The following is a 134,997-nucleotide window of genomic DNA, read 5'->3' on the forward strand; positions in this document are numbered from 1 at the left end:
ACGAAACCCTGGATTTGCATTAGGAAGGTGTGTATTTATCAGGGTAGCAAGAACGGCTATTGCAAAAAAACTTCAAACTATCAGAAGCTTAACACAATAGCATTTTATTTCCTGTTCCTGCAAAATCCAGTGAAGGTGCATGTAGTGGGTGGAGATCCAAGCTCCTCCCAACTTGGGGTTCAGAAAGCTCTGTGGATTTTTTGCTTTTAGCTGATAGACAAAACGCAAGAGGGTCTCAAGGACCTTGAGAGAGAGAGAGAGATTTTTTGGCCAGGCCCGAAAGTGACATCCATCGCTTCCTCCCATTTCTACTGGCCAGAATACACATGATGCTTAGCTGCAAGGGAGTCTGGAAAGTGTAGTCCAGCAGTGTGTTTGGGAGGAGAAGGAAGCTGGATTGGGGGAACACAGAGCAGTCTCTACCAGAGGACATAGGAAACTGTTCCTAGAGAAAAGGCCTGGGTTCTCAAAACAACAGACGAGTCCCTCAAAGGTGAAGAACCCACAGTTTATGCACACAGAGAACGATGTGCTTGATGAAGCATCTGCTTTTGTACTTGTGGTCTCATTCTGGTCATGCCTTCCTGAGGTCATGCTGAAACTTGGTACCCCCAAGTCCCCCTCTGCACATATTTTTTAAGATTTTATTTATTTGTTTTAGACAGAGAGGAAGGGAGGGAGAGAGGAAGAGAAGCATCAATGTGTGGTTGCCTCTTGTGCACCCCCTACTGGGGACCTGACCTGCAACCCAGGCATGTGCCCTGACTAGGAATTGAACTAGCCACTCTTTGCTTTGTAGGCCGGCACTCAATCCACTGAGCCAAACCAGCCAGGGCCCCCTCTGCACATATTTATAAACTCACTTATGTTTTTTAAATATATTTTATTGATTATGCTATTACCGTGGTTCCATTTTCCCCTCCTCCCTGAACTCCCCCTCCCACCCACATTCCCCCCCCCTTTAGTTCATGTCCATGGGTCATACATATAAATTCTTTGGCTTCTATATTTCCCATTCTATTCTTAACCTCCCCTTGTCTATTTTCTACCTACCATTTACGCTACTTATTCTCTGTACCTTTTCCCACTTCTCTGCCCCTCTCACTTCCCCGCTGATAACCCTCCATGTGATCTCCATTTCTGTGATTCTGTTCCTGTTCTAGTTGTTTGCTTAATTTGTTTTTGTTTTTGTTTTTAGGTGTGGTTGTTAATAGCTGTGAGTTTGTTGTCATTTTACTGTTCATATTTTTTATCTTCTTTTTCTTACATAAGTCCCTTTAACACATTGTATAATAAGGGTTTGGTGATGATGGACTCCTTTAACTTGACCTTCTCTGGGAAGAACTTTATCTGCCCTTCCATTCTAAATGATAGCTTTGTTGGATAGAGTAATCTTGAATGCAGATTCTTGCCTTTCATGACTTGAAATACTTCTTTCCAGCCCCTTCTTGCCTGTAAGGTCTCTTTTGAGAAATCAGCTGATAGTATTATGGGAACTCCTTTGTAGGTAACTGTCTCCTTTTCTCTTGCTGCTTTTAAGATTCTATCATTCATCTTGGGTAATGTAATTATGATGTGCCTTGGTGTGTTCCTCCTTGGATCCAACTTCTTTGGGACTCTCTGAGCTTCCTCGACTTCCTGGAAGTCTATTTTCTTTGCCAGATTGGGGAAGTTCTCCTTCATTCTTTTTTCAAATAAGTTTTCAATTTTTTGGTCTTCCTCTTCTCCTATGGCACCCCTATGATTCGGATGTTGGAACATTTAAAGATGTCCTGAAAGTTCCTAAGCTTCTCCTCACTTTCTTAAATTCTTGTTTCTTCATTCTGTTCTGGTTGAATGTTTCTTTTTTCCTTCTGCTCCAAACTGTTGATATGAGTCCTGGTTTCCTTCCCATCACTGTTGGTTCCCTGTATATTTTTCTTCATTTCACTTTTCATAGACTTCACTTTTTCCTCTATTTTGCAACCATACTCAACCAATTCTCTGAGCTTCCTGATTAGCAGTGTTTTGAATTGTGCATCTGATAGGTTGGCTATCTCTTCATCACTTAGTTGTAATTTTTTCTGGAGCTTTGATCTATTTTTTCACTTGGGCCATTTCCTTTTTTGTCTCAGTGCACCTGTTACATAGTGAGGGGCAGAGCCTTAGGGATTCACCAGGGCAGGGCAACCCACATCACTGAGTTGTGATGCTATCTGTGGGGGAGGGGTCTGAGAGGGACCAGTGCCACTTGCTCTGCTCTCTGCCAGTTTCCAGTCCCCTCCCCTGCTTCCCACAAGCAAACTAGGCCTTTCTGATGCTGATTCCCAGGTGGGTTGGCTTGTGTATGTTCTAGGACCCTGTAGGTCTTTCCAACGAACTCTCCTGTGAGCCTGGGTGTTTCTCCCTCACCTTGCAACCCCCGCAGATGTTTTCAGAGGTTTTGAGGCTTTATTTCCCTGTACTGGAACCCTGGATTGCGCAGTCTGTCTCACTACCCAGTTTTTCTCCAGGTTTATCTACACACAAATGTGGAACCCCCAGGGTCCACCAGCTGCTGCCTTGCTGTGAGTCCCCTCTACCCAGCTGTCTGTCTCCGCCCCTCCTACTGGTCTGGGTGAATGTTTCTTCTTTAACTCCTTGGTTGTCAGACTTCCACACAGTTCGATTTTCTGTCAGTCCTGGTTGTTTTTTGTTTTTAAGTTTGCTGTTGTCCTTCTTTTGGTTGTGTGAGGAGGCAGTGTGTCTACCTACACCTCCATCTTGGCCAGAAGTCCCAAACCCATGTATCCCACACACATCTGCTGAGTGACTCCTAAGGGTGCATGACTGGGGCCAGAAACACAGCAACAGATAAAGCCCAAGCCTCACACTCAGAGAGCTCACAGTGAATTGGAGTGACAGATATACCAGTAGGTAATTATATTCTTTTTCTTTTTTAATCCTCATGCCAGGATGTGTTTTTATTGATTTTAGAGGGAGTGGAAGGGGGAGAGAGAGAAACATCAATCGGTTGCCTCTTGTATGTGCCCCGACTGGGTGTATGGGACGATGCTCCAACCAGCTGAGCTACCTGGCCAGGGTGATAATTATAGTCTTTTAAAAATTGGTGAGTACTTGCCCTGGCTGGTGTGGCTCAATAGATTGATTGCTGACCTGTGAACCAAAGGGTTACCCGTTCGTTTCCCAGTCAGGGCACATGCCTGGGTTGCAGGCCAGGTCCCCAGTAGGGGGTGCATGAGTGGCAACCACACACTGATGTTTCTCTCCCTCTCTTTCTCCCTCCCTTCCCCTCTGTGTAAAAATAAATAAAATATTTAAAAAATAAAAATAAGAGAGAATACTATAAGAGTGAGGAAGGGTATTAATCCAGGCTGGACTAAGCTTCGATGGGTGGGGAGCAGGGAGTAAAGCTAGAAGAGAGGAAAGTAGCTCAGGGCAGGGTGAAGGGCATGAGCAAAACCCCAAAGGTGGGGAAGAGCGTGGAGTAAGGTCATTTCCTTAATCAGGGAGTGAGAACCGAGAGGTCAGCAAGGCCCCGATTGTGGAGGATTTTGACCCAGTTAAGAAGATTAGACCATCTGCTGGATTACTTTGCAGATGGCTAATAGTGTCTATTACATGTTGATGTTTACTAACGAGTCCCAGGGGTCACCTTCATTCTAGGCACAGGGGGCATCTGCCTGCCCACCCTCCCCTCCCCACCAGCATCCTGCAGACTCAGTAACACCCATGACTGAGGAACATCATCTATGGCGGTGACGATGACAATCGTGATGACAATGACAGCGATAGTTAACATTTGTTTAACAGCCATGCTCCAGGTGCTCTGCTGAGCACTTTCCAAATCTTAGCTGGTTTAAACCTGGCAGCACCAAGACCAAACAGTTCCGAGTCCCCAGTTCTGAGGGGACCCAGAGGTGGAAAAGGCGACATTACTTAAGGAACCCTAATAGTATCACCCCATCAGTGAGGCTCAAAGATGGAGCTCTGCCTCTCCCACTCTCCCAAAACATCCCATATCCCTGTCGTGGTCTTTGCCAGATTACCAGGGTAAGAATCTGACCCAGAACAAGAGGGGACTCCTAGGCTGAAGACAGAGGCTGTGCCCCGCCCACCTGTATGAGTAACGGACCAGCTGCTGTAACAAGCAGCGCCCGGCTGTCAGTGGCCAGACCGAATGGAGTTCAGGTTGGATTCAGTGAACACTCAGGGTGGGTGTGTGGTTGGAGGCCTCTTTTCTTATGATTCGGAGACATAAGATCCTTCTGTTGTGTGGCCCCACCATCCCCAAGGGCCGCAGCATTCTCGGCAGCGTCCTCTTTATTGGAATGTCTCAACCTTGGCATCTGGGGCTAATGACTGTGCTCTGGAGGGCTGTCCTATGCCTGGGAAAATGTTCAGCGACATCCCTGGTCTCAGTAGATACCAGTGGCACAGCTGCCAACCCTTCCTCCCCCATCCCAGCCCAAAGTGTTCCCAAACCTTGTCTGGTGGCCCCTGGGGAGGAGCATGACAGCCCTTCCTTCTCCATCAGAGCCAGCTGGCAGACAGAGGGAGACGGGAGTGTGGAGGGTGGCTGGGACATTTATTTCTTGCCATTCCTGCCCGTATTCTATGAGCCATAATTTAGTCATGTGATCCCATGGAACCATGAAGGAGCTGAAGAACGGATCCTTGCTACAAGCCCAGGAAGGAAAGGAAGCTGGGTTTGATGTGCTCACGGAAGTGGTGCCTCGCCATCTTTGTCACATGAGCAAACACATGGGCACACAGGCGCACACACAGGCATGTGGACAGATGTGTGCACACACACGCACACACCACCTATCAGAGCGACTTACTCTTGGTAACCCATCGTTACATAGGGAGGGAAAGGGGGAAAGAGGAGATGACCAAACAAAGGCCAGAGGGAAACTGTGATCCTGGCCCAGTGGACGAAAAGTCCAGGTTCTCATCCTTGTTCTGATTTAAAAAAAATACATTAGTCTTGACCAGTGTGGTGCAGTGGGTTGGATGTTGTTCCCACAGGGCAAAAGGTCGTGGGTTCAATTTCCAGCCAGGACACATGCTTGGGTTGTGGTTTCGGACCCCCGTGCGAGAGGCGACTGACTGATGTTTCTCTCCCTCTCCCTCCCTTTCCCTCTCTCTAAAAGTAAATAAGTAGGCATTAACTTTAAATGATTCTTTATCTCATGGGGTCTTCATTTCCTTCTCCATGAAATCAGGAATTTGGGTTAGAACAGCATTTTTTATTTGACTTTTTAATTACAGTTGACACTCAGTTTTATTTTATATCAGTTCCAGGTGTGCAGCATGGTGGTTAGACAGTTATAGAATTTATGAAGTGATCCCTCCCATAACTCAAGTGCCCGCCTGGCCCCATATGTAGTTATCACAATATTATTGACCACATCCCTGTGCCACGTTCTACATCCCTGCGACTATTTGTAACTGCCAGCTTGTACTTCTTACTCCCTTCACCTTTTTCACCATGATACCCTGTTCCCCACCTGTGTGGCAATACCAGTTTTAGACTGGCATTTCTTAAGATGTGTTTCAGGGACCATTAGTCTCTAGTGCTATTGGGTAGAAAAAGAAAGAGAGGAATGGAAGGAGGGAGGAGAGAGAGAGAGAGAGAGAGAGAGAGAGAGAGAAAGAAAGAAAGAAAGAAAGAAAGAAAGAAAGAAAAGAAAGAGCAAGGGAAAGTAAGGGAGATAGGGAGAGAGGGAGAGAGGGAGGGAGAGAGAGAGAGAGGGAGGGAGGAGCAAGCCCTGGCTGGTATGTCTCAGTGGATTGACCACTGGCCTGCAAACCAAAGGGTTGCCGGTTTGATTCCCAGTCAGGGCACATGCCTGTGTTGCAGGCTAGGTCTCCAGTTAGAGGCCTATGAGAAGCAACTGATCAATGTATCTCTCCCACATTGATGTTTCTCTCCTTCTTTTTCTCCCTCCCTCCCCTTCTCTCTAAAAAGTAAATAAATAAAACCTGTAAAAAAAGATAGAAAGAAAAGGCAACCCAGTGCCCTCTGTGCCTCCCTTGCAAACCCACTGCCCATTTGCATGCAGACCCTTCCAGTGAGCCCTTCATGAAAGAAACCTGGTTATTTCCCACAGCGCTTCCCAAATTTATTTTATTCTGTCAGTTACTTTTTAAGCACCTACTGCGAGCAAGTGACAGGTTCTGAGCATACATTGTGTAAAAGACAAAGTCCCGTCTTCCTCCAGAAACAGACGTCAAGGCTCGTGCTCCCCAAATATCTGCCACCTCTGCATGACGCCAGCACTCTTATTCACTCAACACTTCTTCACATTTGCTTTTGTATTTTTCAACTCCAGTTGGTATTCGACACAATTTTACATTAGTTCCAGGTGTGCAGCATGGTGACGAGACATTTATGTAATTTGCAAAGTGATCCCCCCGACAACGCTAGTGCTGCCCCTGTAAATGTGCTCACTTTTCTTCACTTTAATACATTTATTCTAAAAGAACAGTTAACATCAGTCCTGTAATTCACTAGTGACTATTATAAATAGGAAATTCAAATAAAAACAAATACTACAGCCCTGGCTGGTGTGGCTCAGTGGATTGAGCATGGGAACTAAAAGGTCACTAGTTCGATTCCCAGTCAGGGCACATGCCTGTGTTGTGGACCAGTTCCCCAGTAGGGGGTGTGTGAGAGGCAACCACACATTGGTGTTTCCCTCTTTCTCCCTCCCTTCCCCTCTGTCTAAAAATAAATAAGTAAAATCTTTTTTTAAAATCCTGTTATCAAACTCTACTAGATACTCTTGTCCGAATGAGGCTCTGAGCGGGAGCCAGGCCCTCCTTTTTGTGAAAAGAGGGAATTAGTAAGTGTCCGAGGCATGGTGTAGAAAGACCAGTGTTACACATGAGCGTTCTCTTTTGTAGAATGAAAAAGATTGGGAAAGGAAATTGCTTTTCAATGTGTGTTTCCAAGTGACTTCACGTGTGACCTAGTGACCCACCAAATGCACCCCATGTGGTTACGGTGGGGAAACGACCCAGCCCAGCCACCTTCGCTGTTTCTGAAGCGCTTCCCTAATACTCTCTGTGGGAATGGGAACCGGACACGCCCTCGTTCGTCCTCAGGAAGCTGGACGCCAGGACCACCCGTGCAGCCTTCAGCCGACTGCGAGAGCCAAACCGAGACTCAGCCTCAGCTCCCGCGGGGTGACTGGCGCCCTCCTGTTTTGTCCTTCTCTTGGTCAGATGACAAGGCGGAGTGCGTCTTTCCCTTCACCTACAAGGGGTCTGTCTACTTCTCCTGCACCAGAAGCAGCAGCTTCTCGCCGTGGTGTGCCACCAGAGCCGTGTATAACGGGCAGTGGAAGCCGTGCTCGGTGGAAGGTGAGTGGAGCCCACTGTCCCGCCGGCAGGTTTCTGGGAATGAGGGATTTCGAAGGAGACTGTGTGAATGTGCATAACGGGGTCACGTTTTTGCGGAGAAATTAAAATAACGCGTGCATGCCTAGAAAATGCTCTGGGAAGCCAAACACTGAACGTTAACAATGGGTACTGGTGTTCACATGACAGTGTTTTAAACAGTGCTCTCTGGCCCCCACCGGTGTGGCTCAGTTAGTTTGGTGTCGTCTCCTACACCAAAAGGTTGCCGGTTCCATTCCCAGTCAGGGCATACACCTAGGTTGCGGGTTGGATCCGCACTCGGGTTATGTATGGGAGGCAACCAATCAGTGTTTCTCTCACATCTGACGTCTCTCTCTCTCTCTCTCCTTTCCCCTTTCTCTAAAAGCAATGAAAAAAAAAATGTCCTTGAGTAAGGATTTTTTTTTTTTAATGGTGCTCTCTGAATGGAGGGGTGATAAGCCCAGTCAGCCAGGGACAGCCAGAGTATTCTCTGGTCTCTTTCTTAATTTTCTAAATTAATAAGGAAAAAAAGAAACAAAGTATCTAAGAAAAGAGAAATGAGAGATGCTGTTCACTTTTCCTTGAAGACCAAGACATGTTTGACAGTTATGTGATTCTCTTTTTTGTGCACAGGACAAAAGACACTTAGTTTGTTTAAACTAATATCCTACTGTTGGACATTTAAATTGTTCTACTAGTATCCAGCTTTTGAATATTTATGATTTGCTTTCCATGGCATCACTGTCCTTGTCTTTTGGATCACATACCCCCATTTTATAATAAATATAACATCCCTTTTATTATCTTAACATGGATTTTATAAATAACATTACCTATCTATACTCATCATTTCAGAATAAAATGAGATAATTACTCAACTGTAATATAAGACAGAAATAAAATGAAAGCAACGGATCCTAAAGGAATAAGCATGCATGACCATAACTAACCTAAAAGACAGTAAAAAGTTGCCAGAGCTTGAGCCTCTAAGTAGAATCTCTCTGATTCCAAGAGCTAAAAACAACTACATAAGAAAAGCCCCCATACGTGGAAAAAACAAAACCTAACCTGGAAGTAATACCACCGCTGTTGAAAACTTCTACTCCAGTTCCAGCCGTGCAAATCTGGATCGCCTGGTTGAAATTGAGTCACAAAATCAGAAATAGGCATTTGCTTTTAATTCTGGGGCAAAGGTCCCCAAACATTCTCAAGACACACGAAAGGGGGCAAAACTCTGCCCAAAGTGGATACGCAGACACAACCAGGGACTAGAGAGACTTATGCCCACTCTGCCACTGTTGTGAGCACATTAAAGAATTCAACAACCTGCTTTTGATTACTCCCTTTCAGCCCAACCCCCTGGGGTTCCTGTTTAGATGAAGGCTTGCCTTTGAATCTCCTCTCTCAGCTCTGCTTGCGGGAGTCAGTGAGGCTCTTTGGACTTGTAACTGACAGCTTTCTCACCATCTCTCAACAGCTTTAACACCTCAGCCCTGCCCCCAACGGTGGGGAAGCGGTAGTCCCCAGGCACTCCCGAGTGCTGCCTCATGAGTGCTGTGCAGCGCTTTCTTGCCCATTGGCAGGCTTCCTCAATAAGGACGAGATGCTACCACTGCACAAACCGGAAACATAGGCACCATCCCTGATTCCTCTTTTCCTCCAACCCCACGTCTAGTCCACCAACTAGCCTGTTAGCTCTGCCTTCAGAATAGATCCCAACGTCAGCTTTTTCCCATCTCTCCAGTTTCCACCCTTCTCTGAACCACCATCAACTCTTTGCTCAAAAAATTACTTGCTAACTGACTGCTCCAAATTCCACTCACCTCCCTCCAATCTAGCCCCATCAGCCCAAGTTGCCTTTTTTAGAATGCTCATGCCCCTCCATGCCTCCATCACACTTAGGAGAATACCCTTACCCCCAATAGCCAAAGCAATCTTAAGAAAGAAAAACAAAGCTGGAGGCATCACACTTCCTGATTTCAAACTATATTACAAAGCTATAGTAATCAAAACAGTATGGTACTGGCATAAAAACAGATACATAGATCAATGGAACAGAATAGAGAGCCCAGAAATAAACTCAAACCTATATAGTCAACTACTTTATGACAAAGGAGCAAGAAGGTACAATGGGGAAAGGACAGGCTCCTCAATAAGTGATGTTGGGAAAACAGGACAGACACATGTAAAAATAAAAAAAGATGAAAAGAGAAAAGAAAAATAAAATAAGAAAATTGACCCCATATCTTATGCCATACACAAAAATCAATTCAAAATTAATAAAAACTTGAATGTACGACATGAAATCATAAAATTCCCAGAAGAAAACATAGGCATTAAGCTTCTAGATGTTGGTCTTGGAAATGATGTTTTGGATTTGACACCAAAAGCCAAAGGCAATGAAAGCAAGAGGGGTTACATCAAACTCGAAAGCCTCCCTACAGCCAATGAAACCATCAACAAAATGAAAAGACAATGTATGAGTGGGAGAAAACATTTGCAAATCACATATCAGAAAAGGGGTTAGTATTCAAACTATATAAAGAACGCATACAACTCAATAGGGAGGGAAAGACAGAAAGCAACCTCCTCACCTTGGTTTGCTTTTCATGACCTTGTCCTTCTCCGTCCTTGTCTCCTTCCCATCCTGTCCTTGCCTTCTGAGCTCCAGCTACAGTAGTTGTCATGGTTCTGGAATATTCTGAACTCCTTCCCATCTTTGAACTCTGCACTTTTATTCCTTCTACCTGGAAGTCACTCCCCCAGATTTTTGCATGGCTGGATCTCTTGTCAAATGTTGCCTGCTCCTTCCCTCACCCTTGCACCTATGACAGCCCCTCTGTCATTCCCAGATGCCCTCACTGTGTGGGAGCAAATCCACCCACTATAAACCTAATGTCAGGAACTCTCTTTGTTGGAGTACATTTGTGGCGGGAGATTCCGTCTGTTTTATGGAAGCTGCAGTAAGGCACCAGCACCCACGTGATAGCTTTCCTAGGGTTGACTTCGCTGACATTTGACATTTTTCTGTAATCTCAACATATTTTTGTGTATTAACATCTTGACTTCATCTGTTGGTCCTAAATCATTAAAAGGCTCTTGTCTTGACTTTATTCCTACAGATCTTTTGGTGATTGTAACAGATTAGTTTTACAAGACACTAGGTTTGTTCAAAGGGGACACCGTGGGTTGAGATTGGGAACTCTATTGGAAAAGGTTTTGAGGTTTCTTTTCTTTTTTTTTAATCCTCACCCAAAAGTGTCTTTTCACTGCCTCCAGACAGAGATGAAGGGGGAGGGGAGAAAGAGAGAGAGAGAGAAACATCAACTCAAGAGAGAAGCATCAATTAGTTGCCTCCTGGTCACCCAGGTGGGGATCAAACCCTCAACCCTTTGGTTTTGAGACAACATGCTAACCAACTGAGCCACAGTGACCAGGGCCTATTAGAGAAGTTTGAAGGCACATGGAGTAGCTTTCTTTACCAAATGCATGATGAAACAAATGTGTCAAATGCATGTCTAAAACCTGATGTGTGTCCTGTGCTTTGGGGTTGATTGATGGATTGATTGGTAATTGACTGACTGTCCTGTGAACGACCAGACAGTCAAAGCACTCACTCAGGGACTGCTTCCCATGCAGATTACCCACGGTGCATCTTCCCCTTCATCTACCGAGGAAAGTCCTATCATAGCTGCATCACGGAGGGCAGCTTCTTTGGGAAGCTGTGGTGCTCAGTCACCTCCAGCTTTGACGAGAAGCATCAGTGGAAATACTGTGAAGTCAATGGTAAGACCTTGGAGCCAGGATGGGGTGCGTGGTGGACAGGTGGGTGGTGAGCAGTGACCCTCGTGAGGGCGTGGCGGCAAGGTAGAGAGCTGAGCACGAGGAGAGATACTTCTAGGGACCCAGGGTCTTCTCAGAGAGTACACAGTGACAGCCATAGGGGACAGAAATGTCCTGAGGCCACATTCTCGGGAGTCCCGACAAACCGGTTGCCCCGACAACCAAACCCAGGGGCGGTAGTGCTGATACTGGTTTCCTAGTATTTCTGTTTCTAGATTGACAATAACCAGAGTCCTCTGGTACCAAACCTTTCCTGCATTTCAATGCAGTTTAACATCTAATCTTCATTCTATACCTCCTCTTCTCTTAATAATGACCTCCTTTCATTCTAGTGCCTGCTCCGTATTAGACTGTGGTCCAGGAGCTCTTCACACACAATCCCACTGCATTTTTCCAGGGGAGCTCTGTTATGAGATGCTATTTTCCCCCTAAGTCAATACATGGAGTTTACTACACACCAGAGTAAGGCAGAGTACCACATTCGCAGTGTCTTAATAGCATCTGGGGGAGAGGAGAGCAAAGTTGAGGTGTAAATGAGGTTTGGGGGACTTTCAACATGGGGATGTGATAAAAATTGGGTGTGGGTAATAGTATAATAGTTTAGAGTTGGTGGTCTTAACAAGGTGAAGTTTCTGAGGATTCAGTGTCTTGAAGAGTAAATAGTCTTCAAAAAAATTTTTTAATCCTCACCCAAGAACATGTTTTTATTGATTTTAGAGAGCGAGGAATAGAGAAAGAGAAAAAGAAACATTGATCTGAAAGAAAAACATCAATTATTTGCCTTCTGTACACACCCTGACCAGGAATCGAACCTGCAACCCCTTGGGGTACAGGACAGTGCTCCAACTAAATGAGCAACCCAGCCAGGAGTAAAACAGTTTTTTAAAAAAGATTTTATTATTTATTTATTTTAAAGAGTGGGAGGGAGGGAGAAAGAGAGGGAGAGAAACATCAGTGTGTGGTTGCCTTTTGCACTCCCCCGACTGGGGACCTGGCCTGCAACCCAGGCGTGTGCCCTGACTGGGAATTGAACCAGTGACCCTTTGGTTCGCAGGCCAGCGCTCAATCCACTGAGCCACACCAGTCAGGAACATTTTTTTTAATGTATTTTTCAATTACACTTGAAGAGTAAATCGCCTTTTGATGCAATTTATTGGAAAGTTGAAAGGTCTGATGTTTATTTAAATGGTTTTTCCAGACAGTTCCTGAGATGAACCATAAAGTTATTTGCAGTTTCCGTCTTCCTGGGCGAGAATTTCCTAGAATAGTAGAGCGGTGTTGACGAAGCTCAGGAGAGCAGCAAAGCCTTGATACTGTACAGTCAACTGAGTGCGTGTCACTCGGGGTTCTCGCTCATCTGTAAAGCGGGAATCATAACATCCCAGGAGGGTGTTCGCGAGTGCTCAGCGTTGTGTTTCCTCTTTACGGGACAAAGCGTGGCCCGTAGCTGGCGCGTGAGGAACGGAAGCCCTTGTCGCCTCTTCTTGCCCGCTCACCTTTGCGCGGTCATTTTCAGAGTACGGGGGGAACTCCTTCAGCAAGCCCTGCATCTTCCCCTCCACCTACAGAAATGAGGTGATCTCTGAGTGCCTCGAGGACGAAAACAACAAGCTCTGGTGCCCAACCACAGAGAGCATGGACAAGGATGGGAAGTGGAGCCTCTGCGCCGACACCCGTAATCTGGGGGCGGGGGCGGGGCGGGTGTGGGCGGACCCCTTCGTTAAGTAACTCATCAATCACCCACTGTGCCGGGCTCTGGCGATACTGTGTGGAATAAGGCATAAACAGGTAGCCTTATTGGTTTGGTGGTTTGATAAACAGGTAGCAGAAACGATACAATTTCTAAGGTTTAAAAAAAATTTTCTAGCCCTGGTTGGTGTGGCTCAGTGGATTGAGCCCTGGCCTGCCAAACAAAGAGCCCCCAATCGATTCCCAGTCAGGGCACATGCCTGGGTTGCAGGCCAAGTCCCCAGTAGGGGGCACCCAAGAGGCAACCACACATTGATGTTTCTCTCCCTCTCCTTTCCTCCCTCCCTCTCTCTCTAAAAATAAATAAATATATTTTTTAAAAGTCTAGTCATAAGAAAACTAGAGGGGGAAGAAAGCCCATTCGAAGGGTGTTAGGAGGCATACATCTAGCCAGTGAAGAAAAGAACGCCGGGCAGAAGCGAGGTTGCTCAGTTAGATACAAAATTGGTTGCTATCTAAAGGGCTATCAAACCTTGGGGGCTATCTTGTCCACCAGACAGAAATTATTGGCATAGCTATTGAACAAAAATTATTCCCAGGGTGTTAATCCTCTACGATTTACACCGTCGGGGCCCCAGTCATAGCAGACAGGGGGCCGACCGAGTCCTCCTTCCCTAGAGCAGGGCCTGCCAACCCACCTGCCTGCGGGCGGGATCCGGGCCAGCGCTCGTTTCTGTTCAGTCCACAGTCTGAGAATAGTTCTTACATTTTTATATGGTTGAAAAAAAAGAAACACAAGAGGAATTCTGTTTCATAACAAGTGAGAGTGACATGGAATTTGAAGTTCGTGGTCCACCTATAGGGAATATTTTTAGAACCCAGCCATGCCCATTTATTTCCGGATGGTGGATGGCGGAGTGAAAAACCGAGGCAGGCACTGTCAGACACACAAAGCTGAAAATCCCGACCGCCCGGCCCTTTCCAGAAAGCCTGCTGACGTGGAGCCAGAGACTCTGGTGACTCACAGGGGCCTGCCTGGTCAACAGAGAGTGGTCTAGAGTGACCTGGAAAGGTCCTGTGGCAATCTTTTGGCCTTACTGCAAGTTCTTAATTAAAAAAAAATCCTCACCCAAGGATATGTGGTATGGTTATTGATTTTAGAGAGAGACAGGGGGAGAGAGAGAGAGAAAGAGGAACGATTGGTTGCCTCCCATCTCTGCCCAATCAGGGATCGAACCCACAACCTTGTTGGTGTACAAGACGGTGCTCCAACCAGCTAAGCCACCCTGCCAGGGCAGCTCTATTTCAGGGAACATTTTTCTTAGCAGCCTATAATTCGTGCCTGAAGGAAGCTCATGCATTAACACGCCTGTTTTCTCTGGGAGGCACGGCACAGCCCCCTTGCGCCTGGGAGCGCTGGCCAGCACTCCAGCTCTATGCGCGGGCCATTTAAAACAGTGAAATCACCTCCCGAACAAAAAAGCACACAAATGCAAAAAGGGAAGGACCACATGGGCCACAACCAGGACCTTGTTCACAGTGGGAGGAGACGACAGGGCCCAAGGCTGCTTCATGGGCTTCATCAAGGAGCGTGGGCGTGCGGGACCCAAATTGTCTGCCGCTCTGTGTGTCCACAAATGCCCTACCTACCATGAGGATCCATCTGGGGGACCCAAACTTTAGCGAGTAAGCAAATTCACAAATTGGGGAGCTGTGAATAAAGAGGATCCACCTTAATTCATCCTCCATGTGCCCCCACTCTGCAACTCCCCAGTTCTTCCCCCACCACCCCCAGAAGCCCTTGAGCTTTTCACTCTGCCCTGTGCCCCAGTGCCATCCCCCACCCTCCCCCAAGTTCTAAACCCAAATAGCTTCCAAAAGAAGAGAATTCCTCTGACGTTTAGGTTCAGGTCAGCCTTCCCCCACTCCAACGGGAGCCCCGGGGCCATGCCACATGGCCATGTACCCAAAGCTTCGCTGTAACGCAAAGGCCTGGGATAACCACCCTCTCTCATTTGCTTCTTCCAAGGAATTTCCTCCTTGGTTCCCGGCTCTCCCTGCCACTTCCCATTCAACTATAAGAACAAGAATTATTTTAACTGCACTACAAAAGGATCCAAGGAGAACCTTTCCTGGTGTGCAACCTCTTACAACTATGACGAGGACGGCACCTGGGTGTATTGCTGATGCAAAGGTAAGACGTGCGTCCCGCCTGGGTGCGGCGTGCGTGTGTGGCAAGGCTGAGCAGGGACCAAATGGGAGGGCGTGGCTGGGGTGAAAGAGAGCTAAGGGGCACAGCTGGGGGCGTTGTTGATGTGAAGGCGGGGTATGTTGCTCCCAGCAGAGCTGGTTTGCTGCTGTTCCCAGCAAGGTTAACTCCGTTTCTCAGAGATATAGGGTGGCGTGTGTTTGGGTGTGTGTGTGGCAGAGGGCGGGGGGGCGGGTAGGATTGGGACAACTTCCCAGATTGGAAGGCTGGAAGAAATTGGGACAGCAGCGGGAGGAGCTGGGAGAACCTTTTCAGACCCAGAGGGGTGTCCTTCCAAGTTATAGGTCTGGGAGCTTGGAGCTTGGAGCTTGAGGTGGGAAGACCACCTTGAAGGGGGACAATGGGGACTTCTCTGGTCCCCAGAGGCCACGGCACCATGCAGTTGGCCCATTACACCCATCACTGAGGAGCTAACCACGGAAAAGGAGGGGTTCCCTTCTCCTCCTTGTCATCGGGGTCCCACCCGACTTCAGGGCATTAAGTTATCTATCTCTGCAAGACCAACTCTACCCTTCCTTCTCTCTCGCCTTCCCTTCTGGCTTCAGCATTCTAAAGCCCATGGAAATTCTCTCCAGAGTTCCTACAGGAACCAGCTGACCTAACGGCTCCGTAATTCTGGCATTTATTTTATTCACTTTTTAAAGATTTTATTTATTTATTTTTAGAGAGAGGGGAAGGGAGGGAGAAAGAGAAGGAGAGAAACATCAATGTGTGGTTGCCTCTCATGTGCCCCCGACTGGCCCGCAACCCAGACATGTGCCCTGACTGGGAACTGAACCGGCAGCCCTTTGATTCATAGGCCAGCGCTCAATTCACTGAGCCACACCAGCCAAGGCTGTAATTCTGGCATTTACACATAAAGAGAAGCCCTTTCATCAGATGTGTGCACAAAACTCCACTGGCCCTTCCTTCCAGAGTGGAAAATTCTGGAAATATTTCCCCTTCTTCCCATAAAGCATGTGGCTTATGGATGACACCAAAATTAGTGGCCCTTCTTCAGTTTCAGCTTGGCCGTGAAAATTCCCTCCCCTGAATGGCAGACAGGCAACGATATGGGTTTGGAACTCTGGGTACAATCCAAACAGGGCGGACATTCACAAACACCCGCAGTGGTGCCCAGTCTGTGTCTAGGACTAAGGGCATTTGCAAGGCCATCCTCCAACTTCCATCCGTCAGAGCGCAGCTCTCTTCTTGGAGACCCCTCTCCCACCAAACCCTTGACAGCTGAGGTGAGGGGGAGGCACTCACTGTTCATTGGCTGACTTGCTCCCATGAGTCAGGTGACAGGCGGGTGGTATCTAAACCCTTATCGTGGCTCAGCTGCTTCTGACAGACTCTCGAAAATCAACACAATTTATATCATATTTTGAGTCAATGCAGACCTGTTGCCTCATCGCCGGCTTTTAATGTTCTTTTCAAGGAAACAAGAAACGTCTTCAGAGCAAGACGGACCCATGGAGTCTGGAACCACCTTCGTCTTTTTAATGGCCTGTTTCAAGCTTAGATGATCCCCTTTAGAAATACCCTGTCCATGATCTGTCTTAAGCACATGGTCACTTGTGAAACACAGAGGGGGCATGTGGCCTGGCCACCAATAAAGGAGCCCCAAGTTAACTCGGGCTGCCCTTCCGGCTTCCTGGAGTGAGAGAGTTGGCGAGGGGTGTGTGTGCGTGGGGACGGAAACGCCGCCAGCGACCGAGCTGGGGAGACTTGCAGTGGGCAGATCAGATCGGCAGCCCTGGGGCCCTGGGAAGGAAGTTCAGCCTAGTCTCTCAACCTGGAAAATCACAGACTTGGGTGGGGCATTTGTAGGAGCTTATTCAATCATCCATAAATAAATGAATAAGGAACACAGGGTAGAAAACTCATTGCAAAAGGGCCTCGACGACTTTTTTCTGGTGACCATGGCAGACATCAATAATTGATTACAGAATCCGTTTGCCCTGAGCCCAGACAACCTCCTGTTGTCTTCCTCCCCTCTCCCTCCTCTCCCCTTTTCTTCCTCCACCCTCCTCCTTCCTCCTTCTACTCCATCTCATTCAACCACGCTGGGCTCTTCCCCCAATCTCTTGGTACCTCACCACCCCACTTTATCTTCCTTGTAGTATCTTCCTGATCTGGGCTTCTTTCTTTCTTTTTCTTAAAGATTTTATTTATTTATTTATTTAGGGGAAGGGAGGGAGAAAGAGAGGGAGAGAAACCTCAAAGTGCATGCAGAGCAAGCACTTCCTACAACGCGGTTGAGTGGATGCAGGGTGGAAGGAAGGGGAGGGGGAGGGGATGGAGGTAGGAAACTTGAAGTGAAATGGACTCGGGATGGTGAAGGTGACAAGGAGGAGGCCATAAGAGGCCACAGTAAGGGGCCAGAACATACATTATTCTGATCCCACCTTCTTTACACTGAAGCTGTAAGTCTATGAAACAAGACCATTGAACCCGATGAGCCATCCCCTCCATCTATCTCACGGATTTCAAAAGTGAGAAAACTTGGGAGGGAGGCATGAACCGAACTCTTGATTTTGAGGACCTTGGCGTTACGGAGGCAGCCTGCTCCCAGGTGGAGGTGAGGAGGAAGACAGCTTCCATTGGCGCAGTGCGAACCATGTCAGACGTCGGGGATGGAGTCCATTCCCAGGGACCAGGCCGAGTCTCACCCTGTCCCCTCCCCGGCCTCGCCTCGCCCCACCCCGCCCCATGGCCCAGGCAGACAGCACTGGGGAGGCGGCTTCCAGAGAGGGCTTCGGGGAACCTGGCTGAGCTGCGGATTTGGAGGCTCCTGTCCCCTTCCTCTCTCTTTGCAGGATGACATTTTGCAGGGGATTAATTCTCTGGGGGATCAGCGTGTCCTAAACCTTGATAATCCAGATTTGTGGTTTAATTCAGTGGCCTGAGTCTCTTACACAGGGAGAAGGAAGTAGGAAGCCAGAGGGGAGAGCGCAGACTGAGCCTCCAGGAAGTCAAGGGTGGGGGCGGTGAGCTCGCTCTGATGCCGGCTGATGCACCGTGTCCAAGCACAGTCTTACCGGTACCCTGTGGCTCACGCTCTGATTGGCACGCCTCCCTCTTGCCCAGAGAAGGAAACGGAGGGAGGGCTTTGAAGCAGATGGAGTGGGAAGGGAGGAGGTAGAATTATATGTTTGGCTTTTTTAAAAAAATTCTCACCTGAGGATATGTTTGTTGATTTTAGATAGAGAGGAAAGGGGAGGGAGAGGGCGAAACATCAACAGGTGCCTCCTTGCGTGCCCCTGAGCAGGGATGGAACCCACAGGTTAGGGGTGGGCCCTGACGGGGATTGAACCTGCAACACTTTGGTGCTGACAGCAAGAGGGTCCAGCCAACCCACCCACCTGGCCAGGGCTGGGATGAACTTTTTTTTTTTTAGATTTCTTTATTTCTTAATTTTTAGACAGGGGAAGGGAAGAAGGAGAGGGAGAGCAATAGCAATGTGTGGTTGCCTCTCAAGTGCCCCCTACTGGGGACCTGGGCCGCAACCCAGGCATGCGCCCTGACAGGGAATCGAACCGGCAACCCTTTAGTTCACAGGGCAGCACTCAATCCACTGATCCACACCAGCCAGGGCTGATGAACTTTTGAATCTAATAGAGTAGACTATTTTAACACAAGAGGAAGCTGGGGAAGAGATGGACAGGTCATAGGGATTTAGGATTACTTGGAGTCAAAAGATGCTGTGAATTTTTGGAGCAGCAAGTGGACCCCAGTCCCATTCACATTTCCATATGTAGATTCTTCCTCCTTAATCTCTTTCTAGAGATGTCATGCCCCCCGCCCCCAGCAAAGCTCTCTCTGTCAGCCTCACCTCACTCCAGTCCCCACACCCCTCCCCCCTGTAAGGGGTTCAGTCCTCCGCAATCGCTTGATCCACCAGGTGGGGAGAGACTGGGGTTCCGAACCTCCTCAGCGAGACATCATCTTCACAAACTCTGCAAAGAAAAGCCCCTGGTGAGGAGTCTATTCGTAATGGCAGCGACCTCACCTCCTTGAGCCCTTCCTACGTGTCAGAACCGCAGGTGAACCTTGGGAAATATCTTGGCTGCTCTGTGCCTTGATTTCTTCATTGACAAAATGAGAACTCTCCCTATACGGTTTGTAAGCTGGTTAAACAATATAATGCTTATAAGTCACAGTAAGCGCTAAGTAAATGATAATTACGAGTGCCTTATTTCATCATCGCGACCCATCCTAGAGGGGTGAGCACTGCTTCGCAGATGAGCAAACCAAGGCCGGTGACGCTGACCAATGAGGTCATGGGGGGAGGAATGACGAACCCCAGAATGAAAGCAGGTTGTCCTCACTTTGCTGGGACCCTGCATCTGGTGAACTGACTGGTCCCACTCAGTTCTTGAGGTTGGTCTGTCCTTCCCTTGCCTGTGGTGAGCCTGAGGCTCTGTCACCTCTACAACCTATGCCCCACCTCTTCCAGAGTGTCGCTGATGCCCATGCACCCCCACTGAGCCTGGCCAGATCCAGCAGCACCCGCAACGCTGGCTATGCCGCAGTGAGGCAACAACTGTGGACTGAGTATCAGGAGTTATGGAGCAGAGAGGGCTCAGGGAAGACCCCTTCCGTCCCACCTCCAGGATTTCACAGCCTGGGAGGCAAACACAGTCAACACGCCCAGATCTGCAGCAACAGCTTTCTTGAGGGGAGCAAGAGAAAGCTCTGTATGGCCCCAGGGCTGGGACTGATACACCCAGCTAAGGACGAGAGGGCGCTTCTCTGCAGAGGGGGCACTGCTGGGAATTGTTGAGGGGTGGATAAGGTCCCGATGGCCTCAGAAAGGTGTGGTGTGTGGAAGGGACGCTGGGGAGAAAGGGACAGAAGCTGGGGAGAACAGAGCAAGTGCCCAGAACGGAAAAATTCACAGGGTGGTCGCAGAAACTACGGTGAAGGGACCAGATCGGGTCTTCGGTGCACTTGAACATCAGACTAAGAATCTGGACTTGGGTCTTCAGGCAGCCGTCAGATGCTGGGTGTTTTTTGGACCAGAGAGTGTCCTAAGGAGAACTTCACATGCCCACTTTGTGTCCCACAGAAACAGTCTCCGCCCCCATCTACCCAGAGCCCTAGTCGTTTTTGTTCCTCCAGTTACTCGGTCTCCGTGCGCTGAGCTCTGGACTGGGGATTGGGGACACGGTGATGAAAGACCGAGTCGGTGGCCCAGGAGGAAAAGCAGGCCACAAACTGACGAGAGCCATCGTGACGCTGTGGGTCAGGATCACTGCAGAGGCGTGTGGGCGAGGGGGGGGGCGCGGGTTACGGGGTCACCGAGCTCGGTCCTCGAGGTCGGGGGGCGGCTTCCGGGAGCACAGGTAAGAGGCAGCGGGAAGAGAGAAGGGTGCTCTGACAGAACGGTGGCGCGAGCGAGGACGGGGAGGGGTGCTTGGTGCACGATTGCTTTCAACTTCCTCCGAAACTTCGGGAGAAAGGGGTCGTCATTGCCCCATTTTGCAGATGTGAAAACTGACACTTACAGTGAACAAGTGATAGGTTAAGGTCACGGAGTCAGTAAGAGACTGAATTTGAAGCCCTCGAATCTGACCTGAGTCTCAGCCACTAGCCAGTCCGATCTCCTTCTGAGGGGACATTTTGCTCCGATGACCAAGGTGCCCAGTGAACAAGGAGGGGCCGAGGGAGGTGGACGTGAGTCCGGCCAGAGGACGCATGCGCAGGAATGGGGCCCTGGACACGGGGTTCCCAGCGGCAGCAGCAGGGGGAGGAACAGGGCGGGGAGAGACTCTGAGGTTTTTGAAATGATGTGGGCAGAAAGGGCTGCAATAAAAACCCTTCCCAACCCTGCCGCCCCCCTCTGCCCCCCACCCAACCTAAAACTGGGGGTGGAGTGAGAAGGGACGCCAACTTGGAGAATCACACGGGGTGCTGGAGCGCAAAGCGTCACCTTCAAAGTTGACAGTGCCGTCTCCATTCACATCGGCCTCCCGGACAACCTCGGAGATCTCCCGGGGCGTGAGCTGCTCCCCCAGCAGCCTCTGCATGGCCTGCTGCAGCTCCCGCAGGGTGATCTCCCCATCGCCGTTGGTGTCAAACTGAACAGGGGCAGAAGGGGACGATGCATGGACCCTCCAACGACGCGGCGTCAAGGGGCACCGACCCCCTGCGCAGCCAAAAACTCTCCTGTAACTTTGGACCCCCCCAAACTCAACTGCTACTAGCCTACTGCTGACTGCGAGCCTTGCCTATAACATACACCAGTCCATTAACACTTATTTTCTATGCTAATACATAGAAAATGATACATAGAAAGTTTCCTATGTAACATACAGCGTGTATTTTGCACTGTGTTCTCACAGCAGAGTGGGTTAGAGGAAAGAAGATGCTTGTGGTGACTTTTTCAAATTGTCACAAATCTCCAAAAACTCTTCCAATGTATATATTGGAGAAAAGTCACATATAAGTGGACTTGTGCTGTTCAAACTCATGTTGTTCAAGGGTCAACTGTATTAGCAATAATGACGATGACTACTACTACTAATAATTGCCCCAGCCGGGTGGCTCAGGCGGTGACAGCCCCACCCTGTACACCGAAAGCCCGCAGGCTCCATCCCCAGCTGGGGCACAGATGGGAGGCAACTGATCGATGTTCCTCTCTCTCCCTCCCTTTTCTCTCTAAAATCAATAAACAGATCCCTGGATGAGGGGTTTAAACAATTAAAAAAAAAGTTAAAAGGAACAAGTGAAATTGATTCTTCATCATTGATTTTATTTAACCCTATATTTCAAAAATATGACCACTCCAGCATGCAATCTGTTTTAAAATTATGAATGAGTTGCGTTCCCTTCTCCCCATGCTGACCGGGTTTTGTCGGGCTTGGCGCCCTTCCACACTGAGGGCCTACGTAGTCCGTACTTAACGTGCTGAGTCACCCAACTCGGCCCACAGGGTCTCCTAAGCTAAGGACACTGGGCTGCATCTGGGGTGTGCTGGCCACTTACGGCCTTTCTCAGTTCAGACACCAAATGTTACCAGAAATATCTAGTCTGCATTTAGAGTTCACAAAATTTGTGCCCAAAAGGGGGATGCACGTACCCAAGTTGTTCTCAATGCATGTTTGTCAGTAATTGAATCAAGTGCTCTTTTAAAATCACAACAAATTTAATTTATAGTCAACTGAATCTATGTGGGAATTGAATAAATAACTTAAGTGGAATGAATGAAAATTAGATTAAAACAATTTCAGTTCCTCAGTCGTACTTGTCATCTTTCAAAGGCTCGGTTGCCGCAAGTGGCCGGTGGCTACTGGCCAGGACAGAGCGTTTCTGTGACCCCAGGAAGTTCTGCCAGACGCTACAGCCCTAGGTCAACTCTGTGGGACCAGGAGAGCCCATCCCACAGCCAGGAGGTGGAGATGTCCCGGGTTTCGGCCCATGTTTCCCTGGTTCCAGAGTCTTTCCTTCCAAACTCTGTCCTATTCTCGGTTTTTCTCGTACAGTTGAAAACTCTCTGAGTGAGGAAAGCATTTTATCAGGGGATAGAAGTGACTTCAGCAAGTCTCCCACCCCACACTGCCTGAATCTCATTCCTTTTAAAGATTTTATTTATTTATTTATTTATTTATTTATGTATGTATGTATGTGTTTATTTTAGAGAGAGGGGAAGGGAGGAAGGGAAAGAAACATCAATGTGTGGTTGCCTATTGCATGCCCCATCTGGGGGTCTGGCCCACAACCCAGGCAGGTGTCCTGACTGGGGATCGAACCAGCGACCCTTCGGTTAACAGACTGGCACTCAATCCACTGAGCCACACCAGCCAGGGCTGGACTGCATTTTTAAAGCATCTCTTCAACAGGTATGTCAAACCACATGATCTTTGAGTTCCCATCTGGGGTCCCACATTTTTGGATTCCGTCTTCTTATTACAGGCTAGAAGGAGAGTGGTCCTGATGTGTTTTGGAGACTGCAGACTCTTGGATGAGATATGTAATCTCCATGAGCCTCACTTTCCTCATGTATAAGATTTAGGTCAGTGAATACTAACTCCTACCCTCATTTGTGAGGGTCACATTCTGTAAAATAGGTGGAGGACCTGGTCCATTGCAAGAGCTTGGAATAGGTTCTCTTCCTTTCCTATAAATCCCCCCAGAGCGAGGGAAAAAAGTTGGTTTGGGTGGGTTCTGTCCATGACTAATCATTGACCTTGGCCTCCTTCAGCCCCCGCCAGCATTGTGAAACTTTCCCAACTCACTTCCTTAAAGGCGTCTCGCATCTCCCGGACGCCGATCATCCCAGCCGTTTCTGCCAGCAGTTTGGGGGTCATCAGCTCCACAAAGTCGTCGAAGTCCACACGGCCCCCCACTGAGGAGGGGAAGCAGGTCTAGTGAGAGTCTGCACATCCCCACCCTCCGATTCCCTCACTTTGCCCGGCAGGTCTGTTCAAGGCAGAGATCTTCTCCCGTCTCTGCCTTCTGAGGGCTTTCCCTCTCAGCCAACTCAAGCCCTCTTGTCTGTCTAAACTGAACAGGGGTGACACGCAGGGGCGGCAGTATCTAACTGTCGTATCCTGGCACTCAAGGATCCACGTATCCTAGAACCAATCCTGTCGTTGGCTCACACCTACGCTCCCTCACCGTAGGTCTGTAGAAGGAAGGGTATGAACTAAAGGAGCACCGAAGTCTCTTCCAGATACAAAACCCCATCCTGTCCTTGAATTCAACCTTGTTCACTCAGTTACATGCCCAGAAGCAAACCCAATACAAATTTTATCCCAAATTTCATCTCAAAATCAGCTCCGCTGCCATCTAATTAGACCCATCCTTTTTGCAACACTATGCACCAATGGCAGCTCCAAGTCCAAGTTTGTTTCCTGCATCAACAGAAGGTCCAGCCTTGTGCTCCTGGTGAGTCCAAGTGGTGGTAACAACCAACCTTTAACACGCAGTTACTGGGGGCTAAGCCTTGACCTGTGTTGGCGCCTTTACCCCTTCCTTCCACACTTTCATAAAGTAAGGAGTGATACCATCTTCACTCAACAGGTGGGGAAATTGAACCTCGAGGGTAGGGGTTAACTCCACTTTTTCAAAATGACCACAATTAGCAAACAATGGAACTGGGGCTCGAACCCAGTCTATCTCTGAGTCACCATTTTAACCACTCCAGGGGAACTTGAAACAGTCAATGGGGAAGAGTGGCATCCCTTGAAGCCACCAATGAGGCACAGACTAGAGATTCCTTAAAGGAGAACACCTTTTTTAAAACCAAAATTTCAAAAAGGAATGATTGGGGGTGGGCTGGAATGGGAGTAAATGGCAAAAAAACTGTACTTGAACAACAATTTGAAAAAAGAGAGAGAAAAAAGGAATGTTGTATGAAATATGTGAGATGCTGCCCCACTATGTATACCCTGATCTGCTTCCTTCCAGACCTCCAGGCCCTCTTACCCTCCTCCCTGTCGCCAACTCCATTCCCAACCTATCCACCCTCACCAGTTGCACCCTTAGCCCTCCCCTGACCCAGTAACTCCTCCCACTCCCCCGGCCTCACAGTTCATGCAGATTTGCTGGCCCAATTCAGTCAGTTCCATCTCCGTGGGCATGTACCCCATTGTCCTCATGAGATTCCCCAGATCCTTACAAGAGATGAACCCATCTCGGTCCTTGTCGAACTCAAGAAATGCCTCCCGAAGCTCTGAAAAGTTAAGAGGAGAGAGATATGGGGGAACTTGAAACAGTCAATGGGGAAGAGTGGCATCCCTTGAACCCGCCAATGAGGCACAGACTAGAGATTCCTTAAAGGAGAACACCTTTTTTAAAACTAAAATTTCAAAAAGGAATGATTGGGGGTGGGCTGGAATGGGAGTAAACGGCAAAAAAACTGTACTTGAACAACAATTTTTAAAAAGAGAGAAAAAAAAAGGAATGTTGTATGAAATATGTCAGAAGACAAGTGATTCCTGAGGCCACCAAACAACAGCACTGAAGTCCTTCAAAGTCTTGGATGGAAAAAAGTTATGGGAAACGTCAAAACCATCACAAGAAAAACCAATGATTTTTGGTTCATCCTAAAACTCACGTGTCACTCCCGAGTCCCTGAGACACTCAGGGGTGGGCATGCCTCCCAAATGCTTTGGAAGGTGCCCACACCGCCATGAGAACGAGTCCCACAGAATCACAGTTGGGCGGAAAGAGAGCAGCGTGAACTTCTCAGGTGAGGGCACTCACACTGAAGTGCACAAAGGGACAGAGACAGGCAAGCGGGTGGGCAGTGATGTGGGGGCATCTGAGGGAGAGACTGTTACCTTCGATCTCATCTGGCCCCAGTGGTCGTTCCTGGCAGAAAATGGAATTTGGAGAGAGAGAGGGTCAGGGATCCAATGGGCAGTTCTCCAAACGCGCCCCCGAGTTCTCTCACCTTTTCTTCACCCTTTCCTCTTTCTCCCCCAGTCCTTGCTCCTCTGTGCCCCTCACCTCCCTTCTCCTGTCTCCCGACTCCCATTCCACAGCTGTTTGCTTCTCGCCCTCTTCTCACGCCTCTCATTTCCTCTCTCCCATCCCTGAGCCTTGCTCCTGCTCCTCTGCCTTTCCCAAAGACACATCCACCCGTTGTGCCGAGAGGGGTCCCACAGGCCATCGCATCCACCCCCTCCTGCTCCAGAGGAAGACAGTGAACCTTATGACCACAGCTACCATGTTCAGAGCGCTGACTGAGCTGGGCATCTTCCATAATCTTTCCATTTAAACCTCAGAACCACTCTGTGAGGTCGATCCAAATATCATTCCTGTCTCATTTAAGAGGAAGCTGAGGAACAGAAAGGTTAAAGAGCCTGCCCAAGGTCACACAGCTCATGGTTCAGCTCGCCAGCTGCAGTGAGTGCTGCAATTCAAATTCAGGGCCCTGACTCCCAGGTCAGAATTCTCTCCACCACAGCCCACTGAGTCTTTCTCCCGAGAGCTGGCGTCACCCTGGAGTGGGACCAGTATCAGCCGCATCCAGAGGGATGATTGGAACCCACACGACCGATTCCCAAAAGCTTTAAGAATTTCCAGTCATTTTTGCTGCCACCCACTCGCGGCATACCTGAAGGAAGGGTCAGGCTGGGCTATGAGGCTCACCACCAGGGAAATCCCACCAGCCTCTGGCCTCTTTCACACCTGTTTCCCTTCACCCTTGGAGCCCTCCCTCAGCCTCTTTTCTTGTTATCCCCTTCCCCCTGGATCTCCTCCCTCTATTACTATAGTAATAATTATCATTATTTAAAGATCTTATTTATTTATTTATTTCTAGAGAGGGGAAGGGAGGAAGAAAGGGAGAGAAACATCTATATGTGGTTGCCTCTTGTGCACCCCCTACTGGGGACCTAGCCCACAACCCTGGCATGTCCCCTGACTGGGAATCGAACAGGTGACGCTTGGGTTTGCAGGCTGGTGCTCAATGCACTGAGCCATGCCAGCCAGGGCTAATTATCATTATTTATTTAAAGCCTGACAAAGATGCCCATTGGAACCAAACAGATCTGGCCCTGCTACTGCCTAATTGCATAAGCTTAAAGCAAGTGACTTCATGGCTCAGAGCCTCAGCGTCCTCATCTGCAAAATGGGAATGAAAGTATTCCCGGCCTTCCCAGCAGTTCTGAGGATTAAATGGCATCAGGAATGCAGAGCCCTTTGCACAAGTCTGGGCGCGCAGCAATGACTTAATAAGTGGTAGCTATCATCCTCACCATCACATCATCATCACCCTCATCATCCTCATCATCCTCATCATCATCACCGTCATCACCACCACCACCGCGGGTGTCCACAGAGAAGACTGATGATGGTCGCCCATGCCAACATCACCCCAGTTCCTCCTTCATTTCCTCGCCCCCTTCACCGCCCTCCTTCTGCGCCTGACTCCCAGTTTCACCCTCACCGGTTTCGCGGAGCCGCAAGTCCCCAGCCGGCTCCCCGGATCCTCCCGCCTTCTTAACTCCTGCTCTGCCCGCCTGCTCCCCTCCTTCCGTGCACCCACCCCGTCCCTTCGCTTCCCCTCGGCCCAGCTCCCCCCGGCCCTGCCCGCCACCCGTCCCCACCGTGCCCCACCTCACCCGCTGTTTCTCCGCGATGCCCTTCCTCAGAAAGATGCACGCGGGGCCCATGGGGAACTGCATGGAGGGGCGGGGCAGCGCGCACGGATCTCAGGACGGTTCCCTCCTTCCCGGCCCCCTCGGTGGCTCAGCCTCCTTATCTTCTCTATTGCTTCTCTGCCAATTCTTCCTGCCTCTCCTGGCTTCTCCCTCGGTCCCTGTGTTGCAGCGCTATGGCAGCTGGATGGGAAATCTCTACTCTGGACGGAGAGGGATCAGAGTGGTTCCTGCCTCCCCATCTGGCGTGAGCGAGCCGAGCCAGGCGGGGCAGCCGGTCTCGGGCTCTGACCTTTTCTCCGCAGAATGGAATTGGGAAGAGTTTAAAGAGTGGGGATTGGAGCAGAGGGCACCGGTTCGCAGAGGGCACCGGTTCATTCGGTGCTCCAACAAGTGTGTTGAGCGCTGGCTCGAAGCCCGGCCTCTGCTGGCCCCTGCTGGCCCCTGGGCACAGAGAGCGGAGACCGAAAGGATGTCCCACAGCAGTGACTTCGCAGAGCTTGCTGCGTGCCCAGCCCTGTGCAAAGGGCTCTGCGTCCCTGATGCCATTTAATCCTCGGAACTGCTCGGGAGGTCGGGAATACTTTCATTCCCATTTTGCAGATGAGGACGCTGAAGCTGTGAGCCATGAGGTCACTTGCTTTAAGCTTTTGGAATTAGGCAGTGGCAGGGCCCGGGTGTTTGGTTCCAATGGGCACCTTTGTCAGTCTGGAGAAGCTTCCGAGGAAGTCAGGAATGTGCACAAATGAGCGGGACGCACGAGTTAGGTGACAATCTGACCTCAGGAAGGAGGCACGTGTACCGGTTAAGAGGTGGGTATTTGGCCCTGGCTGGTGTGGCTCAGTGGATCTAGTGCCAGCCTGCAAACCAAAGGGTCACTAGTTCGATTCCCAGTCAGGGCACATGCCTGGGTTGCAGGCTGGGTCCCCAGTAGGGGGCATGCAAGAGGCAACCACACACTGATGTTTCTCTCCCTCTCTTTCTCCCTCCCTTCCCTTCTCTTTAAATAAAATAAAATCTTTGAAAAAAAAAGTTTTGTGTGTCCTCTGCTCATCTCTTCCCTTCCTTTCTTCCTGAATAATCAGGAAGATTACCCGAGGTGGGTAGAGGTGGGAGGCAGGAGCAAGGCAGGCATCTTCGCTGATATAGAGGTCGCTGTGAGAGGCCATGCTGGTGTCAGAGCCCAAGGACACAGTGAGGCTGGGAGAGGACTGGGTCGGGGGTGGGCAACATTGTGGGGAGCCCGAGCTCACGCTGGGATTGGAGTGAGGGTGGTGAGGGGCAGCCCCACCCATGGGTTGGGGCCTGGGCAGGTGAGGGTGAACCAAGGGCGGGCAGCCTGGGGTGCACACTGGAGCAGGAGGTGAGTGAGGGGGGTCCTGACACAGGTATCCTCACCTCTCGTGGGGGTGTGTACGAGGACATCCACTTGTGGGGGTGGCACCGTGGAGGGTGTTGAAGCCAGATCGGGGCTAGAAAGGTGTCCCCACCACCGAGGGAATGGGAATGGAGAAGGGAGGCTGGTTTCACACTCGGATTATGTTAAGGATGATGGAAATCCATTGGAAGAGAAGCCGGGAACAGGGAAAGGGGGGTAGGAGGCGCTCTGCGGTGCAGGACTGGAGTCGGAGGTGCCGGTCAGGAGTTCCCGGCCGCCGCGGTGTGTGCAGGGAACTCAGACCTCTGAACTCTAGCTCCGTCAGAGGACTTAGCAGCAGCCGCACCCTGCTGTTGACGAGCACCTGTTGCCCCCAGGTCTTGGCCCCTAAGTGCCACTGTCCTCGGAAGGAAGCCAGACTCCTGGAAGACACAGCCTCGGACTCCGAGTCTGGGGCGAAAGTGTGAGGCGAGCCTAGCACACCCCATGGTGCCCTAGAGCGAGAATGCTCGAGTTTCAGTTTCGGGGACAGAGGGTGGCTGGGAGGAGTGCCGTTGGGCCCGCCAGGGCCAGTTTGAAAGTCAAGTAAACAATATCAAATTCTATCGGGTAACGTAGGAAACCGAGAGTCCACCCAAATTTTTTTTAAAGTCAGTGGAAAGCGTGACATCTGTGTAGCTCAAATACCTCCCTTTAAAATACTGATTTCAAAGGGGAGTCGCTTCTGTGGGGAAACCAGGCGGACCTACCACGACCAGACAGTCGAAGTGAACACCAGCAGCAGCGATGCGTCACACCAGATTCGCACTCTAACTTACACGCAGCTACGAAAGTCTGCCCCCGCACACCTCCCTGCCGCACACCGCCCCGGAGCCCAGTCCAAGCACCACCTCCCCTGGAAGACGGTGTCAACAATTTCTTTTCCTTTTCTTTAAAAAACATTTTCTTTATTTTTAGAGAGAGGGGAAGGGAAGGAGAGAGGGACAGAAAGATCAATGTGTGGTTGCTTCTCGTGAGCCTCCAACTGGGGACCTGGCCCCTGCAACCCAGGCATGTGTCCTGACTGGGAATCGAACCGGCAACCCTTTGGTTTGAAAGCAGGTACTCAATCCATTCAGCCACATCAGCCAGGGCAGAATATGCGTTTTGAACTGCACCGGCCACGTTTCAAGTGCTCACTGGCTGCCGGTGGCTAGTGGCCATCTCACTGCCCAGCAAAGATGGAAGGTATCTCCATCGTGGTGGAAAGCGGCATTGGACACGCTGGCGCAGACAGCCGGTGCCGCGCTGTCACACGCTAGCCGACTGCGAGCTCAGAGCGCACCCCAGCCCCCAGCACAGACCCTGACACAGAGCAAGTGTTTAATAATTATTTATTGACAGAAAAATGACCGACTAAACCCCCAGCTTAAACCACCCCCGACACACACACACACACCACACTGTGACTGCACACGGGGTCTGCGCCACAGAGGTCCCGTCCCGGGGCCCCACCCTCCACCCCGGGGGAAGGAGGGGGAAGACGGGGTCTAGTAGAAGTCCTCCTGGTCGGAGTCTGCGTCCCCACCCTGCTGGTTCTGGATCTGACTCTGCTTCCTGTACAGACAGGCCACCTGGGGAGAGGGGCCACAGTGGTGGTCAGAGCCTGGGGCTGCCCACCCGCTCACCATTCCGGGCCAGCACCCCCTTCTCCAGGAAGCTGGCCGCGCCAGGCAAGCCCGCCCCTCCCGGGAGCCTCACCTGGGCACCGGTGGTGGCCGTCTCTGGCTTCTTGTCTTCACGGACGCGGATAAACCGAGGGAAGCGGAGGGAGATGCCCTTCTCACTGTCCACCTGGGGAGGCAGGGGGACGATGGGCACCTCTGGGGTCCCGCCCGCGGTCCTCATGCACAGCTCCCTGGCCACGTCCCCTCCCCGCTCCTGCACCTCTGGCCCTGGTTTCTGACCCACACAGCGGGGCTCGGCAACGGGCGGTCACACGGATTACAGAAGGTAGTAGACCTCGGGGCCACCCCGGCGCATGGTAAGTGCCTAAGAAACGCCAGCTGTGGCAGCGCCTATTTATGCCAGGACTGCGGTCATTAGCATGAGGGCCGAGGGGCAGGACGGCAGAGTAGGGTGTGGACCCTGGGACCTGACTGTGGGGTCTAATCCCGGCTCCAGCCCCCAGGGGCGTGAGACCTGTGGCCAGGTGCCGAAGCTCCCTGGGGCTCTACCTCCCCACGGTGGAGCAGGGCTGCTCAGAGTTTCTGTGGGGACAGGACAGGCGCCTGCTCCCTGCGCAGCGCCCACCACGCAGGCTGCTGCATCACTGGTGAGCCGGGGACCCCGACTTTGCGAGTGAGAAGATTCAAGAAAGAAATCTGACCCAAAACAGGAGTTCCACCTTCCGATGGAACTTTACATGGAAGTCTGCTTCTAACCAGAAACGCGTCTGCTAGGTCTGAAGGACCAGAGGAGAGCCCCACGGATGCCCACTGATACACGGGAGACCCCCGGTGTCCTGAGGGAGGAGGCCCAGGGCCGCCCCCATGTGGGGCAGCAGCCATGTGGACCCGGCGTCTGATGCTGTGGCTGCGGGCAGGACTGAAGCCGCTTGTGAGGGGAGGAATTTAAAACCTGATAGCAGGTTGTACCATAAGCTTTTACTTAGAAGAACTTTTCAAAAATTACTTCAGAGCCAAGTGTGAGCCTATGATGGGAAATGGAGCCCCTTCACTGCTCTCTCTCTACTCCGGGGGCGTTTCTCTAAAGAACAAAAACACGAGACTTCTGACCCCAGGGTCTGACACCCGAATAACACGCAAGCCCGAGTTTTCCCAGCATTACCCAGGAAGGGCAGGCTCTGCCAGGCCCCCTCCCTGCTCCCCTGCCTGTGTCCCCTTGGGGGGGTCTACCCCAGCCCCCATCAGGTCAGTCACTCACCAGCCCCCGGGCCGCAGGGTAGATCGGGGAGAGGGAGAGATCGGCACACTTGACCTCCCACACGATGCGGGGCTCCAGCCAGTGGTCAGGGGCCACAGCGCCATCTGCCCGGACGTAGGAGCGCGGGGTGGGCAGCACCAGGGCCTGCAGGAAGAGAGGGTCTCAGGTCTCAGAGTCAAGGCCGAGGGTTGGGGGTCGGGAAGTGAAGCCAAGTGAGGAGAGACAGGCAGAGACACAGGCACTCAAAGCAGGAAGCCAGGGATGGAGGCGGGGAGAAATGAGAGCGGGGAAGAGATGACAGACAGAGACCCTGGGAGCTGAGACAAGAAATTAGAGACCAACAGAGGCACAGAGAGGGACAGAGACCCAGAGGCAGAGACAGAGACAGAGGCAGAGAGAGAACCAAAGAACAGACAGAAACAGAACCAGAGACACCAATGCACAGAAAGACACTCACACCCAAACACCCCGGACCACAGACACTCCCACTTCGCACGGGCTCAGCCGCCCCCCACAGACTGACTCAGGGAACCCCGCAGCAGTGCCCGGCCCCACGACTGCCCCCACCCCCAGGTGCGGCTGAGGCACTGAGCTCTGAGCTCCAGGAGTGAGGCTTCCCGACCGGGGTCACGGGCCAGTGGCCAGGACGGCTGGGACTTGAACCAGAGCACGCTGGCCTCCAAAGCCAGCTCCACTGCCCACTGCCCTGTCTACACCCTGAGCCCAGAAACAAGCCAGTGGAGGCCAGGAGACTCGCGCACACCGCGGGGGGGGGGGGGGCCCGCGGCGCGCGCCCACTCCTCTCACCTGGAAGCTCCGGTGGTGCTCCTCCAGCTCCTCGTCGCTGAAGCCAGTGCCGAGCTGCAGGAAGGACGGGCGTGTCAGAGGCTGGGCACCGCCTCCCTGCTCCCATCCCAGGGACTGGGATCTGCACACCCTCACCCTGCTCTGGCCTCACCGGCATCCAGAAACCACTGAGGAAGGGCCGGGGTGCTGAGCATGCAGCCAACCCCTCACAGACCCTGGACAGGGACCAACTCAACTCTCCGGACCTCAGGGCCCGCTCCTCCTGCTCCGTCTCCCTGGCCCAGAAGTCACGTACCGGCCCCCACCCCCGACATCCCAACCACCCTTAACCCGTGTCATGGCCCACCTTCACACTACTAAGAGTTTTCTTTCACCCACCAACACAAAAGGCTAAAAAAATATTCCCTACGCTGGCACAAGAGCAACACACACAATTTTTGTATTGGAAGCCGTAAAATTTCCCCACCTTTTGTCTGGGCAACGGCTCTCGCAGAAAACTCTTCTAAGTAAATAACGTAAAATGGTGACAGGCCAGCGGCCACAGATATTTGTGAAATGTAATCACTCCTACCACGGCCTGTGAGTGAGCACACGCACCGTGCCGGCCGATTGGTAATGAAAAGGCCTCGACGACGAGCACGCAACCGCAGGGGCAGTGTGGGAACGGGCCGGCTACTGGAGACTCTCACGGGGCACTCACCCCTCGTTCATAAAAGTCCCGAATGGCGCGTGAAAACCCTCTAACTTTCCTCATCACCATGACTCAAATGCATGTGAGAGCACTGAAAACCCAGTACTTGTGGGGCAAAAGGCAGGAAACAGAATTACTTGTAGAGAAGGAACAGTTTTATAAAAATAAAGTATTCCCTTAAATGTAAGTAGGGGTTACCTCTGGCAGTGGAATTGTGGATGATACTCTGTTTCTGTGGCAAAGGCCCCAAACTTATTAGATTAGCAATGTGTGCAGCTTTCAACACAATGAAAAACCCCTACATTTCCCAGGCTCCCTTGCAGCAGGGCTGGGCCTCAGAGCGAGGTTCTGACGGATGCAACTTAGGCAGAAGTTGCTCACTGGCTAAGACGGACTTGGGTGGCCCATTCTCCCTCTGCCTATGGGCCCAGCACAGATGGCTGTGGTGGCTGGAGCTCCTGCAGCCACATTGTGCAGAAGAGGCCTGAAGCACATGACAAAAACCACTGTAGGGAAAGAAGCCTGGGTCCCTAATGACACCGAAGAGCTGCCTGCCCCTTCTAGACTCATTACACGACAGACAAAGGAATCCTCCTCTCACGTAAGCCACCACTATCCGAACTCAGTTCCTAAGTAACACAGCTTCCTCCCATCTTTCCATCCAAGCCCGCTTTTCTATGTTTAGCAAGAGTTACTTTGCAGGATCGGAAACAGTAAAGAGGAACTAGGAAAAAGAATTATCCATCGCGGGGAGGGCACGGGAGCCCCGTGAGCCGGCCCACCCCAGGGGGCGCCGAGATGACCCCCCCCACCCGCCCGAGCTCCCCGCGGCCGAGCTCCCGCACCTTGCATATGGCGTGCAGCCCCTCGCTCTCCTCGTCGTAGCAGGCCAGCAGGAAGCCCCCGTAGCGGCCGGCCCGCTTCCCCCGGCCCAGGTAGGCGCCGATCACCACAAGATCCAGGGTGTCGCCCACATTGTTCAGGTAGTCCTTCTTCAGCTGCGAGGAGGGAAGGCAGAAGATGAGGGGGAGCGTCGTGTCATCGTAGGGCTGAGGAGAGACTGGGGTGAGCCCGGGGAGAGTTTCCACAAAGAAGGCCGGGACGGCCGCTGTGAGAGTGGACTTGGGACGGCTTCCGGGTGGAAAGAGCGGAAGCGACAGAGGCGAGTGGGTGGGAAGAGCAGGTGTGACTGTGGGGACGGGTCCGACAGGGCAACTGGGGGTCACCCTGGATTCCCCCTTCCCCTGGGCATGGAGACACGTGCCACTCACTCCTTCACACAGAGGACATGTGTCCATTCGTTCCAGAAACACTAATAAGTGCCAACAGTGTGCCAGGCACGAGCTCAGCCTTGGGGAGGCAGTGTCCACTTCCCAAGACAGGAAAGGCTCATGTGCCCTTACAGCTACTTAGAGTTGGGGACATGGGCCACGGATGACACACAAGTACACAGGGAGGCCCAGTCCACAGGCCGGGCCAGCGTGCTCCAGACCACCTCCCGCCCTGGTCCTCTGACTCGGCCTCACGGCCCTCTCCACCAGCTGTTACCAGGCAACAGCCTCCTGCCCGCAGGCTCCGGCTCCCGCCCAGCACCCCCACACCTGCCATCATCCACAGGGCAACCAGAGGACCTGTGCAAAATGACAGCCATACCGTGGGCCTTCCTGCACGGTGACAACTCTGCCACGTCCTGAAACACTCAGAGGAAGATCCAGCTCTATTTCCCTGTCGCCCACAACGCGCTGTGCAACCTGGGCCCTGCCCTCCGCCCTGGCTCAGCTCACGGCTGGCCGCCTTGCTCCCTGCAAACACGGAGCCCGCTCCTCAGGCGGGGCCTTTGCTCTCCTGGTTCCCCCGGCCTCGATGTCCACTCCGACCTCCTCGTGGCCGACCTTTCCTGTGGTCTGCGTCTTGACCCGAATGTCGCCTCTGGAGAGGCTTTTTCCAATTGTCCTTGCTGTCCCTGAGCTGACTCCTTTCTTCACAGTGCTCACTACCACCTGACTTTATCTCCCTCTCGCCCTGGCTGACTCCTCGCCCAACACAGAAGGCAGGCTCAGGGAGATGGGCAGCCTCATCTGGCCTTCCCACTGCGGCTTTCTGGGCACTCGGCTGGGGCATTCTCAGCCAACCCCCAGAGAAGAAAGCATTAACGAGGACTTGCAGAAGAGAAGACCTGAGGCTGGTCCAAGACCTGGCTGGGGGACTCAGTGGGTTGGAGCATTGTCCCTCGCACCAGAAGGTTGCAGGTTCGGTTCCCGGTCAGGGTATGTACGGGAAGCAACTGATCAATGTTTCTCTCTCACATGGATGTTTCTCTCTCCCCCTCCCTCTCTCTAAAATCAGTAAGCACATCCATGGATGAGGATTTAAAAAACCCCATCAATAAATAAAAGGCTCCTGAGCTCAGACAGGGTGACCTGTGGGGACTAGAAGTCAAGGGCCGGCTCAGGAAAGACTTCCAGGTCCAGGGCACAGCAGCAAGGCTGGCGGGGGACAGTCACCTTGAGCCAGTTGTGAGACCTCTTGGCGATCTCGTAGGTGGCGTGGACATCCAGGGTCTTCACCATCAGCCCCTCGCAGGAGTCTGAAGGAGAAAGAGAAGTACTGTGAGCAGGGGCAGGATTCAGGGCGAATCATGCAGGGCAGGGCCGGGGTCTCAGCACATGGCAGGCAGGCACTGGCCGAGTGCGGCAGGGTGGGGAGGAAAGCGGGTGCCCCCACCTTTCACTGACTGCTCCAAGAACTCAGCGATCTGGTCCATGTCCTTGGTGTCTAGGGAGGTGGCGAAGACGAACTCGCCCTCTGTCTCCACGAAGTTCTCCCGGAGCAGCTGCCGGCGTCGGGAGAGGGGCTCGCGTACCAGGGACTGAGGGGGCAGACGGAGAGAAGGGGACGTCATGGGGGAAAGAGAAAGGGCCCCGAAACAGGGAGCCAGGGGGGCCACGAGGCACAGGCAGCTATGGAAAGCTCTGAGAGGGAGGAACCACGCAGACTCTAGGGCTCTGGGGACGGGAGGACCAGGCCGGCCAGTGGCAGGAGGGCCAGAGGCCATTCAGGCCCTGGTGGCCTCCAGAGTCAGGAGCCCGAGACGAGGAGCCAGGCTCTGCTGGAGCTCGGCTGGCCCCTGGTAACTGAGGCTGCTTCTCTTCTTAACACCAGTTGAATCAAGGCACCAAGAACCCGTGATCTTTGGGTTACAACACAGACAAGCTCCGGAGGAGACGTTTGCTGTGTGAACACACAGGTCGGCAACCTTTCCCTGCGGACGACCAAACTGTGCCGTGCCCTCAGCTCTGCGGGTGCTCTGGCTCCGTCTCCGCCTGTGCAGCATGGAGAGAAGCCAAGTGGCCTGACCGGCCTTCCAGCCCTGCTCTCAGGCGTCACCCCATCGTACAGGCGAGATCTGGGGCTCAGTCACCGGCTGTGGGCGGGTGTGCTTGGAATGCAAAGCCCAGGTGGTCTGACTCCAGAGTCCACACACAGCTTCCTGTGCACAATGTTCCCTGGGATGACTTTACAGCAGAAAAACGCTGTTGGTGGACAAGGCTACAGTGTCTATCTGGAGGGCAAGCAGGGAAAGTGGTTTAAAGTCGGTGCAGGACGGTAACTACAAGACCAGCCTGCTGGGCCACAGCAGAGGGGTGGAGGCACCGAGCGCAGAGGGGCCTGGGCAGGGATCACAGAACGTGACTACAGCCGAGGGAGAAGCGAACTCAGTCAACAAATGGCTGACGGAGAAAACCGCTGTATTAGTGGTACTATATTAATATTCATATTGACCACACTGAAAGTGAGGAATCTTACAAACATTAACTCACTTAAAAAATAATAAACCCAATGTCAACCCAGCCTTTTTATGAAGCATGTCTATACCTTTTAAAAAAAATTAGTGACAAGAGGGCCAGTACTTTACATTTCTGCAAGTTCATTAACGTCTGCCTTAGCACAGGCTGGCCCCTCAAGCCTGCCCCTGCCCTTGGACGGCTGCACCACAAAAAGGACGCCGCCCCTCGCAGCCGCGCAGTTGGACAGGGAGGGCCACACAGACCCCCTGCAGGGTCCTGGGGGGCCCCCCAAGAGTCCTGGGCCCAAACTTTGAGAACCATTGCCCGGGTGTGGCCCCCCAACTCAGTGGCATGGCAGGGTGAGAAAAGAAGCCCAGGTCACTGTCTCCCACGCTTAATCCTTACTGCGCCAGCAAGCAGAGCCGGAACTCACCTCTCCATTGAGGTAGATGAGATCGAAGGCGTACAGACACACCTGCACCTGGATCTCCGCCGCGTCCACCTCCTGGGTCGGGGCAGATGGGCGGGCAGGGGTTGGGAAAGGTGAGCCGGGGCCTGGTTGGGTCCCCTCCCATGGTGCCTGGTGCAGACACTCGTCACCTACCACTCTTCCCTGCACCCCACCTAACAGGCTGCACACCTGTGAGGGTACAATGCCGTCAGCCCCAGACGCGGAATTGGGAGGGCCCCCAGCGGAGCCCAGCCTCATTCCCCTTTGCCAGGGTATTTGCTCTCTCAGCCTCCCTTGCAGCTAATGGTGGTGACACAGTTCTGGTGACACAGCTACTGGGGTGCTGGTTGTGGGGGCTCCTGGAACAGATGGTCTCTCACAATAAAACACAGAGATGTAGGAAAATAGATTCTTCCCCCTTTCTACTTGGCCTGCTGGGATAAGGACACAAAGGCTGGAGCTGTGGCAGCCATACTGCAAAAGGCTGAGAAAACTGCACCCTGACACTCTGACCCTCTGGGGAGTAGGCAGGACTGGGAGGACATGAGGGAGTATGGGGCTACGGCAGGCAGTGAGGGGCGGCTGACGCTACCTTGCGTTTTCGGGTGGTGAGCACTTGGAATGGCTGGATCTGTTTCTTTTCCCGGTCCCAAGCCACCGCTTCCGCGTCCAGAATGAAAGATGTGACTGACGGGAGTTTTATCTGAGAGTGGAAGGGGACATGCAGGGCTGGTGAGAGGTACAGGGCCCTGAGGCCAAAGGCAGACATGGGTGAACAGATGTCCTTTTCCTGAGGCCTCTCCCAAGGTCCACGGCCAAGTGGACACCGCACTCCAAGGGGCGCCCATGGACCCACGGCCAACCACTCCCGCCCCAGCGCGCTGGCCTGGACCAGCCCCGGTGCTCTGCACCAGGGACCGAGGCCCCGGCCCCTGCAGGGGAGGTGGGGGTGGCGACACCCACCTTGGGGATGCGGCTAATGATGTCGGGGTACTTTCCCGTGTTGTCTTCCTGGTTCCTGCTGAAGATCTTCACCTCCCCGCCCTCCAGGAAATGGATCTTTGACAGCGTGGGGGGGCGGGAGGCAGGGAGAAAGTCAGAGCCCAGTCCACCCCAGAAGCCCCTGCTTTCTCTTCTGACCCCACTTGCACTGGCAGAAGGTTCCAGAAGCTCTGGAGGACAATGTGGCTCAGAGAGCTGAGCAGATCACCTCCTTCTGAACAGCCCCTCCCACCCTGCCGCCTCTGTCCTCATCGCCCCAGCCCCTACTCCCTCTTCCGTCAACACAGGGGTCCTGCTGGGTATGTGTGTGTTGATCTGTCCGGTGTGCACATGCGTGTTGACGTGCTGATTTGCTGTGCTATGCACAGCATCCCAGGCTCTACTGTTATTGCATTTACGTTACCAGACTGGCCGCACTGCAGAGCCACGTCTGTGCCATCTCACACGCGTGTTTTCCCAAGAAACAATGATGTGGGATATTACACACACACGACTTAAAACACGTATGTAAATGTACTCAAAACCACTGCCACTATTGTAAATCATTTGTTTCTGATTGTTTTCTCGGCATTGCACTTTGAGGGTCCAGCTATCACACGGTGTCTGTGGCCATCCGTGCCCTGGTGACGCACAGGACAACAGGGCCACACAGGGACCCCACAGATCCGACAGGACATCTGGGTCACAGGCCCCCGAGTGGGTCCCTGCACCGGTGGTGACGCGGGCATTGCTACCCTGAACACACCCACCAGCAGAGCCCCAGCACGGCTGACAGTTCTCGAGCTCCCACAGCTGTGGGTCAGGAGTTTTGACGACTTGACCACATAAAACAGATTTTCGGATAAGCCAGTGAGGTGGCCATCCTTGCAGCCCTCACAGAGGTGGGAGCTGAGCCCCAAGAGATGTGCCGGGCAGAGGGGCCGTCCACGGGGGCCAGGGCTGAGCTGGAGTCACTGTCCCACATGCCTGCTTCTTTGGCCCTGTCCTTTCCACTGAAGGGATGAGGCGCCCCGTACCTGCGCCCTCTGCCCGTCGTATTTGTACTCGCAGGTGAAGGCGGCCTCCTCAAAGCGTTTCAGGACCTCGCTGACGCCCCGGGTGGGGTGGGCCAACATCGGTTTCAGGGGGACCCCTGGGGGCAGGGGAGGGGGGAGTTAGGGAACCACGGATCGTGCAGACTGCTAACTGCATGCACAAGCGATGTGGGGAGGGTCTGGGCCACACCCTCCCAGGGGTCCGGCTGTGCCTCTCACTCGACCTCAGCTCAAAATCTAGATGTGAGCCATCTGTAATCACTTGGGGTGACAGCCTTGGGATGACAAAGTGACAGGACAGAAGAAACCTGGGGTCCTGGGGGATCCATGGGGCCCAGCCGAGGGCCCTCCCCACTGACCACGGGGTGCCGTGCCAGATCTGGTGCAGAGGGGGCCCCCAAGGAAAAAAGGGGTGGGTCTGAGCACCAGGGAACAAGACCCCAGCTTGGTGGGCAGAGAAGATGCAGCAGGTTCCGAGGGGGGTGCCTAGGAGGGGTTGCCCTCACAGCCACCCTGGGGGGCAGAAGCCAAGGCCAGGAGGAGGGAGGGGACCTGAAGGAGGGCCAGCCTCGGTGCCCACAGCCCCTGAGCCACCCGTGCACAGGGTGAGGCCGTGGCCTGCCCTTCGAGGGGCCCAGGGGCGGCCCGTACCTGGACTCAGCCGGCAGTGCTCCGGCAGCCGCTCCAGGCCGTGCTCCAGCAGCACCGGGACGATGCGGTCCAGGTCGGGCACCTCGCTGGGGGTGGGGAGGAAGAGGAGGCATTCCCCAGGGCCCGCGTGTAGGGCAGTGAGGAAACTGCTCTCTGGCTGCCAGACCCAGCCCTCCCACCCACCCGCCCGACGCCTGGCCCCTGGGCCGGCTCCCCCGCATCCCCGACTCCTCCTATCACTCCGCCTCTGCTGTCTCTGTCCTGGTCCTCCCTCCATGCCACTGCCCATCCCTGACTCCATCCCCCTTGGTCTGAGCTGCTGTCACCCCCCATTTGTCATCTTGAGGCCAGTGACTCTCACCAGGGCTACATGTTAGAAGCAACCAAGGATGTAAAAAAAGGAAAAGCATTTCTTCCAGGCTGGGCTCCACCTCCCCGAGGTGCTGACCTAACTGGTCCAGGTGGGCCCGAGAGCAAGTCTGTGACCCCATGTGCAGGCGGGCCTACAACCCTTGCCCGGGCTCTGCGGTGCCCAGCCCCCCGGGGCCAGCCCTGGGCCAGCTGCAGGCCAGGTCCCTCCACACGGCTCTCCCTGGAGCCCTCTCTGTCGCTCCACAGAAGCCCTGACCCCTCACTGTACTCGGCCACCAGCCCCTCTCCACGGCCTTTCCCCACAGGCAGTCCTGTGTGCTATTCTCTCCACACCCGCACGACACCGACCCGTTCCTGTCTGCCACCTGCCCGCCCTTTGTCACCAGCCTAGTGCCCCACGCCCATCTGGTCTAGATCACCACCTTGTGCTCTGTCACCAGCCCCACGGTGGTCACTGATGCTTGCCAGCCGCCAGCCCCTCCCACGGCACCCAGGACCCCATGCCCCGCACACTGCCCCCATGTCACCCTGGCCCCTCTGGCTGCCCCGGCCCCCCTCTGCCCATGGCCCGCGGATCTCACCAGAACGTCTGCTTCAGGATCATGCCCTGCTCCTCCAGCCACGACTTTCTGGCCTCTGCTGTCTTGCCCTTCCCGGCATCCACCACGGCTGGGGGGAATTCTACGACGAGACCCAGAGGAGGCTGTGGGACGGCCCGATCCCCTCAGCCGCCCTGGGCCCACAGTGGGCTGTGTGCAGACAAGGCATGCATGCTTGGCGCCGGGGACACTTTCCTCAGGGAAGGCGTCAGGACTGGCAGCAGGAGGCAGGGCCACCTGGGGAAGGGGTGCATGGGCTTCCGAGAGGAGAAGGGAAGCCCGGGTTAACGGAGGGGCGGGCACAGGGACCCCAAAGGGCTCACCTTGGCCTGGGGGTGTGAGGCTCACGGCCTGGGCGAGGGCAGCCAGCACCGACTGCTCCGCCAGCCCGAGACGCAGCTGTCCGCTCAGGGCTCTAGGGAGAGAGCAGGCGAGGGGTGGCAGGCTTGTCCACACCGGTGCAAATGTGCCCTCTCCACCTCCTCCAGGCTCCCCCACCTTGACCCTTCAGAGACGCTCTCCTCAAAGCCAGACAGCCTTCAGAGCCAGAAAGGGCCCAAGGCATCACCCAGCCCCACCTAACAGCTAAGGACACCAAGGCCAGCCAGTAACCATCACAACCACCGGCATTTCCGGAGGGCAGAACGAGGTGCCTCGCAGGTATCTTCACCTCTCATCTCACCTGAGAAAGTGGTGAGGCTGGGGGAGGGGGTGGCAGGGCAGGGAAGCAGGGCCAGCCTGGAGCCAGGACACAGCCCACCCCAGCAGTGCCCGAGGGTGTGACGGTCAGGGACCTGTCACGGGCACAGGCCGTGCTCTGAGCCAGCGACCTTGAGTGGGAGTCTCGACCTCCCTGGGCCCCCACCGCCCCGTCAGTAAACTGGGCGAAGACATCAGGGCCAGCTTCACAGAGCTGTGGGCGGCACTGATAGGGTGAAACCTGTGGCAGGGCACCCAGAAAGTGCTCCAGGATGTCCATGGTGGTGTTTTCATTGTCATGGCAACCACAGGGCACCAGCTGCAGTGCAGGACTCAGGCCAAGGCAGACATCACCAATCAATCACAGTGCCCTTCACCCAAGAGCTCAGGACTCCTCCTCTGGCAGGACTACCAAGGGGAGGAGCCAGCCCATGAAGACCTGTGACCCCATCCCACCCCCAAGGCCTGGCCCCTCACTCATGCTCACGCTGCTCTCGCCTAAGGGGCTCCAGGCACTAGCTGTGGTCCCAGCTGCTCATCCCACCCACTCTCTGCCCTCCAGGCCCATGCACTCACCTGGCGATGAACCGGGCTTCTGAGTGGCGGCAGGCCACGAAGAGGCCTTTGATGATCTCTATCTTCTTGGCCGTGGACTGACAAGGTGAGGGAAGTGCAGTCAGGGCCCGAGGGTGAAGGGTGGGGACCACACCTCCTCCCGGCCACCCAGCTGCCTGGGAAGCTGCCGCCCTTGGAATGCCTGCCCCCCGACTGCACTCCACTTCCCAGCCCCCCAGCCCCATGCTCAGCAGACAGGGCCTGCCTGCCTCCCTCCCTAGCTTTACTCAGCAAACAATGCTAGAGTCCCGTCACACAGCAGGCACTAAGTGGAATGTCAGAACATCAAGAGGAGGTTCCCACGGTCTCAAGAGGGAAGAAGGAAAGGACATCTGCCCCCTCGTAGAACTGGGGTGATCCGGCCCTCAACAGTCCAACCAGCAGCCAGCATGCTGCAGGCACAGCCTCAGGACCCCAAGGCGAAGAGCAGAGGGTCCGGGGTCCTGGGGCAAGCCCCCTGCCCCACTCACAGCACTGCCAGTGAGCCGGGCGATGTCTCGGAACCTGGCGAAGACCCCAGCGGCGGTGAGAGCGGGCGGGGGCAGCATGAGCCTCTGGGTGCTGCGGCTGTTCTCGGCCACCAGCCCCACATCACCCTTCTCGGCCGCCTCAGCCCGGACAGACTCGAGCTGCCGACCTAGGGGGACAGAGGCCGAGGAGCAGGGTAAGGCGCATGGGGGCATGTCAATTCTCTCTGCCAGCCTGAATGCACTTTCTCCGGCCACGTGCACCTGTCACAAGCCCCCAACTGCCCACCCCTAATGCCCACCCACTCGTTGAAACGGCTCGTTAAACATCGGTGTCCCACTGCACCGGGTGTAATGGGCCTCTTAGGCAGCCACAGGGGCAAGGCCAGCAGCTGGATGAGCACGTCTACACTAGGGGAGATGCCTGGTGTCGGTGTGCAGATGGGATTCAAAGCCTCGGGGTGGGAGATCACCAGGGAGCGAGTGCAGACAGAGAAGGTGGTGAAGGCACCCTCGTCCGCCCCCTAGTTGGGGGCAAACACCCTCCAGCAGTGACGAATAGGCCTTCGCTTCTTTAACTGTTACTCTTAACTTTCTGAAGTCACCCATTTAAACACACTAGACATGTCCTGGCCTGACTCATTGTCCAGACTGGGCCCCACGGGCACCCCTCGCTCTGAAAGCTGGGGGCTGGGAAAATGGAGACTCCAGTTACCACAACAGCTGGGACCAGCAGTGCTCGCGCCCGTTCCTCCTCCCCGCAATGTGAGTGGCTGAGGGTAGGCAGCTGCCCAGCAGCACCGCAGGCTGCAGCCACCCAGCCCTCCTGTGCTGTGTCCTTAGTGCTAAGGTGCTTAGTGTCACTCTTTTCTATCCTGAAAAGAAACCAGAGGTGGCATAACCTACTGCCGCTGTCACTGCAGTTCAGGCCCTAATGCTAACTCACACAAGGGAGCAGGGAAAGGAACTTGCAGTGGAAGAGCTGGATTCCATCTCGGGCTGCCGGGCTGCCACGCAGGCGGACGCGAGCAGACAGAGTGGAGTGGCGAGCCTCGCGCCTGTTTGTGGAATTGCACAAACGGGGCAGCGCCAAGTGCGAACCTTCGGTTTCGTGTGACGTGCAGATGTGCACCATCCACGGTGACAGCATCTCTGAAACGCTGACCTGCTCTCAACTAGCCTGCAGCTGGCAGGCCTAGGGGTGAGGGGACGCCAGCACCGAGTGCTAACGTGCTGAGGGTGGGGATCCCCCCTTCCGGCAGCCAGCAGACACGGGCACAGGCAGAAGTGACGCACTTCCCCCAAATGGGCCTGCCCCTCTCCCGTGTCTTGTCCAGGTGGTGGTCCCACGATCTACCGAGTCGTCAAGCATGATGCCCCAACCCCCAGAGCCCAGCGGGTCTCTCTTGCCCCCCCTCTCTGCACTCCTGCCCCCGCCTCTGCTCCCTGCAGCCCAGCCTCCTCCCTGGACCGAGTTTCCCTTCCGTCCTCCACACAGGCTCAGAACAGCCCTGCCTCTCCACTGCTCATGGTCCTTCCCTCACAATAAACACCACGCACTGGCCGCCCATGGCAGGCAGGCCAGCCCCCCGAACATACCACCAGCCTCTCTGTAAACACCGGGGTTCAGGCCCTGCAGGCCCCGGGCTCCACACACACCCCTCTCTTTCCTCATCTCCCTGGGGCCCCTCCTGGCTCTACTGCTCAGTCCCTTAGGACCTCCACTCTCTTCCTGAGCCCTGCCCCCAAATCCGGCGCTCTGCCTGCGGCATCTGTCCCCAGGCCCTCCTCTCCATCCCCAGGGCCCGCCTCAGTGCAGGCCCGGTCCCCCCTCACCTGGACCCCCGTCCCCATACCCCAGCCACTCATCCACCAGGCCCCTTCCCTCACTGGCTTATCTTTCTTCTGAGTCCCTCTCCATCATCTCAGCCCCCACCCCTTGCCATTTTCTCCAAGCTCCCCTCCTGCCGGAATTTCCACCGTAGCCCCTCCTTACCTGTGGCCTGGGCCACCGCCTTGAGAAGAACACCGTCCCCTACGCCAAGCTCCAGGCCCTGCTGGGGTGGCCCGAGGCAGTTGAGACTGAGGTAGAGGATGGGGAGGAGGTCTGGAGGTGACAGGGCCACCACGGAGCGAAGCAAATTGCTCAGCGTCTCCACCATCCGGAGCCTGGAGAAGGGGAGCTACTGCCAGGCACGGGACAGAGGCAGACAGCACCTGCCCCTGGCCCGCCCCCCAGCCAGGCCGCCTGATCAATTACCGAGCAGAAACCTCCTCAATCTTCTCGAACGTCCGGGCCACAGCCAGATAAGGGACCCTGGGGAAGGAGAGGAGAGGCAGAACGGCATGGATAACGCATGCCGGCCCTCCACCCGCCTGCCTCCCCACGCTGCCCTGGGGCAGCCTTGCTGATGCCCAGATGCACGCCCGTAATCCCGCTGGCCCCCCGGGGTTTTCTCTCTGTCCCCAAAACACAGAGACACTTGACAGCATCATCCTACTGAGGCCCCTGGAGTGGGCCTCCCGCAGTGACAGGGCTGTGCGGGCAGGGACAGGACTCACTTCTGGCCCTGCTTCCAGCAGGCGTCGTGCACAGGGTGGTAGCTGTTCTTGGCAGGGTTGTAGCTGCCTGGGTCCAGCGGGCTGTGGGGGAGGAAGGGAGAGCAGACTGGGTGCACAGCCGGTTCCCAGGGAACCCTTCCTCCAGCGAACGTGTACCGCACACCTCCTAAGGGCCAGGCACTATGCTAGGCCCAGGTGTAAATGAAAAAAAGAGTTTGCTAACCTGGAGCTCTCATCCGAGTGGGAGAGTCTGGGGAGGGAAACACATAAACAGATAATTTTAGATATTAAAAAAATGTTTCAGAAAACAAACCAGAACCAAGTAGGATGGCGGGATGGTGGGTGGCTGGGGGAGGGGAGACCCCGGGGCAAATCGGCACAAGGGATGAGTGGAGTGCATTCCAGGCAGAGGACCGGCAGGTGCAAAGGCCCTGAGGTGGACTCGGCCGGTGTAACCGGGGAGCAGGAAAGGGGCCAGCATGGTTCTGGTAGAGCAGCAGGACCTGAATGTGTTTTCCAGTCTGCTCGGAGAGGCCCTGACGGCCCTGGGCCTCTCAACCAGCGCCCCTCACGGACTCTGGAAGGACAGCACAAGGTCCCTGGGTGCCACACAGTGCCAGGCACCGGACTGCAAGCACAACAGCTGTCGGCAGTCGGCCTGGCAGGTGGGGCACTGCTGCGTTTCCAGAGCAGGGAGCTAGGGCACAGACGGGTCTCCCCACCGGCCACATGGCTAGGAAGCGGCAGGGCCCCGGAAACAGCTCTGATCCTCCACAGCATCGGAGCCTCGCGCTGACCCTGCCAGAGCCGCCACAGCCCGGACTGCAGTCAGATCCCCCGGGGTTCAAACCCCTGCCGCGTCACCGACCCACTGTGCCAACCTGTCCCCATCCCCAGACCACGGTGTCTCCATCCACACAATGGAGCCACCAGTCCTACAGTGACAGGTGGTCGTGAGCGTGAAGGAAGAAATTAGGGTGAGGGTTCCCACTCCTCGGTGCATGGTGTGGGGGGCATTTTAAAGACAACGCTGGCCCTGCAGCCTCAGGCCTGTGTCTGTACAAAACCAGGGGACTGAAGGGTGCACAGGACTTGGGGGACTCCTTCAGCTTTTTGGCCGGTTCTTGTGCAGACAGGGTTGTGGAAGGCTGAGCAGGACGGAACAGGCGTGGGGCTACACTTGGGGAGTCATGCGGACTCAGTGTTTAATGAGTGGCAGCTGTTCTGGTTGCTTCTCTTGCTATTACACGAGGCAGCAGAGCACGCTGGGTAAGAAATTCCACAGCCAGACTGCCTGGTTCACACCCCACTCTGCCACACTCCCTGTCTGAGCCCTAGGCAAGGCACCAAAGTCAATAATGATAACAATAACAATAATAATAGTAACAGCAGCAGCTACAAACTTGCTGAGCTTGGCCAGAGCCGAGCCCTAGTCTAAATGCTTCCAACCCACACAGAAAGGCTAAGTCACTCCCCTGAGGCCACACAGTGGGCAAAGGTGGAGCTGGGACTTCCCACCACTCCCCGTGCCGCCCTGCCCCCACGCCTCACTTCCCTCGTCTGGGAAATGGAACGGACAGAACCTACACGCAGTGGTGCCGCGGGGCACACTGCCCAATGCCTAGGGTGCCGTTTACCAAGGTGCTAACTTTCTGTCATGGATACGATGCCATTTGTCGTGGACGTGGCCTCACCCCCACCTCCCTACATGACTGGAGGAAGACAACCTAACCTCTCCAGACTAAGCGTTCCAACCAACACCTGAAAAATGGCTAAAACACCCGCTTCCTCCACGGGACTCCTACGGAGATGAGAGAAGGCTTTGGCGCTGTACTGACACAGTAAGTACCCCAGAAAAGGGGGGGACCAGTCCTACCGTGCAGCCACACGCTGGCACTATGCCATTTCACCTCACTGAGAAGGGCTCAGCTGGGGGGGCAAACTGACGTTAAGAATCCCCAAACATTTTTTATTCGTATAATTAAAGCTGAAAACTTTTTGTGATTATCGGTCTCCTGTTTTGGAAGCCTACCATAAGGTCCAAGAGATTTGGGGCTCACTGCACGATTCTCTCCAGCCCACTGTGCTCTCTATCAGCAGCAGGAGGCAGACTCACCCCTTGGGCTCCTCCTTTCTTGGGGTGCCAGGCCCCGCTTCCTTTACTTCCTTCTTGATTGCCGGCTTCCGGGGGGCTGGGGAGAAGCCAGGGTAGGTGAATTAGACTTTCTAACTCACAGGAAGGCCAGTGGATTTGCAGCTGTCCTGGAGGAAAGCCCCACCCACGTCCTCCCTGCGCCACCCAGGGGAGGGGGGCGGGAGGAGAAACTCACTGAAGAAGCTGCTGAGCGTCTTGGGAGCTCTGGGCGGAGGCTTCGCCAGGTCCTCTTCCCGGGCCTCAGGCTCCGAGCTGCTCTCTTGCGGGGCCTCTGCGTCTAACATGAGATAAGTCAGACAGTGACGAGGCACACTCTGCCCACCCCGAGCCTTTTTACTTTTTAACCGAGAGGTTACTCTGACCCTGTAAAGGGAAAACCTAGCCAGCTCTGCCCTTTTCCTCTGCCCAGCACAGTGCTGAGACTGATGATGCATTTTTGCCAAGTCGTGCAACTCCAGCGTTTGGTTAGGGTTAGGGTTAGGGTTAGGTTTATGGCTGTATCTCCCACATGTCACCAAAATGCAGGTGACAGGAGCTCAATACTATATAAAATACCCCTGTATACGGGGTATTTTAGTTTGCAGTACGGGGTCACACTCCTTGCAGTTTGAGGTTACCACATTTTTCAGACTTTAAGATGCGCACCCCCCCAATTTGGGAGGAAAGGGGGGTGGCGTCTTATAGTCCGAATGGAGGTTACCTGGATCCCTGGGGGAGGGGGAGGCGCACGGTGGCCTATGTTATTGATGTTATTAAATATTTTGCCACATTTTTTGTTTCAAAATTTTTTTTCCTATTTTCCTCCTCTACAACCTAGGTGCATCTTATGGTCCCAAAAATTCGGTCTACTTCTGTGGAGCGGGACTTCTGCTGGCTGCTGGGACTGAAACCAAGTGCTGCACAGACACCGGCACGGGCCGGACACCAGAAATGCAGGCGGGGTGGCAGTCTGTGACCAGACTCGTCTGAGAGACGGTGCAGCAGCCCAGAGACGTCCTATTAGTAGGTCATGGTCATTATTTCAGAAGCAAATAACAGTATTACTTTTCCTTCCCACGTGTGTGCATGACTTTCCTCAAGGGCCCAAGCTCCTAGAACATAAATAGTTGTTTGGACGTCACCAGTCAATAAACGGAACTGGTGCGGAACCGGCCGGGGGCACCACGGAAAGCTGGAAGACTGCCTGCGATGCTGAGGCGCTGTGGACCCTGGGAGCCTCTGCTTCCTGGTAAAACTTATAAAAGAAACCCTTTAGAGAAACGTATTTCCAAAAAGTAAAGATACAAATGGAAAACTAAACTGAGACAAATGACTGTCCCCCCAAAATGCTCTCCTAATAAAAATCCCTGGGTGCTGTGGGGGTTCTGGAAGGTGCATTTAGAGTCACGGACACAGGCTTTAATCAGTGGGGTCCCAACACCTGTCCTCTCAGTCAGGCCCCGCCCTTCCGAATTACACACACACACACACACACACACACACACACACACGGTACCTCACCTTCTTCCTCCCTCTTCCTCTTGGTCTCTCGGTCCTTGTCCCTGTTGTGCTCATCTAGGACATCCTGAATCGTCCGTTTAGAAAGCTGCTTCCGAGCTGGGAAGGCAAAGGCCGAGGGGTGGCTGCCTCGCCGGCCCATCTGTCCTGACCTCAGGGAGCTCAGCACCACGCCCGCCCCCTGCCCACCATGAGGGGGCCCCCCCGAAAAGGCTCTGGGTCCCCTCCTTCTCCTCCTGCCCATGGCTGCTGCCCCAGCGCAGGCCTTGTCCTTCGGACTCTGCGGCCTCCTGGCTGTGTGACCATGAGCAGGTCACTCGGTCTCTCTGTGCCTCCCTCTCCACCGTCTGCAGAGACCCCCAAACAGTGAGCAGTGACGCCACGGGCTGGGCCCAGCCTCGACCACAGCGGATGCTCTCCAGGCCCCACCTGCATGCCTAGGATCTACCACCTCCGGGTGTCCTGGACAGGTTTTCCAGAACCCCAGAAGCCTGGAAGTGGCAGGGAATCAACAAGCCCAGGGAGTTCCTCTCACCCGGTGCTCCGGGGTGTTGGCACGCAAGCACCCCGGCTCCTCGCACTTCCAGCAGGTAGTTCTGAACACGCAGGTCGGCCGATCCCCAGGGCTGCCCCAGGAAAGGGAAGCTCTAGCTGCCCCTGCGGCAGCCGATCTAAGAACACATCTTCTACTGGCTGACCCTCCTTCCCGAGCCTGTCTGTCTTCTCTGCACCTCCCACCTCCCCAAGAACTGATTTATACTTGAATCCTTGTTTCAGAGCTCCAGAGCCTATTTCTAGAAGGTTCCAAGTTGAGACCCTAACTCACGGTGAAGAGGAGGCAGCTGAATGACTTTCGTCAACTCACCTTCTCCCTGGTCTCTGGGCTCCTTCCCATGGCCCAAGCAGGCCTCCCATCAGCGTGGCTGGAACTGTCCCTCCCCTGCTCCAAAGCTGCCCCCCTTTTCCCACCCCCCACTCCAGGACAAAGTCCAAGTGGCCACCCCATCCCACCATCCTACTCAATCTCTCTCCACCTGAGCTTTGAGCTTCCCACGCCACACAATCCACTTCCTCTCCAACGTTACTTAATTGCTTTGTCCCCAAACACACCACACTGTCACATTGTGGGCCTTTGCACACGCTGTGTTCTTTAGCAGCCATCTGGGACAAAGCTCAGATGTCACCTCCTCTAAAGTGAGTCCCCTTCTCAACCCAGAGCCAATGCTGGGGTCAGCCCCGAGCCACTCGGCTATCTTGTTACGACCACCTGTCCTGCAGGTCTGACCCGGCCCTCCCGGCTCACAGCCTCCCACGGCTCCCCAGTCCCTGCAGGATAGAGCCCAGGCTCCTTAGCCCCCGGCAAGGCCCTCTGGGAGCCAGCCCCTGCTCTCCCCCGCACATCCTCAGTCTCCCTGCTCTGCACACTGCACTGTCTTCTCCAGAAACACTGACTTGTGCGGGCTCTGCAGACGCGCCAGGCCGCTGCACCTCATGGCCTCCACATGGCCGCTTTGGCTGCAACACCTCCCACTGCCCTTCCTCAGCTCAGCGAACCCTGACCCATCCCCCAGGTCTTGGGCTCTGGGCTGGCTCCACTCTGCACTCCCACAGCGCTCTCGTCACCATGGTCATTTCTCATGCCACACCACCCAATGGAAATACGTGGTGGGCCACCTACCTCATCTTAGACTTTCTAGTACCCACATTGAAAAGAGGGGAAAAGCAGGTGAGTTACATCACCTGCCCCAGGTCACATAGCCAGTGGATGGTGGAGCTCTGCCGTTAGCCATACACTAAGACCGGAGCTGCCAGGAGGACAGCCGCCTGGTGCAGAGATCCAAGTGGGGACAAGGGCAGGCACCTGCAAGGACAGGGCCCGTGTGTCCACACCTGTGCGACGCTTCGGGATGCCCGATGGGGAGATGCGCGCCAGAGATGTGCCGGACAGGGAAGGGCTGCTCTCGGGAACCGTGACCGGACTAGGTGGGGAGGCTGGTGGGGAGTCAGGGGCAGGCTTCTGCAAGGGGAAGAAAGGGTGATTACAGTGAGGGGAGCGGGGAGCACCAAGCTCTCTCGTTTCCCGGCAGCTGAGAGCAGAGAGAAATTCTCACCCTCTCTCTGTGCCTCCCCACCACTCCATGCCCCCAGTCCTAGCCCCAGCTCAGGCCGCGGTCTCTCTTATTGGGGCCATTACTCTGCCCTCTCGTGTAGGTCAGGGTCCCAGACCCATCATGGACACCAGTAACTCTCTTCTAAAGTAACAGAATCTTTGATCTTTAGCTGGGCATATGATGGCTACACTTCCCAGCCTCCTTTGCAGCTTGTGTGGCCAAGCCCCTCAGTTCTAGCCAATGCGATGTACAGGGAAATAATTAGACACTTCCCTTGGCTCATTCCCTTGATGAAAGTGCAGTGCCCTCTTTCTCCCAGTGTGGACACTCACTCGGATGAGCGCATCCAGGCAGAGCAGGTAACAGTAGGGAAGCAGCCTCACTCTCATGCTATGAGTTTCCCACAGTAAACCTGGACCTTACACGCTCATTAGACAGAGAGAGAGATTCCTACCTCCCTTAAGCCACTGTTATCTGTGCCTGGGTTTCAATACTAGCTCATCTTCTTGCAGGGCCCTGTGGCAGTAGCCAAGCAACTGCCTTCCGCTCCCATCTGCTCTCCCTTGCGACACTGGGACTCTGCAAAGGCCTTTCCTGCGCTGTGTCGGCGATGTCAGTGCAGGGGCCCGAGGGGACTGCGTGAGCTGGACCCAGCTCCCAGTCACTGGCAGTGCTTGCTGGGCCTGACACACGGTGTTCCGAAGACACCGGCAGACTCCGCCCAGTGCCCCTTCTTCGAAGACCCAAGCCCCAGGCCCACAGGGCACCTCCTCCAAACCCACCCGAGACCCCAGCACCCACCCGCCAGCATCTCTACCAGGAAGGTCTGAATTTCTGCTCCATAGCCCGAGGGGCAGGAGCTGCACCCTGCAGTGGCCACCTCAGCGATGACTTACTCACAGTTCTCTTCTCACCCCTAGTTCATAAGTGCGACCTAGTTGACAATTCCTTATAATGAACTCCCCCTCTCTCTCCAAGTCAGTCACATGATTTCTGTCTCCTATTTGGACCCTGATGGACACAGGCCCCCAAAGGGATATTTCAAACACTGTCCCTCTCCCCTCAAAACGTTTCCTTGGCTCCCTGACAGCCCCAGGGCCAAGTTCAAGCTCACACAGATGCCCCTGTCCTCCTGCGCAGGATCTATGAATGTTTGATCACACAGCAAAGGGCAGTCAGTCTCCGGGCTCCAGGGAAATTAAGGTTGCTAATCAGCTGCCCTTAAGACAGGGAGGCGGTCTTGGATTACCCGGGCAACCAGAGGGGGCTAAGAAGTGGAAGAAGGAGGCAGGACAGAGGTGTGGCCACCGAGGAAAGGCATAACTACTCTCTCTCTCTGCAAACGGCAAGAAGGTGGAAAAGGCAGGAAATGGAGTCTCCCCTCAAGTCCCAGAAACACAGCCCGGCCCACACCTGGATTTCAGGCCCGGGAGACCAGAACTGTGACCTAATACACTTCTGTGATTTTTAGCTTCTAAGTCTGTGGCGCATCATTATGGCAGCAAATGGAACACAAACACAAGTGATCTGGGGAGGTCTCACTGGGGTGACAGTTGTGCAAAGCCCTGAAGAAAGTGAGGGATTGACTGGGCCCCGGACACAACCTGGGGGAAGAGCTGGGGGAGGGGGGGAAGGGGGGCTCCCTAAGGGCCTTGTCCCCATAGGGACCAGCGCTGGCCTGAGCTGCCAACACTGGCGGCTTCAAGCAGGAGGAAGACAGGGTCTGACCTCACCACTGACAGACTAAGAAACACTGCACGTTGGACGTCATCTACAGGGCAACTCGAGGGCACTAAGTGACTTCCACACGAGAAAAGGGACTGAGCCGTGGGGGCGGGGGGGGGCGCGGTGCAGGGGCCGACAACACACTGCCTGATAACAGCAGAGACTGGAGCATCTCTGAGCCCTTCCTTTGCATCAGGCGTTACTCCCAGACCTGCCCATGCGCTGACAACCGTCATCTCCACACAGCCCTAGCAGGCAGGCGCCACTGTGAGCTGCAGGTCCCGGCACTGAGGTGGAGTCAGGCCCACGCAGACCCGCCCGACTGCTGCTCAGGCACACCACGAAACCCTTCTGCCTCCGGGGGCATGTTTCCAGAGTTCCCCACCCCCTCCCCCCCCCCCCCGCCCGAGCTGCTGCTGCACTTGGTTCCAAAGGATAATGGGAATTACAGTTTCTTCCCGTAAAAATGGGCAGGCTGATGGGGACCTACCTGGCCTTTGGGGGGTGTGATGGCTTCATCCTCCTCCTCACCGTCGCTGCACAGGACCTGGGCCGCCCTCCTCCCCGGCCTCTTCACTGGGGACTCGCTCTCTGGCACCACTCTGTTCCGCTCCTTCAGCGCCACCCTGGCCGGTGGGGACACGGGGATGTTCTGGCGGGCAGAGCGTTTCGGCCAAACACTCCAGCTCCTTCACTGTGTCTTATTTCCTTCCCTTCCTTACACACATTCGACGAACATTCTCTAGGGGCCTCCTGAGAGCTCCTATGTGCCCACGCTGGGATGGGTGATGCTGGGAGCAAGTGGGGCCCCTACTCAGGACAGAGACGGGGCCCCAACATCCATTTGGAAACCCTTTCTTTTAGTCATCCAAGCCTCCAAGTTGTGTCTAGGTACATGGCCCCTCAACTAGGGACTACATTTCCCAGCCTCCCCTGCTGCTAGGCATGGTCACGTAGTGAGTTCTGACCAATAGGATCCACTGCTTGCCCTCACAAAAACCCAGGTCTCAGGATAACCTACCACTATGGAGCTACCTTCCTGCCCTGTACAGCCGACACACTCCCCACACTGGCTCTGAGGAGCGTCCTGGTGAAAGACACAGGCAGAGGCCATCAAAATACAGTGCAGTGTGGACGTGGTTTAAGGCACTGATTCCAACAAGGGCCTGCACTCCTGCCAATGGGACCAACATGAAGACAGACACCTCCCCAGGGAGGCCGGTGACAGCACTCACTTTATGGAGCATCATCAGAAAGAATGAAGTGGGTTGATACAAAGCATCATGGAAAGGGCTTTAAAGGACATTTTTGGTGAGGAAAAAAGCAGGTAATCAATGCTATGAGGAATTGCAATGGATTTTATTCGCTGCTAAAACCATAGGACCTGGAACAGTGCCTGACACGCAGAAGATACTCAACGGGTATTTAGTGAATATTTAGTGAAATGAATATGTATGAGTCCATGGATATAAAAATATGTATGTTTGCCAGTTTGTATCTGCAACTTGTATATATAATAATCTAGCTTCTGTTATTTAAAAATAAAGGAGCATATTTCTCAGGATCTGGTGCACATCAGGCCTGTGCCAACTCCCTGAGATAGAACAGCAGCCAGAGTGACAGCCTGCTGTACCATACATACGTAAGGGAACACTCGCCTGACACACAGTTATGCAGCGCCTGTTACATGCATATGTGTTTACAGGCATGTTGGAAAGGACACGCCTGAAATGGGTAAACGTAGTTCCTCTAGACAGTGAATACTGGAAGGACTTTAAAGTTTTCACTTTACCGACATCTCTGGGCTGACACATTAACAATCACCACGTGTGATTCTACATGGGGGGACCCACGCTAGACGGAGAATGTGTACCCGAGCATGGGGGACACACACAGAGACTGCTGCAGCATGGGCTGCAGCATGGGTTGTCCCCGAGATTTGGGGACAACCTCGATATCCACCAGTAGGGGGATGTTAATAAAACAAAGCACTGGGCAGGAGGCAAAAAGGATAAGCAGTCCTCTGTGACGACAAATGGAAATCTCTGAGTCATAATGTTGCTAAAGAAAGCACGTTGAAGAACAATATACACAGCATAATATTTTTTTTAAAAAGTGAAAATGTATCACATAAAACTACATATGCACATACAGCACATACATAGCAACGTACACACAGAAGGGGCAGATCTGAAGCCTGGGAGTGTCAGGAAAAGTGTGACTTGAGTATTACCCCTCCCCAAGCCAGTGGGTGAACAAACCTCGCACTGTTCTACCAGCTGTACAGGCGTTAAGTCACTGAACCCACGCAGAAAACCTGACAGAGATTGAGATACTGTTACACACTGGGAAACTGGGACACAGGAAGTGAGGTTACTTGCTCAGGGTCCCAAATTGGGCATGGGAATGAATCTAGGCTGAGTCCACGCTAGGGCAAACTGATGGGTGTAGGGGTGATCATGTGACCCAAGCAGGGCCCTTCCCATGAACTTGTGAGGTAGATACTGGAGGAGAGAATATTGCTCTCTTCTCCTTAGATGAGCTGGCATTGAAATGTGGCCAGTGGCCAGCTTCTCTGCCTCTTGGAGAAAGTCTGCTCTAGAATGAAGCTGAGATGTCTGGAGCAGAGCCCCAAAGACGACTCTGAGGCCCTGGATACAGCTGTGCCTGAAGTTGGGCATACCTTTGCACCTCCCAGTTACTGAAGTCATAAATTCCCTTCGAACTCCTGAGACATTCAGAGCTGAGTTTGTAACACTTGCAGCCAAGAGAGTCGTGACTGATAAAGGAACAAATGCACCACATCCCAGACCCATTACGTACTTTGGAGGGGGCTCTGTCTCTCTGATGCTGTCGGATGCCTCCTCTGGCTTCTTTGCTTTGCCCTCTTTCTTGGGTTGGAAAAATGACCTGGAAGAGGACAGGAGCGGGGAAGGGGGATGAGAGCAGCACTGATAGCCCCTCCGATCCATCATTCTCTCTGTGGCTTCTGATACCAGTTCCCATCCTAGCACATAAGGGATGTCGGACAACCCCCTTTGACAAGGAAACAGAAGTTCAGACAGAGGAGACAACACTCTGATCTTTTTTCTGCCCTAACTCGACCTGAGAGATATGACACACCCCCATTTTCATTCAACAAGTTGTAACTAAGCACTTATTGTGTGCCAGGGACAGATTGGCTCCAGATTTCTCATCACACGAGACAAATGCAGCCTGGGATCTGCGTGAGCCACCATCTCCGGGGTCAGCGGGTCAGCGTGGCGGATGTCCAGGTCTGGGTCTGTCTAGAGTTCACCCCCACCTCCCGATAACACTTCTCCACTTCTGTCTTGGAATGTCCCCTCCCCAAACTGCTGAGTACGTGAGATCTGCATGGGCCTGCCCTTTCACTCACGACCTGGGTGGGCACACGCTCCAGGCCTGGCCAGTCAGAGCCCTGCATCCCTGTGGCTGGGTCAGGGACCAGCATGGGGCGTAAGCTGGACCAATGAAACAGGAATCTATCTTTGCAACAGCGGGGAGGGAGACTGCCTTTTTCTGCTGAGACTAACTCTATGGCGCCAGCGCCCGGGAGAAGAATGTCCCGCACAACATGGAAGAAAGCAGAGCTGAAAGACGAAGAGAGACAAGATGAAGAGAAACAGGATCCAGGGCAGAGTTCTGGCAACTGGATCCAATTTTTTTTAAAGATTCGATTTATTTATTTTTAGAGAGAAGGGAAGGGAGGGAGAAAGAGAGGGAGACAAACATCAGTGTGTGGTTGCCTCTCATGTGCCCCCTACTGGGGACCTGGCCTGCAACCCAGGCATGTACCCTGACCAGGAACTGAACCAGTGGCCCTCTGGTTCCCAGGCTGGTCCCCAATCCACTGAGCCACACCAGCCAGGGCTACTGGATCCAATTATTGACTCCAGAGGATTCCAACTACATATGTCAAGTAATTCCCTTTGTTCTTTTCCTGAAGCCAGCTCTCACTAGTACGGGGCTTCTCCACCTCAGCAGGATGGGCCTGTTAGACAGGGCCACTCTCTGCTGTTGGCGCCGTCCTGTGCCTCTAGGATGTTCGGCAGCACCTTGGGCCTCGACCCCCTCTCACCCCAGCTGTGACAACCAGAAACACCGCCACATGCTGCCAGATGCTCCCTGGGGAGCAAAACCCTTGCTGACTGAGAACCACCCCTGGGTCAGGGTTTCCGAACCCTGCACCCAAAATGTTTTAGTGAATACGCTGCCCATTTTGCACGTCCCACTCGCCATTTTCCCTCCTGGTCAACTTCTGGGAAATGCCCACTTGAGTTTTTCTAAGAAAAGACAGAGAGTGAGAGAAAGAAGCAACGACTTGGAGAGTTTAAGATGGAAAAGGGAGTGGGGTCTCTTACATGATACTTCGCTGCATGTTGGCGGCAAAATGGTCCCTTTCCACTCCTCCTCCTCTCGTCCCGTCAGCTGCTCTGAAACAGACATCCAAATACTTGTTGAGAAGACTGCTTGTGCAGACATCAAAACATACAACCTCCTTCTTTCAGGGGGAAAAAAAGATCCCACAAAATCAGAAACTTGAGTTTCCCCTTTAAGAAGAAACTCCCCTTTTTTCTTGGACCAGAATAACTTGCCAGTGAGAAGTATTAGTGCAGACAGAGTTCCAAGTCAGAGGATGAGACAAGAAGCCACTTTTCCACATGGAGCCTGTGCTTTACATGCAATCTTTTCTGAGCTGCTGCCCACAGCCAATCATGGGAATGGACCCCTCTGCCCCACTGACTGCGCCTGCCCCAGAGCTGACCATGCTCACCCTCTCCCAGCCCCTCTGTCTCCAGCTCATGTGAATTCTTTCCGAATGGCTTACATCTCTCTTCCCTCCACTTGATGTATAAAAATGCTGAATACACTGGCATATACACATGTCTTTGGTTACTAGCAATCGGGGTAACAAAAACATTACTGAAAAATTGAAGGTTCGTAAGCAGGATCTTTCAAAACCTGGAGGCCATGGTGACAAGGAATGACACAGAAGCATCTTCAGTGGTGAACTGCTTGAGGGCGCCAGGCCAGAAGGCTCACGTCCTCATTTCTTCTAGGTCATAAAAGCCCCCTTTCCTAGCCTGCCTGCTCCCCTAGCCATTCCCCACCCCTATGAAATATTTTAAGACTTTCCCCTAACTATGCTACTCTGCCTCAACTTCTAAGGCTTCAAACAGCTCAGCATCCCTCACAGACAACTGAGGAAGCTGAGATAAGAAAGGGAAAGTGCCAGCCCCAGGCAACAATGGACACCAGACATGCCACCTGGGCCTCTAAGTGTCCCCACCGCACTCCCTGTCCTACTGAGTCAGAAGCTCTGGGGTAGAAGGGCGAAACCTGCAGGCCTAGCGAGCTCCCACTTGACCCTAAGACAAGATGGAATTCAGGAAAGGTCTTACTTAGAGTAGACTGTCGTGCCTCGTCCCCGCCCCCCAACGCCAGCCCCACTGCCTCCTCCTCAGGCTGTATAAAATGCCAGCGATTCCAATGCACTGAAATGGGGATGGAGGCCAAAGAGGGCGATTTGAGTCTTGTTTTCTGCCGTCTCCCCTCACCAAGCCCCCTGTTTTCACATGCTAGCTCCCCTTTCCAAATGTTCCTCTCCTGTCCCCACCAAGTGCCTCCCCCTTACCCATCAGACTTCCCCCTCACCTAAGAACATCAAGACCACTCTCTCTTCCCTCTCCATGCTCCTCTGGCCTTCCCTCTACCCATTCTTGGGCAACCCCAAGCCCAGACCTCTCAGCTACCCTTTCCTTGGCCCCACCCCCGCAAACCTCCTTATGGCTCCACCCCCTCCCAGACCAGGGCTTCCTTCTTGCTGACCAGCCTTCAGAGACTTTCCCCTGGCTCCGCCCCCTAACCAGGTACACACAAGCCCAGGCTACTCCCTATCCGGGAGGTTCCCCATCTTCTAGAAGGCCTTGGCCTGGATCCGGACCTTACCACTGACCTCACCACTGACCTCCCCCTGGCCCCACCTCCATTCAGCTATGCCCAACCCTTAAAGCTGACCCCGCCTCTCCTTCCCCTTTTCCCGGGCCCTGCGCACCGCCTTCCAGATGGCCCTGTCCCACCACGCCTCTCATGAAACCCTCTTCGTTCAGCTGTGTCTACCTTCTACCCGGCCCTCTCCGGCGGATGCGTTCCCGGACGCCTCAACGTCCTTCACGCCCACTCCGCCGAAGTCGACAGACCCGGCAAAGCCGTGGACCTCGGGCGTGCGACACGCGAGCAGTCCTTCAGTCCCGCTCGGGCGGTCCCACTTATCTGGCGTCGGCCCCGCACTCCGCTGTCTGAGGTGTCCACCAGGAACTCCGGGACGCTCTACAGCTCTCCCAAGTTCGCGCCACGGAATTCGCGCGCAGACTTCGGCAGCCGGGGGCGGGGCCGAGCCGAGGGGCGGGGCCCGGGGGTTGTCAGCGCCGCCGCCGCTCGGCGGACGCAGTGAATTGTAGTTTCCAGGGCGGGGGGCTGCTAGGAAGAGGGGGTGAGGTGGAACGAGCCCTCCCGCAGAGCACGCTGGGAAAAGGCCCGCGCCCTCTTTTGCTCTGGACGGGTGGATGTAGTTGCAGGTGGCCCGAGTGACTGACAGGGAAAAAGGGGCATTCGGGGAAAACCGCTGCGCGAGGCACGGCGGGAAGAGAGGCGGGAGGCGGCGCGGGGCATCCCGGGAGCAAGGGCCTCGGCGCGGGGCATTGTGGGAGGTGGACACCGCCTCGGGGCGGGTAGGTGAGTGGGGAGGGGCGGGAAGGGTGCACATCTGGGGGAGGGAAGAGGCGCAACTGCGTGGGACGGCGGGAGGGAAGGGACCGCTGCGGGCGGAGCTGGGAAGGTTTGCGAGAGTGAGCTGGGAGGGGCTGCACGGATGTCGGGGAGCACAGCTGGATGCGGGGAGCATCTGGAATGGGGCCATGTCTTGAACGATTACGCACCTCTGGAGGATGATACCTGTAGGTGGAAGGAGGGGACCACAGCTGGACTGGGGGAGCGCGCCTGAGCAGGAAGGGGACACAGAAGAATATTAGTGACACTTCTGAGAATTGGCCACAAGTGAATGGGGTACACATCTGTAGGGAAAGTATAATACTAGATGTGGGGAGTACCTCTGGATATGGAAGCATTTCTAGGGAGCAGAGGCCACAGCTGGATGTGGCAGCTCATAGGTGCTACACCTGGGGAAGGGGCAGCAGCTGCATATCGGAAACACATCCAGGGAGCAGGGAGCCACAGGTGTATGGAGAATAGGATTGGGGGTGAAGGGCCCATGACCGAGTGTGGGAGCATGTCTGGAGATGGAGCATCTTTGAGGGGGGCGCGGCTGTACGGCCCCTTGGAGGGGAGGGTTCCATATAAATGGGGGCACTAGAGGTTACTGCCACGAGTAGGAGACACATCTGGAGGGAGAGGAAGTTTTAGCTGGAAGTTGGGAGCACATTTCGGGAAGTGCCCACAACTGAGCTCTAGAGTCCTATTGTGGGAACGGAACCCCAGCTGTACCTCGGGGTCACATCTGTGGAGGAGCAAACCAGAATTGGAATTAGGGGTCAGGATGGCAGGCTGCAACTGTCCCTGGAATAATGCAGGTGGGAGGAGGCCAAAGGTGGGGTGGAGGCTCATATCTAGAGATTAATGGAGGTGCATCCTGCCCCGGGGGCTGCTTGGAGAAAGATGCCAGCACCAAAGAGGCAGGTCAAAAATGGAGGGAGTGGGCACCTCAGGTGGCAATGGCTCTGTGGTCTTAGGTACTTGTCCTCCCCCCTCTCACTCAGATGCCCCAGGATGGAGCCCCCACCTGGCATGGCGGTAGGGCCGGAGGAGCAGGAGGAGCAGGAGCTGCTGGAGCGGGCCTTCTTCTCGTGGGCTGAGTTCAGCCGCTTCTTCGACACGTGGTGCCAACAGCGCCTGGCGCTCTTCTTCGTCCAGAGCTCCATGCACCTGACACGCTGCCACTGGGCCAGGTTGCCCCCGCTGTACACGCTCATTGACGTGCTCAAGTACAGCTACGTGCGGCTGGTGTGCAAGGACGTGCGTGCTCCCAGCCGGCCTGCCATAGGGTGAGTGAGCTGAGCCACCACCCTGCTGGGTGCTAGAGGGAAAAAGAAAGCAAGGGGCAGGGGGAGGCACAGCGCCCCCCACCCCGGGATTGGGAGAGTAGAGATGCCAACTGAAACAGCTAATGATACCTTGCAGAGAGGCTGAGAGTCAAGGAGGGAAGCTTACCGAGAGTGAGTGGCAGAGACAGGGAATGGGAGGGACAGTCACACACAGAGACAAGGTAGGCTCCACTTAGAGATGTTGTGACAGAGACCCACCGAGAGGCAGAGTGACACCCAAGAGACAGAAGAAGAAAAAAAGACTCAGAAATTCCAGAAACATGGAGGCTCGCAGCCAGAGACACCACCCAGAGCCAGAGAAAAACAGGTGAAAGGCGGGTTTTGTGCCCATACTAAGAGATCAGAGACAGAGCTGCAGAGAACACCATAGGACAAAGAGAGACACACCCATCCATCCATTCAGTAAACACAGGTCCCGTTCCCAGGCTGGGGGCTAGGGATATTTCACTGGGGAGAGGGGGGAGGCGGTTGTTTGAGCAAGACAGGAATACCCTGCCCTTCTAGAACTTTCACTCTGAGCAGGAAGAGTGATATTACATGCACAAGCATATATATGTAATCCCCTCCAACTATAACGCTGCAGCAGGGGCAAGTAAGAAACTTGAGAGAGCAAAGAAAAATGCCCAGGTGGCAAAGGGTAGTTCAGTGGTCCCCAGTTTTAAACTGGGAACATTGCACATAGGATGTTAGCTTCTAGTTTCCACTGAAACAGGAAGAGACTGAGCCCACTTTCCTTTGCAGCAGCCCAGTCAGACAAGGCTTTGGCGCTCAGGTTTGCCTCAGACCCCACCACTCTCTGCTGCCTCATACTCAGCATGGCCACTTTCTTGTTTTGCCTGCCTGGCCCTCATAGGTTCAAGTTCAAGACTTGTGGTTTTGGAGAGCCATGGACAAGAGTAGAGTACCTGAGAACCCAGACCCTGCCTTTCGGCTATGTGAGACAGGCTCTACCATTTCCTGGGCGGGCATTTTGGGCAACAGACATCTCATACCCGAGCCTCGGTTTGCTCATCTGTGAAATGCGGTTATCACTGTACCCACCTCATGGGGCTGCTGGGAGGTTCCCATGAGACCATGCACAGGAAAACCGGGCGGCTGGGTAAATGACAGCTGGTACAGGAATCGAGAGCACAGCCTTCTGGGTACAGACCATGGCTCTGCTGCTGATTAACTGGTGACATTGAGTGTGCATGTGACGTCACCTTTCCTGGGCCTCAGTTTCCTCAACTGGAAAATGAGAGATTACTAGTACTGATCTCATAGGGTTTGTGAGGATTAAATGAGATAATATGGGCAAACAATTCAGAAGAGTACCCGACACAGCATGAGCACCCTCTAACAGCAATTTTCACTCATAGTTACTTAAACCTGGATTGTGAGATCACTGTCCTCAGTAATTTATTCACCGCTTCTGGAAACAGAGACTCCGATATCTGGAAGCAGGACAGCATCAAACACACCTTGTCACACAGAAATCTAGAACATTGGAACTCACAAGGAGCTTACGCTCAATCTAGAATCTCTCTTTGTTAACAAAATCTAATTCAGAATGACACTGAGCACCTACTCTGGGCATGCTCCTTGCTAGGCATTTTGAACCCAGCGCTGGTCTCTGCCCTTGAGGAGCTCAGAACTAATGGAGGAGACAAAGACAAAAACTAAAAGGCAATAGTGATCCACAGTAGTGAGAGACAGGTTGAAGAAGAAGAGGAGTATAAAAGAGAGTGGTCAGCTCCACTAGAGAGCTTATAGGTGGTTGTGGAAGGCTTCCTAGAAGAGGTGACCAGGAATCTTGAAATTTTTATTTATTTCTCTATGTATATGCAGTATTTTATTTAACAACCATGTGACACATACTCTGTGCAGGCATGTCTCAAGGGCTCTACAAATATCAGAGGGAGCCAGGGATGGGGGTCCGGGGTAGGGGAGTGGCAAGCTGTGGAGGGGGCTTGACCTGGTGACTCAGTGGACAGTGGGATGGTGCCTGGATGGGGAGCCCAGAAATGGGAGTGGTGGACGAGCCGCCTCCAGGGTGACTTGGGGCCATCACTTCTGAGCCCTTCTACCCCCACGCTGCTCAGGGCCTCTGCTGTGTCACAGCCTGGGGACAGCCCATGCACAGGCCGAGGGCAGAGGCTGGAGAAAATTAGTGTAAGAGTTGTGGCTGGAATGGTGTCAAGGCCCAGGCCTACAGGGTTGTGTCCATGGGCTGGGGCTTTATCCTGGGGGCCCTGGAGGGCCCCAGGAGGGCTGTGAGCAGGGTCACTGCTGGGTGTAAGGAGATCCTTTTGTGGCTGCATGGGGGACAGACTGGAGGAGAGAGATGGCAGACCAGGGAGGAGGGCGGAGGCTCGGGCTAGGGGCCAGAGGACACACAGAAAGGCTTCCTTTCAGCTCCTCCTTTCCCCTTTGCCAGAGGGTGCACAGTGACCTCTCCGATCCCCACCCCCATCCCTGTCTCCCTCTCCCCTGGGCCTCTCTCGAAGGCGCTCTCCTCCCCAGCACAGGATTGGCCCCATCTTCGCCAGCTTTTGAAAACACAAAGATCTCGAGAAGCTGAAAGACCTGGAAGAAATGGGCAAGTGATGTATAAAGCAAATCAAAGCGGTGGCACTATTAGAAGAAAAAAAGATATTTTGAAAACAGTGGCTACTTTTAATTTACTGTTTATGGTGCACCAGCTTCTTTTCTAACGTCTTGACATAATTTAATCCTCTGACTTAATCCTTTCAACAAGCCTCTGAGGGTGGTATTATCATTATTAGCTCCAATTTCCAGATGAGAAAACTGAGGCACAGAGGATGAAACACTTTCCCGGCATAACACAGCTGCTAAGGGGGAAAACCAGGATTTGGACCTGCAGTGTTTAATCACAAAGCCCATGCTCTCTCGTCCCCCCATTTCTCTCCTTCCTTCCCTTCCTCTCCCCCTCATCTTTATTTCAATCGTGGATTCTCAATACAAGAGTTGAATGTGTGGGCACCCTAAAGATTTTTGGGTTCTAGGTGCTATGGTGTTTGTTCACTCATGGAAGAGGTTCGTTTTGAGCGCCTACTGTGTACAGGGTGAATGTATTTTAGATGCTGGGGCTTCAGCGGGGGAGCTCCCCATTCAGGGGGGAGCATGTGTTACTCATGGGCATTGATCAAATCATCATCCCAACTGGTGATGAAATCTGCCCTAGCCTGGGGAGGTTAAGGAAGACTTCCTGGAGGAGGTGGCACTGACTGAATCGTGAAGGACGAGTAAGAGTTCATTAGGTCCAAAGAGCAGAGGAGGATGTTTCCTGAGGAAGGGAAGAATTTGCAATAGGTTGGTGGCAGTGGGAAGGCGGGGAAGTGGATGGTTTGGAGAGCGTAGAAGACAGGATGGGCAGGACTTGGTGATGGGTGAGGGGCAGGCCTCAGTGCTTGTGTCACACAGTGGGATTCAGCCATTCGCTCATCACATATTTACTCAGCACCTCCCAGCGGCCAGGGGCTGTTCTGGGCGCTCAGTAAAGGAAACAGGGAAGCCCCGCCCACGTAGAGTTCACAGTTGTGGGGTCCGCGGGATTACTCTCCCAGCCAGGTGGAGAGAAATTGCAAAACAGCGGCAGCAGCGCACTGCAGTCACTATAGATGACCGTGAGGTCCTGGAACTCCAGAGGGGACGTGCTAGTCTCTGCAAGATGGACAGCTTCACAGAAGAGATCCTTTAAAACGTGTAACACAGGTTCAGAAAAGTGCACCACCACACCCATGCAGCTTAGGGAGTCTTCCCCACGTAGAAGGCACAGGCAGCCAGCCCCGGGGGAACAGGAGACAGGACGTCGCGCCCAGGGCCAGGAAGCCACCTCAGGCCCCCCAGAGGGTTAGCCACCCCAGGCCAGCCGCTGTCCATCTGTCGCCAGCAGCAGTCAGCTTGCTTGTTGTCAAACTTCCTGTAAACGAGAACCACCACATAGTGGGTCCTTTTTTGTGACCTCTCACACAGTAGGTTTGTGAGATGCATCCCCATTGTTGGAGGTAGTAACGGTTGGTTCATTCTTGTTGGTTAGTTTTGCATTTTAGGAGTATATTACAACTTATTTTTCTACTGTGTTGTTGTATCTTTGGGTTGTTTCAAGTATGTAGCTGATACAAACTGCTGCTGTGAACATTCTAGTACAGTCTTTTTATTTTATTTTATTTATTTCTTCTTAGAGAGAGGGGAAAGGAAGGAGAGAGGGAGAGAAACATCAATGTGCAAGAGATACATTAATCAGTTGCCTCTCACATGCCCCCCAACTGGGGACCTGGCCCACAACCCAGGCATGTACCCTGACTGGGAATTGAACCTGTGACCTTTCCATTCACACGCCAGCACTCAATTCACTGAACCACACCAGCCAGGGCTCTAGTACAGCCTGTCACTGCCCATCCTCAGACGTCTGTCTTGAGTGAAATTGCCGTTCAGAGGGAGGCAGATGACCAGCATTAGTCAGTACCGCAGGGCAGTTTCCCAGAAGCGGTGGTACCATCTCAGCCTCCACTGACGATGTGAGAGAACTCCAGTCGTTCCGCATCCTCATCGACACTCGCTGTGCTCCGTGTCCTGTGTGATCACAGTGGCAATGTGTGGGGCCATATTTGTATGGGGTTTAAATTTGTATTTCCTCGTCCACTTTGAGCACCTTTTTGTGTATACAAAGTTTTGCAACATAGGAAGCCAACCTCCATTGTTTACAGATGCATAAAAAGATGGGTGGGAATGCCAGCCACCCAGGAGGGTCGGGATTGTCTCTGGGGACAGAGGGAGGAAGGGGACCTGGTAGGGGCAGTTCACAATGGGCCCGAACTTCCAATGTTGTTACTGCTAAATCAGAAGCAGAAACAGGACTATCTGAAATGTTTTATGTTCTTGAAATTGTGTGAGGTAACTATAATAAAATGTTCATTCACTTTCGATAGCTCCGGGGCTGTGGGTACAGAATTCAGCACATGCATAGGGCCCGCCCCCTTGCAGACACGTTTGAAGCACCTTCCACAGAGCAGCTCTCTTAATCCTCACAACTATGGGAAAGTGACAGTGAGAATAACCTCTCTTTTAACAAATGGGGAAACTGAGGCAGGCCTGAATTGACTTGCCCAAGGTCAGGCACCTGGCATATCCCCAAGGCCCTCTGCTCTTCTCCATGCTGGAAATCACTCTTAGTTTTTAAAAAGAGTAACCAGAAGCCGAGGGCAGCGGGGTGGCATGATGGCGACGGTGGTCGTTCCTCCCGCAGGCACCACGAGGCCGGCTGCCCTGCCTTCATCATCGTCAAGCTGAGCCCACTGCGGGACCGCCTGGTGGTGACGGAGTGCCAGCTGACACACTCGCACCCAGCCTGCCCGATCGAGTTCGCCTACTACTTCCGCCCGGGGCGCCTGCTGGCCAACACCTGCCTGCCAGTGCGCACCACCAACAAGATCTCCAAGCAGTTCCTGGCGCCAGCCGATGTGCACCGCCTGCTCTCCTACTGCAAGGACAGGGACCACAGCGTCATCGATGCCCTGCGCGTGCTCGAGGGGCTCTTCCACACCGACCCTGAGGCCAAGGTGGGGTCTCCAGAGAGGCAGGCTGGGGCGGGTCATTCATTCATTCATCCATCCATCCATCCTCCCACTCATCCATTCACTCCTTCCAGTCATTCCTCCCTGCCTTCATTCAACACGTTCTTGCTGAGGCGTTGGGGATGATGCAGTGGTGAAAAGACACACCTGCACTCAGAGACCTCGCCTCTAGTGCACGGCTGCCCAGTACTACTTCCAGCCTTGTGGGAAAAGGTCTGAGGTTCCGCACTGCCTGGCAGAGGAGTTCCCGGCTGCAGTTGGCTATTGAGGCCTTGAAATGTGGCCAGTAGGATGGAGGAACTGGATTTTAAATTTCATTTCACTGTAACTAACTGAAATCTCAATAGCCACTGATGGCTTGGGCCATCTTGCACAGGTAACTGCTGGAAGCAGCGTGCAGTTCCAGTGAGAAAAGCCAGCAATAGGCAGGCATATCCAGCCAAATACAGTGTAATGTCAGCAGGGCTGGGCACTAGGAAGAAGAGGATTTGAAGTAGTGGGGGGCATTTTTTTTTATTTTAAACAGAACTACATGTGTAGGGAATGCACAAATGATAGGACACTGTTCGATGCATGTTCACAAGGTGAAAGCACCCTGTATGCAGCACCCAGATCCAGCATGAGATGGGAGACTGCTACATTCCATCTTGAGGAGTGGGACAGTTAGTTGACTCCCATCCTGTCTGCAGAGGGAAGCAAGTTCTAGGCAACAGGACCAGCCAATGCAAAGGCTCAGAGGCAGGAGCAAGCTTCGAATGCTGGAGGGACAGTGAGAATGCTGCTCCCCTACAAGGCATCTTTCTGCTGCTTCCGTCCAACTTCAGGGCTGGGGTGGGCACGAGGGAAGAAGGAAGGAAGGAGAGAAGGAAAGTAAAGCAAGTGGCTTACTCCCCCTGGCCTTGTTTTTCTTCACACATGAGGGCAGTCCCAGCTCGGGGTAAAGATGAGGAAGGAGCCTGAGCTGGAGCTGGGGAGAGTGGTCCAGACCGATTCCAGAGGTGTCACCAGAACCATAAGGCCACCATAGCTGTGGCATCTGGCTACAGGAAGACAGGGGACCATCCAGCATAAGAACACTTATCTGTCACCAAGGGCTGTTAAGGCTTCTGCCCTCGAGCACCACATCAGGTCAGGTCACTCTCACTCACACTTTGTGGGCTGAAGCAAGTTCACATGACCCAGCCTAACTGCAAGAGGGCAGGCAGGGTCAGCCCTGCCCAGGACCTGGGACAGCAGAGCCGGGATTACTTGGCAAGTGACACTTGCAGGCTTACAGAGTGTGGTTTTGCCAACAGTCTCCCTGAGCCCTGTCTGCACCTGGCCACCTTGCTCCTGCTCTGCTGTCACACAGGCTTCTGGCAGCTCCCAAACGACACGTCCTCTGTGCAGACAGCCACTCTTCACATCACACCAGCCAATTCCAGGCAATACAGTAAGAGCCAGAGATTTGGTTTTATTTATGTCGCTATATGCTGAGAGCTTTAAATACATGCTAGCTCGGCCGTTTCCTGGCCATGGGGCATCCAATAAGTTGCAAAAAAAAAAAAAAAGTTAAAAAACTTCTCTGGACCTCAGTCTGTTCATCTGTGGAGTGGGGCCAGGAATAGATACTACTCCACAGGATAGTTCGGGCTGTGTAAGGATCGAGTGTGTGTGCGTGTAATTTTTTTCTTCGGGGTAGTCTGGGCAACAGGACCGCGCTGATCCTGATCACGTGGTGCGGAAGGCAGCCGGGCGCTGGCGTACAGGAAGAGGTGTGGATGGAAGGTGGTAGGTTGTGCGGTCTCTGCCCGTCACACCTGTGGAACCGGCCTTCACTGTCCGGTTCACCCCAGTGCTGCTGATCTGTGCATCTGAGAAGACACCCGCTCCTCCTTGGGCCGCTCTGTCTGCGCATGTGTGCCCCGTGCGTGTGTTTCAAGCCAAAAGCCTCCGCGTCCGGCCTGTGTGTTCACTTCCGCGAAGGCAGCGGGGATGCACTGTCGGGAGCGTGGACCTTGGGCACAGCTGCCTGGGTTCAAATCCCGTCTCTGCTGCTTACTGCCTATGTCACCTTGGGCAAGCAGCTGAGTCTCTCTGTGCATCAATTTCCCCATCTGACAAGCGGGGATGGTAACAGCAGTGCCTGTTGTACAAGGCAATTATGAGGATTGAAAGAGGTAATGCCTCGGACCTGTGCCTCATGCTGAGAAATGGCTTCACGTGGGGTGTTCACGCTCCTCAGTGTGTTATGTACCTGAGATCGTCGCGTGGGTATTTTGTCATCTGTGTTTTGCAGGCTGTCTCTTCCCACTCTGAGGGCCAGGGTGCCCCTGCTCAGGGATGCACCGGCACTGGGCACCTCGTATTTGCTCAGTAAATGTGTGGTAGATAAATTCATTCATTTGTGTATCCTCCACCTTCATCAAATACATCCACCCTCCCCCACAACTCCTTCCTTTCTCCCCAACCATTCTCAGTGACTTGGTCCCCAGCCCCACTACTTGTTAGGTCCGTGACCTTGGGTGGTCCCTTCTCTGCTGTGGCCGGCTCCCTCAGACCACCCTCGAGTGCAGAGAGGCCTCCCAGATCTCAGCAAAGCCATCACGCTCATGGCCACTGTGGGGTATGGTGAAAAGACATAAAAGTCAGCAGGGGGAAGGGGCACGTGGGGCAGGGTCCGCGAGAGAGCAGGCACCAGCTTTCATTGCCCTCCCAGTGCGGCTGTGTGGGCAGAGCTTAGTCCTCCCAGCAATGCAGTGTGAGGACGCAGGTGGAGTGCCCCTCAAGGAGGCCGCCTGAGCCTTGGTGTCCAGGGCTTTTGCTGGGACCGGACACAGACACAGCAGCCTGTCTGCGTGGCTGACCCTGGTCTCCAGCCCCTCCAGAGGTCAAGGAGATCTTGCCTGTCCCAAGACCCCAGCATTAGTCCCACTGTTGGCAGAGACTACCAGATAAACAAAGGCAGTCTCATCAGGCAGCACATTTCAAGGGCTGATCTCCCCGGAGCTGGGCAAGAGCCAAGCCTTTCTCTGGGAAGTGCAGGGGTCGGACAACCCGGACCCACTGGAATCCCTGGAGATTCTCAGCCGCAGTCTGCACATGCACGGTGTGAGAAAAGTGATGGCCCCCTCTGGGCAGCGCCCCTCACTCAGCCAGAAGGCCGCACGCCGCCCTCAGGTCCCTCGGCATTTCCCTTTAGCACGCCCGCCTTGCTCAGGTAGCAGTGACAACAGCTGACACTCAGCAAACAGGGACCTCTTGTCAGGCCCCCCACACGCTCCATGTGGATGACTCCTCACAGCGACTTTACAAAGTTGAGGCCAGCATGATCCCCACCTGTGCAGGTGGGGACAGCTGAGGCACAGAGCAATCAGAAACTTCCCCCAAGTCCCACAGCCAGGGTGCAAATTCACACAGCTAGGACGCAGAGGAACCTGGGTCCGGGGTGCAGAAACTCTGGAGGACCCAGTCATTGGGCCTCACAGCCTCGCCGCCGCAGTTAATGCTGGCTGGGCTCTGGCTCGTGGACACCGGGCCAGCCCAACGGGGCAGGACGTGGGCCTGCCTCGGTCTCTGCTCTCTCCTCCTCTAGGACCACCAGAGCATCGGTGCACAGTCGGTGCTCAGTAAGTGCTGTTTAATGAACAAATAGCTGTTCAAAAAAAAAAAAAATTTAAACAGCTCCTCTGCCCTCTTTAGAAAAAAAACCCAGAATCAGAAATCTAAGTTTTCCCATTAAAAATGGAAGTGAGCTTCTAATTAGCTGAGTGCCAGCCTGGCCCGGGCAAGCCTGAAGACAAGTATGTTTTGTGTGATTGCTTTTCCCTCTTATTCCTGACTCCCAAGGAGCAAAAGAAAAGAACTTACCTAGTACAACAGAAGTATGTAAGTTCTTTTTAACCCATTATAACTATTGCGACTCTAAGGTACAATCGACGTACAATGTGATATTAGTCCCAGGTGTACAACACGAGTCAGCACTTGCGCATGCTGTGGAATGATTGACACAGTAAGTCTAGCAAATGTCCAACTACCTTCATCTTTGCATGAGTTTCTGGACCAGACACAGAAGGTTCTGTGATGATGGAAACATTCTAGATCAGGGACATCTGGATGTTCGAGGAGCCACGCTGGCTTCGTGTGGCTCCTGAGCACTTGGAATCTGACTAGTATGGCTGAGGGATTGACTTTTCTATGTATTTTAAAATCTTAATTCAATTTGCTACATGTGGCCAGTGACTACCATCCTGGACAGAGTGGCTCTAGATAGAAACTTCTGCTGAGATTAACTGATTAATTAATTAATTTAATCCTCACCTGAGGACATGTTTATTGATTTTAGAAAAGGGAAGGGAGTGAAAGAAACATCCATGTCAGAGAGAAATGTCGATCAGTTGCCTCTCGTATGTGCCCTGACTGGGAATTGAACCTGCAACCTTTTGGTTCATGGGATGATGCCCAACCAACTGAGCCACACCAGCCCAGGCTGACAGCAATTAAATCATAAACTAATATAAAAGTGAATGACAGTTGAAAAATTGTAGTGGTGTTGTAAGTAAGTCAGTGGCAAGCTTATGAGGGGGGATCCCCCCAAAACTCAGAATTATCTTCTGGAGGGCGGGCCCCCACCATGGGCATCAGTGCACCAGCTGGCATTGTTGTGAGAGGCCGAGTTTGGCTTCAGTGCATTCTTTTTAAGACTCTTTCCACATGTTTGCCCATTTTATGATGGCTGATTCATGAGCGCACCTGCCCACACTGCGCAGAGTGTTCAGCAGTCTTTGACCAAAAGTGGCATGACCCCATGCCCACCCTCCCTATTCATCCGATCTCATCCCAAGCAACTTTTCTTTGTTTCCTTGGATGAAAAAAGCCCTCAAAGGGAAGCATTTTGCTGATGTGAAAGAGATGAAACAAAAAATGGCAGAAGCACTAAAGGCATCAAAATCAAAGAGTTCAAAAACTGTTCTGAGCAGTGGAAAGACATCTCCACAGGTATATTGCATCAATTAGAGAGTACTTTGAAGGTGACTGAAGTTTAAACATGTGAGAATAAACACCCCATTTTTTTTTAATTCCAGGGGGGTTTGGGTCCCCCCTCGTACCTGGCTTTTTCATAAAATGTGTTGCATTCCAATACTATTTAAGATGCTGAGCATATTATTCTAGGGTTAGGAAAGCAATCACCTTGTTCTCTTTGGATTCTACTAGACTTTTTTTCTTGTGAGTTTATTTTTTTTCCCCTGGAAAGTACTTTTTAACTGGTCTGGTAGAAGGAGATTGGGTTATGGCAGCACGGTCCAGAGAGATGTGCGTTTAGGCTGTCCTGGCCCCGTGGCTGTGGGTCAGCTCCGACAGGGACTGGCAGAAGGAGCCCTGACTGCCTGCCTGGAAGAGGGGGCCTTCACTCATTGCTGCTAATCCCCCTGCTCCATGAAGAGGCTTTTGTGCAGTAATAATGAGGCCAGGGTGATGGAGGCCAGGGCAGGTGAGAGGGACAGAAGGCAAGGTCCCACAGCCTGATCACCCAGCCTCAGCACAGTGTGAACTCCAGATTTGACGGCACGTGTGACTCGAAGTCCTAGGAAAGGCTTATCAGCCAGGGAAGGGGTCATCTGATTGGAGTTTTGAAAATGCCCCGCTGGTCCCTGTGTGGGGAATGGACAAAGGGGTTTGGGTGGAGACAGGCAGCCCGGTAAGGAGGTGAGAGATGGTGGTGGCCGTGGGGGTGGGGAAAGCAGGCCGATTCTGGACTCATTATGAAGGTCGCTTCAGGGACTGTGGGGTGGATTGCATGAGGGGGTGGAGAAAGAGGGACTCCAGGAACCAGCCCTGATGTCAGGGCCTGAGCTCTGGAGTGAGTGGTGGAGCCATTGGCAGATATGGGGCTGGGCAAGAAGGGGCAGGGTGGGGGAGCAAGAGGCAAGCGTGGCTTTGAACTGCTGGTCTCAAGGGACCATGTTGCTGCAGAGGCGGTTAAGTAGGTAGGTCTGGAGCCTGGAGCTGCAGAACTGGAGGTGTCAGCTTCAAGGGGGTGACGGCTGTGTGGCTGCATGAGACCACTCTGGCAGAGACTGGAGAAGGGACAGGGGAGAGCGTGGGGTCAGGCACGGTGGCAGGGCAGCATTTAGAGGTGGGGCAGGGGAGGAGGAGGGCAAGCAAAGGAGCCTGCAGAGGAGATGCCTGGGGGGAAGGAGGAACGCCAGGCGCTTTCAGGGTGACAGAGGCCAAGAGAGACCTGTGTTCCTGAAAGGAGACAGGGCCACCGTCCTCAATGCTGTGGAAAGCTTAGGTAAGACAATAATAACAGCTGGGACTTGGTACATGCCAGCCCTCGTTCCCAGCTTTGGACACAAATGGTCCAAAGCCTTCTCACAAAGTCTTCTCACGTTAGTCTTCCGACGCCCCTCTTCAATGGGCATTATTATCTCCATTTTACAGACAAGGAAACTGAGGCTAAGATGCAAAGGAAGTCACTTGCCCAAGGACTCAGAGCTACTAAGAGGCAAAGCCAGGATTCCAAAGCAGACTGTGTACACTGAACCTCTGCTCCAGAGACGCGGGGCTTGGGTGCCACTGCACTCGCACGTGCCCATGCACGCATGCTCACTCATTCCAGATGCACTGAGCTGCCGCTCTGGGCCAGGGGTCTGAAACACAATGAAACCCTCGCGGGGCTGACACCTTGGGGAGGGCACCCAGGCAGTAAGCAAATGAGCAAGTAAAGGTGTGACATGCTTCAGGGTGGTAAGGGTCATGGCCGAAGGGCTTAGAGAGAGCCGGAGGGTTTGCTTACCTAGGATGGTCTGAGAAGACCATCCCGAGGATGTGGTCTTTGAGCAGAGATGATAATTATACTAATAACGAACACTTCAAGAGCACTTACTATCTGGGTGAGTATTGTTAAATAATAGCATTGTTACTTGTGCCAGACAGCATTCTAAATGCTTTTTAAAAAAGATTTTATTTATTTATTTATTTATTTATTTATTTGAGAGAGGGGAAGGGAGGGAGAGAGGGAGAGACACATCAATGTGTGGTTGCCTCTCGTGCGCCCCCTACTGGGGACCAGGCCCACAGTCCAGGCATGTGCCCTGACCGGGAGTCAGACCAGCAACCCTTTGGTTCCCAGGCCAGCGCTCAATCCAGTGAGCCACAGCAGCCAGGAGCTAAATGCTTTAATTGACTTCATCCTTCCAATCAGAGATACTCTCGTCATCACCATTTTACAAATGAGACGGAGGTCAGGGAAGCTGCCGCAAGCCACGCAGCCGGGAAGTTGGGCCCCAGCATCCCGGTCCCCTCAGTCTGGCTCCAGAGGTTCTGCTGGATCTGGCTCTCCGTGCGCAAGGACATGAGTCTTCAGTTCCCAGAGGGGAAGCTGGGGGACAAGGAGGTTAAGGAGCAAACAGGCACAGAGGCTGAATCACGCGGTTAGAAAGTGGTGGGGTCAGCATCCACGCCTCGGCAGCCTGGCTTCACGGTCTGCGCGCTTTCTCACTGCACCAGTGGCTCTCACTCTGAGGGTTAGTCGCAGTAGCTTGCTGGGCCCCGCCCCCAGAGTTTCTGATTTAGCTGGTCTGGGGTGGGCCTGAGAATAGGTATTTCTTTTAAGATCCCGACAGGTGAGACTGACGCTGCTAGTCCACACCTTGCAAACCACTGCCTTAGATGCCAGATCGCAACCGCAGACAATTAGCTTCGAGCCCACATTTTTAATCATTCCTCTCCACTACCTCCTGCCGGTCAAAATAATAAATGCATGCCCACATGAATGAATGGATTCCCAATTCCCCCAGCCGGGGAAACTGAGGTCGGGGAGCTGGGGGTGGCAGCCCCGGCATACCCTGACCTCCTTCCCTGCCTCCCTGTCTCCTTGTCTCCCTGCCTCCCTGCCCCGACCCGCAGGTGAAGCTCGTGTTCATGGAGAACCAGGCGGTGGTGGAGACGGTGTTTTTCCTGACGTCGCGCACTCGGGCGCTGCTGCGGCGCTTCCCGCGCATGCTCCTAGTGGACCGGCTGCCCGGATTGCAGGGCGCGCTGGACCTGTTGGCGGTGCTGTGCGTGGATGGTGCTGGCCACGCACGCCAGGCCGCCTGCTGCGTGGCGCGCCCGGGGACACCGAGCCTGCTGCGCTTTGCCCTGGCCTCGCTGCTGCAGAGCGCGCCAGACGTCAAGGGCCGCGTGCGCTGCCTGACCGCGGGGCCCGAGGTGACCGCGCAGCTTCCCGCGGTACGCCAGCTGTTGCCAGGAGCGCGCGTGCAGATCTGCCGCGCGCAGGGCCTCGAGACGCTCTTCAGCAAGGCGCAAGAGCTGGGCGGCGCGGGCCGTGAGGACCCCGGCCTGTGGCCGCGCTTGTGTCGTCTTGCCGGTGCCTTGTCACCTGCCGCCTACGCCGAGGCGCTGGCAGAGCTGCGCGCCCACGGCCCAGCCGCCTTCATCGACTACTTTGAGCGTAACTGGGCGTCCCGCCGCGACATGTGGGTGCGCTTTCGTGCATTCGAGGCAGCCCGCGATCTAGACGCGTGTGCCCTGGTACGCGGCCACCGCCGGCGCCTGCTGCGCCGCCTCAGCCCCTCGCGCAGTATGGCACAATGCCTTCGCGATCTGGTGGCAATGCAGTGGGCCGATGCCTCCGGAGAGGTGACCCCCGATGGCCCGGACCGTGAGGGACCTTGGCTGGAGGGCCAACCATGGAAGGCGGCCCAGGTGGAGAACGAGAGGGGAAAGGGCCTGGAGAACGGAGACTGGGGAGGGGCCCCAATTGAAGGAAGTATTTGGAGAGGTGCCCAGTTGGAGGAGTGGGCCAGAGTCCTGGAGACCAGAGGCCGGGGTGGGGCTCCCTTAGAAAGTGAGAAGGGGAGAGGGCTGCAAATCCAATATTGGAGAGGAGTCCACCTGGAGAACCAGAAAGTGAGAGGGCTGGAAGGGAGTGTCTGGAGACGGTCCCAGCTGGAGAAGGAGCGTCTGGCAGGGCCACAGATCAGAGACTGGAGGGGGGCCCAGCTGGAGAGAGAGAGCGACTGGGGCCTGGAAGGGTACGTCTGGAGGCGGACCCACTCGGAGGACCAGGGGCTGAGAAGGTTGGAAGGCTACACCTGGAAGATGGCCCGGCAGGAGGGTGAAAGGCTTCTCGCTCCACAGACCACAGATGGGAGGAGGACCCAGCTCCATCACGATCACGAGAGGGCCAGGATTCTCGAAGGGAGCACCCACAGGGGGGTCCAGGTGCGGGACGAAAAGCTCTCTGACCTGAAAACCAGGCACCAGAAGGGGCCTCAGGGGGGGGCAGAGAAGGGAGGGGAGCTGGAGGTAAGAAACTGGAGGGGGGCCCACTTGCAGAAGCCCCTGGAGTTGGTGCCTGAGAACAGAGACCCAAGGGGGTCCCACTGGGGAGCTGAGAGGAGAGGACCAGAAATTAGAGAAGAGAAAGCTGTGAGATCGGGGGTCAAAAGAAGAAGGGACCTGGGGGAGCTAGTTCTGGTCCAGCTCGGGGACACAAGGGTGACAAGCCTAGAGAATGGAGGGAGAGGGGGGCCTCAGTCTGGGGGCCCCAGGAGCAGAGCAGAGCAAGGAAGGGAGCGTGCGGACCCAGGAGGAAGGTGTGTGGGGTTGGGGAACGGAGTCCTGTGCGGTGCCCCTGTGGGAACTGTGTTTAGGGGTGACCCAGGATGGGCAGTGACAAGAAGAGTGTACCTGGCCACAGGGGACAGCCTGCAGGAAGGACGTGAAGGGGAAGGCCCCAGGGAACCAAAGAGACCTCGCTGCCCTTCAGGAGAGAAGGAGGTGGACTGGGAGCCACTGGCCAAGTTCCGAGCGGCCTGTGGGCCGGAGCTGGCAGAACTGGTGGCCGAGGAGCTGGCCTTTGCCAGGCAGCATGGGACCCGGGGTTTCCACGTGACCGAAGCTGGCTTTGCCCTTAAGGATGGCACCTCAGACTTCTTCCTGGACGGGGCCCTGACGCGCTGCAGCTGCTCCATCCACGCCGCCCGGCGCCTGCCTTGCCGCCACCTCTTCGCAGCGCGCCTCCTCACCGGGGCAGCCTTATTCCATGCCGACCTGCTCAGGGACTGCTGGGGGAGAGCCCCGGAGTCCTGACCCTCAGGCCCCAGCCCGCGCCCCCTTCCACTGTGAGGGCGGGAGGGCATTCTTCTATCCCAAAGATAGCAGGGGTGAGGCCAAGGAGGCCACCCCAGTGCCTCTGGCCACCTCCAGGGTCTCCCGGGGACCTCATCTTGGCAATTTGCCTCTCTGGGTCCGAGGGGAAGTTGTCAGTGGTCTGGAAGGGCCTGGAGCCACAGGTGTGGAAGATTCAGCGGTGGCCAAGGTGGACTCTGAAGGCTTCCTGAGGACATAAGGAAGAGGTCTAGACAGGGTCAGGCCGGGGCAGCAGGAAGAACGGGGCACACGGAGGGAGGGGAGCACAGCAGGCCCTGGGGACAGCCTGGCAGGAGTAGACCAGTCAAGTGCAGGCAGTGCAGCAGCGGGGAGTGGAAAAGCAGGAAAGAAAGTAGGAAGACAGATGGAGGAGAAGGGAGGGGAGGGAAGACAATGAAGAGATGGAAAGGGAGGAGAGAGGGTGAGAGAAGAGGCAGAAAGGGAGAAGGAATGGAATAGGGGAAACAGAGGGAGGCAGGAGAGGAGCCAGGAGCCAGAAGGGAAGAAGGAGGAGAGGGAAGAAGAGGAGGGACAGCAAAGGAGAAGCATGGGAGATGAGGAGAGAAGAGAAACAGCGGGAGTGGTTTTGGTTACGTCTCCAAGGGCTGGAGGCGTGGATCCCCATTGCCTGCGGATTGGTCTTTCCCAGGGGACAGAACAAGAGGGGGTGTGGGGCATCTGGTGGGATGGGCTGGGGGCCCTTCAGTGGCAGAAGGGGACAGTCGGGACCACTGTGCTTCAAGGTCGGAATAAAGCAGTATTATTTTGGTTTCCATGCAGAGTCCTTGACTTCTGCGGGAGGGTCAGAGGCCCAGGTCTGGAGGGAAATTGAGATGGTCCAGCATTCTGTCTTTCTTTCAGTGAGGCCTTCTGGGGCCAGATGGCATGAAGGGGCCCCCAGTGGATCCATCTCCATGGCGGCTCAGGCTTCCTCCTGAGGGACTTGAGCCTCTGCACGCCCAGCACCATCCCTTCCAGCCTCTGCTCAAATGTCACTTTCTCCTGAGGGCCATCCCTGAAGATTTCTTCTCAAAACTCACCCCATTCTTCCTTTTATAAGGATTTTGTGTATTTATAGAGAAAGGGGAAGGGAGGAAGAAAAACACTGATTGCCTCTTGTAGGCACCCTGACCTGGGACCAAACCTACAACCCAGGCATGTGCCCTGACCAGGAATCGAACTGGTGACCTTTCTCTTTGCAGGACGACGCCCAACCCACTGAGCCACACTGCTCAGGGCAAGTCACCCCATTATTTTTCAACATTATTCCTTGCAACACTTAGCATGGCCTGAAATTATACCACGTGGCTCTTTACCAGCTAAGCATTGCCCAAGCTCGCAGAGTATAAAGGCAGACTATCTTCATCAAATCTCAGCTTCATTACTTACTGCCTTTGGGACATTTGGCTGCTTACTCTGCCTCTTACAGTTTGGGCGTAATAACAGTACCTACCTGAGAACAGAGGAAGGAGCACGTGTACCAGGGCTCTAACATGCCACTTCCCCCTATCAACATACCCTTTTGTCCAACGATCTGTGTCCCCCAGTCTTAACAGTCTGCTATCGCCAAAATATAAGCTCTATATTGTTTTCTGTCATCTGTCTCTGCAGGACCTAGGACAGTGCCTAGGTTGACCCGTAAGCACCGGGTTTAGAAGATGAAAGAATACTAATGGCAGACTGGCTAGTTGAGCTAGCGCTTCATCGTGCTTCATCGTTACTATGGTGACAATCGAGCCTGCCAGGAGATTCCCAGCTTCAATAAATAACCTTGCTCCTAACTCCACCCGGCTCACCCATCGGCCACCTGTACCTGAAAACTACAACTCCCAGCAGGCTGAGCGCCGTCAGCGCCTCCCAGCTAGGTCGAGCGCCTGCGCAGTACAATCGGCTGGCCCGGCCCTCCTCCTCAGCGCGTAGAGGGGACGCTAAGGATGGGGACGGAGGAATGGGAAGGATCCTTTGCTCGCTGTCCCCGTTCTCCCGGTCGGAGGGTTCTGGGTTCCAGGACCTACATCTCGGTTTGAGAGGAGCAGGAGGGACCGCTCCAGTCTCCATGGTGACGAACCACGGAGAGGATTAGTGAAAGGAGGGAGGAGAGTAACATGAAAGTGGATGTTGCCGTGGTAACCCTGGAGCCAAGCATCTTCCCAGGTTTCAGGCAGGAGACAGTAAAAAAATTTTAAAGCACTTACTCAGATGACCCAAGTTTCTTTTAGGATCCTCTTAGGGCTGTTTTTTGCTTTTATTGTTGATACTATTACAGATGTCCTCGTCCCCCACTCCCCTTTGCCCACCTCCTCCACCCTGCCCCAACCCCACCCCCTTCCTCCAGGCCATCACCACACTCTGGTCTGTGTCTATGGGTTATGCATATGTACTCCTTGGCTAACCTCTTCAGGGGCTGTTTTTTAGAGTCACTAACCACCTGAGCTACCCGGCCGGGCCGGCTCCTGTCTGACTCAAACGCCCAGCGTGCATCACCCGCCACCTCAGTGCTCTCCATGTCCAGTCACGCAGCCCTTGTTCAGAGCCACGGGAGCCTTTTTTGTTGTTGATTCTCAAGTTTTTTTCCGGGTTCTAGCGTTTGATTTCAAACCATAATACAAAAATGGTAGCAGGAGATAACTTCTAACACAGAGATTTGGACATGTTTCACTACAGTTTTAGAGCCACCTGCCCCTGGACATAATAAACTCCTCAACTCATTCCTCAGTGTGGTTCGTTGCCCGATACGATGTGGTCTTGAATGCTATCCCCTCTCCACGTACAGAGCCATAACTATTTCAGTCCTTCATCATTTCAAGAAGCATAGTTTATGTTCATTCTTTAAAGCCAATTTTATAATGCTACCCACTATTTTATTGTATTTATTTACTTTTTAGAGAAAGAAAGGGAGGAAGAGAGGAAGAGAAACATCAATGTGTGGTTGCCTCTCACGTGCCCCCTACTGGGGACCTGGCCTGCAACCCAGGCCTGTGCCCTGACTGGGAATCAAACCAGTGACCTTTCACTTTGTGGACAATGCCCAAACCACTGAGCCATGTCAGTCAGGGCAAGGTGGTACCATTCAAACATCTGTGGTACTCGATGTGTGTGTGATGTGTGCCTGAATGCCTGTGCGTGTGTGGTGTTGGGTATACAATTCAGAGTTTTACCTTGACTGGCCTCGGTAGCAAAAATCAAGCACCAGAATCGTAAATGCACTCAGACCAGCAAGTGGTGGCCAAGTTTAAACTCTACGCCATTACCTTACGATGCCCCATCTTACACACAAATATAGAATTTGGCTTGATTTCATGAAACTTGCTGTATTTTTAGCTTTGCCCCTGAGAAATGCGTTGGCATCAGAAGCCTTTATTATCTGACACATGGTTTGTTTTGCTTTTCCTTTCATAACAAAGCCCGCCATGAGCAAAGTGTTCCCTGATGTGACTCATGCGAATGTTCTATTCAGTTTACCGAAAACTGGAGAACCATTTCTTTGGCTGCCAACAGTGATAAGCCAAACAAGATAAGCAGACATGGAACAGTAAGAATTTATACCCGTAGATTTGATGAAACAGACCACGGAGACTGCAGAACCAGCTTCTATGGCAGGTGGGCACTCAATGGCAGAGAGTGCAAGGTTAAACACCCAAAAGGAGAAAGAAGCATGACTCCACGCAGGCCTGGAAGGACAAGGGAAGTGGCATTGGGGTTGAGGTTTTTATTTTGTAGACAAAGCATAATGCTGTGTGAAGGACAAACACATGCAAAGATGCCAACATGAGAAACACTGTGTACAGATACACCATGTTATTATATTTTCATCCTCACCTGAGGACGGTTTTTCATTACTTTTAGAGAGAAGGGGAGGGAGGGAAAAGGAAAGGGAGAGAAACATTGACAGGTTGCCTCTCGCACACCCCTAACCAGAGACCACACGCACCCCAAGCGGGACAGAACCTGCAATGAGGGTATGTGTCCCAACTGCGAATCAAACCTGTGAACTTCCAGTTTACAGGACGATGCCCAACCCACTGAGCCACACCAGCCAGGGCAGCGCAGTATATTTTTGTCAGCATTAAATAGTTTCTTAGGACTGTACGGACAAGCTATGATTGGAAAGGGATGTGGGATAATTTGAAAATAACCCCGGAGAGCTGCATTAATCTGCAGAAAGCCCTTGTGGATTACTGGACGCAGGATTGAGACAATGTGGAAATAAACAGAGACCTCCCAAAGGAGAACGAGCGAAGAATATCAGCCAGAGCTTTCTATGGGAAGGGGGTCAGCCATCACCCTTGCATTTAGCAGAGATTCCCAAGCAGGCAGAATGGGAGAACTTTGTAGTGGGGGAAAAAGAAGATTCCAGGGGCACCCTGAGGGGAGGCCATTGCCCTGGGGATCCCAGACCAGGTAGGCAGGTTAAGCTGAATGGGGCATCTGATGGGACTGCTGAAGGCTGCGTATTCAACTCGCTCCAGTCGGTACTAAGTTGGAAACGGGTGTGGCAGAAAGTATCGAGGCTGGCCATCGCTAACCCAGTCCTAGCAGCTGGGGGCCGACGGTTGTAGGCGTTTTTGTTGGCTTCCCAGACGGGTGACTAGCAAGAACAGTGTGACTTCTTACAGATCCGACTTCTGGAGAGGAAGCTGGCTTCCTGGGCTGGTTGCTGAAGGCTTTGAGTCAGATCTCACACGTGCATAGTCTGCCCTTTGTCTGTTCCATGCGTGTGTGTTTGGTTTCTCGACAGTAAGACATGAGATCATCGAGGAGCCCCTCTGGGTGGCTGGAAGAGGCCATGTGGACAGGAAGAAATTCAGAAGCATGTTTCCTGTCTGTATGAGATGTCAAGGCCTGGACGTGGGTCCTGGCGGCAGTTGGAGGGACAAGAACAATTGTGAAACATATTTAGAAAGAAAAGTAATAAAAAGCCCTGGCTGGGTGGCTCAGTTAGTTGGAGTGTTGTCTTCTACATGAAAAGGTTGTGGGTTCGATTCCCTCTCAGGGCACATGTATAGTCTGCAGGTGTGATTCCCAGTTCAGGCACGTGGGGGAGGCAACCAATGGATGTTTCTCTCTCACATTGATTTTCCTCCCCTGCCACCTTTTCCCTCTCTAAATCAGGGGTGTCAAACCAGGGGCCACATCAGCCACAAGGTTGCCTTCAAAGGGCTGAATATAATTTTAGATACAGTCCTGCACAAGGACTACACATTTATACAGTTGTTGGGAACCTCCCTGCCTGGTTTCAGAAGTTGTAACCCCCACCAAGGCTAAGGCTAAGGGAACGACCTTGGACCACAAGCCACCAAGGAGACAAAAGCTTATCTCCCTGGCAGGAGCACCGCTTCTGCTCCTTTTACTTCACCCTGCCTGGCCCCCAGTGCTTGGTTGGTTAGCCAATGACAGGTAAGATTCCCCAAGGGGGGAACGATCTAATACAGGCACGATCACGTGGGAGGCCCACAAGGAAGGATATTGGGGGCTACAGCAAAAGGGGGTGATGGACCCCCGCCCCTCGGCTTTGACAAAGCCTGAGTCCTCATTGTCTGCGAGAAATCTCCTAATCTCTTGGCTGCCTTACTTCCCTTGCTCCACCTAAGCCTGAAACAATAACAGAGGGTGGTACAGCCCTGTGCTGGAAAGGGCAGGTTCCCCGGGCAATCAAGCCTAAGAAAGAATATGTAAAATCCTGTGAAACCTGCTTTGTTTAGAATGCCCTCAATGAAATGATAAGGGTCCAAACAAGAAGTAAGTTTGTTCCTCAAAGTTTTACAGCTCTTTAGCTGTCTGACCCTGACTCAAAATAGGCCCTCAGACTTCTTTGTTATCTATTGTTTGATCCTAACTTCCTGGCAATGATTAATGAGCTTTACCTGAATTCTTGTGTAAACAAACCCAATAAAAGTCCATGGAGGAATAGGCTCTTGGTCCTTCTCCTGTGAGAGATCGGCCACCTTTCCTCCCCAAGCAGATCATGTCTTGGTAGACTTATTCTCATCCGTGGCAGCTGGGGGGGTCTGTAGGTGGAGCCCCCCACACACATACAGTCCTAAAATTACATTCGGCCCTTTGAAGGCAACCACGAGGCTGATGTGACCCCTGGTGAAAATGAGTTTGACACCCTTGCTCTAAATCAATAAAAACATCCTCAGGTGAGAATTAAAAAAGAAAGATTAAAAAGAAGAGAGGGGTGGTCCCAGCTGGTGTGGCTCAGTGGATTAAGCACCACCTTGTGAATCAAAGGGTCATCAGTTCGATTCCCAGTCAGGGCACATGCCTGGGTTGTAGTCCAGGTCTCCAGTAGGGGGCATGTGAGAAGCCAACCACACATTGATGTTTCTCTCCTTCTCTTTCTCCTTACTTTCCCCCTCTCTAAAAATAAGTAAATAAATAAAATCTTTTTAAAAAGAGAGAACATCTTTTAAAAATGAAAATAAATAAAAGGATATGAGTCAGGAATAGCTGGATGGAAGAGATGCACAGGGCCAGGCCTGCGGAAGGGGCTCCTAGCTGCCATGCCCTCTCCCGACAGCTCCACAGGGTCACCAGCCAGGGAGCTCTCTGAACCCTGTCCTTCTGGGTTTTTATGGAGGCTTCATTACAGAGGCACGACTGACTGAATCATTGGCTGTTGGCAACTGAGTTCAGCTACAGCCCTTACCCCTTCCTGGAGGATGGGAGGGAGAGGGTACTGCAAATTCCAACCCTCTGATCACCTGGTTGGTTTCCTGGCAACCAGCCCCCATCCTTAGGTTAACTAGGGGCTTTCCAAAAATCACCTCATTAACACAACAAAAGACACCTTCATGGTTCTGTGTTTTCAGTTCCTGCCTTGCTGGCAAGAGACCCACTCAGGCGAGAGAAAAACACGTATAGTGAAAAGGAGACAGCAAGTTTATTTATGAAACCCACCAACACAAAGCTGTGAGCAAGTGCCCAGCCAGTCCGAATGCCTCCTGTACACAGGAAAGAAAGTTGTTAGTTTGTTAGTAAGTTCGTTCTATACACTTGAGCACCTGGGGTTCAGGGGTTGTATACTCTGGTGGGTTTCTAGGTGCCCCCTCCTTTTCCCCCTCTCCAGACCTTGGGATTAATCCAAAGTCTCAACGGCTTTATTTTCTTTTATTTTTTCAGCTAGTGGAGCCAATACACACAGAACTTCAAGGGCCCCCCTCCTCCTGCACTATCCTGGTTTTGCTTGTGATTCTTGGAATGCCAGGCTCAGGACTGATGATTCAACGGGAGAGACAGGTCTCCCTTTTGTCTCTAGCCTCCTGTTTCAAGTCCTTTATTGGTTTGCCCTGGGCAGGGGCCCTGCTTCACGTCCCCTCCAGCCACTCATTCCCAGCTGCTCTGGGCCAGGAACCACACGAACATGGCAGAAGTAACGCCTCCTTGAGTGCAGTTGGTGGGGTAATAATATGGTTGTAATTTATAGTTTTAATTTGAACATTTCACCTAAAATGTCATACGGTGTGCTTGAGTATGATAGTTATGTTACGAATTACATGCTAGTGATTTTGTAACAAAAGATTTGGTGCCCTGGCTGATGTGGCCCAGTGGATTGAGCACAGACCTGTGAACCAAATGGTTGCTGGTTTGATTCCCAGTCAGGGCACATGCCTGGGTTGCAGCCCAGGTCTCCAGTAGGGGGCACTCAAGAGGCACCACACATTGATGTTTCTCTCCCTTTCTCCCTCCCTTCCTCTCTCTCTAAAAATAAATAAAATCTTTAAAAAAAGATTTTGTAATAAAAAGGGGGCGTTAGTTGTGCCTGACCCTGTATATTTCTTATTATATATCTCATCTCACCCTGGAGCATCCAGAAAGAACCAGCCCTGATCTTAGTCCTTGGTGTTAGTCTGGTGAGGTCCGTGTCAGGCTTCTGGCCTCCAGAACTGCAAGAGAGTAAATCTGTATTGTTTACAGCCACTAAATTTGTAGTCCTGTGTTAATTTATAAGTGCTCATTTTTAAAAATAAAACTCAGTCATTATGCATACAGCAAGATCAGTTACTATAAATATAAAAGGAGCAAAAGCTTTGGAATGTCACACTGAAGGAGAAAACCTGCCACGGGGAACTTCTTGCTCCTTCATCTTGCATTTCATTTTCAAAGCGGAGCTGTTTCAAACCAAGGAATGCAGCCCCATGCTGATGTAAAGCCAGTTTTCATTTCTCAAAGGACAGTCACCACAGAGCAGAATGATAGAATCTGCATGTGTGTGATTTCTTGCACCATCTCTGCGTGCTGGGGAAGAAAACCTTTCCCTCGTCCTCTTAGGTTCAGTGTCTGGGGGCCTGTGAATGGGACTAACAAAGTCCGTTAACAGCAGAAAAGGCACACGATTTATATTAACAGTTCCATGCATGGGAGTTCACAAACACCAGGGCTTATATACCCTTTTTTAAAAGATTTCATTATTTTTAGAGAAAGGGGAAGGGAGGGAGAAAAAGAGGGAGAGAAATATCCATGTGTGAGAGATACATTGATTGTGGCCCAACCGGGAACCAAACCCACAACCCAGGCATGTGCCCTGAGTGGGAATCGAACTAATGACCCTTTGATGACCCTTTGAGTGTGGAACGACACTAAACCACCTGAGCCATGCCAGTCAGCTGTTATGTACCCTTTTAACAAAGGAAAGAGAGTTTGGGTTCAAGGAACAATAAATAGTGAGGGAGGCCCCGGCCAGGTGGCTCAGTTGGTCGGAACATTTTCCTCGCACACCAAAAAACAAACAAAGTAGGCTCAATCCCCAGTCAGGGCACATACAGGAATCCACTGAGGAATGCATCAATAAGTGGAACAACAAATCTCTCTCTCCCTTCCTCTTTCTCTCTAAAAATCAATTTTAAAAATAACTAAAATTAATTCCCTTATAGTTCTGAAGACCAGAAAACCAAAACCAATTTCCAGGAATTGAATACTCTCCTCCAAAATTCCTCATCTTAACCTCGCTTTTACCGAGTCTTTGGCCAGCTGCCAGTCCCCTTAGGAAGTGAGCGGGAATCAATGCAGAGCTTTGAATTCAGACACTTTCTCCTCCCACCGTGTACAGAAAGTCCTACAAAACCGACGGCCCACTGAGAGGATTTTCCCGTCAACATCTTCTCTCAAGGTCACTGCTGAGAGGAGTTGTGACACAAGGACCCAAAACTTCCAACCCTAGCATGCTGCGCAGGCCCGGGCTTTTCTACCTCTGTTAAGTGGTTGACAGGGAACTGTTCCCCATGACGCCATAGCTATGGGTTGAGTTGGTCGCAGCAGAGCAGGAAGGATAGGTAAGATGAGGGTGTGTCACCTGACAGTGCCATTGATTCAGGTCAAGAAACACCAAGTTCCAGCTAGCCTCCAAAGCTTTGGCTTCTGCCCAATCATATAACGTAATGAGCGTTTCGGTCACCCACCACTAGAGGTCGCAGGAGGAACATTCTTTAACGCTCCGAGCGCAGCCCTGAACCCAGGCTTGGGCTGCTCTGCTGAAGTCTCTGGAACGCTCCAGTTTTAACTCCGGGTCCGCGGAAAGGGATTGTGCGCAGGTAGTTTATCTGGGAAAGAAGTCCGAGAGGATAGATGTCAGGGAACTGGGAAAAATTAAGTAGGGAAGAGAACGTCAATCCAAGACTGAAAGATTGAACTTGTCCCCACTCTGATAGCTATGCAACACTAATTTGGGGGCGTCTTTGAGGAACCACCTAGAACGTACTCAGAATGGTCTCAACAGAGGATGGGAAAAAAAACTGCGGCTTTTACTCTTACTCCCTGGCTCCCGGCACCCTGCAGGGGTCTAGGGCTGCCAACAGAGTTTCAGGGCTGTCCAACCTGCAGCCCATGGGCTGCCTGTGGCCCAACACAAAATCGTAAATGTCCTTAAAACCTTTTTTTGTTGTTCATCAGTTTTCGTTAGTGTTTGTGTATTTAATGCATGGCCCAAGACAATTCTTCTTCCAGTGCGGCCCAGAGACACCAAAGGTGGGGCACCCCTGGCTTTAATTCCTTCTCACTTGCAGGCTTGCACACACACCAGGATGAATGGCCACATGGGTGCCCACAGGTGTCCTACGTTCCTGACAAGGCCAATGAAGTCTGGGGTAAAGATGAGATTAAAAGCTTTCTTATAACCCTGGGGAGTGTGATTCAGTGGACTTCGAACCCAAAGGTGGCTGGTTCAACTCCCAGTCAGGGCACATGCCAGGGTTGCAGGCCAGGTCCCCAGTAGGGGCGCATGAGAGGCAACCACACATTGATGTTTTTCCTCAACTCTTTCTCCCTCCCTTCCCCTCTCTCTATACATACATACATACATACATACATCTTTTTAAAAATTACGACAGCTGAGTTCCGAATAGAAACACCAGACTACAGAGAAAACACTGAATGATGTCTTCAAAGTGTTGGGAGACAATGCCAATCTAAAATTCTATAAGGGGACTAAATAGTAATGGAAAAAAGTACAATAAAAAAATAAAACTTGAAACAATAGAATTCCATACCCAGTAAAAATGCCCTTTAGAAAAAAATGAAATAAATCATTTTAAGATTAAAAAAATTGAGAGTACTTACCACAAGTGCCCTACACAAAAGGAAAAAAAAAGAAGAAAAATAATTACAGATGGGAGCAGAAATGCAGAAAGGACAAAAATAGCAATGGAAAGAATGAATAAATATATATCTAAATTAATATTTTACAAAACAGCAATGATACCATCCTATTGGATTTATAATACATACTATTTCAACATACAATAGATCATAATGATCTTTACATTATTTTCAATGTAGTAAAATTACAATTGCATACTAGATATTTGTGTCAGAAATGCATTTTGAGACCTGTAGGGTAATGTCTGAAAAAATGTAATATATTTTATTGATTATGCTATTGTAGTTGTCCCAATTTCCCTCCTTGCCCCACTCCACCAGTACCCCAATTCCTCCCAGCAATCCCCCCTCCCTTAGTTCATGTCCATGGGTTGTACATATAAATTCTTTGACTTATCCATTTCTCATACTATTCTTATCCTCCCCCTGTCTATTTTGTACCTACCATTTATATGTCTTATTCCCTGTACCTTTTCCTCCATTCTTCCCCCCCCCCTGATAACCCTCCAGGTGATCTCCATTTCTGTGATTCTATTCCTGTTCTGGTTGTTTGCTTAGTTTACTTTTTTAGATTTCATTGTTGATAGTTGTGAATTTGTTGCCATTTTAATGTTCATAGTTTTGATCTTCTTTTTCTTAAATAAGTCCCTTTAACATTTCATTTAATAATTGTTTGGTGATGATGAACTCCTTTAGTTTTTACCTTATCTGGGAAGCATTTTATCTGTCCTTCCATTCTAAATTATAGTTTTGCTGGACAGAGTCATCTTGGATGTAGGTCCTTGCTTTTCATCACTTTGAGTACTTTCTGTCAGTCCCTTCTAGCTTGCAAAGTTTCTTTTGAGAAATCAGCTGACAGTCTTATGGGAACTCTCTGCTTTTCTCTCATTGCTTTTAAGATTCTCTCTTTATCATTAATGTTTTGCATTTTAATTATGATGTGTCTTGGTGTGGTCTTCTTTGGGTCCAACATGTTTGGGACTCTCTGTGCTTCCTGGACTTGTATGTCTATTTCCTTCACCAAATTAGGGAAGTTTTCTTTCATTATTTTTTCAAGTAAGTTTTCAATTTCTTGCTCTTCCACTTATCCCTCTGGCACCCCTGTGATTTGGATGTTAGTATATTTAGAGACATACCAGAGGCACCTTATACTGTCCTCATATTTTAAGATTCTTTTTCTTCTTGATGTTCTGGTTGAATACTTATTTATTCTTTATATCCCAAATCATTGATTTGAATTCTGGATTCATTCTCTCTACTGTTGGATCCCTGTAGATTTTTATTTCACTAGTGTAACCTTCATTTCTTCCCTTATGTTGTTGCCATACTCAATGAGTTCTCTGAGCATCATGATGACCACTGTTTTGAACTCTGCATTTGTTAGGTTGGCTATCTCCACTTCATTTAGTTCCTTTTCTGGGATTTTGTTCTGTTCTTTCATTTGGGCCATATTTCTTTATCTCCTCAATTCGGCATCCTCCCTGTGTTTGTCTCTGTGTAGAAGCAAAGCAGGTAGAGCTGCTGTGACTCCACGTCTTACTAGTGTGGCCTATTGCAGAAAAGGCACCTGTCTGGATGAATGTGGCTTCTTTAAACAATTGGTTGTCAGACTTCCATACAGCTCAATTTTCTGACAGTTCTGGGTGTTATTTGTTGTGACGGATACCTGGCCAGCGGTATCCATCGCGGCTGCAGATGCTCGTGGAAACACGAGAAAAACATACACACGGACAACCGAGTCCTGTGGGGAAATAGGTACAAAACGGCTACTCTCTCTAGTGGAGAGTGCACCGTTCTCCCACCCGAGCAAGCTTTTATTGGGTTCATTTACCCAGAAATTCAGGTAAAGCTCATTAATCATTGCCAGGCAGCAAGGATCAAACAATAGATAACAAAGAAGTCTGAGGGCCTATTTTGAGTCAGGGTCAGATAGCTAAAGAGCTGTAAAACTTTGAGGAACAAACTTACTTCTTGTTTGAACCCTTATCATTTCATTGAGGGCATTCTAAACAAAGCAGGTTTCACAGGATTTTACATATTCTTTCTTAGGCTTGATTGCCCGGGGAACCTGCCCCTTCCAGCACAGGGCTGTACCACCCTCTGTTATTGTTTCAGGCTTAGGTGGAGCAAGGGAAGTAAGGCAGCCAAGAGATTAGGAGATTTCTCGCAGACAATGAGGACTCAGGCTTTGTCAAAGCCGAGGGGCAAGGGGCGAGGGGCAAGGGTCCATCACCTCCTTTTGCTGTAGCCCCCAAAGTCCGTCCTTGTGGGCCTCCCACGTGATCGTGCCTGTCTTAGATCGTCCCCCCCCCCCGGGGAATTTTACCCATCATTGGCTAACCAACCAAGCATTGGGGGCCAGTTATGGATGAAGTAAAAGAAGCAGAAGCAGCGCTCCTAAGCCAGGGAGATAAGCTTTTGTCTCCTTGGTGGCTTGTGGTCCAAGGTCGTTCCCTTAGCCTTAGTCTTGGTGGGGGTTACAGCTTCTGATACCAGGCAAGGCGGTTCCCAACAATTTGTTGTGAGGCCTGGTTGTAATTTCTTTCTATAGTTGTTTAAGGAGGTGAAGTGTGTTTACCTATGCCTCCATCTTGACTGGAAGTCCTGAAAGTGTCTTTCTGATGATAATAGGATGAAACCCAACTTTTCCTCAACTCTTAATACTTTTCTAGGCACCACTGCACCAGCAGCTGCAGCTGCTGTCCAGCCCTGTGGCCACAGAGCTCTAAAACACCACAGTTCACAGTGTACCGTGGCAACCCCTGAAAAAAATTTTAAGATCGATTAACTTAGAGGATTATGGGATAACCCAGAAGTAGATAAGAAGTAGAACTAAAGGAACACTGAACAATAAGGAAAAATATAAAATAGACAGTAAAGTACATGGAAAGATATAAAATAAATGGTAAACTGCTAGATTTTTGTGAAAATTAATCAAGGGAAACCTCACTAAAATGGAGTTGGGAGGCCAAAAGGGGGATGTCTCCCTGATGCCACTCCCTGTCAATAACAGGAAGAATTGTCAATTACAGGCTGAAGATTCCTCTATGAAAGAATCATTATTTATGGACCCCAACAGAAGAAGATGTACATTGCCCCTTGTACAAAAAATCATTTCCCCCAGCAGCTCAACCAATGAGAAACCACCATCTCCCTGAATTCTCACTTTTCCCCAGTAGGCTTTCTTTCAAAACAACTCCTCCAAACTTCTTTTTTCTCCATAAAAAAAAAAGATATTCTCCTTTGTTTTTTGGATTTGTCTATGGCTTTTACTTATAGCTTGCTTGTCCAGAATTGCAATCTTTGCTATTCCTGAATAAACCCATTTTGCTGGTAAAAAACAAAAAACAAAAAACTTTTGTTTTGGAAGTAAAAAATTTAAATACAATTATATCAGTAATTGCATTAAATATGAATGGATTGACTCAAATTCAAAGACAAACTTTGTCAGGCAGGATTTTAAAAATGCAATTATAGTGATTACTAGAGGTGCAATTTGATTATGATGATACCGAAAAGTGGAAGGCAAAAACCTTAAAATAAATTATACCAAAAATATACTTATTTCAGGAAAACCTGGTGTATTTGTACACCAGTGTTCATCATAGTGGCATAACTCCCAGTGGCCAAAAGGTGAAACAACCCACAGGTTCATGGATGGATGAACGGGTAAACAATGTAATACTATTCAGTTATAAAAAGGAATGGACTACCGCCCTGGCTGGTGAGGCATCGTTCCACAAACTGAGAGGTTGCCAGTTCAATTCCCTATTGGGGAAAAAAAGAATAGACTACTTATACAGGCTACAACATAGATGAACCTTGGAAACATGATGTGAAATGTATTGACCTGAAAAGTGAATGCACCTGTTGAGAAGGGCTCCTGCTGGCTAACTGGACTCCCATTTATATGCTGAATAAAAATTGCTAAACATGGAGCTCTCACACAAGCCACCCCTCATGGAGAAGCCAGCACCAAACTGCCAGCCTGCCAAGAGGGGCTGGAAAGAAGTATTCAAAGTCATGAAAGGCAAAGACCTACATCCAAGATTACTCGATCCAGCCAAGTTTTTATTTAGAATGGAAGGGCAGATAAAGTGCTTCTCAGATAAGGTCAAGTTAAAGGAGTTCATCATTACACAGCCCTTATTATATGAAATGTTAAAGGAACTTATCTAAGAAAAAGAAGATAAAAAACGTGTATAGTAAAATGACAGCAAACTCACAATTATTAACAACCACACCTAAAGCAACAAAAACAAACTAAGCAAACAACTAGAACAGGAACAGAACCACAGAAATGGAGATCACATAGAGGGTTAGCAACAGGGGAGTGGGGAGAGGACGAGAGAGGGGGGAAAGGTACAGAGAATAAGTAGCATAGATGGTAGGGAGAAAATAGACAGGGCGAGGTTAAGAACAATATGGGGAATGTAGAAGCCAAAGAACTTATATGTATGGCCCATGGACATGAACTAAAGGTGGAGATAATGCTGGTGGGAGGGGCTGTGCAGGGTGGAGGAGAATAAAGAAGGGAAAATGGGACAACTGTAATAGCATAATCAATAGAATATATTTTAAAATTTAAAAAAAATAAACAAAATACACTGCTGGCCTGCATTGTGCTCCTGCCCTAAACCAACCGTTGTAAAAGAGCCCCCTGAACTGTATCTCAACCAAAGGACTAAGACTTTCTCTGTCCCATCAGATCTGTGCAGTTGTAACCTCATTAGCATCCCCACTAACCAATGAGAGTAGCTCCATTCTGCCGACTCAGGACAGTGCTTTTTGGACCAATTAAATGGTGAGGACTTGGAGTCCTCATTTGCATGAGAGCAGACCAATAGGGGACCAGGGGCAGAGACTTCTAGTTATATAAGTCAGCCCCCAGGTAGAACAGTTTCTCATTCCACCCAAGACTGGAGACTGCGATTCCCAGGGCGACCGTCTGGCCAGAGAGGCACAGAGCAGGTAGGGTGGCCTGGAGCGGCACAGGAGGAACACTTCACCTGAGGGACACCTTGTAGGGATGCCATTTCACAGCCATGCTGTTTTATTATTGAGCTGTTTACACTGCACCAGAAATTGGGGGTTCTTGTTGCAGCGGAGGGGGTGCCGGTGACCGTCGGTTGATGGGTGAAATAAGCCAGACATGAAAGAACAAAGATCGTGTGATTGTGCTTCCATGAGGTACGAAGAATAGTCAAATTCATAGCGATGAAAAGTAGAGGTTGCCAGCGGCTGAGGGGGTGGGGAGGACAAAGGGAGTCGGGAGTTACAGAACACAGAGTTTTCATTTGGAAGATGAGCAGGCAGAGCACAGAGGGTTTTTAGGGAGTACGACGCTATAATGACATATATGCTGTTATGCATTTGTCCAAACCCGTAGAAACACACAACACCGAGAGTAAACCAACCCTAAGGTAAACTACGGACTTCTGTGGTTATGATGTATCAATATAGATTCATCTGCGGTTGAAAAAAATGAAGTAGCATTTTGATGAGTGACTGTTGGGAAGGGAGGAGGCTATGGGCCTGTAGGGAGGGAGTGTGATTTCTTTATCCAAAGTTTTAAGACTGAAACTGTTTTGATATTAGAGCCAAGCAAGGGCATCAGGGCGCCTGCCACCAGGACACCTGTTGTCCCTGATAGAGTCTGATAGCTCAGCCGCTCAGAGACTTTGCTGGGGGTTCATCAAATAAAGTCCCGGGAGAAGAAACAATGCTCACAGGGCACTTAGAATATAAACACCTAAAGTTCTGGGGGCACAAGTCCAGTGTCCCTGGGGCAATGTCCAAGCCTGTGAACCTGCGGCTGGTGGAGGAGACAGTGAGGGTCCACGGCTTGGAGGTAGCCCGGGCGCTGGAATGTCCCCTGCCTCCCAGGATCGGGCGCCTGGGGAGGTACAAAAGTGTCTGTCCCAGGCCAGGTTAGCCCCCTGCGCTCCGAGGGGTCGTGTCCTGCGGTCTGCTCCTCCTCCCGTAAACTCCTTGACCCATCCGCTTTGATGAGGGACCCTGGAAGCGGATACGGAATGCCTGGGCAGGACGCCCCTCTGCCCTGGGTCTCCCCTGGGGAAGGGGAAAATTTTTTTTTAATCATTGGTTTATTGGGTTATTCTTGTTTGTACAGCCCCAGAGCTCTGGCCCACTGCTCTGCAGCCCGCACGCCCCTCGAATGAGCTGCTTCTTGCGCTGCGCCCGGAGCCGGTGCTGCTGAAATGGTGAGTGTGCTTTGTGCCCGCTGAGGGGTTGCCCACGCCCGGGGCAGGCGGGTTCCGGAGCTGGGAGCCGTGGTCTGCCACAGTCGCTCTCCGCGGGGGAGGAGAGAGGAAGCCAGGAGCCGCCCACGTGTTGCGCTTCGAATTCAACCTTCGCTTGGGTATGGGGGGGGTGGTGGCTGCAACCTTGCAAAACGCCCCCGACCCTGGGGGGACTGTGTTACTTAGGTGAATCCATAAAAGCGTTCCAGTGCCGGAGTAGGTTGCACTGGGGTGAACTGGGGAATTCCAGGCAGTCAGAAAGGCTGAGGGATGGGTTCTTCTAGGGAAAGGGCTTTGAGATTTGAGTTTGGTTTGAGTTTCTTTGATAAGGAAAAGAAAAGCATAGGTAAGGGGTTTGGAATTCAGGGAAAAGTTAACCAGATGAAAGGTGCAGCACCCTTTCAGCTGTGTCCTGGGCGGCACGCGTCTCACCCTGAGGTGCAAAGGCTCGGTTCCGTCCTGACGGCTTGCAGGCCTCCCGAGGCACGAAGGTGGAACTGCTTCCGGTCCCCTGCAGTCCAGGTGGGTCACACCTTCGGTTCCCGCAACAATAGCTTTTTACATACGTGGATGACCAAGCTCATTAGCTATCACCCGAAACTAAAAATTTCCGACATCTGAGTCCCCCATCCCCTGTCAGTCCCCCACCCCCGTACAGGCCCTGGGCTTTCAGGGGTCCGTAAGAAGGAAATAGGACATTCTGAAGCGACGTTGTCTAAGATGCACAAAGACAACAGACAGTGTCGGTTAAGGTGAAGACCGACCACCGATAGGGGAAATGCTGGACCTGACCTGCGCACAGTTAGGAAGTATCTAACTGCAGACCACCCTGTGGTGGTAGCTTCAGGTCTCTGAGTTTGTGAGGCCGCCACGCTGGCCTCCCCTGGGTTTGTCGGGGTTCACACGTGGCCCCCTTACTTCCACAGTCGGATGGGCACATTCTCCCCTTTAGTGAATGGAGACCCCTGCACCCCATAAAGGGAGTTTTGAAAAGGACAAGTTGCAGGAAGATGGCAGGGGAGTCATCTGCCAGATGAGTCTTTTCCTTCTCGCTGCTGACCTCAGCTGCTCCGGCATTCCGACACCTTTTTCCTTGGTTCCCCGTTGTCCCACGCTGACACACCTAAGATCACCGGGCATGAAACTGGGGTACCAGCTGTACTGGTTTGTTGCGAGTGGGGGACACTGCACCCCAGAGGAGCCCGCCAGAGAGAGGAAGGGTGCAGGTCATCCGTTACAGGATTGGGGGAAAGTGCAAATTGCAGTGAGAATGCTGCTGGGAGAGGCTCAGGCTGGGCCTTGGGGGGAGGGGGGGGTTGGAGAGTTTATCATCCCCAGCTGGCTGTTTCCCTGGAAACCACAAACTCCTGATAGCTGTGGAATGCCGTGTCCAAACCCTTTATCTGACACCCTGCTTCTGTATCAGTGACTTAGATGCCCCAGGCAGGAGTGGCAAGTTCCTGTCTTACTGATATGATGTCAAACAGCCACGTTTTAGGGTTTTAGGTAGATGTGTTGCCTCTGTCCAAAACAGGACAGGTTCCCAGAGGGAAGAATATTCACAGGAGTGGTTGGGAATGCTTGACACGCCCTTCAAGGGTGGGCGATCCACGCACGCTGCAAGCTGCGTGCCCCCCTGCGTGTCACTGTGTGTCACACTGCATGTCCCTCTCTCTCAGCGGGAAGTCCAACTACCTTATATATTAAAATATAGCCCTGGCTGGTGTGGCTCAGTGAATTGAGCGCCAGCCTGCAAACCAGAGGGTCACTGGTTTGATTCCCAGTCAGGGCACATGTCTGGGTTGTGGGCCAGATTCCCCAATAGGGGGCATGCAAGAGACAACCACACATTGATGTTTCTCTCCCCCTTTCTCTAAAAATAAATAAATAAAACCTTTTTTAAAAATTGAAAAAATAAGATACAAAATATAAAAATAAAATAAAATGTACACAAAGCTGGCAGGGACCTGCAACAGAACTTCATTCTACGCATGCGGGCCCACTCAAGGCCATGGGAACCGATTGTCGGACCCAGGGTCAAGGCTATGAGAACACTGCTTATCAGGCCCATCCTCGAGACTCTGAGAAAATGTTGCCGCTGGGTGCCCAGGCATCTGGGTGAGGAAGCCCGAGTGCCTCCGTGTACCATAGAGTAGGGTCTGACTTTTAGAGAACAAGTTTCCTCAGTGAGTTAAAACAGTAGAGAGAAGAAAAAAAAACCTCTCTGACTTTGCAGCCCATGCCCTCTGAGTCTGAGGTTTCCACCTGTTACGTTGCGGGGAAAGCCCATATTCCACCCCCGTAACTCTGGTTTTGTCCCCAAGCATTTAATAACTGAGCACCACAGTTATTCTTTTTAAAAGATTTATTTATTTTTAGAGAGAGGGGAAGGGAGGGAGAAAGAGAAATAGCCATGTGTGAGAGAAACATCAATCCATTGCTTCTCACCCGCCCCGCCCGCCCCCCACCCCCAACACTGGGGACCTGGCCCACAACCCAGACACGTGCCCTGACTGGGAATCAAACCGGCAGCCTTTCTGTTCAAAGGCCGGCACTCAATCCCCTGAGCCACACCAGCCAGGGCTGTTTTTTGAAATATGTAATAGATCAATGTCTTTAAAAAAAATGGAGCTGATTAGGGCAAACCTTGAAATCCTCCGCCCTGCTTTGGCACACCCTACGCACAGCTCCCAGCCACCCAGGAGTAACCGTTTCTATAGACCCTTGCATATCTTTTCAAGACTCCTTTATCTCATGAAAGTGAGCTCCTTGCACACGCCTTTACAGTGAATATAAGGATAAGGGGTCATCACAGATTTTAAAAGGCTCAAGCGATCAAATACCCATATGGGTCTCATTTTGGAAATGGACTAAATATCTCATTCTATAGAAGTGGACGCCGGCATTGCTCAGTGTGAAAGTGTGGATTGTCTTTATCCAAGACTCCTCAAGCTCTAGGAATCGACAACAGCAACGTTTAAGACTGAAATGCCAGGCCGTCTGGAGGAGGGGGGAGGCGGACCGTGTGTGGAAGCTGGGTGAATGGCGCGCTGGGCCTCACTCCCATTTCCCTCGCTGTATGATGCATCTGACACTCTCCATCATTTAGCGTCCACGCTGAGAAAGCTCTTTTGCATCTCTGAGCTTTGGAAAGAGTGGATTGGCTGTAAGATTGCATGGCAGAGTAAACAAAAAAACATCCTTTTGTTGTTTGTTCTTAACTTTTTTTTAATCCTCACATCAGGGTATGTTTTATTGATTTGAGAGAAAGAGGGAGAGAGGGAGAGAGAGAGAAACTGATTAGTTGCACCCCCTATGTGCCCTGACCAGGCACAGGACGCACAACCCAGGTGTGAGACCTGACTGGGGATCTGACCTGCAAGCTTTTGGTGTACGGAGACAACACTACAACCAACTGAGCCACCCGGCCAGGGCTAAATATAATAAAATTTTAAACCAAGTTTGCTTAATATGTAATAAGAAATTTTATGAAGACAAAAATACATTAAACTTATACAAGTCAAAATTTTTTGCTTTTCTTCCAGTCAAATGTTGAAATAACATAATCAACACCCTTAGGTTCTCAGATTAAGGAATCAGCCATTTGCATGGGTTTAAAAAACAAAACTCATAGCCCACCTGGTTGGGGTTCAAATTCCACATTTCTACCAAAAATATCTTTTCAAGTTAGATTTCTTTCAACCAGGTGCTAACATACTGCATAAGTGATGTTTCTCTTTCAGGTTTCATAGTCTCGCTGGAACTTGCCTCCCTTTTGTTCATGACCTCGACTGGCGGTCCCAGCTGTGGATCTGTGTGTGGATGAAAGTTAGACCTATGGAGCCCTGGCTGGTGTGGCTCAGTGGACTGCATGCCGGCCTGTGAACCTAAAGGTCGCTGGTTCAATTCCCAGTCAGGGCGCATGGCTGTGTTACAGGCTGGGTCCCCAGTTGAAGGCGTGGGAGAGGCAACTAATTGCGAAATGGCTCTTGACATTATGAGTCATCAGTGTGTGTAGCATCCATGCATGTTTGTTTCTGGGTGAGTTATTTCATTTGAGCTGCAAAATTCTGGCTTTTCGGTGCAATCATTTCTTCTAGGTTTTCACCTGGAATTCTGACAAGTTTCTTTATTGACTGAGCTTCACAGTAAAGACTAAGCTGCTTGCAGGGGTGAGAAATGGTCCTTTGTTCCCCTTCCAGCTCCTTTTCTGGGTATCAGTCTGAGTTCATGTGCTTTTGGTATTCAGTGTATTCAGTCCATTGAGATTTTGTTCTTCGGGATATTTGAAATTGCGTCATCCAAAGGCTTTTGGCCTCTATATCTTCTCTCTCTTTTTTAAATTTATTTATTTTTAGAGAGGGGCAGGGAAGGAGAAAGAGAGGGAAAGAAACATCAATTGGTTGCCTCTTGCATGCCCCCATCTGGAGACCTGGGCCTGGCCCAGGTATGTGCCTTGGCTGGGAATCGAACCAGCAAACTTTCAGTCCACAGAGAGCTGACCAACCCACTGAGTCACAGCAGTCAGAGCATCTACATCCTCTTCACATGTCCTAGGATGGTGTCTCTGCCTTCTGGCACCACAAGATACCTCCGACTCTCGTTTCATATTTCCGGCTCCTGGATCAGCCATTTCTCTTTGCCTTCTGCTTATTCATCCTCCTAATCTTTTTAAAAAAATTTTTTTTGAGAGTTTCCTTGAGCCAAACCAGTGGCATGTTAGAGAGCGAGATCCCAAATGCTCCCCCCAAACCATTTTCTTTGCATACACTGGCCACATGCTCATGCTGATAACCTTCCATGAAGCTGATTTTTTAAAACTTTTTTTTACTTTTTATTTGAATCCTTCTTAGACTGAAAAGCTTGCTTCCTAACATTAACATAATCCCTTTGCCTGATCCTGCAGTGAATATGAAATATTTGTAAGTAGAACGGCAACACTACTTTTAGCAGTGAAGCCACCTGGAGAGAGGTCTGCTTTCTTTTCTTTTCTTTTTTAAAGACTCTACTTATTTATTTTAGACAGAGGGGAAAGGAGGGAGAGGGGGGGAGAGAGAAACACCAATGTGTGGCTGCCTCCCGTGCGCCCCCTACTGGGGACCTGGCCTGCAACTCAGGCATGTGCCCTGACTGGGAATCGAACAGGTGACCCTTTGGTATTCAGGCCAGCAGTCAATCCGCTGAGCTACACCAGCCAGGGCTACAGCACACACAGATTTTTAAGCAATCCCTGTTGTTGAATGTTTGGGGTGGTTTTCACTCATTGGCTGTCAGAAATCCCCTTAAATAAATAAATAAATATATGTATCTGGCATTTGGCTTTTTGGCCAGGGCATATGGTAATACCATCCTAGGAGCACAAATGCTGGGTCAAGGGATACATGTACATAAAACTCTGGTAGACTGTGCCAAATCTGCCTTCAGGTTCGAGGTAGGACAATTTTCCATACAACTTGCAACCGCCTGTCCTTCACTTTCCTCCTGTCACCACTTCTGCTGTTGTGTCGTTGTGTGACATGCTTTCTTCTGTGTGACCACGTTTCCTCTTCTCTGGAGCCTGCCCCGCTCCAGGGCAACCTCATCTTCCCTCCTTCATGTCTACAAAAGTCCTGTTCACACATCAGGTCACATTCCAGGTCCTGGGGGTTAGGATTTCAAGTTATCTTTGGGAGGCGGCCTAATTCTCCTCCTCAAAGTACCCCAATGAGCCAGGCGTTTAATTTTAGGAGCCAGTGACCTTCGGGGACGTGACATTAAACTTCACCAAGGAGGAGTGGAGCCTGCTGGACCTCGAGCAGAGGCATCTCTACCGAGACGTGATGCTGGAGAACTTCCGGAACCTGGCCTGCATAGGTAAAGGGTGCCCCTTCCTGGGCTCTCTCTGTGGCTGTGGGATGAAGGAGAGTCTGGCCCCGCCCCTTGTGTTCGGGAGGCTGCTGCTGTGGTAGGTATAGGGTTTCCCTTGTCTGTTGTATTACATTTTATTCACCTCATGAGTAAGAGCCTTTGGGGGATCCTTTAATGGGTGATTGTGGGGCACAGCGTTTTAGTGCCTTCCAGAGAAAAGTGGAGATTCCACGCATCCACTGTGGAAAACATGGTGGAGGTTCCTCAAAAAGTGAACAGCCCTGGCTGGTGTGTCTCAGTGGATTGAGTGTCAGCCTGAGAACCAAAGGGTCGACGGTTCGATACCCAGTCAGTGCACATGCCTGGGTTTCGGGCCAGGCCTCTAGTAGGGGGCGTGTGAGAGGCAACTGCACATTCATGTTCCTCTCCCTCTCTTTCTCCCTTCCCCTCTCTCTGAAAATAAATAAAGTCTTTTAATAAAAAGAAATACAGAATTACCATATGATCCAGCAATTCCTCTCTGCAGTATAGACCCAAAGGAATTGAAAGTGGGGTGCAAACAGATCCAGGAGCAGGGGTTCACAGCAGCGCTGTCCCCAGTAGCTAGAAGGTGGGTGGAGCCCAGATGTCCATCAGCAGGTGCCCAGAGAAACCAAATACGCTCAATCCAAACCATGGCGTATTCTCCACCCATGAAAGGGCATGACTTTCCAGACGCATTTGACAGTGTGGCTGAACCTGAAAGCGTTCTGTTGTTGAATGAAAGAAGCCGAACACAAGAGGGCACATAGTGTAGGGTTCCATTTATATGAATAGGTATAGGTAAACCTATTCAGAATAGAACAGGTGAACCCATCGGAAGGCAGAGGAGTGGTCGCCTGGAGCAGGAGAGGGAGGGACTGCTTAACGAATACAAGGTTTCCTTTTGGGATTGGGGGTGAAAAGGTGCTGGAACTGAAAAGAGATGACGGTTGTACAACATAAGGATGTGCGCAATGCCACTGAACTGTACCCTTGAAAATGGGCACTTTTATGTTGCGTGATTTCACCTCGGTTTGTTTTTTTTTAAAGTCCATTTCATCTGCGAGGAAGGCTGAGGCTTGTGTATGTGGGCGTCACTAGGCGCATAGAAAGTTTACTTCTCTATCATCTTCTCACTGCTTCTCTTGTTCCCAAAGGAAGACCTGTCCCCTTTCAACCTCAAAATTACACACAAACTCTCTCCTCCTCCTTTTGGGCTGATGGGACAGAACAGCACAGACTGGGCGTTAGGCCGTGGGCACTTGCTGCTCATACTCTGAAGACTGGGAAGTCCCAAGGTCAAGGTGCTGGCGGGTTTGGCTCCCAGAGAGCTCTGCTGCCTTGTCTGCGGATGGCCACCTTCCCGTTGTGTCAACATATGATGGAAAGAGGTCTGTTCTCCTCATCTTCTTTCTTTCTTTCTTTCTTTATTTATTTATTTATAGAGAGAGGGGAAGTGAGTGAGAAACTGAGAGAGAGAAACAATGATCATTGCCCCTCGCACATGGCCCCAACCAGGAATGGCCCACAGCCCAGGCATGTGTCCTGCCTGGGATTTGAACTGGTGACTCTTTGGTTCTCAGAACATCGGCAACCCACTGAGCTGCAGCAGCCAGTGCTGCAGACCGTTTCTGAGCAGTCTGCTGTCCATGCTGAACCACGGTCCTTAACCACAGCCACACTCCTGACCCAGCCCAGGTTCCTAAGGACTCTCTACTTGCTTCTCTCGCTTTCTTTGCTTTCATATTTGCCCCTCTCATGTCCGAGTGAACATTTGAAAAGAAGCCCATGGGGGCATTCACCTGTTTTATCCTCTCCTGCCCACCTTGACTTTCATCAGAGAACTTAACTTCTGTGCTGCTTTGTTTCAGATCAGGCGATTCAACCTAAAACCAAAGACTCGGTCTCTCAGCAGGACATTCTTGCTAAAAAGACACTCCACACAGCCAGCGGAGTGTGTCTCACGAGCAACAGTGCTGCCTTAGGAGGAGACTGGGAATGCCCCCGAACACAGGAGCCCCACGGGCAGAGGGGGCAGGAAGGGCAGCCCACTGCAGCTGCCCGAGAGGAGGACAAGTCCCTGGCTCGAGACTTTGCATATCCCAAAATGAGGGAGCGCCTTGCATCAAGCTCCAAGCTCGTGCCTTCACGGGGAGATTCCACAAGAAAATACAGCCTCCCCAATATTTGGAAGCCAAATTGTGCCTTACCAAGTAACCACACAACCTCTGAAAACAGCAAGGACGGTAGAGGATTGAGGCAGAACGTCCCATCAGCTCCAAGGGAGGGAGCTCCAACAGACGCGAAATCCAACATGCGGGTTGACACCCAGAACCATGGGCTTCGTCTTCACGATGAAAAGTGTGCGGGCGCTGCCGTCCCTGGTTGGGATCCACTGGGGAAAGTCTTCGCCAAAGGCGGTGCCCTTGGGACACACGAGACTCACGTCAAAAAGAAAACGTTCACGTCGAACGCCTTTGAAAACACCTCTCGAAGCTGCTCGCTCCGTGGTGTGCGGATGCCATCTCATACGGCAGGGGCAGATAATGGGAACAATCAAAGTGGGAAAACCTCTGCCCACGTTGCAGTGTCTGAGTCCCACAGGAGCACCAGGACCGGAGAGAAGAACTATAAGTGTGAAGACTGCAGGAGGGCCTTTGCTTACCACTCCTTCCTTATGCAACACATGAAAATCCACACTGGAGAGAAACCCTATGAATGTGAGATGTGCGGAAAAGCCTTTCGATATTCCTTACACCTCAATAAACATTTAGCAAGGCACATGGCGGAGAAGTCCCATAAATGTAAGGAGTGTGGGAAAGCCTTCCGGAAGTCCTCAGGCCTGACCAAACATGTGAGGATTCACACTGGAGAGAGGCCCTATGTCTGTAAGGTATGTGGAAGAGGCTTCGCTGGTCATTCAGGACTTAAAAGCCATCTAAAGAAGCACAACTGAGCCCTGGCTGGTAGCTCAGTGTACTGAGCACAGGTCTGAGAACTAAAGCGTCACCAATTCGAGTCTCAGTCAGGGCACATGCCTGGATTGTGGTCCAGGTCTCCAGTAGGGGGTGCGTGAAAGGCAAGCACACATTGATGTTTCTCTCCTTCTATTTCTCCCTCCTTTCCCCTCTCTGTAAATATAAATAAATAAAGCCTTAAAAAAAAAAAAAAGAAAAACATAGCTGAGAGCTCCCTAGAATAAAAGAAACCCAAAGAAAGCTTTATTCTCAAAATATCAAGTTCGTAAAGAGGCCATATTGGAAGTGAGCTCCAGCAGTTTTGTACAGGGAAACGTCTTCCTGGAATGCTTGTATCTTAACAGAAATGGGAAAAAATCACACGGGTGAGAAAGCCTTGTGAAGAGAAGATGTGTGGAAAGCTGTTAACCTTCGTTCGTCTTGAGGAGACATTCTTCTTGCACTGGAGAGAAATCTCACAGATCTGAGGCATACGAAAAGCCTTCGATGTCGTCTCAAATTCAAAAGTCCCTATGAAGAACTCATGGCAGAGACACAAGTGAGGAATGTGGGGAGACCTCTTCCAACACTCCTTTCTTGAGTCCCACTTGAGACCACACCTGAGAAGGAAACTCGTACAGATGGACGAGAGCAGGCCTTCAGTTCCCGCCCTTCACGCTCGGGCTTCAGATGAGTGCACGGGCGGAGAGAAACACCACGAACATTATGTATATTTGCTGCCATAGGCATCTCATCCTTTGGTGGAAACCAAAGTTCATTATGTTCCACTTCTTCTTTTCTAATAAAATCCTGTACAACAATGAGTATCCCTCTCTGTACCCTCTCTACTCTGCCACATGAATTGTGATGTGTAGTAGCTTCGTTACAACTCACTTACATACATCTCGCCAATGGTGAGCGTGGCTTCCTGTTGGAGCCACATCTGACTTAGCTTAGGGTTGAATGCGCTCTATAATGCCCCTTTCATCAGTTTGTGGTCATAGTTGTTACTCGTCATGATCTGACTGCGTTATAGTGACAGTGTGTGGTCTTGATGGTGCTGATAGGTGGTTCTTGTCCTGACTATCACTTTGGCCTCCTGGGGTGATTCTCATAATTGCCTGATCATATGCCTTCTTTACTAAGGTTACACAGATTTATTGTTCCAAAGTTATCACTGTTTAATGTTTTTATTTTATTTATATTTAGACAGAGGGGAAGGGAAGGAGAAAGAGGGAGAGAAATGGCAATATGTGGTTGCCTCTCATGCTCCCCCTTCTGGGGACCTGACTTACAACCCAGGCATGTGCCTTGACTGGGAATTGAACCCACGACCCTTTGGTTTGCAGCCTATGCTCAATCCACTGAACTGGATAATGTTTTTAAATGCATGCCTCAGTTTTCCTCCTAACTGAGGGTGGGAATGATGTATAGCCCTGGCCGAAGAGGAAGACACAGTTCCTGGTATGGATTCCTAGACAGCTGTCCAGAGGGGACAGTGTTCATCACTCAGTCTCTCATTTTTTTAAAGTTTTTATTTATTTTTAGAGAGAGGGGAAGGGAGGGAGAAAGAGAGGGAGAGAAATATCAATGTGTGATTGCCTCTAACCCACCCCCTACTGGGGACCTGGCCCGAAACCCAAGCATGTGCCCTGACTGGGAATCGAACCGGCGACCCTTTGGTTCACAGGCTGGCACTCAGTCCACTGAGCCACACCAGCCAGGGCTCACCACTCAGTTTCTCTTATACAAGTTCCTGTTGCTCTCTCTCCCTGTTGTTCTCTGCAGATTAGGCAGTACTCCCTGCATTAGCATAGCAATGTTGGGATCATTGGGTGAAGATCATGGTCCCTATCACACAACCCTCAAAATGCAAGATTTTTGCTCCCCAATGATATATTTGTGGGTGTCCATGGCTGCAATAGACTGTATTTTTTTAGACTTATTACATGAAGCAAATCCCTATCTAGTTGGATTAAGAAGCATTTTTAGGGAGTTAGGTTTTTTTATCACTCAGTTAAATGCTAAATGATCAACCTAGCACATGGCCAGTTTTTAAAAAATTGCTCCTTGTGTGTTTCAAAATACTGTGTATTTCTTTGGTATTGGGTGGGCTCAGGGGTCAGTACATGTCTGAATGGTTAAGCTTCTTGAGTGTTTTGCAATCTCATTAACAAAGCGTTGTACTCATTCTTTAGTGAGCAAGTTTATAATAAAATCCCACTCTAAAGGTGGGTTATTGTAGTCTCATTGTTTTGTCAATTCTTGCTTTATGTGTTTGGAGACGATATTGTTAGACACCTAGGAGTCTGGCATTTTCTTTATTGCTGGTGGGCTGTTTCTAGTCTGGCTTAACCACCTTCTCTACTGGCAATGATTTTTTTTCTCACCTGAGGACATTTTTTCATTCATTCTTTTGTTTTTGAGAGGAAGGGAGAGAGGCAGAGCAGAGAGAGACAGAGAAAGACAGAGAGAAAAACATTGATGTGAGAGAGAAACATCAATCGGTCACCCTCTCATATGAGCCCCAACCTGGGATCAAACCCACACCCTGGGTATGTGTCCTGACTGGGAACTGAAGCTGTGACCAGGTTTATAGGACAGTGTTCCAACCAACCGAGTCACACTCAGTTGGCCAGGGCCCAACAATAATTTTTTTAATCTGGGTGAAAGTTTATGTGCCCTTTACCATGAGTGAGTCTTCTTTCCTTTTTTTTTTTTTGAGATATTTTTATTTTTTAAAAGAATTGCTTTTCAAAATTGAAGCTGCAAAACAGATTCCATGCATTCTGCCATGAATAAAAACAAATAAGGCAACACTACCCTGAGTGAGTCTTTACGTATATCCTCATTTACTGCTGACCACAACCGCGCACAAAGGGTGCTTTCCACATTTCTTTTGTGTCACATATCATGAGGTAACCTTTAGATTATTTTTTCCCAATCATTTACAAATAAAAAACGGTTCTTAGTTCACAGGCCTGGTCCAATGGAAGAACGAGACAAGCCTTGACTTCACGAGATCTGCTTCCTCATGCGGAAGACGGGGAGATGGAAAGGGGCGCTCTCTGTCCTGATTTTTTATTTGCAACTTTTTTTACATTTTTATTGAATTTACTCGGGTGGCATTGGTTAATAAAGATATGTAGGTTTCAAGTGTATAGTTCTATCATGTATCAGTTGTATACAGTCTTGAGCGTTCACCACCCAATGTCAAGTCTCTCCGTCACCATTGATCCCCCCTGTACCCTCCCCTTCCTCCCCCACCCCCTTCCCTCTGGTGATCAGCACACTGTTGTCTGCATCTGTGAGTTGTTTCTTTGTTTGTTTGTTTTTGCTTAATCCCCTCACCTATCTCACCCAGTGCCCCTCACCTTCCTCCCTTCTGACAGCTGTCAGTCTGTTCTCAGTATCTATCAGTCTGTCTCTAATTATTTATTAGATTCCACATATGAGTGAAATCATATGGTATTTGTCTTTCTCTGATTGAATTATTTCACTTAGCATAATAATCTCCAGGTCCATCCATGCTGTCCCAAAAGATAGGAGTTCCTTCTTTTTTATGGTCAAATAGTATTCCACTGTGTAAAAGTACCACAGCTTTTTTATCCACTCATCTACTGATGGGCACTTGGGCTGCTTCCAGATCTTGGCGGTTGTAAATAATGCAGTGAACATAGGGGTGCCTGTATTCTTTCATATTTGAGTTTTGGATTTCTTCAGCTATATTCCCAGAAGTGGAATTGCTGGGTCAAAAGGCATTCCCATTTTATTTTTTTGTGGAAATTCCATGCTGCTTTCCACAGTGGCTGCACCGGCCTGCATTCCCGCCAACAGTGCACTAGGGTCCCCCTTTCTCCACATCTTTGCCAGCATTTGTTGCTTGTTGATTTATTGATATTTATTCTGACAGGTGTGAGATGGTATTTCATTGTGGTTTTAATTTGCCTTTCTCTGATGATTAGTGACACTGAGCACCTTTTCATATGTCAATCAGCCATCTGTACGTCCTCTTTGGAGAAGTGTCTATTCAAGTCCTTTGCCCATTTTTTAATTGGATTGTTTGGGGGTGTTTTAGTGTTGAGTTGTGTGAGTTCTTTATGAATTTGGGGTATTAACCCCTTATCAGTTGTATCACTGATGAATACATTCTCCTATTCTGTGGGCTGCCCTGTTTGGCTGATGGTTTCCTTTGCTGTTCTTTTGGGAAATGTGGCCACCAAAGCATATGAAAACATACAGAGTTAAAAGTCGGTAAGGTGAGTGCCACATACTCACCACCCAGGTCCATACACAGTTCGTTATGAAATGCCAGGCAATTATATCTGACACCCCATCCCCAAGAGGAAGCCACTGGGTTATATTTTAGATTATTCATTCCCTGGCCCATATTTATGCTCACCCCCTGTGCATAAATCTCCAGATATTTGCTGTTTTGGCACATTTTGATACTACATATGGTATCTCACTGAATACTTCTTTATGCCTTGCTTCATTCAGACGAAGATGAACCCAAGCGGGCTGCCTCGAAAGGAGCGATTCTTATTCACGGCCCTGCAGGTTATTTTTAAAGAGACTCTTGTGTGTCTTGCCATAGGTATTGTAAACATTGCCGCTAAAACTGCTTTTGTATGAGCGGTACCAGCAAGTTTTAGACAGAATAGGGTTGTACAAATGGAGGGTTCCATTCATACAGAATTTCCAGAAAGGAGGAAATCAGTACAGACAGAGAGATCAGTGGGTGCGTGGGACTGGAGTGGGGATGGCAAATTGATTGCAAGCTCTCGAGAGGGAAATTGGGGGGATCATGGACTATGGTGGTAATTGTACAACTCCATCCAATTTATGAAAAGTTATTAAGCCCTGGACGGGTGGCTCAGTGGGTTGGAGCTTCCCACCAGTACACCAAAAGGTTGCGGGTTTGATCCCCCAGTGGGGGTGCATCCAGGAGGCAACCCACAATGGGTGGACTTTACAGAGTGTAAATTATACTTTAATGAACCTGAGAAGGAAGGAAAGGAGGGAGGAAGGGGAAAAAGAAGAGCCAGAGGGTTCTCGCAGCTGCCCACAGCTGTGTGGTGCCCAAAAGCTCTGCTGAGTTCAGCTTTGGGGGACAAAGGACCCACCTGAGGGGGCAGAGAACTCTCCAGGTTGGCCGTGTTTTCCTCACCCAGCCCCCCCCCCAACCCTTCCCCTGCGTTTCCCTCCCCCACGCCCTTGGTCCTCAGTTCCTACCACTGTAAAATGAGAGTTTTTAATGGTTGGTTTCACAAACATAGGCCAGGCCCCTTCCAAGTGCTTTACAAATATTAACTTATTTAATGCTCCTGATAACCCTATGGAGTAGGTGCTGTTATTCCCATTTTATAGCAGAGGAAACAGGCACAGAGAGGCTGAGCAGGCTGCCCAAGGTCACACAGCCGGCTGGGGGCCGGGGGGTACTCCACCACGATCTGTCCCACCCCCACACCAGGCGGGGGGCCTCCCAGCACTGACGAGATTGTGGACTTGGAGTCTTGTCGGTCCTCCCCATCAGACATGAGCTCTGGGAGTGGAGACTTCGGTGCACGGAGGCGTTTAAAGGACAGGTGGAGTGAGGAAGGGATGAATGGGTCTCAGCATGTGCACATCCCTGTGACCAGAGCCCTCCTCGAGGCGATGTGGGAGCAGAAGGAAACCACCACCTAGGACGCTGCAGTGCCCACTTATGGCCGGACACAGGTGTCGCCTGGTGGCAGCATGGCCAGGACATCCACAAGTTTGCTTTAGGACCCAGGAGTTGCTATCCACGGGTCACATTTGGTCGGTTACATGGAAATCAGTGTTTGAAGCTGGGGGCGGTGGACCAGTGGCCTCCAACTTTTCTGATGCAGGGTAAGAAATCATTTAACATGAACAACATAGTGTCGTGAAAAACCACCCTGTCCTGCATAATGCTTTTTATTCTACTCTACTTCTATTTTTAAATGCTGGTTAGATCCCCTCAAATTGATTTCCTGACTCTCTGAGTCACCACTGAGAAGGCAGGATAGTGTTTGCCACTGTCCGAGATTATCCCGGCTGACGAAGTACAATGCAGAAAGGTTTGGTGCCCAGGCCAGGCCCCCAGTGATATTTCTCCAGGGACTCATTCACTGCCAGCTCTGATTTCCGGGCGAGGAACTGAGCTCAGAGAGGTGAAGACACTCGTCCAAGGCCACACAGCTTGTATGCAGCAGCACCAGTTTCTCCCTCCCTCCTGGAGAAACCACTAAGTACTAAATTTCACTGCTCCTGAGTATAATTTAATTCAGTCTTTTCTCCATTGTTGCCAATGAGGTTGAGATGCATGTCAGCTGTTTTCTTACACTGTATATGTGGGTTACTGACGTTCCAGAGCCCAGGTTTAAAAATGCAATTCTTCCTATGGGACAAAGTGAACCTGAGACGGTAATATTTACACCACAGAAATGGATGCACATTGCAAGTTAGGATTTTTTTTCCCCCTAAAGAGCTAGTTGCTACACATTTACCCACAGACTGGGCTAGCCTCACCCGGGTGTAGGGTCACATGAAGGGAGAGCAAGATGCAATCTTCTGTACAGAATAGAAAATACACCATGGCTGGTGTAGCTCAGTGGATTGAGTGCCGGCCTGTGAACCAAAGGGTCACCAGTTTGATTCCCAATCAGGGCACATGCTTGGGTTGAGAGCCAGGTCCCCGGTAGGGGGCGTGTGAGAGGCAACCACACATGATGTTTCCCTCTCTTTCTCCCTCTCTTCCCCTCTCTAAAAATAAATACATACAATCTTTAAAAAATAAATGAAGGGAAAAAATGCTATATTAGTTTTCATCTTCATCACCATCATAATCATGAACAGTTGTCAGCATTTAGTATGTGCCCATTCTAAGGCTTTACATGCACCAATTCTTTATATGCTTAAAAAAAAAAAAACAACTCTGAGGTGGGGACTATTATTAACTCATTTTAAGGGAACGAGACCTGGGGAGTTACCTTCCCGGGTTAGGAAGATGGACAGTGGACTATCCATCTCGGTTTGGCTGCATTGTACTTTGACAGGGCATCTGACGATGGCAGGAGGGAGTTCTCCATGGCGTTCAAGGCCCTCTCACTCCCAAGCCCACCCCACAGCAGGAAGGGGACAGTCTGCTTTCCCTCCGGGACCCTAAGGCAGGCATTAGGCTCTTCTGCACATATTCCTTTCCACCTCTCCTTCCAGATTGCACTTCCCACCCCCACTGGAAATGAGATGTGGTCATATGACCTGCTCGAATCAGTAAACATGAGCAGAATTGACATGTATCGTATCCAGGTAGGAGGATGAAGAGTCATTGCAGCTTTGCTGTTTTTCTGTTTCCCAGCAACAGACTGCATCCCCCCAAACAGGTGCTGCTCCGTCTGCCTGGGACAAAGGGTGGGTGGAGCCCAGCCCTCAGCTGACCCACAACAGGCTAATAGCATGAGGAAGTAATAAACCTTTGTTGCATTAGGCCACTGAGATCCTGGAGTTGTTTGTTACTACAGCACAACCCAGCCCATCCTGACTGATACAGCACCTGGTTCTCAGAAAAGCCTGGCGTAGGGAGGTGTCAACAAAATGAAAGGCTGAATGAATGAATGAATGAACAGGGCCATAAATGTCCCCCTGGGCCATGCAGGTAGGGGAACAGCCATGTCTCTTGAATGCTCTCTCACATAGACACTTGTCACCAGGCTGGGGGAAAAGTTGGGCTCTGACCTTTATTTCCTATGGTCACAGCTCATGCTGATCCCAATCTCCTTGCCCCAACTCTTCCCCCACAGTCAGTACTGGGGGCCCTTGCTGGGGGTGAGGCCGGGAATGAGGAGCTACTGAGACAGGGACATGAGATGCCGGGAGAGCTGGAGAGATGCGGATGAGGAGAAGGAAATGGAAATGGGGAGGCAGAAGCAGGAGGTGGGGAGAACCAGAGAGATCAGAGCAGAGAAGGGTGGATGGACATGGGACGAGCCAGAGACACACTGAGTGGGAAATAGCAGGGGGTTGGAAGGCTGAAAGGGGAGGGTATGGAACGTGGAACAGGGAGTGAGACCAGGAGACAGAGATGGGATGACGAAGAGCCCACAGAAACAGACACCGGGTCACATGGAGGGGTGGCAGAGACAGCTGTGGGAGCAGAGAGACCTGAAGCCTGGAAGTGGGAGAGAAAGACGGAGCCACAGGGAAAACCAGGGAAGGGGCGGGCAGAGACACTCCAGTCAGCTCTGCGGGAGCAGGGGCCAGGGCAGGGGCGGGGTGTTGGGCGCCCTAGTCATTGCTCCCTGAGTCTCTGCTCGCGGCGGAGCTGGGGCCGGTGCTGGAGGTGGGACCGGTGCTGGAGGTGGGGCCGGTGCTCGATTCCGACACAGTGCCCCTGATCTGCGCACCTCCAAAGCTCTCGGGAGCTCTGCTGGACTCCAGGTACCCCGTGGACCCCAGGTAGCTGCTCGGGCTGGGGGATCTGAAGGTCACGCGGCCCCCAGTTGAGACCGGGCTGGCACTGGTGGAGCCAGGCACAGTCACATTGCCTGCACTGGAGCTGGGGTCACCAAAGGTGACGTGGCCAACGTTGGAGCTGGTGGCACGGCCTCCACTGGACACGAGGATACCATTAGTCCTGCTGCTGAAGACGGACCCGGGGGCCGTAGCAGAGCTCTTGACGGTCTCCAGTGGCATGCCTGAGCCGGCCTTCTGGCTGCCGGACAGGGCTAGGTTCTGGCTGCTGTCCACCTTCTTCACCACTTCCACCAGCTCCTTCATGGGCTGGTCCCGGGCCAGCTCCCGGGCCTCCAGCTGCCGGGCAGGGGAGTTAGGCCCTGGAGGAGGTCGGAGGCCCCGCCCCCCGCCCCTCGCCCCGCCCCCTCAGGCTCCAGTGCCTCACCGCCTTCTTCACGTGGCTCAGCAGCTCCTCCTTGCTCATGGGATAGTCTTCTTTGGCCTCAAAGCCTGGGGGTTCCTCCCTGAAGCAGGGGAAAGGCAGGAAGAGACTACACCCTCCACCCTCGAAAGCCTGATGACCCCCCATCGCCATACCTGAGACCCGCAGCGTGCCCTGGCCAGCGTGCGTTGTCCCTCTGGAGTCCCCAGGGCCACCGTTCCACACCACCCCCGGGGAGCCCCTACTCTGTTTCCCCTAAGCACCCACTCCATCATCTCCCCCACCCACCCAGAGCCACACCCGTGCTCTAGACCGAAGAGGCCCCCTCAAATCCTGCATCCCCCTCGTCCCCACTGCTACAGGGAGTCCCCGTCCCCTTCCACCTCCCCCTCGCCCTGTGCCTCACAGATTGTCCGGGAGCTGAGGTGGGGCCACCTTCTTTGGCGCATCCTCGAGGCTCTGGCCCAGCACCAGGAGGGCAGCGTTCACCAGGCTGGAGCTGGTGTAGCCCTGGAGGGCAAGAGCCGGCAGTCAGCTCGGGCCAGTCCCGGTGGCCCTGGACTCCAAGGCAGGGGGCGCCCTGTCCCCTGCGCACCCCCTGCCGCCCCACCTGGGCGTCTAGGAAGGCCTGCACCGTCAGGAGCTCCACCAGGCGCTTCTCAATGAGGCTCAGGAAGAGGCTGATGTCGCGGTCCCGCATGCGGGTCTTGACCCCCAGGAGGTCGTCGATGATGGTGCTGTCGCAGTGGGCCCTGGTGAAGAGCTGCTGGATTCCTGGGGTGCGGGACAGGGTGTCACGGGTCCGCAGCCCGCTGGGGGCCAGCGCCCCGCTTCCCTCGAGTCCACACGCAGGGAGACAGCGAGCGAGGTTTGAGGAAGTCTCCAGGCGCTGTCAGGCAGTGTGTGTGGGGGTGGGGGGAGGGGGGGTCGCTGTGTGCCCGGAGCGGGGCTCAGAACCGAGGGCGAGGGGTGGCCAAGGGAAGCTGAAGGGTCCCTTCCCCAGAGCCTTCCTGCCGCAGTTGCGCCCGCAGTGCCCTCCTCGCACAGGACCTGGCAGCTCAGGCTCTCCCCCAGCGGCACACACGCTTTCTCCAACACGGGGCTCCAGGTGTGTGCGGCTGCATGGACCACTGTCCCCGGCTGAGTCAGGTCACTGCTGTGACCCCCTCACACAGCTGGCCCGGGCAGCACCCGCTTCCCTGTGGTTAGTTAACGGGTTGTTGTTTGTGCAATACGAAGGTGCCGTGACCCTGTGGAGAACCTGCGCCTAACCATACAGCGGACATGCCCGCCGACCGTCCCTGTGCTTCCTCCCCGGAGTGCCAGGCTCACACATACAATTTCCTCCCGGGGTCCCTCCCAGAACACTCCCCAGGCCACCCACACTGAGCTCTGGGCCACCCCAACCCCACTCCCCCTCAAGGATGGGCCTCACCCTCACCAGGCCGGACCTGGCCCATCTTGCCCCTTATCCCCCTGGCCCATGGTTCTCACCCCTCCACCCCTCCTCACAGTCCACCGCCCCCTGACCTCCCTGCTCACCACCCTGTCCTGCCCACAACCCCCGCCCCCCATGGCTCCCCAGCACCTCCAGGAAGTGCCTCAGCCTGGCCCTCTTGCACCTGTATTGCCCTCTCTGCACAGAGAACCCCATGATGGTGAGGGTGATGTGAAGGTCCCTCCTGGCCTTGGCCCACCCACCTGCTGGGAGCAGCCCCTCCACAGTTTTTCAGTTAAATACTCAGCCTTCAGGGTCGGCAAGGAGCTTTGCTGCTCCCAGGAAGCCTCCCCATCACCCCAGAGGAGCTGCTGTCGCAGATGTGCTGCTGGGCAGTGGCGCAGGGCCCCGTGCTCAGAGGAGCCCTGCATTTGCTTTCAGCTCTGCTGTTGCCACCTTGAAATTCTTGACGCACATTTTATTAAGGGGTCTCACATTTTATTCTGCACTGGGCCCCCAAAATTATAGTCCCACCCGCCACACCAAGTCACAACCCACTCCTGCCTCAAAGGCCCCAGGGCAGCTCCATCCCAGCCCCTGGGACACAAGCAGCCAGTGTCTGAGGCTCCTCAGCCCAGCCGCGCCTACCAGGTCCACTGCACCCAGCGCGGGCCTCGGCACAGCAGCCTGGACAACGGGGGAGGCGGGTCTGCCAGTAACTGCGCCCCTCCTGTGTGCCAGGAGGTGGCTTTCCTGCTTGCTCCCCATTGCACTGCCACCTTTCTGTCTCTCTCCACCCTTATGTCTTGTGATCTGTCACCTCATCTACTCTTCGTGGCCACCCTATGAAGTAGGCACTGCACCGCGTTTCCAGAGAGCGTCAGACGGAGGAAACTACACACCACGGTCCACCAGGGAGGAGCTGGATTCAAGCCCAGGGCAGCCTGACTCATTAGTGCCCTTCACTGGAGGGATGAGGGGGCGATGAATACTGGATGGATGGTTGGGTGAATAGATGGATGGGTGGGTAGATGGATGGATGAACACTGGTAGACATATGAATGGATGGATGAATGGGTGGATGGATGGATGGATGAATGGGTGGATGGATGGGTGGATGGATGGATGAACACTGGTAGACAGATGAATAGATGGATGAATGGATGATGGATATGCAATGGACAAAGAAGTGAGCGAGCAAAGTCCTTCGTGGGCACCTCGAATGCTCATCACATCCTCCCAGATGAAGATGAGGGGCGGGTGCTCACCAGCCTTGAGCTTCTCCAGCCGCCTCCGAAACTCCTGGGAGCGGGCCTCCAGGTTGTCCGCCTCCAAGCACACCCCTTCTATGCTCTGCTGCAAGGCCACCCTCTGCTCCTCTTGCAGCGACCGCCGGGCGGCCTCACTGGTGCGCATGCTCTCCATGGACTCCTGCATCTATGGGGCAGGGGCGGGAGGCTGGGCGCAGCTCAGGCAGAGGGGTCTCATGGGCCGAGGAGGGGATGGGTGCAGAGGCAACGAGAAAGGGTGTGGGAGAGGGGGGGCGCAGGGACTGGTGGGTCTCACCCACCTCCTTGATCTCCTCCTGCACACGCTCGAGCTCGGAGTTCTGCTCATTGATGAAGGTGAACTCAGCGAAGTTGCGTCCCTCCACTAGGGGGACGGCGGGGGAAGGAAAGGCGGGGTCCAGAGACATGGGGACAGAGAAATACACAGGAGGACAGAGAAAGAGACGTTGAGATAGACAACACAGGGGCACAGAGCCGGAGAGGTCCAGGCAGAGAAAGGCAAGTCAGAGAACGTCAGAGTGAGAGGGAGCAGCAGAGAGAAAGTCACGAAGAACCAGAAATACCCAGACAGACGGAGACACACAGACGTGAGGGAGAGGAAGTGGTGTCAGTGGGTCAGAGAGACCATGAGACCCGGGGACAGAGGACAACAGGGACACGAGTGAGAAGCAGGGGGTGGATTTGGAGAGTGATTCGCAGGCAGGGGAATGACAGCAGAGAGCAGGGAGGAAAGGGGACAGGGACACGGGGACACAGAGGAGGCGGGAGACACCCATGCCCAGCGAAATCCGACAGAAATAAAAAGATAGAGATACAGACACTCGGAGAGAACAGACAGATGCAGCGAAGAGGGAGACAAATGGAAGGAAAGAGACGGGACATGGGGGATGGGCAGGGAGAGAAGAGAGCAGAGGCGGGCGCACGGTAAGAGGTGCGTGTAGAACCAGCCTGTTCGTCCAGCGCAGGTGCAGGGGTCGCCAGGGCCCCCGGTGGCGGAGACAGAGCACTGGCGGAGACAGAGCACGGCGTGCCCCTGCCCGGTGTGCCGAGGTCCACTCCTCGCCCCCACCCCGGGGCACCAGGCACTCACTCTCCAGGTACTTGTCCACCATCAGGTCCAGGTCGCTCTCCCCGGTCAGCTGGGACAGTTTGCTCAGGGTGTCCTCATACCGCAACACCAGCTTCTCCTGGGAGGTCTTCCGGAGGCCCTGGGCCACCTCCCGGGCTGCGGGGAGAGGGGCGGTGAGGTCCGAGTTCGGGGCAGCCATTAGCCCAGAGGGGGCTCTTGGAGAGAGCCAAGACCCCTGTGCGCCCTGCAAACACTACCCCCTACCCACCCCCTACGCCCCCCCACCCGCCGTGCTCTCCAGTGCCCCCTGCAGGCCTCTCTGGCCCTGTGCTCTGAGCGAGGCCTGGAGACACGCTGTGCCCCTGGGCCGGGCGGGGGTCAGGGGGCGGAGCTGGCCTGTGGGGTGCGGAGGTGGCATCCCTGGCCTCACCCCGTCTCTCGCGCTTCTCCACGACAGACGGATCCGGACGCCGATCGTTGTTCTTGAGCTTGAGGAAGCGGTGCAGCTGCTCCAGGTGCGCGATGTGCCGCTGCAGGGTCTGCACCTCCGTCTGGTTCTGCACCACCTCCTTGTCCGCCCTCTCCCTCAGCATGTCCATCTTGGCCTTCGCCTCCTCCCTGGGGGAGGTCAGTCGGGTCAGGGAGATTGGAGGTCGGACTGGGGCCAGCCTGGGGTCTCCGGAGTGGGCGGGATCAACCTGGGTTTCCCAGGGAGAGTGAGTCCAGTCTGGGGTCGCGGGTGGATGGACAGGGTCAATCTGGGGTCCCAAGGATGGGGTTACCATGAGATCACAAAAGGCAGAAAACTTTCCCGTGCTAGAGATGGGTCAGGATGCGCTTATGGGGCAGAGTCCGGGCCTGGGAGGCAGTGCTAGGCCATGCAAGGGGCGCTGCTGCACCGCATGCTGACAAGAGACACGATAAAACCGAGCAGGCATTGCTAAGAGAGTCGCTTCAGTCAGCGTTGGAGGCCGTTAGGGAAGTGGGGCTGGTGCATGTCTCCTGCCCCAGTCCTCAGGGCTGCTATTAAGTTGCTAAACCTGTTGCTAAACTCAGTTCGAGGCTGAGCTTTACACAGCCTAGAGCCATAAACGTCCTAGCACAGCAGCTGGTGCATGGGTTTTATGCACTCGATTTCCTCCTCTCGAATCCCGAGCCAGCCAGTCTTCCTCTGCGTGAGAGAAGCACGCTTCGTGGGTGTTGCCTTTACACACCTGCCTTTCTGCCTTCCCTCCAGAGCCAGCTGAGTGGCTGCCTGTGCCCGAGTCTGCCTGATTGTAATCCTTTTGCTCAAATAAATGCATCCAGTTCTTTATTACAGCTGGAAGCTCTTCCCTGGCTAGCAGCTCACAGGGGCATCTGGGAGGCGGGCTTGACTGTGTGACCCGAGGAGCGGGAGGCAAGAGGGCCAGGACCGCACAGTGGGAGAGGATGGTCGGACCATGTCAGGGAGGTCCCATCCTGCTGCAGTCTCAGGGTCATGTGGTTGGAAATATAAGGGGCTTGGACCATTCAGGACCTCATGCTGGATGGGGAGAGGACGCCACCAGCACTGGGGCGTGCCCTGTGAGGACACCCTGGACACCTCACTCACTGAACCTGCCATGGCCTGCACATCTGAAAATGTAGCTTCTTGGCTTTTCAGTGGCCCGGAGCATCCTTTCCAGGTCACAGGAAAAAGCCAGACGGTCATTGGGCTGGGAGAGCAAGCGCCAGTCTGCTCCACCCCCGCCCACACACCATAGCGCTCTCACCACCACACCTTTGCTGGCTTTGGTGGCCTCCACGCAGACCCCCACTTCCGGCTCTGTTCAGAGTCCTCGAAGGTTGCTCAGCTCAGCCCTCCTCGGCGGGAAGCCTCCGTGGCAGCCCCCCCGCCGTCCCCCCCACCCCCAGTCCCAGGGAACCCTCCTGCCTCTAGTGGCAGCCCCTACGGGGTCAGGGCTCACATCTCTTTCTGCGCCCTGGGCTCCCTGCCGGCTGCGGGGCATGGAAGAGGGAGCCCCACCACCTAAGATCCAGGCCCTGCAGGGGGCGCTCTGCGCCCTCCCCGCAGTGAGGTAGAGACCATGATTATTGCCACCTCACGTGGAAGTTCAGAGAGGGCACGTAACCTGACCCAGGTAGCACTGGCGACACCGCCTGCTCTGATCGAAAGTGTCAGCAGTGATGGTGCCTGCCCACCTTCTAGCTGAAACCACGCTGTCCTTGACCCAGTGAGGCTGCCCACTGCCAGCCAGTGAGGGGGCGCTGGCGGGGGCTGGGCGCTGGTGACGTACCCACAGGCCAGCGGGCATCACCCGTGGAGCCCGGCAGGGAAGATGTGCCGGGCCAGTCGGAGCGTCTCCCTCGGGAAGTTCACTGGGAGACACTGAGGATAGCACCTGGAGCTGAAAGTACACGTACGTAGAGAGAGGAGCCACAACAGGTCGCGGCAGGAAGGCCAAGTCAGGAAGAAACCAGAGCTGTGTGCGAGCGAGCAGAAGCCGCGCAGCCCAGACAGGGATCGGAAGGGGTCATGACGGAGGAAAGGACAGAATCGGCCATGAAAAGGCAGGAGGAGCTGACTCGTGCCCCCTCCAGAGATGAACCTCAGGAGCATTGTGTTAGGTGAAGGAAATCAGACCCAAACAGTTGCACCGTTGTATGATGACATTTGATGGCCTGTCTAGAACAGGTAGATCCACAGAGACGGGAAGGGAACTCGTGGTTAATGGGAACAGGTTTCTTCTGGGGTGACGACGGTGTTCTCCATCTGGACAGAAGTGAACCGCACACTTGCAGACGGGGTGGGGGGCGTTGCATGTGCGTCCTGACAAAGCACCAAGACCATAAGGCACCATCTGCGCTATAGTGGAGGTCAGGAGCAACCACAAGCTCTGAGCCAGCGGAAGTCACGAGGTAGAAACCAGACACTGAGCAGACGGAGGGAACCTTTTGGGGTCGGAGAACAGGGCTGAAGCCCAGAAGGAACGAGGTCAGGGGAAGCAGGCCATGGAGCCCACGAAAGCCACAGAGACGGAGACAGAGCGACAAGCAGAGCGGGTGGGCCCTCTGTTCCACTCTCGTCTCTTTATCTGCCGGTGGTCGGAGAGACTCTCTGTCCCTGTCAACCACGTTAATGGCGCTCATTGACCGATGCTTCCCAGTCCCAGGCCCCGTGCTGCATGGGCTGTGTGCACTGTCTCACTTAACCGTCTCCGCATCCCCATGGACAGGCTGGGACCAAAGAGGCTGGTGAATTCACACACATGAGGTTGCTGGGAAATCAGTGGAGAGAAAGGGGCACCTTATGGAAAACAGCGTAGGCTCAGATGGTCAATTTCTTGAGTTTGGAACCTCCCACCACTGCTGTATGAAAGGTGGGGACTGAATATGTAAAGAACTTACACAGCTCAACACCGGAGAGACAAACAATCCCCCACCCAAAAAAATGGGTGAAGAACCTTAATAGACACTTCTCCAAGGAGGACATACGAAGGGCCCAGAGACATGAAAAGATGCTCAATGTCGCTAGTCATCAGAAAATAAAACCACAATGAGATGCCACCTCGCGCCTGTTGGAATGGCTGTCATCAGTAAGTCAACAAACAAGTGCTGGTGAGGATGAACACTTGTGCACTGTCGGTGGGAATGCAGACCAGTGCAGCCACTGTGGAAAACAGTATGGAACTTCCTCAAAAAGTTAAAAACGGAACTGCCTTTTGACCCAGCAATTCCACTTTTGGGAATACACCCTAAGAATCCTGAAACACTAATCAGAAAGGATACAGCACCCCTGTGTTCATAGCAGGGTTGTTTACAATAGCCAAGACTTGGAAGCAGCCCAAGTGCCCAGCAGCAGATGAATGGATAAAAAAAACTGGGGTACATTTACACAATGGAATACTACGCAGCAGTAAAAAAGAAGGAATTCTTACCTTTTGCCACAGCACAGGCAGACCCGGAGACTGTTATGCTAAGTGAAGCTGACTAGTTGGTGAAAGACAAACACCACATGATCTCACTTATAAGTGGAATCTAATGAGCAAGATAAATGAGCAAAACAGAACCAGGGGCACAGAGACATGGAGCAGACCGACAGCTGTGAGAGGGGCGGGGGAGAGCGACTGGATGAAAGGAGGTGAAGAGATTAGTGAAACAATATAAATGCATAACCCATGGGCACGATGAGGGGGTGGGGATTCACCGAGGGCGTGGAAAGTGGACTGGGTGGGGGGAGGCAAAGGGGGAAAACTGGGACAACTGTAACAGCACAAACAATAAATATTTACATTTTAAAGAAAAGAAGGAAGGCTGTGGACCGAGTGACTGGGCCACCCGGTCCGGGAAGCCCGCGAGGGCCCTACCTGACGGAGTAGGCCGAGGTGGAGGAGAAAATGAGGCCGCTGATCATGTGCCGCAGGTGCCGGATCTCCTGCCGAGGGAACAAAGCAGAAGCTGCCCATGGGGACCGTGGGGCTTCCTCCGCCCCGCTCCCCCAGGGACCGGTGGGACTTTGGTGCCTGTGACTATGGAGCCGTCTGATTAGCAGCCGCCGCCAGCAGAGGGATTTGAGAGAGGCCCCGACCGCTGAGCTGGATGGGGCTCAGAGGGCTTATCCCAGCAAGACGCTCGAGCCAGAACATTGCTGAGAGCGTCGACCTGCCCTGCTCGAGTCAGAAATTTGTGAGATTTTCATCATTGCGACCACACTCATCTGCTTTCTGCTTCCACAGAAATGACTTTGCAGTTTTTGAATAAAAAGGGTTCTTTCGGGAGATAAAGGGAGGAAATTATATATTTTTTCATGCATGTATAATGTGTGCATGTATCCATGTATATGCACCATAGACATGCACACATGCATATATGCACATGTGATGTGTTGACATACATTTATATAGCAATATACATGCTATGTACATATGCATGATGCATGTATACACGCTACACACACATTCAGGAAACCTGGGGTGGGTAACCAGAAACTACAGAGTCTGGGGGGGCATGAAGTGGAAGAGGGGGTGAGGGAATGGTTCCCTCCCCCGCCCCCCCGCCCACAATACCTGCCAGAGCAATTCTGATATGGGAACTCTGTTACTGGTGCACATGTTCAAAAAGAAAATTACAGTAGGAGTGAGAACTACAACTGGATGCAAAGTGAAACAAATGAGCCCAACTATATTTCGACCAAAGAACAAAACCACTCCCTGACCAGGGTGGTTTGTTTGGTTGGGCGTTGTTCCTCAAAGCGAAAGGTCGCAGTTTGGATTCCCAGTCAGGGCATGTGCCTGGGTTGTGGGCCAGGTCCCCAGTGGCGGGCATGTGAGAGGCAACCACACATTGATGCTTCTCTCCCTCTCTCTCTCTTCCTTCCCCTCTCTCTAAAAATAAATAAAAAAAATTTTTTTAAAGAGTTCCGACAGAGCAAGTATGAGATAATCTGGAACATCTTCCTGTACCAGAAAGGACGGGCTCGAATGAACAATGTGCATGTCTAAAGGACCCAGAATGGAGCTTAAAGGGGCTCCCGCTAACCAGATCTGGGACAGTCTGAACAGCATGATGAACAATCACCACTGCGGATTCTGACCCACAGAGTAAAGTAAGAATACACGAATGCTCACTGATCACATAAATATACAGGGAGAAGGCCAGGCTTTTCCTGGGCACCTTATGAATGTAGAAGAAATGGTAGACATAGGAAGTCACCAAGTGGCTATCATTACAGTGATAATTATTTGGACAAGAATCATGCATGGATTTTTTTTGTTTTGTTTTTTAAAGATTTTACTTACTATTTTTAGAGAGAAGGGAAGGGAGGGAGAGAGGGAGAGGACCATCCATGTGTGGTTGCCTCTCGTGCACCCCCTACTGGGGACCTGGCCCACAACCCAGGCGTGTGCCCTGAGTGGGAATAGAACCAGCAGCCCTTTGGTTCACAGGCCTGCGCTCAATCCACTGAGCCACACCAGCCTGGGCTCATTCACGGATGTTGAAAGAGGTACATGAACAGGATATTCGCATAGTCTCCGAGAATCTCCCTGGGCTGCTTACTTCTTACAGAGAGGAACACACTATATTGGAAAAACCTGGCTCAAAGTCAGTGTCCCTAGTTCCAGGCCAAACGGACATCATGTGCCTCCTGGTAATAATGTACACAGAGGACACAGTGTCACCTGGGTGGCCATCTGCCAGAAACACACGACCTGACCACATCACAAAGAAAGAGCAGAAACACCATACGGAGGGACCTCATACAACACAGCTGGCCCGGGTGCTTCCAGAATATCAAAGTCATGACGAAGAGAAGGGCCAAGGGACCGCTGCAGCGAGCGGGGCCAGGACAACGTGGGTTCCTGGCCTGCAGCCTGGAGCCAAAAATCAAATTAGCTGCAAAGGTCGTCCCTGGGACAATCTGGAACTCGAAATGTAGACTGTTTAGAACTGTAATGCTCTTAAAGCCTCTGACTTGGAGAACCGCACTGTATTTACTAGGAAAATGGTCTTGTTTTCAGGAAATACACACCGAAGTTCTTAGAGACCTGGTGTCTGCTCTGGACCCTCAAATAGTTTATAGCAAGTGTAATAATAAGTTATTTTCAGTAGAAATAGTAAGTACACAGAGTAAATGTGGCAAAGTACCGATTTGGGTGAGGGATAGGGAGTTCTTTGTTCTATCCTTGCAGGGAAGAGGAACGAGAGGGAGGAGGGGGGATGCTTCAAAGGACCATGATGGTTACCGAGAAACCCATGGGACAGAAGTGCTCGGGCTTACTCAGTGGTTGCCCTGGGTGATAACTGTCAAAATGACATCTCTGCTTTCTTTTCCTTTCTTTTTAAGGTTTTATTTATTTATTTTTAGAGAGAGGGGAAGGGAGGGGGGAAGACAGGCAGAGAAACATCGATGTGAGAGAGAAACGTTGACTGGTTGACTCTCGTACGTACCCTGACTGGGAACCAAACCTGCAGCCCCAGCATGTGCCCTAACTGGGAATCAAACCCGTGACCTTTCTCTTTGCAGGATGATGCCCAACCTACTGAGCCATACTGGTCAGGTCTCTCTCTCTTTTTTTTTAAATCATCACCCAAAGATATGTCCACTCACTCCAGAGGTGGGGGAGGGAGGGAAAGGGAGACAGAGAGAGAGAGAGAGCATCGATGTGAGAGAGAAACTTCAATCGGTTGCCTCCCATGTGTTCCAACCCAGGATGGAACACGCACCCTAGGCATGTGCCCTGACCAGCAGTGGGAACCACAGCCCTCTGGTATATGCAACGATACTTCAACTAACTGAGCCGCACAAGCCAGGGCTCTGCTTTCTCTTCCAGAGGCGCCCTGAACCACTTTCTGGGTCTCCATTCCCCCTGAACTAAAGTAAACCCACGGTTTCGTCGATCCCGTATTTGTGGCCTGAGTGTTGGAAAAAGGCAGGGTGACTCTTGTCCTCTCCTCCGCCTCAGCAGGGCCAAGGGGTCCTGGCTTGGAGGGCCCCTCACCTTCTGCAGCTTGCGGTCCACGTTCATATAGTGGTTCCGCTCAATCAGCAGGATATCCAGCTCCTCCCTCAGGGCTGCGTTCCGCACCAGCTGGATGTCAAAGCGACAGGTGACCTGGGGGGGCACGGTGTGGGACAGGAGGCAAGGAGGGGGCTCCTGTCAGGCAGGGGGCCCGTTTCCAGTTTGGGGACCCTGAGAGCACCGCCCAGGCCCACCTTAAGAGCACAAGCATCAGTCTCCTTTCCTTGGGGGCCCTCCTCCCCCTCCGGGATCCTGTCTCCTGACCCCCTCGGTGTCTCAGGCCTTCCCGCATCCAGGAACCTGGTCCACTGTTCCCAGAACTTGGCCCCATGCTCATCCTTCCCCCAAACGCAGCATTCAGGCCTGGAAAGTCACAAGGCTGCCCCCTCACCTTGTCCAGCTGGTTTTCCATGACCTTGATCCTTCTCTGGATCTTGGCCTTCTGATCCAGGACGACTCCCGGGGCCCTGCAATCCTTACTGAGGACAGAGATCCGCATCTCCCACTCCTGGATCTGGAGGAAAGGAGAGGGTGCCTGTTTGTCAGCTGAATGTGGGAGAGATTGAAAGAGCGAGGAAAGAGATGAGTGGGAGAGGGAGTGGCTGAGCATGGTGGACATCAGCCATCCTTGTGGCCCCAGCCCCCTGCTCTACCCTTCTGCTGACACTCCCCAACCTTCCACGTGGATCTGGCTTCCAACCACAAGCCACCCTGCCAGCCACATGACCCAGGGGCGGTCTTGGAGATGGACGTGCGACCCAGGCTGAGCCAGTCTGCACCCTTTCCTGGTATTTGGGGGGAAGTGCATGAGCTGGACAGATGATACTCCAGGTGTCCCTCTGTCACAGTCTCCATCTCACCGAACATCCTGGGAGAACAAGGCCCATAGACACAGTGGAGACAAGAGACTGAGAGATAGCGAGAATGAGCCCCGATGCCACCAGAGTCCCCGGGTCTGTTCTGCTGAAACCAGCTTCCAATCTGTCCCCATTTCCATATTCATCATTACTGATTCAGGCTATGCTGTTTCCCTGACTCAACTGGAAGCTCCACAAGGGCAGATTTTCATTTTTTTGTGTATGTCTGACATAAAATAGATGCTCAACAAAACACATAAGCTAAGCCCTGGCTGGTGTGGCTCAGTGGGTTGAGTGCTAGCCTGAGAACCAAAGGGTAGCAGGTTCGATTCCCAGGCAGGGCACATGCCTGGGTTGCAGGCCGGGTCCCCAGTGGTGGGGAGTGGCATGCGAGAGGCAACCACACATTGATGTTTCTCTCCCTCTCTTTCTCCTTCCCTTCCACTCTCTCTAAAAAAATTAAATAAAAATTTTTTAAAAATTAGCTCCTTAGGGTGGGCCCTCATCCAGTGGGAGCGGTGTCTGTGCGCACACACAGGTGTGCACACGGGGAGAACACCATGTGAACATGAAAGCAGAGATTGGGCAGATGCTGCTGAGCCATACCAGCCAGGGCTACTCCCCATTTCCCAGAGTTTTATGTTAAATGGAATCACATAGTATATATTCTTTTTTGAGGAGAGGGATCTGGCTTCTTTTACTCAGAACAGTTATTCTGAGGTCCATCCATGCTGTTGGGTGTATGGACAGCCCATCCCTCCTCAGGAAATTGGAGAGTAGTGTTCCATTGAATGGATATACCGCTGTTTGTTTATCCATTCACCTGCTGGCGGACATTTGGGCTGTTTCCACTTTGAATTTCACAGATAAAGTTGTTATGAACATTGATATACACTTCATTGTATGAACGAACATACGCTTTCTTTTCCCTTGGGCAAAGCCCTAGGAGTGGCATATCTGAATTACACGGCAGGTGTATGGATACTTTTTTAGAAACTGTAGAACTGTTCTCCAAAGTGGTGGCACCGTGTACATTCCCACCAGCAGGGTACAAGAGTTCTGGTTCCACCGCATCCTCGCCAGCACTCGGTATGGTCAGCCATTCTAGTAAGCGTGTAGAAGTATCTCATTATTTTAAGTTGCATTTCCCCAGTGACTAACACTGCAGAGCGTCTTTCCTGTGCTGATTGCCATCTTGCATATTTGGTGAAGTTGGTTCCATTCTTTTGCTCATTTTTCCTCCTGGGTTGTTTGTTTCACATTGAGTTTGAGAGTTCCTAACATTTTCCAGATACAAGTTTTGTTTTCATCAGAAATGTACTTTGAAAACATTTTTGCCTGGTACAGGGCTTGCCTTTTCACTCTCTGAACTTTATCTTCTAAAAAAAAAGTTTTTAAATTTTATGGCATCAAATACATCCACATGTCCTTTTATGGATCATACTTTTGGTCTCACATCTAAGAAACCTTTGCTTAACCCAAGCTCTTCAAGATTTTCTCTTATGTTTCTTTCCAGAAGTTTTAGGGTTTATGTTTAGGTCTGTGATGGTTTTATCCTTTTAAAATGTTATTGTAGACAGAAAAGTGCACAGGTCCTGTATGTACTGTGTAATGTATATGTGTACATTCTTTTTAAAAAGATTTTTTAATTTATTTTTAGAGAGGGGAAGGGAGGGAGAAAGAGAGGGAGAGAAACATCAATGTGTGGTTGCCTCTCACATGCCCCCACTGGGGATCTGGCCCACAACCCAGGCATTTGAACTGGGAATAGAACTGGTGACCCTTTGGTTCACAGTCCATGCTCTCTCTCTCTCTCTCCATATATATATATATATTATCTGTAAATGAGCACCCTCGAACTGCCAGCCAGCTCAAGAACTGGAGGACTGGCCGCACTGTAGACGTGCCGTTCTCCCCACTACTGTGTCCCCCTCCACAGGGGTACCGCTCTCGCCTGTTTGTTCCCTTTGCTGCTGTAAGGAACTACCACAGACTTACTGCCTGGAGGTCAGAAGCCCACAATCAGTTTCACTGGGTTAAAAAATAAGATTGAGCTGTGTTCTTTCTGGAGGCTCCAGGGGAGAATTCATTCCTTGCCCTTTTCCAGTTTCAAGAGGCTGCATTCCCTGGCTTACAGGTTCCTGGGCTTCTGGCCTCTCCCACCTCCACCTCTGTTGTTAAACCTCCTCTCTCCATCACATTCCTTTCTCGGATCTTGACCCTCCTGTTCCTCTCTTTTGAGGACCCTTGTGATTACATTGGGCCCACCCAGGTAACCCAGGATGATATTTCCACTTCAAAATCCTTAATCACCTCTGTAGAGTCTTTTGTCATTCACAGGTTCCAGAGATTAGCACACTGACATCTTTGGGATGGGGTGTTATTTTGTTTCCTTAAGTGAATTTTTTTTTTACCTCTCTTTATTGTTTTATAGCTGTGTATTTAACCCCCTAAACAAAAGTTTGGTTTGGCCTGATTTTGAATTTTATGTAAATGAAATAATGCTACTTATATAGTTTATGTCTTGCTGCCTTCAGATGTGAAATTTAGCCTTGTTCACCTTGGCTTGTGTGGCTCAGTTGATTAGAGCATTGTCCCATAACTGAAAGGTTGTGGGTTCGATTCCCAGCTAGGGAACATGCCTAGGTTGTGGGTTCAATCCTCTGTCCAGGCACATATGGAAGGCAACCCATTGATGTTTCTCTCTTACATTGATGTTTCTCTCTCCCTAAAAGCAAGGGAAAAAAATGTCCTTGGGTGAGGATTTTTTTTTTAATGTGAAATTCATCCTTGTTGCTGTGTATAATTGTGATTCATTCACTTTTCATTGTTGTATACTATTCATTTTAAAAATATACCACAATGTATTTATTCATTCGATATTGATGCACATTTTGGTCATTTCCAGTTTGAAGCTAGTTGTATGAGTAATGCCTCTTTCAACATTCCTTTACATGAATCCTGGTTCCAGGACATATACTCAGAAGCGTGACTGCTGGGCAGGAGGAAACATGAACAGATAAACCTGTTTTCTTTTAGAAGATGGCTTTGGTTTCCATGGAAACATACTGGGTTAAGGTAAATATGGAATGCCAGCTGTGTTCCCAGGCAACAATGTTTCTTATAAAAATGACCCCTGAAGGAATTGTGAGTTCATGGATCCCAAGGGCCTCCGTGACTAAGACTGAATAGAAATCTGGTTTCCCTGTGGGGTGTTTCTTATAATTGAGCATGTTCCTGGTGGGGCTGAGAAGCTACCCCCGTGAGCTGTTACAGAGGTGGCTACTCTTATGTATGCAGCTTCCCCATGCCAGGGTAGGCACGCCCACCCACTCACGTGATGCCATCCAGCTGGAGATGCTGAGAAGCAGCCCCTGGACCCTCAAGAAAGAGGAGTTTGATGCTGTCATGCTAAGATGCTGCTGCTTCCAGTCCTCTCTCCTACAAAGTCAAGTGAACCTGGTGCCGAGTTATAGTGGACTGGGTCCCAAGACTGCTTCTGGTGACTGTGCCGCATAGATGCCACCATGCATCTCAGGTATGTCTGTCTTCAAAGGTACTAGGCAATAAGGGGAAAAACTTTCCAGAATATACAGAACGATTTATGTTCTCACCAACAGTTCATAGGAGTCCCTACTGTTCCTGCTCTCCCTAACACTTGGTGTGCTTGGACACTGATTCTTGAAAATCTAGTGAGTGTTTCATGGTATCTCATGACTTTCATTTGTCTTTCTCTGATTACTAATGATTGATGGTAATTCCTACATATCTATTGGACATCAGAATTTCTTTTTTTTTAAGATTTATTTATTTTTAGAGAGAAGAAGGGAGGGAGAAAGAGGGAGAGAAACACCCATGTGCGAGAGCTATATTGGTAGATTGCGCATCAAAAACCCCCAACTGGGGACCTGTCCCAAAACCCAGGCATGTGCCCTGACTGGGAATTGAACCAGCGACCCTTTGGTTCTCAGGCCAGTGCTCAATCCACTGAGCCACACCAGCCAGGGCGGACATCAGAATTTCTTATCGTATGATATGTCAGCTCAAATCCTTTGTGTGTGCATGTGTGTTTTAAATGGGCTTATTCTTTAATGACTTGGAACAGTGCCTCATATGGCCTTAATAGCAGTCTTTTGTCAGCTGTGTGGCAAATGCCCTTCCATTCCCAGACTTTGCACACCCTTTATGGTGATTTTGACAGACATTTTAAAATCATGACATGTATCAATCTTTTCTTTTAGAAGTAGAGATGTCTATAGCTTAAGAAATTCTTCCTGCCCTCCCGCTTTCAGACCTTTGGTCCATCTGGGATTAGTTTGGGGGGTGCAGAGTGTGAGGTAAGGGTCTGTCTTCATCTTGCTGTAGATAACCATCCTTCCTCCTTTTCCCGTTTCTTGAAGTCACATATCAAGTGTGCACACATAGATAAGGCTCTTCTGGGGCTCTGTATTCTGTCCTGTTGACCCATTTGATTAGCCCTGCACCAATTACAAGACTTAAATCTTGACAACTGGTGGAGCAAATGCTTCTACATTGCTCTTCTTTTAAACCAATCTTGGTCATACTGTTCATTGTATTTCTGTATAAAGCTTGGAATACACTGGTCGGTTCCATCCAGTTTAAAAAAAAGCTTGTAGTTCTTTGATTGGGGTGACATTGAATCTGTAAATCAATTTGGAGATCTGACATTCACAACACTAACTCTACCAATCCATGAATATGGTAGATCTCTACATTTATTAAGTTTTTCTGTGGTACTCCTCAATAAAATTTACAATTTACTCCATAGAACTTTTGCACATTTTTGTTAGATTTCTTCCTAGGTACTTCTTTTGGCTACTATAAATGTCTTTTCTTGATCCTGGCTTGTGTGGCTCAGTGGATTGAGTGCAGGTCTGCAAACCAAAGGGTCACTAGTTCAATTTCCAGTCAGGGCACATGCCTGGGTTGCAGGCCAGGTCCCCAGTAGGGGGTGTGCGAGAGGCAACCACATATTGATGTTTCTCTCCCTCTCTTTCTCCCTCCCTTCTCTTCTCTCTAAAAATAAATAAAAATAAATGTCTTCTCTTTTATTTTCTAATTTTACTGCTAATACAGGGAAATGTCATTAACTTTGTGTATTAATTTTGTGTCCAGCCACATTATTAAAATATCTTGTGAATTAGAAGTTAGCATTAGATTCTTCTGAATCTTCTATGCATACAAATATACCATCTACAAACACTGAAAATTTCATGTCTTCTTCTCCAACCTTTAAATTGTTTGTTTTTTCTTTTCCTTGCCATATAGCACTGGATAGGATCTCCAGGACAATGTTAAATAGAAGCCATGCTGGCAGACATCTTTAAATTGTTACTGACCTCAAAAATATTTTTTCCATATTTCACCATTAATTATGTTTGCTGTAGATGCTTTATAGTTGCCCTTTATCCAGAAATTCAGGAAACTTCCTTTCATTTCTGGCTTTCCAAGAGGTTTTATTTCTTTATTTATTTTAAAAGAAGGGAAAGGAAGGAGAAAGAGAGGGAGAGAAACATCAATATGTGGTTGCCTCTCACCCACCCCTCAACGGGGGACCCAGCCTGCAACCCAGGCATGTGCCCTGACTGGGAATTGAAGCTGCAACCCATTGGTTTGCAGGCCAGTGCTCAATCCACTGAGCCACACCAGCCAGGGCTCTAAGAATTTTTAACATCAATGGAGATGCTGAATTTTATCAATTACTTATATCCACATAGATTGGTACTATGAACTGGTACAAGTCCAAGGACTGTCTGTCATCAGTCTCCAATGTCATAGGTTCAAAAATAAAAGGAAGCATGTAGAAAGTGTTTTGGGGTTCTGTTGAATTCATGCCTCAAGTTCATATAAGACACAAGGTTTCTGAAAAATACCATGTCCAACTCTACATTTTTCTTTGCCATGAAATGTCTATTCTGCTCTCTAATTTGTGAGTATTTTCACTGGGTATAGAATTCTAAGTTGACAGCTTCACTGTTTTGCATTCTAAGGCATCCTTGCATCTGTGGATTTGTTCTTTTGCTGGTTCTGGACCCTCAGATATTGTCTTGTCACACATTACCCCTGTCCCATTCTCTTTCTTTTCTTCTCAAATTCTTGTTAAACATAAGCCCTGGCTAATGTGGCTAAGTGGATTGAGCGCTGACCTGTGAACCAAAGGGTCGCTGGTTCGAGTCCCAGTCAGGGCACATGCCTGGGTTGCAGGCTGGGTCCCCAGTAGTGGGTGCATGAGAGGCAACCACAGATTAATGTTTCTCTCCCTCCCTTCCCTTCTCTCTAAAAATAAATAAAGTCTTCTTTAAAAAATCTTATTAGACATATATTTAACCTCACTGCAATGTTTCTTAACCACCCTTCCAATTTCTTTTTTTCTTTTCTCTCTTTTTTTTTTTTTGTCCCTCTGTGCTGGATTCTGGGTGCATTTTTCTGAATAGTCCTTTTTGTCAGCTTTTATTTGGCTTATCATCCAACTCTCCAGTAGAATAAACAACATGAGAGCAGGGCCCTTGTCTGTTTTGTTCGCTGTGTCCTCAAAACCTAGAACAATGCCTGGCACTTAGTAATAAGCACTCAATAAATATTTGATGAGTAAACGAGTGTCACCAGATAACTACATCCTTCCTTGGCCCTGTAGGGAAGTTTCTAGAGCTCTCTTCTGGGGACCCTGCCCCCCACTTGGCTTATAAGTCTCCGTAATCAAGTTTGTTAGGGCAAAGGAATCCACGGGGACAAGACAATGAAGTCATCCCGCTTGGGTCTGACTCGACTGAGTTTCCTCATGGAGGACTAAGGAAAACCAATTCAAGCAGCCAACCCGCTAAGCCACTCTACCGCCAGGAGACAGCCAAAAGTCTGCTGTGTGTGAACCAAGTTTCTGCTTCCAAAGGGCAGTTCAGGGTGATATGGAGAGCTGGGCAAACTGATTGATTGGAAGTCGAAGGTAATAACTATAGACCATGCAGTCGACAGAACAATGCTCCCTTCCCCCAAAGATGTCCACATCCTAATCCCTGGAACCTATACATATGTGATCTTAAGTGGCAAAAAAAGGACTTTGCAGATATAATAAATTAAGGATGTTGAGATGATGAGATTATCCTGGATTTTCTGGCAGGGCCTAATATAATCACAAGCATCCTTATAAGCGAAAGAGGGACAGTATCAGAAAAGAGGAGATGACAAAAGCAGCGGTCAGAGTGGTGCCTCATAAGAAAACCTCAGCTGGGCATGGACAGCTTAGAAGATCCAAGAGCCCCGAGTCAAAGGAGCAGGCAGCCTCTCTAGGAGCTGGCAAAGGCCAGGAAATCGGTTCTCCCCTGAGGCCTTCGGAGGGAACGCAGCCCTGCTGAAGCTGATCTTAGCCCGATGAGACCCACTTTGGACTCCCTCCAGCACTACAAGACGATAGATGCATGTTCTCTTAAGCCATCCAGTTGATGATCACTTGTTACAGCAGCAACAGGAAACTGATATAGACCACCAATACGCGTACCTTTCAAACTGCAGTTTGTGATCCCAGAGTGTGCGAGAAATCGCTTGGTCTAGGCAAGCAACTTTTTTTTAATGAGGAGAAAAGAAAATAACAATGAATCCCCCATAGAAAAAAGTATGATTTGATGAAATCTTTGTTTCAGGTAGACATGTATGTGCATGTGCTTATAACCACAGGCATCTGTGTGTGCATCCCCAGTCAGGGTTGCAAAAACTTGAAAGAACACTGACGTCGAAAAGTCACATTGTTCCCAAGGTCAAATAGCGAGTGATTGAGGCAGGTGGGATGAAACACCTGTATAGACCCTGCTCCATTAACCAACATCCTCTATTTGCAGATGAAGGAACCAGGGTCCAGAGAGGCGAAGACTTGCCTGTGGTCACACAGCACTGACCAGGCGGGACCAGGATCCTAACACAGGTTGCATGGACTGCAGAAGGGGAACCTTTCCCCTTAACATGCCGGCCCCCAAACACATAGCACTGTGCCGGTCACTGAACACCTGTACTCCCTCCCACTGGAGCCTGAGCATCACTCCGCCACACATGCTTTCAGTAACCCCACTTTTCAGACGAGGAAGCTAAGACTCAAAGTGGTTAAGATATTGGTCCTAAGCTGGATCCACAGAGTCTGGTCTGAGAACCCACCTGCCTGTCCAGGGCTCGGGTCTGCTCCTGCAGCTCCTTGATCTCGGCCTGCGCCTGAGTCCGGCACTTCAGCAGGTGGCCCATGTTCCCCAGCCTCTCATTGTCCCTCTGATGCTTGACCTGGCTCTGGGCAATGCCAATCTGCACCTGAAGTTCATCCCGCACCTTCTGTAGGCGCTGGATCTCCGCACTGTCCAAGGAGGGAGAAGGAGGGGAAGCCAGCCAGGGGCAGAGCTCAGCATCACTGAAGGCTGGACACACTAGGCCTGCCCCCTGCTTTGGACCCAAGAGTCCAGCCCCCAGCCCCTTTAACATCCCCTTCTCCAGCTCTGAGACACAGGCACTTGGCTCACAGTTGCTTATTGATGCGCTGGTTGACTTCCTTGCTGTAGGCCCGCCTTTCACCCTCCATCACTTTGCACCTTCGCTGCAGTCGGCTCAGCTCCCAGTCTACTGAGGGAGGGGCCAGGCGAGGGACTCAATAGGAATTCAGGCCACTCCTCTTGAGAACCCAGAAATCCTGGATCCCTTAGGATCTCACAAGCTGCAACTGAACTGCAGACCCAGACCCCAACACCACTGTAGGACTGCCTCAAGTCTTCACATCCCTTCTTACTCCCCTATACCCCAAGCAGACCTAGAGACCTTCCCTGCTGAACCCCCACCTTCGCCCTAGTGGGCATACATCCGTTTTCCCACTAGAGGGCGCTCCTGGAAAGCCTCGTGGTCCTCACGACCCATCATGCAGGACTGGCACTTGGGAAAGCTGAGGACTAGTGACCTAAGGTGCGTCCTTGCTCTCTTCCTCGCCTTCAGCCCCCCACTGCCCAGCCATCCTCAGTCCCTTCTCCAGCCTCCTCATTCTTGGCCCATCTCCTAGGCTCAGGCCTCATCCTCTCCTGTCTGGATCACCCCCCACCCCAGTCTCCTCCCCAAAGGCCCAACATCCCCTCTGAGCCCCTGGGGTGCCTTCTACGCCCAGAATGAACCCCGCCCCTCCCCTACACACAGGCCTGCCCTGCCGCTCCAGCACCCTTAGGCCAAAACCCCAGCTCCTCAGCCTGTGACCTGGTCCTGCCCACCTCTCCAAGTCTCCCCCACCAGCTCACCACCTCCCACCGCCCAGTGGTTCTCAACCTGGAGTGACTCTACCCCCCATGGACACTTGGCAATGTCTTGAGACATTTTTGGATTGTGATGATGTGGGTGCACATGGTGGGGGGGGGGGCGATGCAGAGTGTGCTACTGGTAAGTAGTGGGTGGAGAGGCCAGGGATGCTGCTAAGCATCCTACAGCACACGGGACAGTGTCCCCCCCCCCAACAAAGGACTACCTAACCCCAAATGTCAGCAGTGCAGAGTAGAGACACCCTGCTCTAGACACATGCTTGCTGTTCTTTCTGCTGAAATTCTTCCTTCCTTCTACGCTTGGTAATTCCGGGGAGCCTGGGGCCCCACTTGAATGTCTCCTCCTGCAGGAAGTCTTCCTGGCTCACCCCAACAGCTCCAGCTCCATTTCCCACCCCCCCACCCCCGCTCCCTCCACTAAAGAGCTCTCTCCTGGGAGGCCTCCCTGCCCCCGGGGCCCTGCAACACAGAACCTGGAACTTGGGAAAATGGAGGGAAAGAATGAGTGAAATAAAGAATGTATGAATTACCCATTCCCTCCAGGAAGAACTCGCTTCCATCCTCGGAGCGGGAGCTCCCAGCAGAAAGTCCGAAAGGCATCTTAGCCAAAGAGGGTGGGACTCCTGCAGAGGTGACACAGGGCCCCTTCAGACAGCGAGCGGGAGAGGACGGGGAGGAGGTGAGCAATGAAGAGTGAGGGACTAACAATTGGAAGGGGACCCGGAACCAGCTCTAACCTCTGACTCTCAATTCCTGGCCTCACCACACACTCCTCCCAGCCTCTCACACTCCCTGCCTCGCATCGCGGCTCGGACTCTGGCGCCAGGTACAGATCCCCTAGGCTCCCAGTATCTTTGAGGCCGGCTGTTTGGGGCAAGGATCACAGAGGAAGGACGAACCCCAGGCCCGCTGTGCCTAGTGAGACCCAGTCCCTACCTGTTGGAGTGCCTGACCTGTCCTAGGTGCTCTTAGCTCGTTGTTGTGGTCTGGTTACTGGGGAGATAAGGGGCCAATGAGGCCGGAGGACAGCGGCCGGGGCGGGACCCAGGCCGAGAGGAGAGGCCACGGGAAGGGAAGCTGGAAGAAGTGGCGGAGGAAGTGGCGAGGAGACCTGCTGGGGTCTCAGGAGCTTTGAGAACGAGCCCTACGAGGAGCGGAGCCGGGAGGTGTTGGGGGTCCCGGCTGGGAACGACTTGAAGGGCGGAGCTGGGAGAGTCCGCAAGAGTTAAGGCTGTGAGGTGGGGGCGCGGGCGCCCAGGAAGGCCGGGGTTGCTGGGGACGCGAGGGGAGGAGCAAGTGTACATGAGGGGGCGGGGCTTCAGGGCCGGTTGGGGGCGGGGCTAAAAGAGCCCCTGAGGACGCCGGTGGGAGGGCGCTGGAAGGTCTCCGGTTCCCAAGACCTGGGGGGCGGCGCTAGCCAGGCAGCACTCTGGAGGGTCCTGCGTGTGGTCCGAACGGCCTGCCTGTGAGGGGCGGGCTGTGAGTGTCCGGGAGTGGGGGCGAGGCAGGAGCTGAAAGACCCTGTGATGGCAGACCTGAAGGGAAACTCCTGGAAGGCTCTGGAGCTAGGCCGAGACCTTCGGGCCCTGCCCGAGAGAGAAGCGTGTCTTAAGCTGATTAAGAGCACGTTATTTTCAGGATTCATTATCAGGGAGGCGGTGCCAACGCCAGGAGCAGTGAAGGGGCGCTCACCACCACCTTTGGTCCTCGCAGCGACTCCCTGCGCATGCGCGGCTAACGGCCTCCAGAGTAGCGGCAAAAAACCCTTTGCTGCCCAGTCTATGAATGAGAAGCGGGGGTGGGCGTGGCCTCCGGGAGGTCTCCGCGCCACGCCCCCAAGAGGCCACACCCAGCGCCACGGGCACGCCCCCTCAGCGGACCGCGGCTTCCCACTTGGGTCTCCCGGAAGCGGGCGGGCAGTGGGCGATGCTCTCTACAGGCTGGGTGTGCCTGCCGCCTGCGGTTTCCTGTGGGAGGAAGCGGCTCGCGGGCACTCAGCTCAGCTCTAGCTTTGGAGGCCCAGGATGGGGAGCTCTCTCCACCGCTCTCAGATCTTCTGATTCTTCCCCTTTTACGGAGTCCTAGCATGGGGGACCCCCAGAACATCCCCAGCATACTCAAATACAGTGCTGATACCACTCAGAGAACCTGCTTCCGAGCTCTAGCCCCCTGTTCTACACCTCACCCGCTCAAATTTTCATCTCCCTAACTCCTGGTTCCTAGACTCCTCCCCAGACCAGATCTGTCCCTCTGGCCCCCTTTGCATGCGCTCCCTGAAAACCAGGTGACCCTCTAGCCTAGGGGTCACCTAAGGGGACAGAC

The 134,997-nt window shown here is 52.2% G+C and overlaps 6 protein-coding genes across 9 annotated transcripts in view; 3 read left to right on the forward strand and 3 right to left on the reverse strand.

Moving 5' to 3' along the window:
- Window positions 1-15,087, forward strand: part of ELSPBP1 (epididymal sperm binding protein 1) — a 16,814-nt gene extending 1,727 nt beyond the window's left edge. The window contains exons 2-5 of the mRNA XM_045856483.1: window positions 7,213-7,350; window positions 11,008-11,154; window positions 12,728-12,886; window positions 14,930-15,087. Coding sequence (XP_045712439.1) covers window positions 7,213-7,350; window positions 11,008-11,154; window positions 12,728-12,886; window positions 14,930-15,087 — 602 coding nt within the window. The remainder of the gene's footprint in view (window positions 1-7,212; window positions 7,351-11,007; window positions 11,155-12,727; window positions 12,887-14,929) is intronic.
- Window positions 15,088-18,718: 3,631 nt separating this feature from the next.
- CABP5 (calcium binding protein 5) lies at window positions 18,719-27,489 on the reverse strand. The gene is made up of 6 exons (XM_045856425.1): window positions 27,229-27,489; window positions 25,441-25,471; window positions 24,687-24,830; window positions 23,392-23,501; window positions 21,087-21,234; window positions 18,719-19,110 (listed from the first exon to the last, which is right to left on the reverse strand). Exons 1-6 carry the CDS (start codon window positions 27,289-27,291, stop codon window positions 19,085-19,087), a joined length of 522 nt encoding a protein of 173 aa, XP_045712381.1. The 5' UTR covers window positions 27,292-27,489; the 3' UTR covers window positions 18,719-19,084.
- A 2,517-nt stretch (window positions 27,490-30,006) lies between these two features.
- LIG1 (DNA ligase 1) lies at window positions 30,007-59,180 on the reverse strand. The gene is made up of 28 exons (XM_045856295.1): window positions 58,935-59,180; window positions 57,176-57,247; window positions 55,617-55,703; window positions 53,284-53,419; window positions 50,848-50,974; window positions 48,961-49,056; window positions 47,636-47,737; window positions 47,422-47,497; window positions 45,529-45,555; window positions 45,306-45,386; window positions 45,004-45,060; window positions 44,740-44,912; window positions 42,747-42,913; window positions 42,238-42,314; window positions 41,286-41,377; window positions 40,945-41,044; window positions 39,992-40,077; window positions 39,323-39,438; window positions 38,268-38,363; window positions 37,897-38,007; window positions 37,287-37,358; window positions 35,790-35,934; window positions 35,570-35,652; window positions 33,911-34,063; window positions 32,375-32,428; window positions 31,568-31,711; window positions 30,383-30,475; window positions 30,007-30,255 (listed from the first exon to the last, which is right to left on the reverse strand). Exons 2-28 carry the CDS (start codon window positions 57,190-57,192, stop codon window positions 30,172-30,174), a joined length of 2,652 nt encoding a protein of 883 aa, XP_045712251.1. The 5' UTR covers window positions 57,193-57,247; window positions 58,935-59,180; the 3' UTR covers window positions 30,007-30,171.
- Window positions 59,035-76,998, forward strand: ZSWIM9 (zinc finger SWIM-type containing 9). 4 transcript variants are annotated; one of them, XM_045856294.1, is made up of 4 exons: window positions 59,035-59,159; window positions 60,590-60,874; window positions 66,183-66,495; window positions 74,401-76,998. In XM_045856294.1, the coding sequence occupies exons 2-4, from the start codon at window positions 60,600-60,602 to the stop codon at window positions 76,588-76,590; spliced, it is 2,778 nt and encodes a 925-aa protein (XP_045712250.1). In that variant the 5' UTR covers window positions 59,035-59,159; window positions 60,590-60,599; the 3' UTR covers window positions 76,591-76,998. The 4 variants fall into 4 exon arrangements, with proteins under 4 accessions (XP_045712250.1, XP_045712247.1, XP_045712249.1 ...); XM_045856291.1 differs by lacking the exon at window positions 59,035-59,159 and adding an exon at window positions 59,378-59,549; XM_045856293.1 differs by lacking the exon at window positions 59,035-59,159 and adding an exon at window positions 59,378-59,545.
- A 16,039-nt stretch (window positions 76,999-93,037) lies between these two features.
- On the forward strand, window positions 93,038-102,333 carry ZNF114 (zinc finger protein 114). Its single transcript, XM_045856215.1, has 3 exons — window positions 93,038-93,097; window positions 99,236-99,362; window positions 101,249-102,333. The coding sequence occupies exons 1-3, from the start codon at window positions 93,038-93,040 to the stop codon at window positions 102,331-102,333; spliced, it is 1,272 nt and encodes a 423-aa protein (XP_045712171.1).
- A 7,393-nt stretch (window positions 102,334-109,726) lies between these two features.
- Window positions 109,727-131,960, reverse strand: ODAD1 (outer dynein arm docking complex subunit 1). The gene is made up of 13 exons (XM_045856410.1): window positions 131,902-131,960; window positions 131,549-131,738; window positions 122,923-123,045; window positions 122,511-122,624; window positions 119,379-119,446; window positions 115,460-115,647; window positions 115,051-115,185; window positions 114,242-114,324; window positions 113,940-114,108; window positions 111,844-112,007; window positions 111,640-111,743; window positions 111,237-111,315; window positions 109,727-111,148 (listed from the first exon to the last, which is right to left on the reverse strand). Exons 1-13 carry the CDS (start codon window positions 131,958-131,960, stop codon window positions 110,624-110,626), a joined length of 2,001 nt encoding a protein of 666 aa, XP_045712366.1. The 3' UTR covers window positions 109,727-110,623.
- Between the last annotated feature and the right edge of the window lie 3,037 nt (window positions 131,961-134,997).

This window comes from Phyllostomus hastatus, unplaced genomic scaffold (genome assembly GCF_019186645.2).
Source record: "Phyllostomus hastatus isolate PE091 unplaced genomic scaffold, TTU_PhHast_1.1 phas_scaffold_1224, whole genome shotgun sequence".
NCBI lineage: Eukaryota > Metazoa > Chordata > Mammalia > Chiroptera > Phyllostomidae > Phyllostomus > Phyllostomus hastatus.

Bases quoted from the DNA above. Each gene is read 5' to 3' on its own strand.
- LIG1 (XM_045856295.1), bottom strand. The intron at 39,439-39,991 runs GTACGGGCCGCC...CCCTGCCCCCAG, and splicing joins GCACTGCCGGCTGAGTCCAG to GGGTCCCCCTGAAACCGATG. The intron at 37,359-37,896 runs GTAGCGTCAGCC...GCCCCGACCCAG, and splicing joins TCACCACCCGAAAACGCAAG to GAGGTGGACGCGGCGGAGAT.
- CABP5 (XM_045856425.1), bottom strand. From the start codon at position 27,291: ATGCAGTTCCCCATGGGCCCCGCGTGCATCTTTCTGAGGAAGGGCATC. The intron at 24,831-25,440 runs GTAACAGTCTCT...TTAACTTTTCAG, and splicing joins GGGGCCAGATGAGATCGAAG to AGCTTCGGGAGGCATTTCTT. The intron at 23,502-24,686 runs GTGAGGCCGGGG...TCCCCTCCTCAG, and splicing joins CCAGCAAATCTGCATGAACT to TGGGGGGCCGTGTGGACTTC.
- ODAD1 (XM_045856410.1), bottom strand. From the start codon at position 131,960: ATGGAGGGTGAAAGGCGGGCCTACAGCAAGGAAGTCAACCAGCGCATC. The intron at 115,186-115,459 runs GTGAGGCCAGGG...CTCTCCCCGCAG, and splicing joins GGAGAAGCGCGAGAGACGGG to CCCGGGAGGTGGCCCAGGGC. The intron at 112,008-113,939 runs GTGAGCACCCGC...CCCGCACCCCAG, and splicing joins GCTGGAGAAGCTCAAGGCTG to GAATCCAGCAGCTCTTCACC.
- ZNF114 (XM_045856215.1), top strand. From the start codon at position 93,038: ATGTCCAAGCCTGTGAACCTGCGGCTGGTGGAGGAGACAGTGAGGGTC. The intron at 93,098-99,235 runs GTAGCCCGGGCG...GTTTAATTTTAG, and splicing joins TGAGGGTCCACGGCTTGGAG to GAGCCAGTGACCTTCGGGGA. The intron at 99,363-101,248 runs GTAAAGGGTGCC...GCTTTGTTTCAG, and splicing joins CCGGAACCTGGCCTGCATAG to ATCAGGCGATTCAACCTAAA.
- ZSWIM9 (XM_045856294.1), top strand. From the start codon at position 60,600: ATGGAGCCCCCACCTGGCATGGCGGTAGGGCCGGAGGAGCAGGAGGAG. The intron at 60,875-66,182 runs GTGAGTGAGCTG...TTCCTCCCGCAG, and splicing joins CCCAGCCGGCCTGCCATAGG to GCACCACGAGGCCGGCTGCC. The intron at 66,496-74,400 runs GTGGGGTCTCCA...CCCGACCCGCAG, and splicing joins ACACCGACCCTGAGGCCAAG to GTGAAGCTCGTGTTCATGGA.